Source organism: Amblyomma mixtum, chromosome 2 (assembly GCF_055824585.1).
Source record: "Amblyomma mixtum isolate Tamu chromosome 2, ASM5582458v1, whole genome shotgun sequence".
Taxonomy (NCBI): Eukaryota; Metazoa; Arthropoda; class Arachnida; order Ixodida; family Ixodidae; genus Amblyomma; species Amblyomma mixtum.
This window is the reverse complement of record NC_143013.1, coordinates 99,803,562-99,925,457: the sequence shown is the minus strand read 5'-3', so window position 1 is coordinate 99,925,457 and position 121,896 is coordinate 99,803,562. Positions and strand designations below refer to the sequence as shown.

The following is a 121,896-nucleotide window of genomic DNA, read 5'->3' as shown; positions in this document are numbered from 1 at the left end:
AATACGAATGCTACAATTTTCATAGCATTTGCTGGGCAGTGCTTCGCATAAGAAGGACTTATTTGCAAAAACAACAACAGAAAAATTGTGGTGCAGTACTGGAATGAATACTGCTTAAATGGCCCCGAAAACTTGCTAAGTGGAAATAAAATTGAAAGTTTGGGAGACCAATACATGCCCATCCTGTTCACTGCTTTAACAGAGAACAAGTTCCGATACCTGCGCTCATGCTGATTCGGTTTGTACATGCGCGGAGTCACCAGTTGAAATCGTAATAAGTGGTTATACATAGCCATTGCGTTAGTCTGTACCTGTGTCGAGGGCAAGTGCGCGGTTTAGTCAAGCAAAACTGCCTTACGTGTGTGCAACACAGCCCGCCTTACATAGTTTCTTATCGACACGTTTCCATGCACAACGAACAAAGCCCTGATTGGAAGAATGTTCAATACGTTTATTTCGTTAAACAAGGGTTTACATTTTTACAGAGCATTTCTACCAGCGCACACTTGTGCGAGGGCATGGCGATTGACTTTTCCGGTGTCTGTTTTCGGCAGCGAATCGAAGAAAAAGACGCCTCCGTAAAGATTTTTGTGCACAGCCAGATTATCTGCAAGAAAGAAAATAATTGAACGAAGTCATGCCATATATGTCCTTAGGGTTTAGGTGGGTCACACGACATGGTTAATTTTAATAGAACACCAACCAAAGGAATATTGCGGGAGTATAAAAGTATTTTAACATGGTTGGATACATTTCCTTGACTGATGCGTGGTTAATGCTGTAAGAAACCGATGCCAATATCAGAAATAAATATAATGAATGAAAAAAATTACAAAAGTAAAAGTATTTAAGGAACAATAGTCAAAATGAATACAAAATCAGACTTGCTTGACTACTGGCACAGATAGGATAGTTTTGTTGATAATAAACATGATCCTCGACACCTCTAACATTTATCTGTCATAAATTGCAAATTAAGATTAAACTACCTTTCCAACAGATGTTTTAACAAGGCAAGCAAACAATGACAAAAATCGTCGGTGTTTGTTTTGTTCAGAATTTATTTCCTTGTAGCAGTCTCCAACGTTACTCTTGTCCGCACCATCTTGCCCCCCCCCCCCCCATTTCTCCCCCCATTCCCCCCCCCCATTTCACCCCCCCCCCCCCATAGGGGAGGTTTAAGCCTTCGGGCCGATGCTTGACAAAATAGGCATCAAAATCACACTGCGGCGATGGTGAAGTTCACAACTATTAACTCCGAAACAATAGAGGTTAACCGATTCAACACTTGGGTCGAGTATTGTAAAAGATCGACTTCAATTCTTTTTAGTTTGAAACCACTTTCCTTATCGTCTCTAGCTAAGACGCCACCACACCCTTACTATTACGCGATGGTATAGTAAGCGCACAATTATCAGGAAAAAGTCGAAACCGAATATTTGCTTCATTTTGGAGTCATTTGTTGGACAGTTCAGAAGTTTGTTCCAGTACAATGCTAAGAATTCCACCAAAATTTCGACGCTTTCTTTAGATCATATAGCACAATGATGTGCACTAGGCAAAAAAAATTTCGGAAATCTTCCACAAGGCTTAACCTGCTCCTCAAGTGCAGTGCGATGCATAAGAGATCCCTTCTGCTCAAGTACTCAACTTTAGCCTAGGTTATGCCTATACGCTAATATATCCGCAATTGGTCAATAATCTTTGCTGTTTTCTTCCGGCCAAAATTCAGCCAAAAAAATGAATGCCACTGAATTTGTTTTTAATTTCCACCATCCTAGAGGAGGGGCGGTTGCTCACAACCTGGTGGGCTTGTTTGCACCCGCAATGATGAGCAGGCTGGGATCTCGATGGCAGTTATATTAAAGATGATCGCTACCATGTTCAATTTAGCTGCCTAACCAGTGGGCAAGTTCTTTTGACACAATGTCATGTCACCTCTCTCGACCAACCTCCGTAGGCAAACCATGGCAGGGGGGCCAACTGCTTATTCATGACAAGGACGGACGGACGGACGGCTTTTCTCAAAAACAGTGCCTCTAACTCTGGCCCATTGCAAAAACAACAAATGAAAGATTATAAAGACGACATCTGGCAAAGAGCCATTGTGCACCAACCTTTGATGGTGGCCTTGATCTTTTTGGCAAGCTGTGCAGGGTCGCACTTGCTCCCACTGTGGTCTTTAAGTACGACGGCAGCTGCCGGGGCCTCTCCGTATTCGGAATGCGGTAATCCCACCACGACCACTTCAGATATGTGCTCCGAGTGCTCCTGGAGGATCAGGTCTTCAAGCTCCGCCGGAACAACCTGGTTGTCCATGCACTTGATCAGTTCCTTCAGCCGCTGCACAACGTAAAGGCGGCCGTCTTCGTCGTAGTACCCCGCGTCCCCTGCATAAACATGCGTAAACGTGAGAACCGAGCACTATTCCTGGCGAGGTTTATAACCTTGTTTGCTGGTTTGAAGGCTTTGTGGGGCTTAACGTCCCAAAGAAACTCGGGCTAGAAGACGCGCCGTAGTGGAGATCTCCGGTTAATTTCGACCACCTCGGCTTGTTTAACCTGCACTCACATCGCAAAGTAGACGGGTCTATCTTTTCGCCCCTATCGAAAGTAAGACCACCACGGCCGGGATCGAAGCCGCGTTTTTAGGGTAAGGAGAGAGCACCATAACTACTGAACCTCTGAGGCGGCTCTACAACCTTGTTTCCTGTCAGAGAAACTGAGAATAGATTTCATTGTAAGATACCGTTGTAAGATGCCATTACAAGATAGTAAGATGCAGTGTAAGATTCATTGTCAGATGTCATTGTACAAATTGTAAGATGCCAGATAGGTAAACACCAGAGATAAGCAGCGTACGCTGCTCGAAAACTCTGCACTGTTCCTTACTCCGAGCTGTCCTCGCATTCGTTAGAGAAATCGCTCTCGTTACGGCGGTTCCTGCCTTCTTTGAATGAACATTCAAATGATCATGCTTTCATTCGGACCCACATATGCAATTTCAAGATCATGTGAAATGAGCGAGATGATAGTAGTTTCTCTCATAAATTCCGCGAAGCCAAGAAATTCGCGCATCTCATAGGCAATCATCTGCTTGTCAGCAAAGATGCAGCCATTATGAGCATATCCTCAAAAAAATCAGCACAGCACCTGACTTGCACCATCCATCCTCGTCGAAAAGCGCTGCAGTCTCCTTTGGCCTCTTGTAGTATTGCCTTATCATCGTCGGTGTACGAAAGCATATCTCGCCTGTCTGGTTGGGTCCCAGTTTTTCCCTTGTCTCCCTATCTACAACCTGCGAAAATTGATTTCAAAGTTTCAGTTCAGTATAATTCATCACAATTTATACAAGCCGATGGTTTACAAATGTCGAAAAGAGTACGTCTTTCTTTTTTCCACAAGACAGGGGGTTAAAACGATTTCGTTTCGTTTCCAGATTACCCCATAGACTTTTTTTCCCTCCGTAAACCACCGCACCGTTCTCAAAAATATCCTGCGTAAAAATTGTCACAAACAGCAGGGAACAACAGAAGTTTGGAAATCAAGCCATTAATAAACAGAAAAATAATACAAAGAATTACATTGATAGTTCTGGGTTGCCCTAAGATATTGTAAAATAGGACTCCAGCTTGCTGCGCGTAAACACAAACGGCTTAATCCAATCGAGACGTAAAAGAATCCGTCCAAGGAAGTACAATTGATCATTGTGCCACCTGAGGCGAAAAATAATACCCTTTGGGAAAATTATATGCGTAGCAACAAAACCACATCCCGTGGTGCGGGCCCACGGGCGGACTCCCTTAATCTGCCCTGGGAAACGATGGATGGACTGGGGAATGGCAACGGGATGTGGACTATCAGAGGGCAGTTATGAGAGTCGAGGCGGGAATGCGAAGAGCGTGGTTTTTATTGCGTAAGCAATACTGCGCCAGGTTTCGAGCCGTCGCGTAGCTCCCGGCGGTGACCACAGTTGACCTTCAGCCGCAGCGAGGTCAAACAGATGAGCGCCGTTGCCATAGCAACCATTTCAGGCGCGCTCCACCAGACGGCAGGACCGTCTCTGCGCAAAACAGTTGGTGCTTGCTTACGCAGCTTGCCCGGTTTAAGCAGAGTTAAACCTCAGGTAATTTATTTTTCTTCAATGATCCTTATATAGTCCAGCTTCTGTTCAGGCTTCCATAGAGTTCGATCACTCGCTATTAGCCAGATGTGCGGTCCTCGGATACAAGCGTACTTACATACCAGTGTTAAACGTTTGCCGGGGTCTCCTACCCTCCGAGTCAGGGACGACGACCAAAATCCCAACCTCTAGCGAGCTTCCGCAACCCTGACCTTCCTCTTGTATTAAAAGAACATAGTTTTCACGCCACACGTTTCGTGCATCGGCTGCAACTTAAAGGCACTCGATCGCAGCAGGAACCCTGTCACGGGGTGTTCGCGGTGTGGCACCACCGGCATTCGATCCTGTCTCCAGTGTTCAACGGCTTGACCTCTCTTTCGATGTCCACAGTTCACACGTCATGCTTCCACAAGGTTTTTTTTTTTTCAGGCTACCACCTCCCCTCTATATTTACGGCTAGGTTTTATTGTGCGATTTCGTCAGGTCTACTAACCGTTACTCGGTACTGACCGCTGAACTATCCGCAGTTTTGAGTCTTACTGGCCAAAGGGTCTTCAGTTTTGACAGTGACGCAGGCTGCTTGAATATCATCACATCTTTTTGAGCCTCCGGTACACTGAGACTACAAAGACCTTGCTTCACGTATAAAGCAAGGCAGCATCTCTCCATGATATTTTATCCAACATCGCTGAGAAGTGGAAATCCCGGAGGAGAGGGAGCAGTTGGCTAGTGTGTAATACCTGTAAGCACACCAGGCCTTTCAGCCCGTCTGGCCAATGTATGTCGAACACACAAAAAGGAAACGAAAAAAAAAAACGAAGAATTATCTGGATAGAAAACGGCCTGCTTAGAGGTAAAGGTCTGTGGCAAGGGATAAAGGCTTCATGTAAACGTTTTACCGGATAAAAGAAAAAGGCTTCGCATAAGGGTTCGACAAAAAATTTGAGCCGCTCCTTCAGAGGCCACGGCAGATGCAAGTGGAAGTCTCAAAGTGAGCCGCGCACATGAGCGTGAATGCGGCGAGCTTGCCTTTATCTGCGAGCACGGAGCTGGAAAGCCAACGTCGGTCCCTGGAGCATCATCGATGGGGGGCGCGCAGATGACGCCGATGGACTCGGTCATGGCGTACGCGTTCGTCAGGCACTCGAGGTCACTGAATGCGGCCTCAACAGTCCTGCGGGCAGCGTCTGTGAACACGTTGCCCGCGATGCCAACGCGGCGGACGCCTGGGAGCCGGTTTCCCGTCTTGAGCATCTCAGCCACGAGCATTTTTAAGTGCATCTGGAGAAGCGATACAGCCGTCACCTGCAAGAAATGGAGGCATGTCAACCTTACAAGCACCGTGCTCTGAACATAGGATGCTGATGTTACGAAATTAGCGACGCGGGCTGCGGATCGCAGCTGGAAACCATGTGTAATACCTGCTCAAATATTTCTGAATGCTCGATGATAAAAAAGTTCTAGCCTCATGCACGAATGAGAAACTGCATGGAGTGGTTGTGAAAATATAGTGAAGTAATTGTGCAGGTTCGAAACGATAATGAAGCCATAAAAAAAAAACGAAAGAAATTTTTTACCAGGTCTGCTTTCGTGTTACAGGAAAGCTTAAGGAGACAAGGAAGATGGATGCTGATATTAAATGCCGTGTGAACGACAATTACAGTAGGAATGAAAGAACGAAAGTCACCTTATCGAAACTTAACAACTCCGAATAGCAGTATTTGTCATGAACGTTCTGTGTTCATTGAAGTGCCGTGGTTCCAAACACCCACCCCGATTCATTTTGCAGGTATCTACGGAGTCCGAGGCGTCTAAAGTGATAGAAAGCTCCCTGATAAAAGGCAGAACTTTTAACGAGATAGCGTTCAGGAGCTCGTGTCACAGAAAATTAAGAATTAAGAGCAACATGGCTCGCACAAGCATGGCAGGTGGCAGCGCAATCCATCTCAGTGCAGCGGCACATCCCTTATCCGCTGCACCACTGTGCCGCGATCGGTATGACTCCCACGGATCTATGAATGTAAAGTAGAGAATGACAAATTCCGCATATATGGGCATTGATCCATTAAGCTACTGCGTCATACCCTTAAGGCGAAGCTTAAGTGTCCATTCCAACTTTAACTAGCAGGTCAAAATCACGGACATAATGCTCTTTGTTGGAGAGCGGGCTGAAGAGGAATGAGGCGCATGACGATTGCGTTAATTCAGTTTTATGGGTTTCAGCGTCCCAGAGAGACTCGGGGTACGAGGGACGCCGTAGGGGAGGGCTGCGGATAATTTAGATCACCTGGGATTTTAACCTGCACTGACATCGCACAGCACAAAGGCCTCTAGAATTTCGCCTCCATCGAAATTTGACCGCCCCGGCCAGGATCGAACTCGCATCTCCCGGGTCAGCAGCCGAGCGCCATATATGCACTGAGCCACCGCGGCGGCCAGAAGCCTGAAAGTTGTCATCTGGGTGATTTCCTTATCAGCAGTGTTTTACGCAAAGACGACGTAAGTGACATAATCCCAGGTCTTGCGTGCGTGGATGCTACCCACCGCGGCAGGTGGCAGGTCAACGATTAGTCGCGAGAGGATGCTCGAAGTAGCAACCCTGGTCTCACATTTCCATCGGTGGCAGCTCCTGCCATCGCAAGACAGTTGCGCATTGTTTAACCGTTGCACCACCCCGGCGTGGTATGATATCACGCATGGTTGCACGAATGTTAACTGTAGAATAGTCAATTCCGCATACATGGGCATCAACAAATTAATACTATTGTGTCATACCCTTCGGGTGGAGCTTAAGTGTCTGCTTAAGTTATCCTTTGCACATTACCTGTATACTGCCCTATTCCTGTCTGCCTTATTCAGAAAGCAGCCTCATTAAATGAAGAGAAATTAAAATATAAAACAAACTGCTATAAGCTTTTCCGCAGGTTAACTACTGCAGAGTGTCTTCTTTTCCACCATTTCGCTTAAATCAGCTGCAGTAGGCTCGTTTGGTATCAGGAATACAGCAAACTTTTTTAAAGCATTCTGAAGAAAGTTGTGGCCCCACCAGTAGTGTCTACTTTTTGTAGTCTTCACAACAAAGTGCCCTCACTGAAAACTAGACAACATACATCATTGCATCAACGGTGTTTAGAGCTAGAAAGTCTGCCTACTCATAACGTTCTAGTAGCGAAGCTTAGCTTCATTGTTCAATACCGTTTTATTCCTGACCACTGGGTACGTAAAAGCTACAGGGAGGCCACACCTGAGTCATCTAGCTGACAGATAAGATAAAGAGTGGCGTAAGATTTGCAGAATCTTCTCCACGAGTGGTATCACCGTTCCACGGTTTTTCTTTTTCAGAAAGCACAAGAAGACCTTCTGTGCCTTTATGTAAATCCTATCACCTCACCCCCCTTTTCTCGGGTGGATAACTGGACGCTAGGATGATCTACAATTCCAAGCCGTTCATATCAAGCCTTTTCTTTTCAGCAATTTCGCTGAGACCATGTTACTAGCATCTCTTAACATGCCGATTAGTAATGAAATGGGTCGCATACTTGAGGAATTTGAGGATACCTGTAAGTCAAAAGAAATGAATGGGGTACGCGAACGCTTAAAATGGCTCTTTAGCCATAGTACCTTATACTTAGCGACGAGTTCGCTTATGCGTTGTAAACTGGTGCCCGGTGACGTCATAACAGTTGTGATGCCGAGAAGAACGCTGATTATGGTGCAGATGAAGCCCGACGCATGCGCAATGGGGCTTCCGATGAGCACGATGTCACTCACGTCCCAGGAAAAACACGGCCTGCGAGACCACACAAAACAATGTACGATTATATGTTTGTCATGCAAGACCAGATACCGCTTCGAAAGCGAACACTGGCCAACCATACACTACAGCTACGCATCCACTAGTGTAAGATTCGCGGTACAGATTTTGTTTCTGTTACAGGTTCACAGCGCAGAGAGCTGTTAAAGCGCGTTACCTTTGGTACGGTTTGGTGCATGGGAATCGACCTCCGAAAGAGACTCAGGTTATTAGGGACGTCATAGTGGGGGACTTATTATAATTTTTAACACATGGGGTTTTTTAGCGTGCACATCACACACTACACGGGTCTTTAGCATTTCGCCTTGGTCGAAATGCGACCGCGGCGGCCGCAATACACGTCACCTTTGAAGTTCTAAGATAAAACCCTCACGTTAAGACGGTTAAGCAGAACATCGCAACATTGATGGCGTTCTGCTTTCACTGTTGCAGCCGCCATGGTGGCTCAATGGTTATGGCGCTCGGCTGCTGACCCGAAAGACGCGGTTCGATCTCAGCCGCGGCGTTCAAGTTTCGATGGAGGCCCGTATACTGTGCGACGCCAGTGCACGTTAAAGAACCCCAGGTGGTCGAAATTTCCGGAGCCCTTAACTACGGCGTCCCTCATAGCCTGAGTTGCTTTGGGACATTGAACCCATATAAACCAAACCAATATTTACTTTTGCAAAGATCACGCACTTTCTATTCCTATTGTGGCCATGCACATTGAAAAGAGCAAACGTCACTTACTGATAACCCTATTCGCGTTAGTGAAAATCTACATGAAGAAGCGTAAACTGTACAGCTTTTTATTTAGTGTTATAGTTGGCCTCGGTCCATTGATTATGCACTGGTTTGTTATGCAGCCCAATTCCTTGCGTTAAACACTGCACGCATAAGTGTCCATCCCCGTACCTTTCAGTGTATATGTTGCCCACGAGGTCGTAGTGGGTACCGATAACTCCCTTGGGAAGGCCCGTGGTGCCTGATGTGTAGCTGATGTAAAGCATGTATTCTCTGGGATCCTGGATGGGTACCTCACGAAAGAGTTCTTCGTCCAGGTCTCGAAAGGGAACCGTAGACACGAAGCCTTCTGCTGGGCCCATGGTGAACAGGCCCTGCGCGACGAATGTAAAATAGTTGATATCATTATAAGAAATCTCTGGGCCATGCCCTTTAATCACAGCGCCTTTGTTTCCTTATTCCCTTTACGGGTCCCGTTGGTGAGTTTAGTGGAGAAACGAAAAAAGCAGGCCTGTGTGCCTGTGCACTTTTAGTTCTTAATATGCGACTTCCTGTTCATAAAAATATTACTCGGCGAAAGAAAGCGGCACGTCGTGAATAATTTGCAGACAGCTTACAAGGTAATTAAAGAAAATCCGCATAAACGATAAATGTAACGGGAGTTCCACGTAAGCTCTAAGCATGAAGAGCTAGACTATACACTTACGTATTAAGGGCTGCACTGTGCCCGAAGCCCTGACGTCTATGGTACCAAGGAAAGCAAATTAGTTATGCTCAGAAACACTAGAGAGCACATTTAAGTGCCGCCCTTAAGGAATTACACGATAGCGTTAATGAACTAATGCCCATTTATTCGGAATTAGTCATCTACTCTACATTCATAGTTCATTGGGAGTTCCCATACCCTTCCTGGTTCAGCGGTTAAGCGAAGTGCCACTGCCCTGCGATGACAGATGCTGCCACCGAAGGGGCTTGTGAGAACCAGGTGGCTCTTTCCAGGCAGCCTTTCACGACCAGTCATTAATGTGACACCTGCCATCGTGGTGTGATCACAATCCGGTGAGTATTTTGTGATCACGCAAGGAGACGTAACCTGGCAGGCCTACTTAAGTTTCCGGAACAGCCGGTTGCTTCGGGCGCTCCCGTTGATTGGGTTCAAACGGGCGCCAACACCGACGCCGGACAATTTTTTCCGACTTGAGGGTACTAAGCTTTCGTGTTGAAAACCCACTACTTTGCTTTCATATACTGGTTTGAACACGGACGTCCTTTTCCAAGGCTCTCAAAAAGGCATTCTTTTATGCTGACCTGTATTTTTGTGCCGGTCAACGTGAAAGAATTCCCTATAGTAGTTTTATTTTTATTTTTTTCAAATAAATCTCTCATAGCCTTAGTCGCTTTGGGACGTTAAACCCCATAAAACCATAAAACCAAATTGCATCCACAAAGTAATAGCTGCGTATAGAAGGCGAAGTGGATCGAATGTGTGCCTGCTGCGTCTCCATATAGCTGCACCTCCATTGTAAGCTCTATTCGCAGTAGTGCTGCTTTAATCGGACCACCTCTTCTGCGTTTGGTTGAGACTTCTTATACAGATAATTATTAACTCCCTGTTTGCTATCAAGGCTCTTGAAGACGTCCTTGCTTGGGTCGTTACGAAATATTTATTACAAACACTTATAATGGCGTAAGCGGTGCCGTTGATACTGAACCTGGCTACATTTAACAATGAAATCTTAACCATTGAGGTTATAGTAGCAATTCTGTTCGAGGAGCTAGCGGGTATAAAATGGAATGTCATAGGGCTTAGTGAGGCTTGGAGGACAGAAGAAGCATATACACTGCCAAGGACTTGGCAGGTACTACGCTATCATGGATTAGTGGACAGACAAGAAGTGGGTGCGGAATTCCTCATCAACCGGGATATTACTGGCGACTTAGAGGAACTCTGCATTATTAACAACAGGGTGGCACTTCTCGTAATTAGGCTTAACAACGGGTACAGACTGAAGGTGGTACAGGCTTACGCACCTGCTTCCAGATATCAGATTTTAAATATTAGTTACATGTTAATCCCGCATACTCCTGCTGGTAATACTGTCCAATGAAAACTCAAAGAAATATGCTGTTATAAATTATAAACCAATTATCTCGTCGGTTAAATCAAGAGGTAAAACAACTATGATGGTACAGGAGCCTTTTACGCCCCATAGGAGCTTGACCGCACTTTGTGCAAAGAAAGAAAACGTTGGTCGCGATTCCCGGTTCTGCAAGATTAAACAGAGTGAAGTAAGTGCGATGTGTCCGTTTTGCATATGCGTATATATAGACCAGACTGGACATTGTCTGAACATTCTCCTTGGAATAAAAGCAATAGCTCATCTTCAAGGGCTGAGAACGGCCCCGAAGGGAGAAACTGTCGCCTTTGCTTTGAGGAAACCCAAGTGCTTTTTTGTCACCCGCAACAACATACCGGAGATGTGTTGGAAGCATTTCACAGCACCCCGAACGGTGATTGCATCAGCGCACCATCACTGTCGTTATCAAGAAAATAAATAGGATACCCCTGGAGATTACGATTTTTTTTTTCTTTTTCACGATTACTTTGTCATGTCGTTTCATATTTAAGCAATCATGTCCTTTCCAATAAACCAGTAGTGACAACGGCCTTTGTTCTGTGTCCTCCTTTTCTCGGTGCTTGTACAGCTTGCGTTTTTTTTTTCATTTCAAAGATTTTTTTCATTCTGCTGTAAAACGCACATTATTTTATTTTTTCCTTGTTGTATGATGTATTTCGGTCTTTCGCCGTGATTTTGTGCTTTTAATTTTTCACAAGTGCTGTGTCATTGCCTTCATATATTTTATTTCTGAACCCAACACTAGCCTCTGGCTATGGGTTCAGTCAGTGTTTTGGTAATTTGTATAGCAAAAGTAGAAATAAAATTAATGAATAATGAATAAAATTTCATCATGAACAGCCCCCGACTAGCCCAGCTTTCTATCTTGTAAAACTATAGCATGACAAGGTGCCTTTACTTGAGCTCTATACACAAATTAACAAAGCGAATCTGTAGCTGTGGTGCCCGTTACCAATTTGAACTATGCGATTAGCGTAGATTTAGTTCTCACTTAAACGGTTGTGGCTGAAAGACTGTTGAGCAAAGAATTCTAAATCGTTTTAGCTCCCTCTAGTTTAAATGGAACCTCTCTGCATACATCTGGGGACGCTAGGATTCAGGTTGTTTGATGGCCATTTAATTCTGTCCAGAAAAAGTCTATACCTAGGATTACGTGACAACAATGGTGATGTGGTGATTCGAACCAGTTTCTGGGGAACCCTAATTACTTATCAGAGTTACCTCATAAGTAGCGCTTGACGCAGCGATTAAGCTGTTTTTAGTTACAGCAATCAAAACGCGGAAATCGGTCGGTTCAGAGTTTCTTATATCGAATACCCGTCTCCTGTCGAAGCAAGAATGTTTTCGGCAAAGCTACACTTGCATAGAGAGCGCGTTGCCCCTCGCACACTATCTCGGCAAACAGGTTTTATTAAGGTGTTATTCCAAACCAGCAGCGACGAACAACGTACCGCTGGTGTGGGTTAGGGTGGTGTAATGTGGTGTGGTCTGGTGCGATGCGGTGCAGTGCGGGGCGTGCGGGGCGAGAGATTTATCGCCTCGAAGCTTCACATAGGTGGTGGCTTTATGCATTAAGAGATAGCGGCAGTTATTTTTCACGTTCATCAGTTCATCTAGAGTAGTCAATGGAAAGCGAAATGCATACACATTTTCTATAGTTGCATGGTTAATTAGGTATCGGCGCTTATGAAGAACCTGACAAAATAAAGCAGGGGAGCTCATGCCCAAGGCGAAATAAAAATAATGCAGTACACCAGTAGTCGTTCAACAGCACGCTGTATTTGGTGAGTTAGAATTCATCTTGAAGACCAGAGCTAAGCAGACAAAGGACCAACGAAAGAGAAGACGACACGAGCGTAGCGCCTGTGTCGTCTTCGCTTTCGTTGGTCCTTTAGCGCTGGTCTTCAAGTAGACGTTCTGTGGCTCTCCCATCAGTCCAGCAAAAGAACAGTGTTTTGGGGCAGTTTCATTCTGCCCGCGTATTTTTGGTATTGTTTCCGTAAATCGTTCTGCTTGGTATGCAGTTGATTTGTATCCAGCAGGGCTCGTGACCAGACATGACTTCAAACATAAAATTAAGAAAACATGTCGGCAGATCCTTCATTGCAGCTAAGCTAGAAGGGGCTGGCCTATCCAATTTAGATGACATCAAGAGAGTTTACGCCCTGATCCATCTCGTATCCATACCATGAGGTTTAGCTAGTAATTGATGCTCGCCTTCAGGTTAATAAAATTTTTTCAAATAGTTGTGAATAGTGGGTAAGTAATCTTACGTGATACGAGAAATAACGTGAGGTACCAATTCGGACACCTTCAGCTTACCTTGATTGGCAAAGAATTCACAGCCTTAGTGGTCTTCTCAGCAAAAGCGGGCTCCGTGAGAACGTGCGTGCAGTCGCTGTCGCTGAGCTGGTAGCGTAGCTCTCCTTGAGACATGAAAAAAGAAAAGACATCACCACTGGGCATGGACTATTTCATACGCTGCGAGGCAGGCATACGATACCATGGCATCACAAGTCGAATCGGCCTTAGGTGTGCACATTTAATACTGCTGGTTGAAGTTGATTATTCAGCTGCCACTCGTCACGCATAAGCAAGGGAGGCGCGCTGATTTAGGTGGCGTTGCAAGATCTCACCATGTAAAATTCCGACGTCGCAGTAATGAGAACTTAAGATCCGCACTCTTAAAATGTTCGCTCGTTCAACTAAAGTCATTGGATGGCAATGCAAAACAGCGCCCGGTAGAAATGCCTAGACATTTACACAGACTACCTGAGGCTGACAACATGCAAGATTTGCACGTAATGAGCACGCAGCCGGTCCCCAAGGAAACGGGTAACGTCTGCAACTATACTTTATTTTGATTGAACTCGAAGCCTATGAACCTACTTCGTTGCTGTCTCACAAGCTGCTTCAATACTCCACATGTCATGTGGCTTTAGCTGGTCCCTGAGAGCGCGTCTTGAACACGACCCACAAAGCACCGAGCACAATTGGTCGTTCTCAACTTCATTTTCGGAGGAGTTGTCCGATCGGGATCAGTAACTGCAAATCCACTAGCCGAAGGCGTAATTAGCAGCTGCACTATACCTCTATCAAAACGCCAGGTTAGAGAGCATGCAGCTAAACCTGCGTCAGTCATGCATCCAGGCCTTCAGAAGGAAGTGGGCAACTTGCGTGCCTACCATACTGTAAGTGCACAATAGGGCGATGGCCTAACCCAAACTACAAGGCGAAAAGAAGGCGTAGTAGACCGTTTTGGAGAAATTTTTATTGTATGGAATTCTCAACTCCCACAGAAATATGAGTACAAGCTCATCTCAATAGAAGTTATGCTCTCGCGGTCGCTGTAGAACCTGTCATCTCGTGCTCAGCACCAAAGTGCCGCAGCTAGACAGCCACATGGCGGGTACAGCGCAACATGCGCCAAGTATCTGACGCTGTGTGGCCTTCCTACCTAAGACCCCGCCCTTAAGTCCATTGTTAGTGGATATCCTATTATACCGTCTTGTCTACTAAGTGCAAAAATACGAAGCTAGTAACCAAACCACGTCACCACGTCACCTGGCTTCATTCGGTGGCGCAAAAGTTATCGAAATTAAAAGAAAGGAAAAAAAGTGGGGTGGGTTTTGTTATGAGACTTTTTTAAAAAGGACCTGCACTGCTCTTGAAAGTAGTGGTCTACATCACACCCCAGGGCAGTCTCTTACGTTTCCACACTCCTTATGCTCTCAAAGTTTCTTCAGCTCGCTAACACCACCTTTTCTCCTTTTTGTGTTCTGTGTCACATATTAGAGACCACGCATCGCATTATAGCTGTTTCCCTTTTCATTGTACTGACAGCAGGCGATTATAAGCGGATCTAAAATAGGGGACTTGGACGCATGCTTACAAATTCCTATAGGCAGCTAAGTTCAGTTTTATTTCCTAAAACGCTTCCTTCATTCGGGCGTTACACCACTTGTTAGGTAGCGCAGGTCACGACTCACGGCTGTGCTCCGACAAACGAGTCCTGCTCCATCGTCACCGGCCATAGCCCGTTTCCTTCCCTCTCCATTCCCCAATGCACCGAATCCTGCCGATGTCTCTGGTTTGCAAGTCGTACATTTTTTTTCCTTTTTTATTGTACGAGCAGTACATTCTATACTTTATCATATATATCTGTTTTTGTTTCTCTTATTTTTTTCCTGTTTTCATTATTCGATATAAGATGTGTCGGGTTGTCGGCGTGTACAGCTGCTGCTTTGTAGGGGACGAGGACTTGTCAAGCTGCTATCGCAGCTTTTTGCCTCGCCTCCCCAATCTTTGATGGAAAATAAATGGATTATTATTATACTTTGTAAGTAAGTACCTCTCTGCAAATAGGGGTCTATCTTCCAATCTATCTCCTAGCCGCAAATATGTTTCCCTGTCGATTACATGGTCAACATCATCCCTACCTTTTATGCTTGCGGTAGCGTAAAAGCTAGTTCTACGAACTGCATCGAAAGAACAGCGCGGGCAAATTCTTCACTGATTGCGGGGGAAGCCCAGGAAAGTAAATGATGGAAATATAGAAAAAAATATAAAGGAAAAAGCAATAGGACAGATGCATAACGACTACCTCGAAAAAATATTTAGATCCTCCGAGGTAGCTGCTAATACCCATGGTAATAACGTATCAAGCACTGTTACAGTTGTTGCGGTTGCACTCGATTGTAAATTCAATCTGACGCCACATCAAATTTAGAATATCTGAAATCGCTTTTGGAATTTGCATAACATTTAGAACCCGTAAGTATATTAAGCTCTATAGCTTTCAGTCTTGTTATGGACCGTGAAATACATATAACATTCACCATTCGGCTCCTCGGCACTTGAAAAATCTAACCTATTCATATAATCACTTTTGACCTCATACAGAAGGACCGACTCACAGATCAATGGTAATCTATGTCCCCCGTTATGGACGAGGGTGGCGCTGGTAAACACTCAAGGTTAGGTCTGAAAGCAGAAGTTAGGACAGCCGTAGCTCAGTTGGTAGAGCACCGGACGCGAAGTTGCATGTAGTTGTTTTTTCTTCTGCTGTGTAATAAGTTATCTTTAAGTGATTACGTTAACTCCAATTGATAAACACCACAAAAAATATTTCCTGTGCCCCTTGGCTTCGATGACTTGACTACCGTCAAGCACTTATAGTGGCCATTCTCTCATAACCTGCACAGGTGTGTGCGTGCAATCTATTCTGCCAACACAATGTGATCAAGAGAGTGCGGAGCCTCAGGGCGGTAAGCCAACGTTTCGACGAAAGGACTTCTGCCGTTAGACCTTCCAACCAAGCATTAATTAGCAGTGCTTATATATCGGGCCCATAATTTGAACTTGTTATTGCATCGATCCACCACATCTCTAAAATACAGTTATAACATTGTTTACTAGACATGATAATATACTTGAAAAAGTTGGTACTATGCTAAGCAATTAGTGTCCTTTTCAGTGATTTCTGTTTGGAATTCTTTACCAACTGACATTAAACCACTACGCACTTCTCGCAATTTTCATCAATCATTGAAGGACGAATCACCGAGTCCACTGTCTTCGAGAATATTTATAACCATTATTTACTTAACGACGCTTTGCCGACGTACTTCAAGTTCAAGCCCTTATGCCAATTATTCTCTATTTCTGCTAATCAGCATTCTATTTTGCCCTAGAACAGGTGTAACGTTCTTTTTATCTTTGTTATTCTGAGCCTATGGTATTCGTGCATCTGTAATTGTTGTTTGCATTGTTTTGTATAATTTTATTTTCTCTGTGTAGTCAACAAATTTGTTCATAAGTTCCTATATCACTATTTAATTTTACGATTAATATATATACGTGTAATCCTAATTTTGTTGCATAAATTCTGAGTTTTTATTAAGCGTGGATTTTTATTCTGCGTTCCCTTAGTGGTTATTCACTTGGGGCCTCCTTCTGTAGTATTCATGTCATGTGTTTCAGATGCCCCGCGCCAAGAACAAATAAAAATAAATATATATCAAATAACAAGCTTCGGAACACGCGTCTAAACTACAAAGGGCAGTGTCCTTGGACCGCTTTTATTTCTTATTTTTATTAATGATTTGCCAAGCCTTGTTTCTGTCCCTATAAGATTATTCGCCGACGATTGTGTCATTTACAATAGAATAAATTCTCCCAGTGATCAAATGAACATACAACATAGCCTAGACAATATTACTAAATGGTGCGATGACTGGCAAATGACCATTAATCCCTCGAAATCTGTTTGTATGTCTACCACTAGGAAAAAAACTACCTTAGAATTTCCTTACCATATTCGTGACAATGTGCTCGGAAGGGTAGATGAACACAAGTATTTGGGACTAATATTTACTAGCGATTTTAGATGGAATAGGCACGTAGAGGAAACATGCAATAAGGCTAATAAAGTGCTGTGGAGTCTGAGGCGCAACTTACATAGTACAACTCCTGAAATTAAAAACTTGGCTTATAGAACACTGGTCAGACCTATAATTGAATACGCTAAAATTGTCTGGGATCCTCACACGCAATAACAAACTAGAAAGGATTCAGAGGTTAGCCTCTCGATTCATATTTAATAAATATCGCCGAGTTCACTCCCCCTCAGAGCTGTGTCACCTTGCAGACCTTCCCAAGTTAGAATTAAGGACCAAATTCGACAGGCTCAAGTTTCTATTCCTTATTATCAGTAACGCAATTAAAATCAATAGGACCGATTATTTCGACATTCGTTCTAATGAATCATCTAGACATAGCCATAGCATGTATATTCCGCCTCCAGTAACTCGTAACGATGCATTTAAATATAGTTTCTGCCCCAGAGCAATAAAAGAATGGAACATGCTTCCCGATTCCGTAGTTCAATCTTCTTCGCTCAGTGCATTTTTGGTTAATTTAGACTTATTTATTCCGGGAGCGCGGTGTGCTAACATGACTGAGTTAAGTCCGTGTATTGTGTTTCGTGTCTTTATATAGTGTTTTACTGTGTAGATGCTCTTGAGTGTGCGTGATTATGTTTTTTGTTGCTCTCTTCTACAATGTAATAGGGCACTGTGTATACTTCTCTCGTCCTCTTTAATGACTTGTTACGTGTACAATGCGCTTGATGACAGATTTGTTGGTATTTTTGCTGTCTTTTTTTTTCCTACCACACCTGTAATGACCCTTCAAAGGGTTGACAGTATCAATAAACAAACAAAGTGGCTAATGTTTCATGCTGCTGACTTACGTTCAGTGAGTGACGTCTTGGCCAGCACGATGCTTGCTCCGGCGAAGACGCAGCCCCACATAGCAGCGAAGTTGTCGACGCTCGTACCGACGTGGACGCACACTCGGTCACCGGGTGCCAAGCCGTGCTTTTGAAAGCCCGCGGCATAGCGCTGCATGAGCTTGAATAGCTCCAGGCGCGTCACCTCTACGGTGCCATCAGCCTGCGTTTCATTTGCACAGTTTGTGTTTAAGGAGATGCGCCCAAATCGAACAAAAATAGGTTTGGTTTAGTTTATGGGGTTTAACGTCCCAGAGTGACTCAGGCTATGAGAGACGCCGTAGGGAAGGGCTCCGGAAATTTCGACCACCTGGTGTTCTTTAACGTGCACTGACATCGCACAGTACACGGGCCTCTAGAATTTCTCCTCCATAGAATTTCGACCGCCGCGGCCGGGATCGAACCCGTGTCTTTCGGGTCAGCAGCCTAGCACCATAACCATTGAGCCACCGCGGCGGAGAAATAGATCTGCTCTCTTGTGCAGTAAGCTGTAGCATTATCTTTCTTGTTAATATTTGGCGTGTTTTTCACCAGTCGGTATCGCCTTCGACATCGAGGCCAGCAGTGCACAGTGTACGCTATCCACAGGCTTGGACGCCGCTTTCGCTACCGAGGAATGATTGCTGATAAATGAAATGAAGGAACGAACTAATGTTAGGAAACTATGGTCGCAGCTAATTTTGTGCATTTGTTGTATACCTAGCGCTCGAAAAGGGATACCTGTAGCGGAGGGAAGCTTCAGACAACGCACGACGACTGTATGTTGATACTGACATCTAATCGGCATCAGCACATGTGCACACTGAACCGTAATTTAATAATGGCCATAGAAAAAAAAAGATTCATTGACATTTTACAAGGTTGAAAGAAGTTCCTTTCAGTTCGTAATGTAGTTTTATTTTACAATGGCGATCGTAAAAATAGAAGAAAGAATCTGTATTTTGTGTGGAAACTGGAGCAACAGTTCTTCGTGTGCCTATGTGGGTAGCGATGAGACATTTCTGAGGAAAATGCTGTTGGCCGTTTCATGAGATGTATAATGTTCGTTAGTTATATGGGGTTTAATGGCGCATAAGCAACTATGGCTATCATGCGCCAAACACAAGGTTAGGTGATGTTATGTCAAGTGTATAGAGGTTACATTATAATAGATTTAAAACATTGGCTTTCTTTAGAAACTTACAAACAAGTGAAAACTCTACAAGTGTTTGCTCGCCTAAAAGCAATGCGGGATGAAATGGAATGTGTTCATTGTAAAATACCGTAAAAAATGTTTTTCTCAGTTCTTCGAGATGCGAACAAGAAATTAAAATGATTTACCGTGAGCTTCTCACCACACATTTCACACACAGGTTTGACTTTATTTGTTAATAAGAAGCTATGTTTGATCTGTGTGTGACCTATGCGTAAACGACATACAATTACTTCGATAAAACGCTCTTGATGGCGGCTTGATTTCCATTCTTTTAAAATGGGCTTTACAGTATGCAGCTTGTTGTTTCCTTCATTTTCCCAGGAAGCTCGCCATTTGGCTCTTAGTTTGCTACGTACTAACTTCATGTAATCCCTAGGAGGCAAATTCACATGTTTTATTTCCATGGTTCTGGCTTGTGCAGCACACATGTCGGCTCTCTCATTGTCCCTAATACCAACTAGCCATTTTTCTACATGATATTCACGCCAACCTTGATACTAACCAACAAACTGACTCCATTTTCCTAGATTTCGCTAAGGCTTTCGACAAAGTACCTCATCAACGCTTGCTTCTTAAACTCTCCCAGCTGAACCTACATCCGAACATAATTGCATGGATTAAAGCTTTCCTCACGCATCGCTCTCAGTCCGTCGTCATTAATAACCAACTTTCCAACCCGCTTCCTGTAACCTCTGGCGTCCCACAGGGTTCTGTTCTCGGTCCTTTGTTATTCCTCATATACATTAATGATTTACCCCAGCATGTCTCTTGTCACATCCGCTTGTTCGCCGATGATTGCGTCATTTATCGCTCAGTGACTAACCATTCTGACCAAGAATCCCTTCAGGCAGACCTGCGCCATGTGCAAGACTGGTGCTCCCAGTGGATGATGATGCTCAACTCTAACAAATGCAAGTGCATGTCCTTTCACCGCCGTCGAAATCCTCTTGTTTTCAAATACACAGTTTGCAATAACCCAGTTGACCTCGTCCAGTCATAAATACTTAGGAGTCACCATTTCTAATGATTTATCTTGGCGTTTGCACGTGAGTAACCTAATATCATCTGCTAATAAAACACTAGGTTTCTTAAAACGTCACCTACGGGAAGCCCCACAACACGTAAGACTACAAGCGTACATCTCATTCGTTAGAACTAAACTTGAATACGCATCACCCATCTGGAGCCCTCATCAAGAATATTTAACACACGCTATCGAAGCTGTTCAAAACAGGGCTATCAGATTCATTCACTCCTCATACTCGTACGACGTGAGCATATCATCCCTCAAATCTCAGTCAGGTCTAGCTAATCTTTCTAGTCGCCGTCGCATAGCCAGTCTTGTCCTGTTTCACAAGTTCTTTTATTCACCACTAAAACAAGAACCATACATTTGCGCACTTCCACAACGCAGGTCCCATCGCATCGGTCATTCTCTTCAAGTTTTGCGTCCACGTGGCCGTACCACTGTTTTTGCCAACTCATTTTTTTCTCGTGCAGCAGCTGACTGGAACGGCCTTCCCCATAATATTGCTGCCATAACATGTTCATCATCATTTTCAAGCACTGTTGATTCCTGCATTTTGTAAACCCCACCCCTTATGTAACACCCTGGAAAAGGGTCTTTAAGGAAAATAAAGTGAAGTGAAGTGAAGTGAAGTGACTGGGAACTCAGCAAAATTTTATAACATGTTTTTGTGCTGTGACCTTTACTATATTGTGTATGATGCTCCCTATCAGTGGCTCCGTGGCATTTTTGGAGTTTGACGCTGTAAGGACGCTCAGTGAATCTGTATAAATGGTGCTGTTTTTGATGTTTTCATTTGTTATTTTCTGTACCGCAACACAAATGGTATAACACTCAGCGGTGAACACTGTAGCACATGAGGGCAGTCGTAATGCATTTTTATTTTTTTCTTGTATTACTGCGCTTCCTACATGAGCATGAGTTTTTGACCCATCAGTATAAAATGCAGTATAATTTCTGTATTTTTGTTGTAGTGCTAGATATTATTGTATTATATGGTCATGTGGTGTACAGGTTTTCCTGAGGCGTGTTAGTGTGGCGTCACACACTGTGGGGAGAGTGTACCACGGCTTCGTGTCTTGGGGCAATATTTTTGATTGCATTTAGTATGTTCAGAGCTTGACATTTTTCTTCGAAGCGCAAGAGCAACGGCTTAATTGCATGGGGCCTGTTGTTGAAGAGTATCCGGGGTGGGCATTTCGTGACAATTGGGTAACAGAGATGTTTGGGCTGAGAAAGGATTTTGAGGATGTATGTACAAGTTAGTGCGGTTCTTCGATCTTCTAAGGAAGGTTCATTAGTTTCCACATACAGACTTGCTATTGGGAAAGTTCTGTAAGCACCGGAAGACAACCTTAAACCAAGATTGCGGACAGGATCCAGTCGTTTTATGTAGGACGGTCTTGCTGAGCCATATACTATGGACCCATAGTCTAACTTAGAGCGGACCAGATAACTATATATATGTAACAGGGAAGCCCTATCAGACCCCTAGCTTTTTCTTGATAGTATTTTCAGCACATTGAGGGCCTGGGAAGCTTTTTTCTTTAAGCTGTTTATATGTGGCAAGAAAGTGAGCTTTTTATCGAAAGTTATCCCTATGAATTTATGCTCTTGTTTGACAGGTAGTGGGGTTGGTTTAAATATAGTGTGGGATCGGCCTGTAGGCCTCGTCTCCAAGAGAACAGAACCGCTACCGTTTTCTGAGGGGAAAATCTAAATCCGTTTTTATCTGACCAGGTAGCCAGTTTATTTATTGTTATTTGTATCTGCCGCTCACAGGTAGGTATGCTGAAGACGTGCATGCTATTTGGAGGTCGTCTACGTGAACTGAGTACATTATGGATTTTGGGATTATTTTTCCTATGGAGTTCATTTCGATGACAAATAAGGTCGTGCTGAGGATGCACCCTCGGGGTACACCAGTTTCTTGGATAAAAGTCGTGGAGAAGGTTGCGCCTAGGCGGACTCTGAACGTGCGATTGGTCAGGAAGTCGCTCAAACAGCTCAGCATCCTACAGCGGATACCTAGGTACGCTAGGTCACAGAGGATACCGAACCACCACGTGGTATCGTAAGCCTTCTCCAGGTCGAAGAAGACCCCGATACAGTGTTGGTTGTGGATGAACGCTTCCCGGACTGTGTTCTCAAAGCGTACAAGGTGATCGGTTGTGGAACATGTCTTTTTAAACCCGCATTGGTGGATATCTAAGTTGCTGAGACTGATGTATGAAGGTTACTCTGATGTTTAGAATGCTTTCGAATGATTTTGCTACGCAGCTAGTGAGTGCTATTGGCCTGTAACTGGTGGGGCTAGTTGGTGGTTTGCCAGGTTTTAGGAAGGGTACTATGATTGCTTCTTTACATGCATGGGGGATTTCTCCACTCATCCATATTTTATTGAAAACTTTTAGGAGAGCCTCTATGGCAGTCTCAGAGAGGTGAGCAAGCATGGCATAATGTATATTGTCTGGGCCTGGTGCTGTCATTTTACCGGATGTTAGTACTGTGTTTAGTTCCTGCATTGTAATAAGCTGATTGTAGTCTTCATGTATGCTTGTTCCAAAGGGCAGTTTTTGTTTTTCTAGTATTGTTTTGTGCTTTTGAAATGTGTGTGTGTGTAGTGGGATGAGCTTGAAACTGTGGAAAAATGCGCACCCAATATGTTGGCCTGCTCTTCTAATGTTGTTTGAGTACCGGGTGTTGTTAGCATTGGAAATGTGAATGGAGTAAAATTTCCTGTGAATTTCCGCACCTGCTCCCACATTTTCTTTGATGATATTGAGCTGTTTATGGAGGATATGTACTTTTGCCATGATGCCCTTTCTGCGTTGCGTCGCGTCTAATGTATCGTGCTTTGGCTCTAGCACTTTTGAAGATGAGCAAGTTTCCTGCAGTGGGATATCTGGAAGGTTGCCCCAAGCATTGTTTTGCTGCTTTTTAGCCAATGAGCATTCATTTGACCACCAAACTTTATTGTTTTTCGTGCAATTTCAGACGTTTGTGGGATGGCTTCTATTGCTGCAGATATTAAGCATGTGACAAATTTTTCATTTAGTTCTTCTATAGTAAGGGTTTCGGCATATTCTTTTTCTAGTGTGGCCTTCGTTCTGAAAAGTGCCCAATCGGCGAGGTGAGTTTTCCATCGCCGTGGCTTCGTAGGGAGGATGAATGTAGCTGGTGTTAGTTTTAAAACCGTAGGTAAGTGATCACTTCCCCAGGGGTCATCTAAAACATCCCAAATAAAATCATTAAAAACAGATGGTGATGCAAATGCTAAATCGAGGCAGGTCATTTTTCCAGAGCTGGGGCAGCAGTACGTAGCTTTTCCCGTATTCATTAAACATATGTTATTCGAAAGAATAAAATCCTCGATGAGCTGACCCCTGGAATCAGTATGCTCACTTCCCCAGAATGAGGAGTGTGCGTTAAAATCCCCAATTATGACATACGGCTCAGGCAACTGTTCCAGAAGTTCTTCTAGGTCAGGCATGGCTATTGTGTTGTGTGGTGGTATGTACACAGAGCATATTGCTATTGTTTTATGGCTAATGATGTTTACTGCGACCGCTTCTAAGTTCGTCTTCAATGATACCTCTATTTATTGCAGGGACATCGCTTTGCGTAATAATAGCGACGCCTCCTGAGAGTCGGCTAGCTTGTACTCGGTCTTTCCGGAAAATATTATATTTTTTTAAGTTGTTTGTGTGCTGTGGCCCAAGGTTCGTTTTTGCAGGCACACAGCTGTCGGTGCCATTGTTTTGAGCATATCGGTTATGTCTGTGTAGATTCTGTGTAGACCTCTACAGTTCCATTGTATTAGATACGCCATTGTGATAAGTTGGGGATTGGGGAAAGTTACTTATTCTCAGGAGCAGTGATTCGTGGTTTCCCTTTTTTCTCTAGGGAGTCTCGCCGCCGCTGCAGCGGTGGCGAACCAGGAGTTGTATCCATCGCCACTTTCGTGGCGCCGGATTTCCGCGGAGAATCCGCGGATGCGTGTGTTTTAGATGTCAGCGGACTTTCGCTGACATCTATCTCCTCCACGGTGGACGTGGAGGATGCTTCTTGTTTGCGATGGCCCGTGGCCTTCGCCTTCGTCTTTTTTGTTGGCACCACTGAACCAGGCTCTGCCCCAGGGGCAGAGTCTCTTGGGCCAGCAGGTGCCTTCTTAGAGGTGTGGGGCGACAGGTCCAGTTCAGCAGAGCTGTTCTGGGTGTCTGTCGCCGAGGATGCCGCTGCTGAAAGTGGGGCCTGAGGGCCTCCAGCGAGGATCGCGCGGTCTTCTCGCGAACGTTTCAGCCCTGTGAACTGTACCACCGACTTCTGTGGTGGGGACTTCGGTGTTGACACCAGGTCCACCGGATAGACCTGTGTGCCGACAGAAACTGAAGGCGGCGGCGGTCCCCGCGTCACCGCTTCAGAGTATGTCCCTTTCTGTTGGAAAGAGACGCGTTTTTTTGCCTCAAGGTAGGACAGGTTTTCTGTGGTCTTAAAGTTATGATTTGTTTTTCTGTTTTCCAGACTGGGCACGACCTGGAGTACGCGCCATGTGCGCCATTGCAGTTGACGCATTTTGGTGTGCGTTCGCATCTTTCTTCTGTATGTGCGTCTTCTGCGCATGTGACAAGTGGGTTTACCTCGGCAAGCCAACATGCTGTGTCCAAAGCGCTGGCACTTGAAACATCGTCTCGGATTTGGTATATATGGGCGGACTTTACAATGGAGGTATGCGGCGTGGATGGAGTCAGGCAGAGTTGTGCCATTGAATGTTAGGACAATGTGTTTTGTCTTGATTTCAGCATTGTTTCTCCGGATGGTTATTCGTCGGGCTGCTATTACTCCTTGTTGAGCTAGTTCTTCCATTTCCGCATCGGTACTCTGTAGGAGTTCATATTCAGATATGACGCTCTTCGAGTGGTTCAGGGTGCGGTGCGGGGTTACCTGCACACTCACTTCTCCAAGATTCTGTAACGACATCAGTTTGATACTTTGTTCTTTTGTGTTTACTTCTACAAGGAGATCTCCGGTTCGCTTCTTTTTTGCTTTGTAGTCTTTGCCTACACAGCTTTTTAGTGTGTTGGCAGATGACAAATGCAGACAGGTTGGCTACCGGTTCATCAGTGTTTGAGTGAACCATAAAAAACTTCGCAAACATTTGTGGCTTCTGCGGATTCAATTTCTTGACATCGGTGCGACCCCTTTTTGGGGGCCGATCAGATTTTTTTGCAGATTTATCCATACGGCATGTATAAACTAAGGGTTCCTGACACTTTGTCGCCTCTGATTCACCCTTATACACAGAGGAAGGTCCCGGGACTCCCCGCCTGGTAGACAGACGAGGAGCCCATCGGCCGAGGATTGACCACTTCCTCGACCGCCACCGTTCAAGGTTTCTTCCCTCCACCTTTCAACCTATCGCCACGGTACGGATTACAGCTTCGGTATGGGGGCTAAGGGTCCGTGGTGGCGCCAAGCACCAACACCTCGTTACACAAGGTGCCTCTGCGGGAAAACTATGAAATGACTGAAACAAACATGTGCGTTCTGGGCCCACAATATAGCGTTCTTTTACAGCAGCTTTTAAGTTTTGAGCGTGCACCGAGCAGTTACTCCCAGGTGCTTGGCGAGCTACTGAATTCACACACTTCTAGGATGAAGTCTATGTTTTGTTGTGCTTCGTTTTTGTAAAGACTTCCTTTAAATAGCTTATATTTATATGCTTCAGTTTGTTCCTAGCAACGAAATTACTATATAACAAATGCTTCGAATTTTACCACACCTTGACCGACAATTCATAACTTTCAGATATTGAAGTACTTCTGAAGTTGATTCGCCTTCGGCAGTGCATGGCTCGTTAATGTGCTATGCTATGCGTCTAAGTAAGATGGCTTTATATATTATTTAGTTCGACCCTCTTAATGATTCGATATGAAAAGGAGAAGCACACAAAGTTTACGGTGTCTAAGTTTATCCGGAAGATAACTGACCGCATTGTTGGTGGCTATTTGAGAGGCCGTCTTCTACTCGCCAAAGGTCTTCCATTCTCCTTTTCACATTCATTGAACCCGCACGGAGTATACTTACCAGCGCCAGTCTGTCCGGATCATTGAGGAGCGCCATCCTGGTAGCATCGTAGAACGAGCAGCAAGGGATCTCGACGGCTGGATACGGAGAGTAGACAACATTGTCTTCGATTGGGGCTCTCATTGCCACCAATGGGCGCCTGCGGGAAGTGTGTACGAGCTTGTTTTGGGCCAGTGCTGGTTACCTACTGTCGTACTGGCAAAAATTCTGGAGATAAGAAAAACGACGTACTTCCAAAGGCTACAATAATAAAACGCTTCCGTGAAAGCAGTCAGTTGCGCAGTTGTGTACGATTCCAGCAGTAACATTACTATTCATTACGATGATGGAAGATATGGCGAAGCGAAAGGAATAATCTGACGCAAATAAATACTAGGTACCAGATTTCCCGATGAGCTCTTCGATCCTTAGTATGACTTAAGGCTCATTAAGCAGCCCGTTGAGCAGCATCATAAAGCAGCCCGTTTAGGACGGGCACGTTCAGCGAATTATTGGGTTCGCGCCGGCGCACTGTAAAGTTCAGCTGAGTGAGTAGAGGAATTTTTCTGACATTGCTATTTTTCGGAAGGGCACTAACTGCAGCACAATTTCGCAAATTTGTATCACCTCGTTTGCCAAGGATGGGAGCAGTATGCATTTCATGCTTGGTGTGAGAGAAACTGACCTATTGCAAAATGATTAACAGTACGCATGGCTGGCGAGCTAAGATGACTGCTTCGCAAAAACTACAAAAGGGCAATGTTGTTTAAGACGGTTGCGAGAGCGATACGTATTAAGCGGTAGCAAGAAGAGCATGCGCGGAAAGAGAACAAACTATCATCGAGCGTTTTACGGCTGATTGAACGCAAAGAAACGAAGTCGGCCGCTAGGGCCTATGGAGTTGTTCACTGTCATGCCAGATTTAATTTTAAACCGCGTGAGTTGAAAATAAGCATTAGAATAAGCGCTTTCGAAGTGATATACTACTTCATACAACGCAGTCTGCGCGGATGTAATTAGCTGTCATTGAATGCGCTAAATGCGGCAATAACGGCTGCTGTCGCTAAAAGGACACACTATGAAAAAGAGCCAGGCTTCATCTGCCTGATAGCCGCTTACTAAATATTTCTCTTTATAAGTGCAGTAGAGAACCCCTCAGTCGCATTGAACTGATAAAAAGTGAACTTCTGCCGAGTCTTAATTACACTGCTGAGATAATTGAATTCTTGTATTGCAATATTCCACCCATTACTTTTTTTAACAATGTCCTGCCAGCATCATATGAAGGTTTGGTCGTCGCCGTACGATGGAGTCTGCGAAGAGTTCGACTTGAGGCGCTTTGAGTTCACGTGCGTGAGCACTTAGTATAGCGAAATGCAAGGCTGTCTCATAAGACACGCTAACCACCCGTCACCATTTTACGAGCTATATCTTGTTTGCGTTCTCAACCGCCATCCGTAAAGGGTCGAAGAAATATGCGCCATGATGCTTGAGACCAATGCAATACAGTATGCCCTCAACTCCGATACCTCATGCACACCCGCCTTTCGAAGCTTCTTTTTCGCTTTTAACATCGCAGACGTCATCACATTCGAAGAGAAAAAGAAATTCATCGTAGATCACATGCAGATAAAACCTGCATTTCCTCTTTCCTAATGTTCCGACGCCGTGTTGTAGCAACCACAATATCGCGATGGAGTAACTACAAGGGGAATAAAAACAGTCGTTCATTCAGGTTACGAGACCTCTTTCCTCGCGGTCTTACGTCGAAAGCCTACGCAATCTTTCTACTGTATTTTACTTTCGCGTGACGCAACTATTATGTCATAAATGATTGGTTTGGTTTATGGGGTTTAATGTCCCAAAGCGACTCAGGCTATGAGAGACGCCGTAGTGCAGGGCTGCAGATATTTCGACCATCTGGGGTTCTTTAACGTGCACTGACATCGCACATTACACGGGCCTCTAGAATTTCTCCTCCAAAGAAATTCTAGCCACCGCGGCCGGGATCGAATCCGCGTTTTTTGGGTCAGTAGCCGAGCACCATAACCACTGAGCCACCGCGGCGGCTGTCATAAATGATCCAGTAAACATTTCCGCACATACAAAAATGCAAAATAGTCACGCAAACTTTTGGTCACACAAATGCTCAGTTCAGCGGAGTTTTCTCTAGCAGACCGTCGGAAATAGGCTAGGCTGAAACTTTTTTTTATTATCAAGGGAAGTCTTTAATATTGACAACAAATTACCTAACTTTAGCAGAATCAAGGAATTTGCGAATAAGGCATGATTATTAACACCGCCCCACAGTCAGGCATTAATGCTCACGCCTACTCATTTTTCCGAAGAACTATTGCCGCGCGGAATAACCTACCAGCTACTGTTCCACAATGAGGCACGTTGTCATTCAAGAATGACATTAACCAGAACCTCTGAAACGGATTTTTTATAAGTTGCAATTTTGTACTCCTGCTTGAATTGTTTGATGTTTTCTTCTTTTTCTAACAGCCTTACATTTTGTTGTGAAAAAGCTTGTTTTCTGCCTCCACCCTGTAACAGCACAACAGTATTGCAAAAGTAAAAATAAAATAGTATGGGTAATGCGCAAGCTTGCAACCCCTCCTTTGGAGCTCCCACGAGGCCCGAATTATCTGCGACGGTACATCACACCTAGTCTAGAAGAGACTTGTCTTCGATTTGTAGGGCGTAAGCTGCTTGAACATTCTCAGACAAGACGATACGACTGTACAGTTCAACCGTTTATTCTCCGAGTGTCGTAACGGAGCTGCGGCGGGCAGCGCGGGGGGTGAGCCCCGCCGCTGCAAGAGGGAAAAGGGAGGAGAAGGATAGAGCGCGCCAGATGCGGGCGCGCGAGGGGTGCTGTCTCGATCCTCTCAAGTGACACCGCAGACATCGACCGCAACCGCGTTCACGTCACGTTGCCAGAGGCGTGGGAAAGAAGCACGCGTAAGTTGTGCCGGCGAGGGCTGGCGCATGGCTGGCGCATGGCTGGCGCAATGGATATTATGAACACGCGCCACAAGAGTAATATTACTGCTGTTCTCGTGGAGGGAACATGGCTGATACTGACGGCATCTGACCAGGATCCTATGAAAATAAGGAGAGGGTTTTATTACCAGTATTAGGTATATGAAGGCGGAATCGAGCTAATCGGGGACATCAGACGAAATTTAAAGAAAATAAATTGTACTAAACTTTGATCGCAACAAAACATTGCTAAATCTTTTGTCTTCCTAACGGAACTTCTTGCTCCAGATCCCCATGCGCCATTTTCATACGAGCTCGGGTTTTTGTTAACAGTAGCCGGAGCTATATTTAGGTTACTTGCATTTTACTTCATTAGTATGTTGTGTTTAACCTCCCGAAGCGACACATGGGCTATGAGGAGCGCCGTAGAGGTGGGCTTCGGATTAACATGAATCGCCCGGAGATTTTAATGAATGCTAACCTCTCACATCACACGGCCGTTTTTGCATATGGTGTCGATCCATATGCGGCACAACATAGTCGGCATTCGAACTGGTCACCTCAGAATCAGCAGCCGAACTCCAAAGCTACTTCGCCAAAGGGGCAACTGTTACATATTATGTTTGAGATGCACTGCTCAATAACATTCAACATTGCTCACATTCCCTCTCGTTTTAATTCGCACCAAATGGGGCATGATTAGAACAGCATAGGAACCGTCATTTAAAAACCATTATATTGGTGTTTGCATGCATACGGTAACTTGAGACAGCAGCGAACCCTCAGAGCAATAGCTGGCACATTCCCTTTTCCTAATATTTTTTCCTCCTGGTGGATTTTATTTAGAGCTCAATCGACGTTGCCCTCTTGGAAGTCAATAACTCTTATCGGGTTTACAACACGATAGAATAATCTCGGATTCTTTGGATGCGTCCGCAGCGAACGCGATCCGCGTGCTTGCTCTCTTGGCACCTAGAGGCATATCGCTAAGCCCTGCAATTCAAATCTTAACTGCGTGTTTCGCATCAGCAGTAAAATGCTGGCAAGATCCTTGCTTCAGTCTTGCAGGAGAGTTTCAAATTAAGCTTAGTATCCGCATGTCATCGGCAGCGGTTTAGTTGTAGCGCTTTGATAAAGGGACACTGAGAACTAATTGAAGTTGGACATCATTGATACATTACCCCGCTTTAACTAAAATACGCAACTTTCACTGCAGAAAGCTTTTATGAACTAAAAAAAAGGTGAAAGAGAGATGCAGGTACCGCCGAAGCAGACAGTTTTCTTCAGCTAACTCCAGTGACGTCAAGACGGTGTCGCCTATACCTGAGGCTGGAATACAAAGCCGTTCACTGTGAAACGGCTATCATGGTGCTTTTCTCAGATATGACTTCGAAATCTTCTGTCGAGTATCGAAAGAAAAAGAAAACTGCGATATGGCTTGGCTGTCGCTAGGCAAATCGGCGCTTTCAGTCGGCGCCGCCGTAGCACTAGAATCTTGTTCCGGCCGGCGATAACGCACCGCGTGTGTATTTCGAGTGCCAGGCATGACTGGCGGATGATAAGTTTCTTTTCTTGTCATTATGCTCAGCAAGTAAAACACGGCACGCTTTCATGCTGTCACGATGATTGCGTGCAGAAGAGAACTGAAGCGTTAAGTGCGAGCCCGATCGTCGCTGCTTCCTAGGCCTTCATCGAAAAAATATAAGCATCAAGGAATAAAAACGATTAGAACTGGTGCTCCACATACACGAGCTATTAGAGAGTTTTAGAATTGGGGACCCAAGACTCTGGACCCCCAAGCCGCCTTTCGTTGTTGCCCTTGGGTTTAGACGAGCAGCAGAGTTTGAGAATTGGGTCAAACGCAGACAGCGTTGGGTGGAGCGCTCGTTACGCCGCAGGTGCTTGAAAGCAATAAAAAAAAAACTTTTCTTGCAAGTGTAAACGAACAGAATGCATTTTTCAGCAAGAAGAGCGAGCAATGAAATCTCATAAACGTGATTGTTTTGTTAGTACTACGAATTTAGAAAACGATTTTAAGTCAAGCAAAGCCAATGGCAGCCAAGTGCTCTTGAATAGTGTTTTTTTGTGATTCACTTTAAAACTGCGAGTTCACCTGTGTAAAATGGCAAAAAGCAGTAGAAGGACAGCAAGTTTGCTATGCGATCATCTGCTCTACGGTGATTTCGCGACTTCTCGTCACTCGCGAGGGTGACCCAAGACCGCTTGGCGGCCCGCGCTAGTTTTCGATTTTTGGGTCTTGGGTTAACGCGAACGCAAGAGCCCAAGACTGGTTTGGGTTCTGCTCATGCGCACTTGCGGCCGCAAATTCTCTTGGGGCACCAAGCCGCTTGGGCCCCAAATTCTGAAACTCCCTAATATCCTACGGCGTAGCAGCTAAGCTACCCGCTTGAGTCTTTTCAGCTTGAATAGAAAATCATGCCGCGAGCGTCGGACGCCGACAGGATTGTAGTGGTCGCTTTGTACCGCCAAGAAATTCCCAACAGAATAATTGTAGAGAATACCCGAAGAGCGCTTTCGAGAGTGGACAAAGTTTTGAAAGCCTACAAAACTGAAGGTAGAGTCTCGGACCTTCCTCACGGTTCGTGGCAAAGTTCCGCGATCGCGGAAGAAGACCTGATTATTGCAGCTGGCGTAGACAACCCTTTTTTAACAGCCGAGCGGATTTAAAACAAGCAGGGGCTAAACGTTGACGTTCAAGTGGTTCGACAGCACCTCCCGTAGTCGGACCTTCAAAGCAGGACAGCCCAAAGAAAGCCTTTGCTTTCGGATCACCCCAAAGCCGCCATCCGTAAACTTTCGTGGCCAGCAAACGGAGCAGACATAATTGCCTGGAAAATTTCAATTGTAATTATAAAATCGCGCTTGTCACGACTTCATCTCCATTAAATGATCAAAGACTCCCCTGTGCTGCTGTTCACGCCCAGCGGGTCAGGCTTCGCGGCACTGCGCTGCAGCCACAAAACAGCGCGCCTCTATGTCAATGGCGCATTCTCGCCGAAGGAGACTTTACCAAATATTAATTAATGCAGAGTAAGTTTATATCGAGCAATCCTGCTTTGTGATAGGTTCAAATTTTGCGCCAGCTTGTGCATTCGCTTGTTCTTCATACCTTTCTTAGATCAATAAATTTGATATGGCCTGGAAGACATTCACCCTTCACTTCTCTTCTGCACGCACTCATCGTGACAGCATGAAATTGTGCCGTAGTTTACTTGCTGGGCATAATCACAAGGAAAGCTTTTCATCCGCCAGTCATGCCTGCAACTCTGAACACACACGTGGTGCGATAACGGTCGCCGGAACAAGATTCTAGCGCTACGGCGGGGCCGACTGAAAGCGCCGATTTGCCTGTATAGCGACAGCCAAGGCATATCGCAGTTGGACACGGATATAGCCGGCTGGCGCTAGGCTGCGCTGATTGTGCGGAAAGCCACGCTTTCCGCTGTTCGCGTTTCTTTTCATCGCGATAGTACATACACTTGAAGCCAACAATCATAAATCTGATTTAGTCCATCACAAGTAACACTGCTTATGCTGTTGTACACATGAAGACAGCAAATGCATAAAGCAAATAATTGCGATACTATCAACTGTATCTGTAATAGGCGAATGACCACGAACAATCGTCTTCGTATAGGCAACTGTTCGGTAAAAGTGCAGTCGCGAATAAATTTAAATGAAATGATTTTTTTTCTTTTGGGTTCATTGCAAAGCCAGATATATAATAAAAAAAGTCTACACATTTTCTACGAAATATCTTCCACAAGGATAAAGGTTGTATTTATTGAGTAACAAAGATGCTCAAATGTGAGTTTCAAGAAAAACAAGAAAGATCAGGAATAACTACTAATGTCGAGATCTGCTAAAATTCATCATATTTATAGCGTAGTTGCACGTTTTTTTCGGTTTGCTCATGTGACAGCTCATTTCTTATTCTCGTGTCTTTTGCAGCTTCAGAAGACCGAAGGAAAGATTTCACGATACGCTTTTGGTCACCTGTCAGACAAGCTTTGTGTTTGGACGAGCTTTGATTTCAAAGTGTTTTAAAACCTCTAACGTACCTCTGCGAGCAATCTTTCGCGTTGGCATCCTGACATACCACCCTAAGTGCTATAAGCATCTTGCGTCGGTTTGTGAGGGGTTTAGGTAATAAATGTTAAAAAAACAGACATAAATGGCAAACAAAGAGGTGCTCTAAGGCTGAACAGAAAAAAATTAACAATAATTATGCAAAAAAAGATTTTTTTTTTTCGCCGGAAACCTTTCAATTTCGGTTTCCCAAGATGCGCAGGTAGTTACAATTATGGCTGTGTCTTTGCATCTGCGGAAAAGAGAAATAATTTCTGTTTTCTCAGGATTGAAATGGCGCTTTAATTAAATGAAATCTTAAAAATTGAATTTCATAAAAATATGGCTTTCTAAACGGGGCGTCGTAAGTCGTTATTTCCATGACGTAAACACAGGCAAAATTAGAGACCAATTAACACATATACACGCACATAAGCTTCAGTATTTGAATGGCATGGCGCTCGAAGAGTCAATATCTCTGTACCTTTGCTGACGGCGCCTCTCAAGGAAAACCGGCGGCAGAATCTTGCGAAAAGCCGACAATAGCGGAACATGTCCAATGCTGCACCACTGCAGAAGACACTGAATTCTACCCGTGCAATGCTTTGTGTTCGAGAGCTAAACTGCACCTATTTTGCCGCATCCCTACGTTGCACGACCCGGACCGAGGGGCTAGTTGGCAGCTGTGCAACATTGTTAACGACCTGGGAAGGTGCTGAACTTTACGGGTTCTCTCCCGCAAGATGCGATGCCGATCGTGGCTTTGAGGACGGTAATAACAGGGTGCCAGAAAAGGTGTGTTCAAGACGTGCTCACTGCTCGTCGTTCTGCTACCTAGTCAAGGTCGCTGTTACACTCCATAAAACGCCACGCTTCACATTTTAGACAGGTGTAAGGTTTATGGTTTATGGTGGTTTAATGCCCCAAGGCGACTCCGGCTATGAGGGACGCCATAGTGAAGGGCTTCGGAAATTTCAACCACTTGGGGTTCTTTAACATGCACTGACATCACACAGTACATGGGCCTCTAGAATTTTGCCGCCATCGAATTCGACCACCGCGGCCGGGGTTTAACACGTGTCTTTCGGGTCTGCTGCCGAGCGCTATAACCACCGAATCCCCGCGGCGGCCGAACGGTATAGGGGTCTCATATTGCACTCAAAACGCATTACACGCGTCTCATGGAAGCGAACCGCATAAGTAAAGTATTTAGGAAAGCAATTAAAACAAGTTATGCAGAGCTGACGGCCACGTACCTTTTCTAGAATGTCGACTGCAACGACGCGTTGTCTGCCTCAGAACAGAGCCGGCACTATTATCCACACAGCTGGCGGAAGGCAGTCTAACTCGCTCTCAAGTGCACAGCGCCTGAACGCTTGAGATAAGGTGAGGGGTGTGGTGGTTTATCAAGGTAAGATAACGACAAGCCGCGAGGAATCACAGACTTCTTGGCTAGGAAAAGTAATAAAAAACGCAGCAAAACTTTTACAGGCGCTCTTGGCTTAACCAGACGCATGCAGCCAGCCCAAAGACGAAATCCAAGACACTTGTGATCCCTTCGGCGGAACTGTATATTCCTGATAAAAGCCTCGCTCACCTAAGCCCTAGCGCTTGATATGGGCAAAGGGCCGCTTTGAGTATCCAGCACGCTAAATAGCCAGCAAAGAGGCACGGCTGTCAAAAATTGTTATCACGTAGCGATTATCATATAGCCGTTTCTTCGAAGTCAGCGGCACGTGATAAGGACGACTGCTTGAGACGAATAGGCTGCTCTTTTCTCAGTGATATATTTTGTTTTCCCTTTCAGTGAATCAAAGCCTCTTGTTGGTCTGGTAATTGGTTTCCCAAACCTTCTTACTCAAAGAAACGCTTCGGAACCGACACGTGATGTATACCTGTGTCATGTCCAAGGGCAAATACTGAATGTTCATGTTTCCATGCCTAGACTCCACGTATAATGTGAGTGGCAGCAAGTGGGGTGTTTTTTCAATAATTAGGTGTGCAGATAGCGAAGGTGAGGTACAGATAGTTGCATGAAGCTGTTTTGTGGCTTCAGTGCGAACCATGGTCATTTAATTACGGCGACCACACAGTAAATTGTTAACTCGGACGTTTACCGTCCTGGAGCGAGGCATTGGCTATGAGGGACGCCGGATGGGAGGGCTCCGGAATAATTCAGTCCTCCTGCGGTTCTTTAGCATTGGATCGCATCGCCCCTCACATGGTTTGTATTTCACTTCGATCCAAATATGGCCACCAAGGCCTGGATCGAACCCACGGCCTTGGGTTCAGAAGCCGAACGCCAATGCCACAGAGCTTCCGCGCCGGGTCAGCCCTAAGTGATGAGGTCACAGTCTAGAATACGTATACTGATACGCACGCCTTGCTTTCAGCTCGGCAACTCACGGAGGAGACTTACATAGGAGGCAAGTTACATAGGAGGTAACAACCTGTAGTTGTGCGTTCCAGCTTGTTTCTTGAAGACTCATCAGAAAAAAAATGGTCATATTCTGAATCTAAACATGTGTTAAGCATCATGAATATGCTGCTAAGCATGATCAATAAGTTTTTTTCTATTTGCGTGCCGTGGGATGCCTGTAAAAATTCACCGTTCATCCCAATTCCTTCCCTTATCGTATCGTTCCTACACTTTGATGGTAAAACGTTCTTGGGAGGTGGCGTGTGGCAGAGCTGCGCAGAAGCATAAAGGTTTACAACCATTATTAAGATGAAGCGACACTTTTCGAATGACCCGTTCGCTTCTTCCGCCTGGCCCAATTTTGATCAATATGTGGATTGTTTACGCGGACTTTGGAGACGATATGCTTGAAGAATGCATTTCACGAGACCGTCACAATTAACTAATACGTGCACCCAACAACGACGCTGAATTTCTTAATGACCGGAGAACGACAGGCCAAAACTATTATTCACTAAATTCTTTTCCGAGCGCAAATTACAGACCGAAGTAAAAAAAAAATTCTCTTTAGATACTTCCGCTCCTTTTAAATGGTTCATGGGGGCTATTCATGATCACTGGATTAGCCTAGTGATCTACCTGGCAGGCCACTCCAAGTGAGGATGGAAGAGAAGTGTCACGTGCTGACGAAAAAGTCATGCTCGTCATTATTGATTGATTGATTGATTGATTGATTTGATTTTAACATGTGTATAGCTGCCGTGTCCGTGAGAAATGTTAACAGGCCCATTATTGCACGCAATGCTGAATACATGCTACAAAAAGGTACAGGTAGTACATTTGCTATGCTGCGAAACATGACGGACAGCCTGAATTTGCATTCAGTAGTTCGGCGACAGGACATAAAATGACAGCAACATGAGATTAATTCGCATGGCTTTCTGATATGTCACATACCCAGGACATTTGATTTACGGATCTCAACAAAGGAGGGTTTTCTGCGTGACACGGACATCTCAGCATTGCTAAAATAAAGGTGGCTAAAATGGAAGGCTAAAATTAAAAACGATATCCGGGTGCTCAGAACGCAGCGTAAATAAACCACCGCCTACGTTCAAGGAACAGCGGTGTGTAGAGTTCGTGTTTACAGACTGTGACATATTGGCTGCGATACAAGCAGTCGTTACTGTGCTTTTCCCCTGGTGGTATCCTTTACTCAGCGTGCTTTTTTTTTGTACATTCCTTTTACGAACGTGGTGGTGCTATGCACTTTATTTGCTTTGTGTTTTAGCCCGCTCGCTGTCCACTCATGTGCGCCAGGCGGGTAACCGACCGCAATCTATACCAGATGGGCAGATTTCAAGAGCTTAACCCTCCAGCAGAACATGCTTCTTTTCAAAAAAAAAAAATGTTTCAGTGTAGCATTTCTTCCTTCGTCAATACATCGCACTTGCATTCGACGCGAACTTCGTTATCTTGGCAGCCGCTGCGGCTATCACTTCGTATCACCGCGCGGTCTATCTGCCCACTTCAATGACCTGTGCGCCTGCAAGAACAGCTTTCTGCTGGGAAAAGAAAAAATAGCGGATAAAAGGGAGGTCGAAAAAATTGTCTAACCCCGAAACCTCATGAAAAGGTGACTAGGCAAAATATTTTCAGAGCCGGGTAGTGTGCTCCCGCATGATAACGGCCAAGATAATGGAAGGGCTCTTTGCAGCTCCTTTAACAGCCTCTTTCCTACCTTTGCTGCCTTAGAAGATTTCACGTCGTCTAATAGAATATAAAATAATACTGCTAATATAGCAATGGCGTGGCTATTATTTCCTTCTGCTGTAATGTTTGCTACTCCTTTGGCATATGTATTAGGTGACAGCGTTAAGGCTCCCTCTCGCAAAAAAGCTGGTGTCGCCGTGGCCGTAATCGTCGGCATGAGAGAAAAATCTAGATTATTTGACAAGGTGGATGTTACACGACGCTACCACAGATGGCGCCTTCCACACCAGCGGCGCGCGGGTAGCGAGTCAGACACGCTAATGCTACGCACGCAGGCGCGTTCGCACCGCTTGATTAAAGTGGAACTTTATATGTACAGCCTTTGTCAAAAGTTTGGAGCCCAGGGGGCTTTCTTTCGAGTCACACTGTGTTGTTCTTAATGTGTTTTTCTGGTTCACGAATCGCGGTACAAACGATGCTCATTTTGCGCGTTGTTCGCACCTACCACTTTAAACCTCTTGGTTATAAGGTTCGCCGCACGATATATTCCCGAACTATGCAAAGAAAAAACCTTCCTTTTACGCTGTACAAAATTCTGTACACTTTGACCTCTAAGGCGCAGGTGATGCTGGGAATTTCACGAAAGTAGCAAAATTTAGCCGGTGATTGTTTTTTTAGCGCTAATCACTCTTGAGTGATCCTATTTTTTCTACATGCCGCAAATTTAAGTACGAAACTGGAACTCACTTAAACTTGCATGAATACAAATTTCTTTCAATGTCCTAAAAAGAAGCAAAAAATGCCGAGGAAGAGTTCTAGCGCTGAATTATTCTTACATTTTGAGCCGTTGTTATGGCGAAGAAGGCTCTTTTGGAACGCGTAGGCTATTAGCACAGTTTTTGGTTCTTTCAGCAAAATGGCACGAGTAATTTTATGCAGGTCAAATAGAGCAGACCAGCGCTATTGACTAAGAGCAATTCGTTATTGCACATTTATATTTTGGTTCGTCCTATATGGCTGTGAAGATACAACCTCGCGAAGCTGCAGAACGGCCGTTATTAACAACTTGTGCTGTACAATGTTTGTCGATTCCAACATTTCTTGCAAAATATTGCGCATATGTTTGAGCGGAGAACTTTTTCAATTAGCCTATAACTCGTTAAAAACAACAATGTGCGCGGGATTTCGATGACTGTCCTTATCTGAACTATCATATATGCTGGTTTGTACAGAAGCGCCATTTTATAGTTCACCTCTGACGAGGAGCCTTGGGAACTGATATTGTATAATAATAGGCGTTTACTCAGCACAATTAGCGATTTTTTTTTGCTGCAAATTTAGCTTGGAGTCAATGCACAGGTACTTCTATTGTCTTTTACTGAATTCTATAGTGTTCTATTCTATAAATATTCACAAACATGGATACCACCGAAGGTTACGCGCCCTGAACATCTGGAAGCGGTCGCAGAAAAAATGCGGCATTACGCGCTACGCTAGCGAATGGGAACACAGTGGATTATAACATACTGATACGAAAGGAGATGGTTTGCTTTATGGGGTTTAACGTCCCAAAGCGACTCAGTCTATGAGAGTACACGGGCCTCTAGAATTTAAAATGTGTAGATGGCGTAAATGCTTGCCCGAAAAATATCTTCGAAGTAACTCTGAGCCGACAAAACGACACATGCTCTGTTTACGTGCACTATTTGAGAGCAGTGCTGAAATTCACTTCAATATGAAATTCGCTTGATGTCACTCACCGTGAAAGAGATTCCTGCCAGATGGATAATCCCGAGTTGAGGATTCGGCGGACAAACAAACGCTGTCACTTCAGGCGCTGCCGAAATCAAGTCAAGTCGACGGAGACGGTGAAGGAACTCGTCTGACTGCACTGAGCGCAGAGAGAGACATGACCGCGGAGCGCCGCGGGCTACACGTACTGAGCGCAGATTGCACGCGGTGTAGACACAAGGAGGAAGCGGCGCGCATATTTCTTTTCCGCTCACTCGGAGGTTGCGCGCTCCTCGCAATCTCTCTGGCACGACGCCGAGCGCGAAAGCAATAGCTTCATGGCGCCCCGTACCAAGCCTTTTGCCAAAGGAGCGTTCGAGCAACGAGAGCCGTTAGAACACGGCCAAGTAGGCACAGGGGTCATGCATTATTTATAAGCTTGTATTAATGGAAAAGCATTACTAGGCTATGTCGGCGGGGTCGTGTCCGCAAAATATGTCGGCAGCAGGTGTGGGCAATTCAGAAGACGCAGCGTCAAACGAGTGGTTGTAATCGAAAGAGGATGACGTGAAAATGCTGCGCCAAAACAAAAATCGAAATCGCATGAATAGGTAATTAATTAGAGCAGAATATGTTCGAAGAATGGGCGGGGCCCGAGTGAAGGCGGCGCCAAATTTGAAAAGGCCGAAACGTTGGGCCACACGACCGGAAGTGAAAGCTCAGCCAACGCGTGACGCCAAATTTGAAAGTCCGGAATGAATATATTGAGATGAAAGGAAAGAAAATGTGCAGTTAATCGAAATCCAATCAATAAATAATTATTGTAGAGAGACTTAATTGTGAATTAAGGTGCATTAATTGTGAATAATGGTGATTTATTCATTAACCAAGGTGAATTAATGTGATTCAAACGTGAATTAATGGTATATTAAGGTAAATTAAGTGAATTGGTTGTGGATTAATTACAAATTAATTGTAAAATGAGATGAATTAAAATGAATTACTTATGAATGAAGTGGGTAAAAAGGAACCAATTAAAACAAAAAAAACAATTCTAAATGAGCAGGCGTCATTACTTGCGCATTACTTCAATGCGGGTGGTTACCGCTGTGATCTGGAATTTTTTTATGAAACCACAACTAATTAGTCACGCCTCACAAAATTCACTCTTCGCGTTCACGTCATGGCGAAATTTATTAGAGAGCAATGAAGTTGAAATTTTTATATGAAACAATCTTCTCCCCAAACCAGGACGACCAACTTTGAGCACAGCGTTATATATAGATTTGGGCCGCATGTGAAATATTGTAGAAACGTGCACTGGACCGTGTCGATATCCGAAAACAAAAGATGTAGCTTCCTCTTTTGGTAATAGACTTAGGCTAGATTAAGTAGCAGCTGCAGTTTACTTCACAATTCCAATGTAAATGGCTTCTCTTGAAAAGCAATGCGCGAAAGACAACTGTCGCTTTCTGATAATGTCCACAGCTACAATCGGATAATGCCACCCCGGTTAAAGAGCCCTATGGTGTGGAATCCCGAAGTGGCTGTTCAAATACACGACAAAATTCGACGGGGCAAGGCGGACACGAGGAGATCAGCTGTTAAGGTATGTTGAAAAAAAGGTACACATGAGAAGATTATTAGTAACAAACTAAAAAAAAGCGTAAGGATGCACACCTACGAGCTTATTTTGCCCTCCCCGTTCTCCTTGCCCGGCTTTCCGGAGTGCGCTGTCGTTTTCAAAAAGAGATGATCAATTCCGTGTCCAGTTTTACTTGCATAAGGGTGATTCTACTTTCTCTCCTCCTTTCAGACAACAAAAAGAGACATAGTATAAGAAAGCCGAATGTGTGCAAAAGCGCAAGCGGTCTTTAAAAGTGAGCGTGATGCATTTCGAATTTGTGATTTACACTGGCTTTGCGCAAAACATTAAAGGAACCCACGCTTTATGTAGTTTATACATAAAGTTCACTTACCAGTTTCTGTCAACCACTGTCCATGTTCATACAAAGACTCCGAGAAAAAAAAAACTGTCCGCTGAGGCCACCATTGCCAAGGCACGACTCAGACGAAGAAAATAAAACAATAGACCCTGTCCGAATTCTTACACCTCTTTAGTCAACGAAAGCACTACTAAACTGCCAATTAGCGCTCACAGAAGTGATAAGGAATACTGCAGCCTTTTCCAACCCCGCGTCCTGGAGTTAAAATATCCCGCATGCACAGGAACAAGTGTTGGAGTTTGCAAGATCTCCTCCTATAATAGCCCGTTTGCAAAGTTTAGTGGTTTATTGATGCGGGACCTGAAATATGAAAATTGCGGAAGTAAACAAGCATAAGAAAGCAAAGGGCAATATTTACACTTTTAATTGGTTATCACCAGAAGTTGTGCCGCTTAAATTATTTTCTTTTAACAATTTCTTAAGCTGTATACAAAACAAAAATTGGATTTTAGAATTCAGGAAGAACAGCTTAGCAAACTCCGGGTGCGATGTTATTCAGCTAGCTAATTCATACGTTGGTTGCAACAGATAACTGGCGTGCTAATGCGCATAACAAGTACGATGTTTTAGAAGCAAGTAAAAAGGGCACTAAAAGAATGTTTAAGGGTTTGGGATCAAAACAATAGTTCGCAGTGCATTCTGATCTACCAAACCTAGTTAGGAAATACCTCTGCAAATAAGTGCCCAGCAGAAGAATACTGGGCCAGAGGGAATCTTGCACACGGCCCCGCTTGCTAGTATTCCTAAGAAGAAGAGCAAGTTAAAGTTACAATATTCCAGTACTCACCTATGGGCTACAGCTTGGAGGCTACTGAAAAGGGCAGTGAACACTAGCACGTAAAGAGCAGTCTTCGCCACTTAAGCGCACACAATTACAATAACAGCCGTCGTATCTTTTCTTCTCGTCTTGAACTCACTGTTCTTCCTCATTTAACTCTCTTACCCTCACGCCGCAGTTATTTTGGTCCCGTTGACGCCAGTCGGCAGACCCGTGCACGCTCCGGTGTATTTCCTCACCGCCACTTGCTGACTCACAAAGGCAGAAAAACAACGAGAGCGCAATTTCACAACTGTTATGTCTAGGCCTTTGGCCGAGACATCGAACAGCACTGCAAGCCTGGACTTTGCACTAGTGTCGAGCAAGCGTGCATCTACTACCGTCCAAGCGAAGACTACGCCACTTCCCAGCGTGTCCGATAGCCGAGTCTTGCGTAAACAACAAGAGACAAGAACGCACGAGTCCGTAAACTCCGAGAAGACAAAACAACAGAGATGTGCCGGTACTGACGGTGTCGAAAGCGTGACGACAACTATGTGGCGGTTTACAGTTGCACACTAGCTCGACTAAATCAGTACCAAAACAGTCGAGCCATGTGAGAAACAGAGGCTGCCGAAAACAAGAACGCAAAGATGGCCCGACACCATGACCACGCGACCAGTTGGTGCAGTGGTGCTGGTGCAGTGCAAAAAGAAAAAAAAATACCCGGTGTTCTGATCGTCCGTGCCCAGAGATAATGTATTGTTTATTAAGGCGAAAGCCTTTAATGTCTCATCGTTGTAAGCAGCAGTTGTCGACAGAAAATGTCACGCTTTTCAATTGGTCGAAACGGCCGTGACGTCACAGTGCGCGAATTTAAAACGGGGCCAATTGTACTTTGCCTAGTAACCATGCAACCAATTGAAGCGATCGTATAGTGATGCTCCAAGTAAGTGGGACTGAGCTTAGTTAATTGCTTAATTACCGAATTAGCCTAATTAACTTTTCTAGTCAGGCCATATAAATAAATAAAACTGAGCTGGAAATTGGTCGAGCTCGGGAATCGAACCCCGGTCTTCGGCGTGCGAGACGAGCATGCTATCCACTCCGCCATGCCAGCTCGATGGTTTGGAATGAACAAAGGCGCGTCTAGTGAATACGGTGTCTTCGCTCACTCCCAGCCTCCTCCCTTCCCTTCCGGAGAGGTTGTGTCCACCCAGATATGAGAGACAGATACATTTCCTTTCCTCAAAAACCAATTTACCTACGAGCGAGGCGTAGAACCGAATGGGCAATAGCGTTCTGTGGACTCCCTGGCAGCGTTGCAAGATGCTGTCGCGTTCCACTCTTAGAGGCGAAGCTTAACATCTTAACCACACATCAGTGACCACACTTTAGGTAAAAAAAGTGCCCCCTGAATTTTGACGGGTGTTCACGGAGATATGTGAGACAGTTACTGCTTAATTTCCTTTCCTCAAATACAATTTTCATTTCCTTCATTACGGGCCCTCTTTGTCTTCTTTCACTCCCACTTCCTCCCTTCCTCTACGGTGCGGTTCCGGTGTCCACCGAGATGACAGAGAATTACTGCGCCATTTCCTTTCCTCAAAAAGCGTTATGGAAATGCATCGCGCCGAACGGGTGGTGGCGTTCCGCGGACTCCCTGGCAGCGCTACAACACGCTGTCGCGTTCCACTCCTAAAGGCGGAGCTTAAGCATGGGTTTGGTTTGGTTTAGTTTAGTTTGGTTTATGGGGTTTAACGTCCCAAAGCGACTAAGGCTATGAGAGACGCCGTAGTGGAGGGCTCCGGAAATTTCGACCACCTGGGGTTCTTTAACGTGCACTGACATCGCACAGTACACGGGCCTCTAGAATTTCTCCTCCAAAGAAATTCTAGCCGCATTAATTAGCAGCTAATTAGTACTCAGGTATTAATCAGTAATTAACCATTAATTAGTGATTCGTCATCACTTAGTAATTAGTACTCAATTATATGTGACGCCACCAGTGCCACAGAAGCAGTCAAAGTGGTTCGGAAAACGCTTTCGCCTCTACGCACTTTAGACAGTCAAAGTGCCCCCTGAATTTTTTACTGACGTAGGTGCCATTCATGTTACTTAAATCACGGTGGTTTTGAAAACCCGATTCTTTCTTTAACACCGTGACAGGCTCGAACTCTGGCAATATACTGTGATTTAAATACATCCAAATTCTCCTGCAACTCTCCTTGCCTCAGTAGATTTTGCCGCATCACTCACCCTTTTCCTACCCAAGGAACCTGAGTAACTCCTAGCGCCGCGACAGGAGGGTGCTGTGGAAAACAAAATGATAGGCCTAACGTTAAAGGGGCTCTGAAGACTAGCTGAAGTCCGCCAGTATAAACAGAATACGGTTCTAACCCTAAAAAGACTGCTTCACTGAAAGAGCAGCTTTCAGAAGCCATAGTAAGGAGAAAAAAAAATTAAATATCGATATTGCCTCCTTCGGCATTTTTCGCAAGCAAACTACGATTCAATCGCACTGATTTTTTTCTAGTTGCGAATATCGATGGGGAGGACGTACGACCGTTCACTTTCAGTTAATGATCATGGAGTCGCTTTAGGCCAAGCATCACGAATTACAGATACAGAAAAATATGGTACTTTATTTTTACAGTATAATACACCTTGAGCTTGGCGCATGATAGCCTTAGATGCTTATGCGCCACTAAACCCAACACAACACAACAACATTTTACAGTATATTTTTATTGTATATTAGCATTCACGCTTTTTTTGTCACACCGAACAAACGGCACCTCAGCAAAAAAAAAGAAGAAAATTGACTGCACTCTATAACGCACAAAAATTTAGTGAAGTTTTCATCTCTTAGAAAGAGGGCAGCGAACATCCTTGTTGAAGTCAACAGAAAGATGTGAAATTTGGCGGGACAGGCAGACCGGAGAGCACGTAATTAAAGGTCCATACAATGAATTAGATTAATAGTTTCGTTTGGGCTAGCTGGTCATTTCTTCAGCGCTACGTACTTGAGCCTGGAAGACAGGGACAAACGAAGTAAATTTATTACAGAACGGTCAGGCTTTACAAATAAAAATGTTTGAATAACTTCCCCAATGTTTTTGCCTGTCGTGACAGTAGCCATAAATATGTGCAGCAAAAGCCCAAAAGTGTGCTGTAGGAGTAGGTAGCCGCTGGAGGCTCATGGACGTGGGTTAATTGTTGTCTTCAAATAAAAGATTGTGGCCACCCTATCGAAAAACACAACAAAAAATTTTCTGTTGTCCCAGGAAATTTTCGTGCTGTTTTCTGGGATCTAACGACACACATTCTTCCAGTTACAACAGGATTTTCTGTAGTACTGTGCAGTCCCCTGAACAAACTTCGCAATACCATAGAAAAGTCAGTCGTAACGACAGCACCACAAAATATTTTGAGGTATTTTGGGGCCGACTGTGCCGTGTTTTTTTTTTTACTGGGTGACTATTGCACCAGGGTGGCCAAATCCTGTTCTGGTGAGGGACGGCGTTGTCGGCTCTGGTCACCGATATCAGGACGCATCCCAGGCCTGGTTATGCTGTTCCATCTCCACGCGGAATTTCCGTTTAAACCCGGTGGCGAATTGCGCATCACTGGGATTCGCCCGCCATTCCTCTTGAAGGCAAGGCGCATTCTCCACCTCTGCGCCATCGCTGCATCTTTTCACTGACGCTTAAGACCTTATACGAGACGGAAATTTGGCATAGACCAGAATCTAGACAAGTAACACATTGAAAGTAACACTTGGGCAGCTTCATTCAGGCAGCTGCACTTGATGAACGTTGTGGGGTAGTGCGCATGGCGACGTCTGCGCTAGAAGTTACCGATGTTAACTTCTAAGTGTCACTAAGGTAGAGCAATTGCCGGCAGAACTTTTTCAAAGCTAAAACGACCAGTAGCTAAGAACAGCCTGAACCTCTCAACTTTTGAATGCAAAGCACTCCGTAGCTACTTCCCCAATATTACTGAGTAGGTCACACAAACTCTGGCCTTACGTCGTGTTGCAAAGACACAGAAAGACAGAAAAAGAGCCAACTGTACGGCTGAATCTCAGCCAACACCACTGGTCTCCTAATGAGTAGCAGGCAGGCGTGCCGTCGATTGAGATATCGATGCGAAGCAGTCAGGTCGATCGAACGCAGAACTGATGGATACCGTGCAAAGGCAGTTTTGTCGAGATGCCGGCACCTTTGATGACCCTACATATCAGTCACCCACTTTTAATCCCCGTCTGTCCTGAGCACGAGGTTCGCGCACACCAAGCTTATCCTTTTCTTGTAGGTTATACTACATGGCTTTATAGCATGTCCGGATGTGGTGGCTGAAATCTGCCTCCATGCAACCACATCATACAACAGATAAGGTCCGTCATTCTGGCAACAGCACACATAACATTTGTACTTAGATCACCGCGTTCTAATCTCTGAACCTCTGGAAACGATTCTTGTTTTACTGTTTCCATCAATTTCTTAACCTCCGCACCGACTTACTCGATTCAAATGGGCCGCGTCTGAAACCCTAGTTTTTGTACTCTGTTGTTACTTCTATTTGCTGTTCGCTCCTGTAGCAAATTCTTTGTTGTGCTTGTATATACTGGGTCATTTTCTTCGTCGCTCATTTACTTTTTTATCGCTACTATGATTTCTGAATTTCTTTCGCCTGATAATGCGAACTGCCAATCAATGTCTCTAGCTGCGTGACGTAAGTTCCTTCCTGTATTTCTTCTGTTCGTGGTTTCCATTCTTATGCATCTGCATGTATTTTATTTGGGGTGTATTTTTCTCTCACTGCACGGCTCGAGAGCAAACAGTCGAATTCTGAGAAAGATGAGTCTTCGTTTGTTTGCGCTGGAACCATGGAAAATAATTATCAACTGACTCAACATTCCGTTTTATTTTATTTCTCCCGGTCACATTTTTTCCTCCAAAAGCCTCGCCCTGTTCCTCCCCCCCCCCCTCAAAATAAAACAAAAAAAACTGATCGATTGATTGTTATTGCTAAGTATGCTAGGCGCTTGACTTTGTTTACTAAGTATATCACCCATCCTGTCTTCTGGAATGCTCTGAGTTTAATTGCTTTAGAAAGTCACGTTAGTATACTCAGTCTGAATGCGACATGAAGAATTCGGAAAAAAAATTTACCCTCATGCAAGAGAAATTTCGTGTACATACCTTTTCGTGCGAGATTTCGTAAATCCCACAGACAGGATGTCGCAGAAACACGCAGTTGAAAGAGCACACGTACTGTCTGAAAAGACTCCTATGCACGTATCCACCCATAAACTAACAAAAAACTCTGGCGGCGCTCCATGCATGGAAAGCAAAGCCTGCGCTTTAAAATAGAAAGATCAGAAACCGAGACAGACAGCAGAGGCTTTCCAGATAGACAGGCGTCGACCGTGCTGTTTTCGCTCGATTTGTCTCTCTTTCACAAAGCGGAATTTTAAAATTCAGAAAGCGGAAGCCGCTATTGCCAACGTTTCTTTTATTTTTCTTACCAAAATTTGATTATTCTTGTTTTATTTCTGATGGCTGTATTGTGTTCCGTGAAAATAACCGCCTTTACATAGCCGCCTCTTGTGGAGTCCGTTTCCCGCCCTTTTAAAAGTACTTCACGCTTCTGGACCTTTGCTGCAGATAATTATGGCTACTGCCACGAAAGGAAAACACCATGGAGAATAAATCATTTATATTTGGAAAACGAGCCCCCCCCCCCCCCCCCCCCCCCCCCTCCCTGAAACGATGCAGCTTCGTTTGACCTTGTCTTTCGTACTGAAGTACGTACCGCTGAAGAAATGAACCCGCTGGCCCAGACGAAAATTCTAATTCGAAATATATCTCGAATAATATCTCGAAAGTATTCAAAGAAAGTCAGTGCGATTTATTTGTAAGTCATACAGCTGGCAGACGTCCCCTACCATGCTACTTGAGAAAGCAAATTTGGAGTCTTTGCAGCTCAGGAGATACCGCGAGAGGCTTAAATATATGTTCATGATTGTTCACAACAAATTAGGAATTAACAGCAGCAAGTACATTGAGCTCGTCCCGGGTCGTTCGACACGATCCTACCATTCTTTAAAAGTGAAGGAATACTCATGCCACACTGAAACATACAAGAATTCTTTCTTCCCCCGTACTGTGCGGGAATGGAATGTCCTCAAAGCGAATATTGTAGAGGCTTCTACTGTGGAGTCGTTTACGGCGTCGCTTAGGAATTTGTAACAATTTTGCAGCATTCAACATTTCCTTTTTTTTCTTTCTTTCCCCCAGTGCTCATTTTGACGCGAGATTCGTCTAATATTGTGTAATGTTGTTTCTTTTCGTCGTTCATTTTTTTCGGTATTGTGTGCTGAGTTGCGTGTGCCTCAAGGAGGTTTTTCTTTTTGTCAAAGTGTATTTTACACCCACTCCTGCTTAAGGCTTTGCAATAAAGCCAGCAGTCTTCCGTAAATAAATAAATAAATAAATAAATAAATAATAATCTAATCTACTCGAACAGACCGTCGGTGACATATTCGCCGGTCTGCCTGTCCCGTCAGATTTCACATTCTTCTCTTCACTTCAAATGGAATGCGTGGAGCCCTCTTTCTACCCGAGGAAAACGGCACAGAAATTGAGCTCTTTTTATCAATCAATTGTTTTGCTTTTTGAATAAAGGAAGCTTTCAACAGCGCTTAAAAATACGAGCACACAGAAGACGAGGACAGCTTTTATTTCTTCGAAACAAGAAAGAACGAGAACTTTCTGCGCATGCGTGAAAATTGGCGATGTAAACACCTTCGAACACCTTCACACAGTCGGAACGCATATGAATCCCAGTTTAGAACACCCATATCTAATCAGTAGGGCCCGGAAATTTAGGCTTTTGCCTAAACATGCCTATAAATGCCTAAACGGGGGATTTTTGCACTTGCCTGCCTTTTTGTCATTTTTTAGGAAATACTACCTATTTAACTGCACTTTTTGCCTGTTAATGCCTAGATCCGGCACTTTGGTCCTCGGTGCCGTTTTGGTGAAAGGCGCGCGCCGATGCACGCAGAAAAGGCTCGGGTCTCGCCGAATGTTTTTCTTGAATTGTAACTTGAACGCAGTGTAACGAAGTGTTTATCTCGAAGTGTAGTAAGAGGCGAGTTTGGAAAGAGATCTGACCTACATAAATACAAACTTCTCAACATTGACGGAAAGGATGACAAAATTGGAAAAGGCTGGACTCTCAATAGATGAATCGTTGAAGGTAGTGGCAGAAGTACCAGCAGCACTTCGGGGACTGGAAGGAAAGGGTGCTACTGCTTCCACAAAGATGCAACAATTAGTAGAAAAAAATAGATGCCTAGAAACAATTTCCAAAATCAGAGACTTTCTACGCGGAGACGACACGGCCACATCACCTGAAGGCCTAAGCCTTTATCGACTCTAATGTTTTAGGTTCGCGCCACTAAGTTCATGTGATGTCAAGAGAAGCCTTTTAAAGTACAACGCTATGCGTAGCGAAAACCGAAGGAGCTTCAAGTTGGAAAACCTGAGAACGCGCTTTATTGCTTCAGTTGAGGACTCCGTACGCTCTGTGCTTGACTTACAAATCTTTTACTTATGAATAAAGAGTATTATTCAAAGCGCCTATTTTTGCTTTATAGCACCTATTTCAATATTTTTTAGAGCCTAGATGCCTGCCTATTTCGGGGTTCTTTAGTGCCTAAATTTCCGGGCCCTACTAATCAGACTTAGAAGACGACTTTCGTCTCTAAAAAGGAACAGCGAGGTGTCAGTGATATCCAAGCCGAACGCAGCCTTTAAATAAAAGAATCTTTGAGTAACTCTCCAGCGAGCGTGGCCTTAAGTGCTCCTGCCTAAAATTATTATTTGTGCCAGTTTTGGCTCACACTTTGGTGCGAAATTACAAGATCGGAAGAGGGCAGATAGGGGTAAATTCAGATTGTTTTTATAGAACGCTTGTGCTCTCCTGCCTGATCATTCACGCATCAGCCGGTATGGCTGGCGTAAACCTTCCCACATGTTAAGGGGATTTCATAACTGACGCCGGTGGCGCACTCGATGTACGGCTTAACATGCTTCTGACAGCAGCCGTTCTTTTTTTCCTTTCATAACCCGACACACGACAGTACATGTTAGTCAATATCTGAGGGACGGGGGGTGGGGGGGGGGGGGGGGGGGGAGGGACCATTCTGACGCCGTGTTTGCTCCCCCCTACTTCAAATTATGCGCCACCTTGAGAAGGTAAGTTGCGACAACAGGTCTAATGGCGACGGCCCCATCCGGTTGGCTCTTCTGCTTATGGGCCTGTCCCTAAATACTCTGTATCAGGGACTCCGTCAGAGCCACCGCCATATGTTCGGAATAACCCACCGATCGTATAGCCTCATGGGCTGGTTATTAAATGACAGAAATTTTAGCACTTCCAAGCGAGGACGAACATTCGTGATGTTTCACGGAAAGCGACTCTGCGATCATCATTTGAAAGGGGACGCTGGTACGGCCTCGTAAGCAAAAAAAAAATAAAAAATCGGCCCGAAGTGTCTAAAAAATGCTGGTGACGGCGATATCTACTGTTCATTTTAAAGCGACAGCGTTAAGACTACCGTGGTGTATAAAATCCTGCGTCGTCGGCGTTGTGAGCGAAAAATAGAGTGGCGTTGGGTGGCCCAGGTGACCACCCTTCTGATAAGCAACGTGGTTGGGACCTAGGTCATGTGACCTTATGGCGTCATCCAGTCTGCTCAACGGAGAGAGCAAACAGAGCACTGTGGCAGGTGACAGGTAGTAGATGAGTCCGATAGAAGAGGACTCCTCGCTCCACATAAGTACCGTCGCGAGCAAAAAATATTAGCACAGATCATTGGGGATCAGAATTTGTATATCTCACCACGCGGCGCTGCGGTACGCAGACCTGCCTAACGGGCCGTTTCCATGTTTGCAGCGTAGGGGGGGGGGGGGGGGGGACGGCATGAAGTAAGCTTTATCAAGCGTGCACCGCCCGAGCGTTGAAGTGCCGACCATACGTGACTGTGCTTGCGGCATTTATTTTGGCTCGGCTATCATAAGCAAAGATGGCCTCTTTTTATTACCTTTTTTTTATGTCCGCGATGGTTTGTCAAAAGGAACTCGCGGGAACAATAGATGATAGCGCTGCTTTTAGCCAGCAATTTTGCTGTCCGTGGCAGTCCGCTGAACCCCCCTAATACTGTAGAATGGGAACGGCCCGGCACTCTCGTTATCAGCCTCTTCGCCACCCGTAGCGCCACGCGTTGTCATTCCGGCGCTCCGGTGTTCCGTCGTGTGTGCTAATCTTTCTTACCCGCGACTGTACCGCGGGTATGTTAATGATTTCCCGAGAGGTTGCTTGGGAAGAACAGTTTGGGCCTCGAAAGCCCTACCGGTGGCAGCATCTGCCATCGCAGCGAAGTCCCTTAACTGCTGCACCATTGCGTTAGGAGTGGTATGAGGACTCCCAGGAACCGATGAATGTCAAGTTGAGAATGACATTTTCCGCATGTATACGAATTGATTCGTTAACCCTATCGTGTCACACTTCTAAGACGGAGCTCAAGTGTCAGCTCCATGATTTTTCTCTTTTCTAGATCTTATAAAGCGCGCTCATTCAGTGAAGCAGACGTTTTAGGGCTAAAGACGACTTTATAGATACTGGCCAACTTCAGTCAGTCCTCAGCGCCCCTTTAACGTCGGGCCTCTCATATCGTTTCCCACAGCACTCTGCTGCCTTTGTGCTAAGCGTTATTCAGATGTTTGGGTAAGGAAAAAGTGCGTAATAAGGCAAGGAACTACGGAGTCAAGCAGAGCTGCAGCAAAATTGGGATTTATTTAAGGCACACTATATTGTCGGGGTTACTAGAGCCCATCGCGGTGTTAAAGATCAGGTATTTAAAGCCACCTACCTGCCTAGATGGTCAATACATGATCTTTGTGCACTCACCGACCAGAATAATTACCTGCTCCTTTTTTTCATAGCACCACACGGTGCAGCCGTGTCGTATCCCCCCCCCCTTGATATGGTGATCAGTCGACACCCCGCCATCGCACCGACGAGGACATTCTGTGATGCCGATAAAGGTGGCATACAGATCGCGTTGCCGATTTTTCTAAACATATTTTTGGCTTTATTAACGGCCGCATTGTTTTGCACGTGGCTCGACTGTTGGATTACTGATTTAGTGCAACCGGTACGCGACTGTAAACCGCCACAAAGTTTTCAACACTCTTTCTACACCGTCAGCGCCACAACATTTGTGTCTAGTGGTCTCCAGGAGTTTACAGGCTGGCTACGTCAAACATCGCACGTGCACCCCCCGATTGTCATATCTTGGTGATTAATTCGCGTAATCACAGAGCGTGTAATAGGCTGTCAGTGTTGAGCGTGCGTCTGACATCATCTGCGTTCTCTTCCACGCGTTATTGCTGTAAGAGGTGTGGCCTCCTGCAGCCTTTTCCGAGGGTCGTTTCTATGGCTGTTTCCTGCGTGTGTCCTCTCACCGCCGTGTTACCAGAAGCCGTTAGCCAAAACCCGGCCAACAGACATTTGCGGAAGATTTACTCAGAAAATTTATAATGGGCTGTTCGAAAAGGCAACGTACCTTAACAGAGCGCTCCGTGGCGAGCATGCAAGAACAATATTTAGTTTGATGGATGTAAACAACTTTATTAGGCTTAAGAAAAGGCCGCCTGCGTGGTCTCCGACTAATATAGACAAGCGTCTGGCCATGACGCCACGGAGATGCGGCGGCACTGGCGTCAGCAGTGACTTTCGTTGTGTAGACAAAAAGGCGCAACCATTTCCATTTAGTGTGCCTCGCTGGCATGTTTTGAGCATGATTCGCGGCATGCCGATAAAAAGTGGTGCGGTTCGTTGAGCCACAAGGCAGAAGAAAATTCGCTGTGGCTTAGCTTGGTTAATCCTGGTAATTGCGAAAGCAATATCCGTACCTACGCCATGGTACAGCTGGTAGTGTAGCTAGTGGTGGTGCTTGTGGTTAGACTTGTGGTGATGCATCCGTTATGCAATCCAATCCAATCCAATCCCATCGAATCCGCGCCAATCAATTCCAATTCACTCCAATATAATCCAATCCACTCCTATCCAATCCAATCTAATGCAATCCAATCCAATCCAATGTAATCTACTCTAATCTAATGTAATCTAATCTAATCTAATCTTGCGATTTCGTCGCTGATAAATGTGCCGTACCGTCCAAAACCGTGCTTGTAAAAGATTTCTCGCGTGCCAGGGATGAGAGTGTATTAGATTGTTTAGATCTGTGTCTCAGCACCTTTGTCGGAACTGACACATCTGATCTCTGGACCAAGTTTAAAGACATATGCACATATTGTATCAACCAATTTATTCCATCAAGAGCTAAAAAAAGTGGAAAATCTAATCCCTGGATTACGCGAGAAATCTTGCATCTCAAAAGAAAACTTAAACACTTAAGAAGAGCCCGTGTTCCTCACAACATCATTCAAATGAAGCAGGCTTCTTTGACCAAAGCTGTTGCGACTGCTAAGCGACATTACTTTCAAAACATTTTGCCAAATTTTATTCGTAACGCTCCTCAGAAATTTTGGAATTTTTTAAGCAAAGAAAAAAAATCTCTGCCTGCGATGATGCATGAGGGCACGTTGCTCACCAACAAAAAAGATGTTGCTGACAAGTTCAATTCATATTTTCACAGTGTGTTTTCCCAACCTGCAAATAATTTCACAACTCGTGATTCTTGTTCCCAGCCTGTGCACGATCTCGTATCTCAACCTGGTATTTTTGCAATGCTTTTGAATCTTAAAACAAAAGCAACTCCTGGGCCTGACGAAATACCTAATTCATTTTTACATCGTTATGCTGAGATGGTTTCGCACTTTATTGCTATCATTTTTCGTGCTTCTCTTTTGTCTTCAAGTCTACCACCCGATTGGAGGGTGGCCCGTGTCGTTCCTATACACAAAGCAGGTGATGCCGCATTGTTTAATAATTACCGTCCCATATCGTTGACCTCTTCATGCTGCAAACTTCTTGAACATATCGTAGCCAATTACATTAAAACATTTCTTGATGACAACAACAAATTATCGGCTTTCCAGCATGGTTTTCGCAAAGGCTTTTCTACGGTCACCCAACTTACATCCGTAATTCATAATTTCGCTCAAATTCTGGACAATTCCGGCCAAATAGATGTCATATTTTTAGATTTTAAGAAAGCTTTTGATTTAGTTCCGCACAATAAATTTATCCATAAACTTGAAACTATAGGTCTTCCTTCTTTTATTGTTAATTGGGTTGCGGCTTATTTATCTAATCGATTTCAATATGTTAGTATAGATGGTCATTGTTCTAACAAACTTCCAGTCACTTCAGGTGTCCCGCAAGGCAGTGTCCTTGGGCCATTACTGTTTCTTGTCTATATTAATGACATTACCGACATCATCTCTCATCCTGTTCAAATTAGGTTGTTTGCCGACGATTGTGTTTTGTTTAATGAAGTTAAAGTTCAAGGCGACCAGATTTTACTTAATCATAACCTACAGAATGTTAGTGAATGGTGCGTTAAATGGGGGATGGAACTAAACGCTGACAAGACAGTATTTATGCAGATCACTAATAAAAGAAACAGTCATTCCTTTTCATATAATCTTCCCACTCGGCACCTTTCAGAAGTCAAAGAATACAAGTACCTAGGAGTAACACTAACGAATAATCTTAGTTGGAATAAACATATTGAAACCGTATGCTCTTCTTCGTTTCGCAATCTCTGTTTTCTTAGGCACAAGTTAAAACAAGCTCCCCCTAACGTTAAGCAATTGGCATATTACACCATGATTAGACCAAAACTTGAGTATGCATGCACTGTTTGGGATCCTCACACAAAGACTAACATTAATGCCCTTGAAAGAATTCAGCGCAAAGCAGTTCGGTTTATATTTTCTAAATATCGCACCACTGACTCACCATCTGCTCTGTTGCTTCAACATAATATACAGTCCCTTGAAACTCGGCGTAGAATACTAAGATTAAGATTTCTCTTTCTATTGAAAAATAACAAACTGTCAATGGCTCCCGATTTGTATCTCCAACCGATAACGTCCAGGTCAACAAGAAACAGGCACACTAAATCGTTAAAGCCTTACTTTGCCAGAACTAACATATTCAAATTTTCTTTTTTTCCCCGCACCATTACCGAGTGGAATCAGTTACCATCATCATCAACAGTTGACATTGATGCCATTGAACAGGCCGTTCATTGATGTTTTTGACTTGCCTTGTACTTTGTTTTGTGCTTTTTGTATTGTGTTTATTGTGCCCCTCCTGCCAGGGCCCTTCACTGGGCCTGCAGTATGCACTAAATCCAATCCAATCCAATCCAGTCCAGTCTAGTCCTATCCAATATAATGTAATCCAATGTAATCCATCTAATGCAATCAAGGTCAAATGAAGGTCAATGGTGGTCACCGCCGCGGCACGATGGTGGTCACCCTGGAAAGTGCAAGTATAGTATTGCTTTCGCAATAAAAGGAAACGATTTAATATTCCACAAGTTTACTGTGCTCACAGCGGAGCAAAAGCGACTGGTAGCGGCCGATGAGCGGGACAAGTTCGTTGACGGATCGGCTTCACGGCTAGCATTGTATTTCTGCATTGAAATCTGATCAGTTATTGTGTGTCTTTTAATTCGCATTTTTACTTTTCGATCGCACGGTAAACAGTGCAAGAAGCAACGCTCCTTTTCGCTCACATTCTGTCATGTTCTCAGTACAAGAAGCTTAGATTCCACATTCTGTGTTCGTGTGAACGTAACTCTAAAGCAGGGGTCTGTTTTAAGGTTAAAATAGCCCTGACCACATCCCAAGCATCTATCCCCAGAAAAAAGGCAAAACAGCTGCTGCAAGCCGCTTTCAGGGTCAGCAGCGAGCAGCTAAGCTTGAGGTTTGATGCAGCACCGAACTCGCGTAGTATTATACAAAGCGCGTCGTTGTTTTCTCCATTTTCATTTTCCCGAGCTTCAGCCAGTGTGTCCAGCCGTCGCTTTGGCTAAGTGGTTAACGGTGCTCTGCTGCTGACTCGAAAGACACGGGTTCGACCCCGGCCGTGGCGCCCGCATTTCGATAGAAGCGGAAGGATAGAAACCCGCTTAGGTTTTTTAGTTGAGTTTTAGTAGGGTTTGACATCCCAGAGCGACTCATGCTATAAGGGACGTCGTAATAGAAGACTCCAGATAATTTCGGCCACATGGGGTTCTTTAATTAACGTGCGTGGAGCAGAGGAGAAGGTTGTGCAGCGCTCCTACTTATAAATCCGTCGGACAAACTGTTTAAAAAGGGCAGCACAGCTCTCCCAGCATCAACAAAAATATTTCTAACCACTAGCAACGCCCACGTTTTGAAATATTTGCCTACGTGAGTTGGTTTCGAAGGAAGCGTGGCTTGGCGCAGCGTAAGCAAACTGTGTTTTCGCCTAGACACCGCGTAGCGGCCGACCCCAGCGCCACCTTTGTCTACAAACTAGACGCTTTTATATAGGAGTCCTGATGGCATTCGGGTATGGCCCGGTCCAGGAGCCGGGACCGGGTGGGACCGAGCAGCTCGTACAGCAGTCGCCCAGAAGGAATGAGTTGGAAGGATACATTGTATGTAGCGCGTATTGTGATGGAGGAGTATTGGTGGATCTCCTGTGGGGAAGGACATCCACATACGTAGTCCAAGAGCGTGGATTAAGGCACGGCGAAGCTGTTAAAATGTGGAGAACAAGTGGGGTGAAGGCATGAGAGCAGGCAGGGTCAAATGAAGCATCCTGTCTGTGCAACAAAACTTCTCTTTGGGCTAGATGGTGCACAGCTTTTTTTGAAATGAACTTAAGCGCACAAGAACACGCACACAAAAAGAAACACACAGGACAGGCGCGAAACACACAGGATGCCCGTGTCCTTTGTGTTTTCTCTTCTTGTGTGCGTGTTCTTGTGCGCTTAAGTTAATTTTTAAAAAAATCCTGTCTGTCGTTGACCCCTTGTGGCGCTGGATTGGGGCGACAGTGGGAGAAGCGGGTGGGGAGGGCGCTTCGCACCCCCGTGTTTGTAGAATGGGGTGATTTGATGTTATGCAGAACGGTTCATACAGTGAGCAATATTATCTACAGCACGGCAGGCATATTTAGCGTTTCCAAGGTGGCTGCAGGCCATCCCGTACCAAAGCCTACGTTGCATTCGCTGTTGTTCTACACATACTTTGCCAGTAGATGAAAAGCAAAGCCACATCGAGGGGCTCAGGGCGGACATCTGTTCAAGCTTTTGCTAGACTTTGGCTCTGATGATGGGAGTGCCAGACCACTGTGATTGTGTGCAAGTAGCAGTGGAAGAAGTAGGGTAGGTGCGCACTAAGAAAAAGAAGCGTGTCCAATGTACCCGACTTCGCTTGGACGAAGCAACAGGAATGCGCGCTGTGCTGTACAAAATTTTCTTCTAGAAACGAAGCGACTCCCATGCTAACTTCAATTTTTTCTTTATTTATTTTTATATGTCAGATTTTCTAAAATTTATTTCATTTTATTATTTTTCTCTCTTCATTCAGTGCAAAGTTGAACCATTACATGCGTTGCACTCGTATTTGCACATACAGCCATCGTCCCGTCTTAGATCTCTCAGCTAACAGGACCCCTTTCGTTGCGTTGTCCAATCTGTCAGCCTATACCCTATTACTACTCCTTTTCCTCCTCTATAAACGCTCTTCTTTCCAGCAGTTCATCCCGTTTGTCTTGCCCACTCCCCCGTAGTTGGTATGTGCCATTTTATTTGAGCCCAACCAACCAACCAACTTGTCATTTGCTCAAGACTCACAGCAATGAGTCAGCCCCTACAACAAGCTGCCAGTACCCAAACCACAGCGGACCTTCTATTCCGACTGACATGACACGGTGTGCAGCTACCATCTGAGAAGCTCTATATCCACTCCGACAACAGGCAACCATGGGCGAGTGTCGCTAGCCCTCGCCTTGTCTTGGAGCACGCTGTGGTCCTTGGATGATGAACACCATCACACCGGCAATACTAGATGAGCCAAGTCAATTTAAAGCCGTAGAAGAAGGCGCCCACATCGTTTTTAAGAGAAGATATGTTGTACGCTGAGAAGATAGTCATCTTTCTCCAAACACACCATAAATATTATACGTGCTGCGCTTTAAAACTTGTGCCGTTCGAATTACTGCGAGCTCCTCTTTAAAATTACACTTTTTGGAATAAAATCCCAAGATTCTTAGTACAAAATATGCTTATTGAAAAAATTGGAAAGGTGCGAAAAATAAAGATTGGGCTCTATGCTGTAATACTTGCAGCACGCATTTCTTTATTCTTTTACGCAAAACGAGGTGCACCCCCATATTTCACTTATCACTGTAATTGAACCATTGCCTGAGGTTGAAGGCTGCATACAGATCCCAAAGTTAAGCAGCAAAGGCTGCCCGATTGCCATTCTCAACCAGCTGACTGGAATGTGCAGCAATAAAGCTCTACTAAAATAGAACTTTGTGTGAATCAAATTTTAATTGTTTTAACAAGCTTTTTGTTGCTGGCATACCTGTACCAGTTCGATTCGGCTCACTTTTCCGGTCTCTGTCTTTGGTAGAGAGTCCAAGAAAAACACGCCGCCGTAGAGATTTTTATGTGTGGCCAGGTTTTCTGTCAAGAAAGAAAAAAGAAAACCCAAATACATAAGCTACTTCAGAACATCTAATTAGAAAAATATTGTTTTCGCGATGAGCGTGATGTTTTCTGAAGAAACGGCCAGGGAATAGTTGAGTGGCACCGAATAGTCCCACAGCTATTAGGGCTACATCTGAAATAATGCTCTCATAATTGTATGATATCAAGGTTTCAGGTTGTCCAATGCAGCGTCTCTGTGCTATCTTACACTGAGGCTGCCAGCTTAGTGAAATACGTGCCATATAGCAGCCACAGAAGTAAGGCGATGGCTTCCACAACTGATGATCTCGAGACAGGCTTGGAAGCCATCGTCAGCTTTTGTAGCTTCTAATGGACTGCACAACAGGTTGTCAATTGTATTATAATTACTGTTGCATTTACAATCGCCTTTTAATCTGAATTTTGCGCTACACCATGTAGCAGGGCAGATGCACAGAAGAAGAAGGGAATGAAAATAAAAATATATGCGCAATAATTCTACCAGCAATGTCTCCATGCTCACTTCCTGGCATTTGGTGCACACATTTGCAGGAATTTGGGACAGCTCCAAGCCAGGGCCACTAAGCCTAGCAGCCTGTGGCGTTCTGTTCTGCAGTCAATTGGTGATACTATTTCTTTCATACGTGTTGGATGACTTCAACGGTGTATATGTTCATGTTCAAAGCCATGCTCCATGCGGTGGCAGCCAAGGAAACTAGAAGCACCTGGACTGAATTCCTGCTAATGGTGGACAAGTCTCGCAACAAAAGAGAAAACGGTTATCTTGCAAGATAGAGTACAGAAGACAAATTGGAGGCATTCGCTTTGCATCTACTCGTATATTCAAACTCTCTTGAGAGACGTATGAACACTGAAATTCAGAAATTGTAATCGAAGTGGAAATAGCAAAGAAAGAAGAAATAATTTAATTCAACAAGCTCTTTCTCTGCTTTTCACGTATGCCAGAACAAAGGCATGCATTTGGTACCCCTTTAAACATTCTTCTGGTTTAGTTACCGTTAATCACTTAAACTTTGTCTGGTGTTTGAACTACCCAAATTATTATGGTTTCTCCCAAGTTAATTTGTCATCCCAGTACCTTCATGACCGACAGGACATCGAGAAAGGATGAGTGAAATTTCATAGGGTTTTAACATAAATAAACCGAGTAGACGTGAGAAAGCATGTGTTTAGCCTGATTGGCTCATGTTTTTTGCTTTGCAGGTTCGTCGGCATGCCTGGAGATGATATTAGACTCAGGTTAAGCTCTGACCGAGGTTAAGCTGACCTGATCTGTTCGCGCTGCGGATGGAAGTTGGTGAAGAGGGCGATGTGCAATGCTCAGCGCGAGAGTCTGTTGCAGTTTAACGCGAGGCGTGATCAGCTCGTGTTAAACAATGTTGCGGCAATATTTATTTTATTTCTGCACCCTAATCCTTATGCAAGCTCCATGATTCTTGTTTGATATGACCCGTTGAAGCAGAAAGTGAAAAAAGGCCGAATATTAATACAGAAAGAGGCACATGACCCTAAAACATGAAGGATAATCATGGTGGCGTTGTAGCGCTAGCTGCTATGAAGGTTCACATGAATTCAAAGCACACTATTGTGGGACCAAGCAATTTCGCTTTCTACTTGTCATAGAAAAGTATTAAAACAGTTTACATGTATTACAAAAAGAGATAACCACTGTAAGCTAGCTAGTATAAGCCATATCACTTTTAGGTGGCGCTTTAATATCGTGCGCTGATAAAGTTCACAGAGTTATTGTCCTGCTGAGACATGGTCCAGGATTTTATCCTCAGACCAGGACGAATTTTTTCCTCAACTACTAAGTTTCGGTGAAATCTCTAAAGCTTTCCTTTGTAGCCGTATGTCTGCCCATTGGTGGACACGAATAGATATTGAGTCCATTAAAATAAGTTAGAATATACCAGAAAAACTTAAATGTGCCGGAAAAGGAAGACAGCTTTGCGCGCTCTGCAACAGCGGCTCTTTTTGGCTAAGCGGCCTGGGTGGCAGCGGGTGGTTGGACATGCGCCTCAAAAAGCTACGCCTTCCAGTCTGCACTGGCGTCCCCTCTTCTAGAGCGCCGCTTTCAAGCGCCCGTTCTTGGGTGGCGCATTGGCCTCGGCGTCCGCACAACCGGCAGAGCAAACGAGGACCACAGTGGAGGATGAAAGTACGACACGACAATAACGAACAGCACGAGGAGGAAAACGAAGGCCTACGTAATGCGGGTGCATGAGGAGGAAAGCAGAGGAGGAGAGACTAACGGTAGAGAGCGGTTTCGTGATGCTGCGTCCGGCGCAGCTCCTGCGAAAGCAGCCGACCGAGCACAGGCTCACCTGTGGCGCGAGGCGTAGGAAACCACCATGTACCGTCTTTGTCAAAACTAACCGGGCTGCATGGTTTGCTTCTAGCTTGTATAGTGAAGCCCTTGTGGCTTTCGCAAAGATCAAAACGTGTTGGAAGATAAGAAGACCCCCAGTTCTTACCTTTAACGACGACCATTTCAGCTACAGGGAAGCGATATGGGCTCCACTGTACGAGCTAGAAGCAAACCATGCAGACGTCGGCGCCAGACGTCGGCACCAGTTCCTTCCATGGCGGCCGGAGGGAAGCCAGCTACAGCATCGTATCGTCGTCAAGACAGAGGTGTCCGGGGAAAACAGCTTCATCACCGAGGTGGATTCGAACCACCACCGTCGAAAAAAGAACATCGTCGCATCGCGGACTCTCAGAACACTCAGCCACGGTCAGAACCTTATCGCGCTGCGTGCATAAGCATAAATAATTTAAATTTTGCCATCAGTTCACCTCCTGGCGCCAAGCGCGCGGGAGTAGCATTAAAGTTGAAAGTTGAAGTTAGCATTAAAGTATGAAGTCATCTCGTCCTGCACCTCCTCCTCCGTCATTGCTGTTCGCCACATACGCCACATGCCTTTGCATCCGCCGATGCACCATCTTCAGCAGCATTCTTCCGTGGCCACCCACTCCGCTTGCGGGCAATTTCCGCGACGGTAAAAATAACCGGCGTTGTTTGTGGCTCCGTTCCAGCCTGATGCCCGGAGGTGTCTATGCACGTGTGTCACAACCAAACGCAGCTGCCATCTGCCGCCAAAACACCTCACAGCGGTCGGCCATGTCACGTCACCAGAGCAAATGCCAGCTGCATACCGCCAGCGCAATTCCTAACTCGGCCATGTTACGCGGTGTCATATCGTCATGTGTCCACGGCGACTATTCAGCCTCTAATCAGTCGCCTTGTCACTGTTATGTGTTATAGAAAGAAAATATGAAATCACCAAATCAGCGTATGAGCATCATAAGTGAGTGTACGTAAGCGCGTGAACACCTTACTTGCACTGCGTCAAGATATGCGCAGTGTTATCAGCTGTTAAAGCAAAAACAGTGTACAGCTGTTCCGCTTGGCGGCCTAGTCACAGACACCGCAGGGGCTTGTCTCCTCGGTGCTCGTTAATAGCATTGTGCTCGTTAATAGATTTTTTCCTGTCATCCTTGGAGTGATTTGGGTTCACGATTTTTTATTAAGTAAACTCACAAATAACACCTGCCTCGTGGGATGCGGATGCAGAGCTAGGAAATGGATATTAACGCAGGTAAGAAAGAAATTTGCTTGCACCTCAAGGTTAATTGAAATCGAATCCTTAGTTGAAGTAGTCGCATAACAATCCGCCACTTCGCACCCACCTGAGATGCAGGCCTTGATTTGTTTGGCCAGCTCACCGGAGTCACACTTCCCTGCGCTGTTGTTCTTGAGCACCACCGCAGCTGCCGGAGCCTCTCCGTACTGCGGATGTGGCAGTCCCACCACTGCCATTTCTGATATGCTAGCCGAGTGCTTCTCCAAGATAAGTTCTTCAATCTCCGATGGAACAACTTGGATGTCCATGCACTTGATAAGCTCCTTCACACGTTGGACCACATAAATGCGACCATCTTCATCGTAGTATCCCGCGTCCCCTGCGTGAAATCAATGCATAAGCGCGACAAACGGATTGCTTTCATTTTAAACATAGTTACGTCACTCTTCACCCGTGCAGGTCGCCATATAGACCAACGCATCTTCTGGTGTAGACAGCATAAATCTTACTAGTAAATGCGCCGTTATGTCTATCGAGACGAAAACTGCCCTCAGCTCATTACACTAGTGAAAAAAAATATAACGGTGTCCACTTCTACAGATGTGTTCTTGCATCTTTTTCAAATCCATTTACCACATTTTTTGGTGCTAACTTTCTTTTGGGAACACTTTAAGTTCATAGAAACCTCATGTACAAACCTGGCATCCACATGGACATCTATGTGACGAGATACCTCTTTTTTGCGCTTCGCACTTTTGTCTAAATCCTCGAGAAAAAACAGTGCTACACAGACTCAAAACAATTTAACGCGGCCGCGAGCAACTAAGTGAAGACAACCATTTTATGCGAAAATATGAAAACTCCATGACATAGTCTTATAGGCTGGAGAACTGTACCTGATTTGCACCAGCCCTCATTGTCAAATGCCTCGGAAGTCTCCTTCGGCTTCCTGTAGTATTCTTTGAACATCGTCGGTGTACGAAAGCATATCTCGCCCGTTTGATTTGGTCCCAGTTTTTGCTTAGTCATCATGTCAACAACCTGCAAGAGAATTAGTTCAAGGATGAAATCCAAGAATATCCAACCATCCATAATTCTGCCTGTCCGTCCGGCCATCCGTCTCTGTCTCTCCGCCAGCGGGACGAATTGATGTTGGAACGCATTACTTGACCTCGTGTCCCTCGAGCAGCATCAGCCTACCTTGACCTAGCATGTGCGAACTCTGACTCGTCGTCTTGTAGGAGAGTCGGAGGTCCTGGTGTGCTTTGGATATTTACTTGCTAGCTCGCATTATTGTTGTCGCAGCAATAAATGCCCTGCGTGAAAGTACGTGTCACCCTCCTGTGTTGCCAATAGCACGGCGCCCAGCGATCGACTTGAGCGTTGTTGCGCTTGCGATCACGGGCTGTGGTCTGTGGTTATGACTCTCAGCTGCAGGTAACTTTGGAAGACGTGTTTCATTACCCATTAAAACTTCACAGCCAAAACCATGGGTCCATGCAATTCTTTAAAAGTTATATAGTTGCTGCCGACCGAACAACGGTTGTCACCATCCTGAGCAGGCGCGCTGGCATGAAGTTGCCGTAACAAACCCCCGGAAACAGACTATCTCACGACACCGATAAAGAGTGTCTCAAGCACTTGCTTTTGTCTCCCGCGCTCACCTTGATCTGCGCCCACGGAACTGGGAAGCCGACGTCACTTCCTTGGACCACATGTATGGAGGGCGAGCAGAGGAGTCCTATGCACTCGGACATGGCGTAAACGTTCACTGCGCTTTCGAGATCACAGAAGGCGTCCTTCAGTGTCCTGCGTACGCACTCCGGAAACACGCTACCGCCCAGACCGAGCCGGCGGACGCCTGCGAGGCGGTTGCCTGTCTTCTCCATTTCGGCCAGCAGCGATACTAAGTTTGTTGGTAGCAGGAACATTGCCGTCACCTGTAAATAAAATAATTCTGCTTTCCTTGCACTTACAAGCTGCAGAACGAAAAACAGTACAGATTTAAGACTGCCCGAGTAGTCTTAAGGAATAAGATCAGACGAGTTCGTTTCGGGGCTGTTTTTTTTTCCATAGTTTCCGGCTGCTCGGTGAAAACGAACAGCGCGGATCGCTTGCTGTAACAAAGTGAGAAAGCAGGTGTACACGCAGTGAGAACATGTGGAAAGCTTTATATGCGGGTTGAAGAAGACAATGAAAGCAGTACACAGTTAACCGCACTTGGTTATCTCTTAATGTCACGTGTTAGGTGATGTAGAAACAACACAGTGACAGACGGTATTCAACTAGAACTAGAGCTTGAAGAGCGGTGTAACCAGAAAAGTTTTTTTTTCTAGCCGTAGTGCACTTGTTGCAAGAGCGGCGCTCCTTCTAGCATCAGGGGTAGACAGCTCAATTCTGATTCTACGCTTTAAGTATGGCAGCCTCTACGGTAGCCCTTTTATCTTTAGTGAAAATCTGAGTCTTCACGAAAGTAATCGCGTAGGAATGTAACACTCGGCTAATAAGAACAACTAAGTATGTTAGTGAATTCAGGCAGGCAGGGACCACTTTGCTGTCTGAAAATAAGAAGACCGGGCAGGTTTAGATCTTTCCTCATATGTGAATACAGCACTATGTGCAGTTATTAAGTTTATAATATTAATTAGTGTATAAAATGGCTTGAAACATGCTGTAATGCCATTCTGAGCAATTCCTTTACAGTGCTACGGAAAGGCTTGATCTCTAAGGTGCTCGATTCCCAAATTGTTTTGTTACAAACGCTGTAGAAGATTTTAACTCAGAATTTTACGATCAGGGCATACGCCCACTTTTATGTATCCAGATGTTGAAAAATATAATAAGTGAACAGTAAAGATCAGGTTCTTCTTCCTCTTCTTCTTTGCACCATAGGTGCACCGCCAGAGACGGTTGGTAACTCGAACTGAAGCTCTTCGCACCAGGGGTGCCCCGTCAGAGACGCTCTCGTGATGAGTCGAGACACAGGGGTAAGGCAAACACTTCAAATTTTATGTACAGTATTTACAATAGATACAAGTTAAGGCACTAGAGACAAATTAAAACAGCAAAGGACAAACAACAAAACGGTGGAACTGGCTAATACTAGGGGAGGCCCCTACTCGGCGTTGCCGAAGATGCGTAGCATCTCACCTTAGCGCAGAACCCCGCTTCCAGCTCCGGGGCCCGGTTTTAAAACCCTAAAGGCCCAGCCCACATTCGGTAACTTCCAATCATGTTGCGGTCTAAACATCATTGGTTCATACAGGGCATGGCCAGCCCTCCAGCTTCCGTAAGGTAGAGCACTCTCTCCACCACAAAATAAAAACAAACACAAATAGACATTCGTGCCAGCACGTGCGCGAATCGGTACCGCGGGGCGGGGTGGACACCCGTACTTCTTGGCGCGTTCGCGAGCAGCCGCGTTCCAAATAGGAGACGCTTCGCTTTGAGCGCCCCCAGCCGCGTTCCGATGACCCCGCGAACACTAACGATCCCTTACATGAACATTATGGAGATTGCGAGCCGAAAAAAAAACTCCTGCACCGAATATAGAATGTAAATCTCAGTCACCACAAAAAAGTTACAGATTTTAAGGATACTGTAGAAATCGTTAAAGTTCCAACCCCTCAAGCAGTTACGGTGCAATGAAACACGTTTCTTCTACGGAAGCTGTAGTGCACCGCGGTTATCGCTTCATTCAATAAACGCAAACCACCGTGGCACCTTCTAGTGACAATTGCTAAAAGCCAGAGCTGTGCAAATATTCGAAATTTTTTAATAGGAAATCGAACACCCTCCGATTCGAATCGCTGAACGAATCAAATAGTGCACGTTAAAAATTATTCTAAACGAATCGGAGACGAGAGTTTATTTGTATAATAGGCATGAAGTTCGAATAGGGCACCCTTTAGTTTTATTGGATGACTGTTTCAACACGGCTGACTGACAGTGCACAGGTTGCTGTCACGATTAGTTTGCGCTTTAAGCGACGCGACGCCGCCCATACATGCGGTCGCGCCCATGACACTCATGCATGTGGCCTGTAAGACAGGACGACGCGGTATGGTTGAGGCAGCGATTTCTGAAACGAAGCCGATACCGGAGACTGTGGCTCATAACTATTGTCCTTCTCAGAGTCAGAGATGTGTCACTATTGTGCGTCGTCGTCGACAGAAGCAAAAGTTAATTTTTCCATGAGCCTGACACGACAGTCACGGAGTTAATATACTGACTTCATGTTGTGGGCCCCCTAGTAGATATCAGCGTTGCGTGTATCGAAAGTAGAATTTCTGACTTCATGAGTTATAGCGCTGCCTTCAGCGCGCCGCTCTCTCGCATGAATACTTGTTATACACGCATATTCACGCTAGTAGCAAATGAGCGTACAAATGAATAATGGCCTCTGAGGCGAGTTGATGCATGACTGGAAAAACTGCAGCGCAACGACAAGACAAGAAAGGAAAGGACAACACATGCTCGAACTACAAACTGGCAGTGTGCGCATGTGTTACCTTTTTCCTCTTGTGTTGTGGTCGTTGCACCACGATTTTTCACTTAAGCTTATAAATATTCAACTGGTATCAGATTGATGGTTTGGTTTGGTTTGGTTTGGTTTGGTTTATGGCGTTTAACATCTCAAAGCGACTCATGCTATCGGGTCGCCGTAGTAAAGGACTTTCGTAAATTTCGTCCACCTGGGGTTCTTTAACGTGCACTGACATCGCACATATCACGAGCCTATAGAAATTCTCCTCCATCGAAATTCGACCGCCGCGGCCGGGATCGAACCCGCGTCTTTCGGGTCAGCAGCCGAGCCGCATAACCATTGAGCCACCGCGGTGGCTCGTATCAAATTGAGTTCTTTGACTATTCGAGTCGTATTCGATACGGCTTTTAACTAAAGTGTTCGTATTCAAGTTGGTACTGAAACTAGACTATTGGTCGGTTTCAAAAAAAAAATACTTTCATACACCCTACACAAAACCAACCATCGGCGAAAAGAGAGCATTGCCTTCCATCGAAGGGCGCTCTGGCGAGATCGCAAGCTGTAATAAAATACTACGAACTTCCCGGAAAGAAAAGAGTGGTGGGATTTTAACGTATTTAAACCGAGCAAACGTGCGAAAGAGTGCGTTTATCCTGGTTGGCTCATGGTTTTGTTTTGCTGGATCATCGGCACGTCTGGCGACGTAGTTAGGCTAAGCTTTGATCTAGGTTAAGCTGATGTCATCTGCTCGCGTTTCGTTACAGTTCGTTACAAAGGCAGGAAATGATTTTTACAGCTAGTATTTTTAGCAATGAATGCAGCCTTTTATATGTAGGTAGGTAGGAAGGTTACCTACCCACATATAAAAGGCTGCATTCATTGCTAAAAATACTGATAGTAAAAATCATTTTCTGCCTTTGTAACGAAACTTTAGTGGAATCGGCCATCTTGGACACAAAGTAGAGGCATGAAGTTGCGCGCTGCGATGAAAAGAAAAAGTTGTTAAATTTTATTTTCAGCCGGTCACTTTAAGATTTTTTTTTGCCTCCTCGTCATTACCTGGGCGACTACCTCGGGGCATCCTCGGGGCCCCTGAGGCCCGGTCACCCGCTACCATAGAATTTCTCAAGCTTTCCTGGAGGGAAAAGGGGCGCCAGTGTCTGGGCGTGTTTTTGCATCTACCGCGAGAAGACTGGAAAGACTTGCTTCCTAATCGGCTTGGCTTGCGTGGGGCTGGAAAACGTGGACTCTGCCTCGTAATCAGTAAGTGCGACGGTATGCTCTCCTCTATGCGCATGTAAAAATATTTTAACACTGCGTTTTCCCCTCTAAGTAAATTTAGCTCAAGTAAAAGGTTGGTATTAAGTGGGTATTGAACATCATCTCTCGAAGGTTTCCTTCGAAAACAGAGTATATGCACGCTTTCCACCCAGCAATATCCCAGCAAACAAATAATCCACATCTTACTGACATCCTTGCGCCTCTCCGTAGAGGATGAACTACCGGAGCGCCGCTTTTTTCTTTAGGTGATTGGGAGAAACTGTGCTCCCGATATCCTTGGGCACAACTTCCACTGTGGCTTCTCAAAACAGGATTGCATTAAACTACCTCAGGCAATATTGTAGGGACAATTTTTTATTTTAAGAACCATCAATTCGAAATATCGTATCTTTTTTCCTTTACACTCTAGTGAGCGAGGAATCCGCAAGCAAGCGAAGAACTTCTTTGAAAGCTGGTACTCAAACAATATTTTCGTGCGAAGATACCAGAACAGTACACAACAATCACGTCAGCATTGCTGTAGGTTCATGGCTTTATATTTTGTGCGGTAAAAAAAAAACGAATTGCTTTTATATGTTCTACCTTAAAAGAGGGTAAAGTTCATTTCAATTCCTCAGCACAGGCCGGTGTGCAGTTTCTTACATATGAATAGAGTGAACAGGCTGGCGACGACTGCATCAGAATTGTGTTTGTTTTTTTATATAGCAGGAATTTAAACAGTTCAGACGGACGCTCTGGCAATGTAGTGCTTATGAAAGTTGTAGAAAGTTTCAAATGGTAATTGCCATCGAAGAGCACTTCGTATGTGAGAACTGAGTCAGACGAAACCATAAAACAGGAGCATGAATAGCAGGACTCTACAGGTTGCTTAGTGCTGAAGAGGCTCTCCATATCTGATTTATCAGTGGACCACGAGATAGTGTTATGAGACGGTAAACGATGTGGTAACTCTGCATGCACTGTATTTTTCGCTAGACATGGATGATACAGGATGTAATATATTGTGCATATCTTACTTTAAAGCTGGTCCTTTTCCAGGATTGGTCAAATGTTCAAGCAAATCCCTTCTTCTTCAAGCAGGTCGTTGATTTTACAGCCTTTATCGGCATGGCACAGTCTTTAAGAGAAAACGTTTGATCCAGAAATGCACTTGTTATTACTAATTCTGTATCGGACAAATCCACTTTTTCTTATTACTTCTCTCTCAGACAAAGACCCCAATGAAAGTTCCGAAGCAAAAGTCAACATTACATCTGGTGCTGCATAAGCAAGCGCCTTGAAAGTGCTTGCTGATTTATAGTTTGAATGTGTTTATGGCTGCATTGCGGGATAGCCTGATACCTTGAGCCTACTCTCGATGGCATCAATAATTACTTGTGGAGAAGTAGCGGTCACGGAAAGCAGCAGGCATATGATGGTCAATCATACTTCGAACCGCCCACAAAGAATTTTTTTCCCAGCTGGACGTTCATGAAGCTCACTCAGCTGGAAAACACTCTTGGCACCGTAATAACAGAGTAGCCAAATATGTACCCAAGGGGAGGGTGGAAAAATCCTGTCCAGGGCTACACTAGTGGAAGGAATAGCTCTTCCTCTGGCGAAAGCTTGTGAGGATGACCTCTGACATCATCACTGGGAAGACATTGCTTCTCGTTATGCCCACTGTATCCATTTTCGCCTGGTTTAACAGTACCAGCAGATTCTGGAAACACTGGCAGCTGAGTAGTCCCTGTAGAACTCCATACTGGTGTCGTCATTCTTCAATGTGTCAACAGTGAATATCCTTTGATGATTTTTTTCAATCACGAACAGATCATGTTCATTCTGTGTTCCTAGCTCAAAGATCTTTTTCATACTCAAGTTCACATTGACCTTTTGTATAGAACTCTTGAGATGTGACACATATGCACTGAAACCTTTCAACATCTCACACATGTCCTGAAGCTTTTGTTTTATGTTGAGGCACACACAAAAATCGCGAGGCTCCAAATAAAGCTGAAGAGCTGAGTCCAATGGCTGCTTTGCCAATTCCAAGGGTGAGAGTCGCAGTCTGCTGCAGTGTTAAGGCTTGTCTGATCCTCGTCACATCGAGTGTTCCTTTGACCACCGGCTTCCTCTGACTGCAGAGCTTGCACTAGGTGACTGATCAGTGCTGACGCAGGGCACTGATCAGTCAGAGTGGCCGCCGTTGGGTGACTGCTCTGGAATATGGAGATTCAGAAGGAGTAACATTTTCTTTTAGGAAACGCTGACCGCTTGCCACATTGCTGACAAACTCATCTAGCTTAAAGTGGCTGGACCACACCTTAGTCGATCGATGTGTAACAAAACGGTGGCCTGGATCTCTTTATAGCAACTATCCACCTCTTGAGCAGGAGGTTGCCTGTTGGGAACTTGATATTAGAGATCTGCAAAAGGTGGCTGAATGTCATTGTCAGTGACATTGCAGTGGTTAGCTGGTATGCAGACAGTCGTAGACAAATGAGAGGGGTGTCATGAGAAGAAGTGGGCAGTGATCAAATTGAAGGAAAGCGTAGGAGAATGTTTTTATGATTTGCGGTGCTGGCTAATCGGACACTACCACTGCAGTATTTTTCCTTAAATATTTCATGAGCAAATGTTCACGCAACCATTCATTAGTAATAAAAAGAAGAAACTTTCCCCTATGCTTTCCTTCGTTTCGATGACTACTGGCTTCTTATGAACGGTTACCTGGGTTATGACAATCTAAAACGATATGTTGCGCTATTAAATGCACGGTGATGAAATCGTGTTCTTGAGCATCCTGCTGCCAAGCTCCAGGCAGTCCGAACAATCTTCCGGCAGCGAACGCATTTATATGCGAGCGAGATGCGATCGTGAGTGCATAAATGTAAGGCTAGGCACCAGAATGTTTTAACCACAACACTGTAATGTCGTGAGTTCACGAACGCGATTTCACCGGTGTGCCTTTCCATGTATCGCAAGTATAAGCCATCTTCTGCAGCCCGAAAATCACTTTCTCCCAGAGCGCATATTCGTGCCGTTAACGGATGCAAAGTGCACAACTTGGTAACGTGTGCGAGCAGCTTGGGTTCGACTACCTACAATAAATACGTTCACTTGGCTGCGCAGGACGGAGCGCAGAAGTTTCGGCAAGTTCAGCCGGCGCGTTCCACAGCACCGCAGTGGGGTGCTATGTTTAAAGTGCAAAGCTTTCTGTAAATCATCACATGGATTCCTCCTAATAAATATGTCACCTTATGCGTCGACCATCTATATTCGGTACTTTTGTTGCCTTCGCGAAGCAGGCGAAGGAGACTGTGCATTTACCTGACTTGTGATCGTGCACTAGTGAGTGAATAGCGGTACACGTGTATGAGGAGAAAAGTAGATGGGGAGAAAAGCAGATGCGAGTTGGCATCCGCGATGACGCACGATACAAGAAAAAGATTGGCTGAAGGCTTAGCTTGGTTAAGCCTGGCTGACTGCAAAGCATTAACATCTGGCTGCGCTTGGTTCTGCTGGTAGTTTCCTTTCTCGAATTCACGCGTAGCAGACTCGAACTCGCCAACTCTTATCTCTGGTTCTTCAGGTCGCTGAGCCACGATGTCACCGCCTCGAATCACAACAATGCTCTGCTCTTTCTTCTTGGCTGTATACTGCAATCTTCTTTTAGCAAGCCGCTCTCTTTCTGTATTTAGCTCGAGCAAATAAAGTTGTTTCTCTCTCTCTCTTTCTTTCTGTTCCGGCGTTTCTTCCGCACGGCGTTTTCTTCTCTTGTGATTATATCGTTCTGCACTACTCATAGATTCTTCTTCGGCATTAAGTGAAATTATTTTAATTAATTAGTTTTTGATTGGTTGGTTTATGGGGATTAACGTCCCAAAGCGACTAAGGCTATGAGAGACGCCGTAGTGGAGGGCTCCGGAAATTTCGACCACCTGGGGTTCTTTAACGTGCACTGACATCGCACAGTACACGAGCCTCTAGAATTTCTCCTCCAAAGAAATTCAACCGCTTAATTAATTTATCTAATTGAATTAATTGAATCAAATAATTGAATTAATTCAAACAATAATTCATCCTCTCCTAGCGAGCGCCCTCACGCGGCTGGCCGAGGAGGCCGTCACGTGGTAGCCGCCGCGCCGAGCGAAGGAGCGACTACGGCCGAAGAGACGAGTTGGTGCCCCTGCTCTCCTCTGGTCGTGACGTCACGCTGTCACGTGGTCGTGCGCCGCAGCTGCGCCGGAGCGAAGGAACGACCTTCACCGAAGGCAGAAAAGTGCTAGCAGTATTGCTTTCGTAATAAAACTGACATGGGGTCTTTACACAGGGGCAGCAGTAATGCAGACGCACGTACCTTTTCGCCATTTTAGTCGCAATATCCATGCTGCTCCATTGTGGAAGACAAAGAATAGGTTGGAGCAACCGAAAAGGAAATAAAAATAATAAGCCCCATTGCGGAACACAGCAGGAGTCGACGATTCTGACGCGGCATGACACTCAGCAGATTCCAGTAATTTCAGCAGCCCAGCACGGCTTTGCGCGTTTTCGCCGCGCGGTCATCGATCCGCACCCTTCTCTTGGTTCACTTAAGGGAAATAAATAGCGCACAAGAGAAGACGGGACAAGCGAGGAGACACAGACAAGCGCTAACTTTCAACAGACGGTTTATTGCAAAATCGGGAGCATATATACACATGTCCAGAAAGGCAACAAAGAACAGGATCGAAGATAACACACACCCCCTCGACAGCCATCTGCTTATCGTGCCAGATATGCAAGCTCTTTTTTCGAGGGGGTGTGTGTTATCTTCGATCCTGTTCTTTGTTGCCTTTCTGGACATGTGTATATATGCTCCCGATTTTGCAATAAACCGTCTGTTGAAAGTTAGCGCTTGTCTGTGTCTCCTCGCTTGTCCCGTCTTCTCTTGTGCGCTATTTATTTCCCTTAAGTATGTCGTACCAACATGCCCAAGCCTCATCTCTCCTGGTTCACGCTTTCTCCTAACAAGGCGGCAGCGCGCTTTAGTGCGAGTGATCGCCACAGGTGGCGTATTTAAAAACAATTATGGTGGCAATTGCCACCACCCCGTTTCAAAGGGGGCGCTCCTATCCATCCATCCATCCATCCATCCATCCATCCATCCATCCATCCATCCATCCGTCCGTCCGTCCGTCCGTCCGTCCGTCCGTCCGTCCGTCCGTCCGTCCGTCCGTCCGTCCGTCCGTCCGTCCGTCCGTCCGTCCGTCCGTCCGTCCGTCCGTCCGTCCGTCCGTCCGTCCGTCCGTCCGTCCGTCCGTCCGTCCGTCCGTCCGTCCGTCCGTCCATCCATCCATCCATCCATCCATCCATCCATCCATCCATCCATCCATCCATCCATCCATCCATCCATCCATCCATCCATCCATCCATCCATCCATCCATCCATCCATCCATCCATCCATCCATCCATCCATCCATCCATCCATCCATCCGTCCGTCCGTCCGTCCGTCCGTCCGTCCGTCCGTCCGTCCGTCCGTCCGTCCGTCCGTCCGTCCATCCATCCGTCCGTCCGTCCGTCCGTCCGTCCGTCCGTCCGTCCGTCCGTCCGTCCGTCCGTCCGTCCGTCCGTCCATGCATCCATCCATCCATCCATCCGTCCGTCCGTCCGTCCGTCCGTCCGTCCATCCATCCATCCATCCATCCATGCGGCTTTCCTCTTCTCAAAACCAGACGAAGATTTAGCCTACGTTAATTTTGAGAAAAGGGAAGGCGCATAACTGGCTCCCCGGAACAGTGGAGAACTCAATCGTGGTTTGATGTACTTGGCGGTGGTGCCCACCGGCAAAAACATGCTTTCGCACAATACGAGGGGGTACCCAAAAGAAACCGCACTAAATTTTTTGGTCGGCAAAGCTTCTGTGGTACCGCGTTTTGCCACTAGGAGCGCATAGAACGAACATTCCAGAGTCAGTATGCCGAGTGCCGTCGTTGAAGGAGGTCAGACTAGTTTAGGCAGAGTTTTAGAGTGACGACTGTTTTGCGTGAATGTCGTTTTTTCAATGGCTGATTTTCGTGAACAGCGTGCGCCGGTGAAATTATGATTATTGCTCGGAAAAAGTTGAATGGAAACTCTTGAAATATTAAGAAAGAGGTACAAGGACGATGCTATGGGGACAACTCAAGTGTTCCTGAACCGAATCCTGAATCAAAGCAGCAATCATGCCAATGGAAAACTTCACATTCACCTCGCCTCAAGAAAGCTCGTCAGGTGAAACGAAACCTCAAAACAATGCTGATTTGTTTTTTCGACGTGAGAGGAGTCGTCCATTGAGAATTTGTTCCACAGGGTCAGACAGATAGCCAGGCTTTCTACTTGGATGTTTTGAAAAGATTGGGCAACAGTGTGCGGTGGAAGCGGCCAGATTTGGGGTGGTCGGGTGACTGGTTTTTCCATCATGGCAATGCCCCTGCTCAAACAGCCGTGTCTCTACGACAATTTTGGACCAAAAATGGCATGACCCCTATTCCTCAACCCTCATACTTTCCCGACCTTGCCCCGTGCTACTTTCTTTGTTTCCTAGAATGAAAAAATAGGTGAATGGAAAGCGTTTCGCTGATGTTGCTGAGGTGAAGAAAAAAACGACGGAGGCACTGTCAAGCATCACAAAAGATGAATTTACACAATGTTTTGAAAAATGGAATGAAAGATTCGACAAGCGTATCATTGCAAGTGGGGAATACTTTGAAGGAGATTGATGGTCTGTGCTTAAAATGTGAACAAATAAGTTCAAACAAAAATAAGTCCGGTTTCTTTTGGGTACCCCCTCGTATTTCGTGTTCCGTAAAGCTAAACCACAGGCTAGTTCTTTGTGAACTTTCGGAACAGCAATTATGCATCTTTCAGAGTCACGCACCCTACCAGCTCTCCTTATGCCGAGGATGCTACCGCCACAACTATATCCTACTTGTCTGTTCCGCATTCACATCTTTTTAATGGCGGTTGTTGGTATTGAAGTGTTCGGTGAAGACGGTCGTGTCGATTGATTTAAGCTATATCACACAGGCGCACCTTATACTTGCAGACCAGCTCGCTGACTTGTTGCAAATTGGCGCCGGGTGGCGCCATGACCGCTGCAGAGCCCCGAAGAACGCTGAAGGTGATGAAGATAAAACCTGATGCGTGTGTGATGGGGGCTGCTACGAGCACCACGTCGGTTTCCTCCCACGCAAAGCAGGGTCTGTAAGGCAGAAAAGTATGAATGAGGTGTTCGGATGTGAGAACAAGCTCTACTGCTTGGAAAGCAAACACTGATCTCCGTTATAAATTATTTTCCTTTACATTTGTCCGCGCCGACGAAAAACGACGCGAAGGTCCGACTCTTGCCTGGTATTTTCGCTCGCAAAACCTGTGCCGACTCAACTGGCTGAACTCTTTAAGGATCCAAGGTTTTTAACCCTTTTCGGGGCCACTCAGCATTCCTCTCCTTATTTTTTTACCCTTCCCACTATTATATAGAGGCCTGCACGAAATGAACTCTCCAGGTTTCCAACACAAGACAGCATTTTTTTAGTCACTCAAGCATTTGCGAGACCAATGTACATATCGAAGTATTTCGAAAGTGAAACTTTGGAAACATAAGGGTTTGTCTCCAGAGTTATTGAAGGAACAAGGGCTACCTTTTTTTTCTAGTGGACTGGCCATAGATGCCTCATTTGCAAAAAAAAATTTTTTAGTGATCGATTGGATCGCATTATTATTTCGCTTTCCAATCTATTCCAAAAAAATTCTAACTCTATTTCAATTCTTGTTCCGTTCTCATTCTGGGTCCATTGTGTTTCACTCTAGAATAAATTCCACTTGTAACTCTATACAAACTCTGACTACTAAGCTAAACAGAATGTGTCACATTGACATATCGCGGCGAGTCCTCATTCCACTACCGGTGCAGTGGCGCAGCTGCGAAGCGATGTGTCACAGCTCCCGCAGGTTGCTGCTTCAAACACAGCCGCCGATGAAGCTCGTGAGACCGAGACCTAAGTTGCTCTTCCTGAGCAATGCGAGCAAGAATAGCACCATGAAGCCTCATTTTTGCACAGGTCGCTATTCGGAACGGTTCGACTTAATGCGTAAGCCAGCTGTTGCCTTAGTCACTTTCATATTTTCTTACTTATTCTTCGTCCGGTATCTCCCTGCTCTCCCTGAGAAGTGGAGTGGGGAGAGAAAGAGAGGGCTGGTTGGCTGGCTGCAGGTTTAGAGTTTGCAGGTGGAAGGTTGATACGGAGGCCGACGTAAAATTCTCGCTGTCATGGTGCTCTAAATGTTATCGCTTTAAAGTCCTCCTCCCTGTGGTTGAAGTCTCCACCTGTGAGCTGCCACAATTGGTTCCTGGTGTCCACTAGCACTAGATGCGTCCTCAGCGAAAAAGCCGTTATGAGTCATTGTGAAGTCTCTACCTGCCAGCTACCGCCTGCTAACCATCAATATAGATATAGGGAAATCTGCCTCTCTGGAGAGAGGGATGCAAGTGAGAGGCAAGACGTAGAAAGGATGGCAGGCGACGGGCTGCGGGTCAAAAAGTGTTGAAAGGGAACGTCTTCTTTCGCTGTCGTGTGCTAGTACTATTTGGGTCACTAGCGAAACAGCCGCCGCGGTGGCTCAGTGGCTATGGTGCTCGGCTGCTGTCCCGAAAGACGCGGGATCGATCCCGGCCGTGGCGGTTGAATTTCTTTGGAGGAGAAATTCGAGGCCCGTGTACTGTGCGATGTCAGTGCACGTTAAAGAACCCTAGGTGGTCGAAATTTCCGGGGCCCTCCACTACTGCGTCTCTCATAGCCTTAGTCGCTTTGGGACGTTAAACCCCATAAACCAACCAACCAACCAACCAACTTGCGAAACAGCCGTTACGTGCCCTGGTGAAGCCCCTTCCAATTCGGAGCAGGTACAGCCACGTGGAAAAGACTAAATCCGTGCACGCCAGTGACAGTCTAGTGCACAGGAGGCTGATTGGTTTCATGGCAGCTGCTGCGAAGTGGAAAGGCAGAAACCGCGCCACGCCAGCTGATGCTTGCACTGTCTGTAAAACCATCAGTAGTAGCCTATGCGAACAGTGCATACATATTCTGCTAGTGCCACTACATCGCATTTAGTTTCGCGAAATCGGGGGTAAATTTTTTTTTTCGAAGGTGCGCATGACGGTAAGTTCTGAGCAAAAGAAATTAAAATGTTACGAGTGACAATATCATTCTGCAGAACTGTGTCGTAATAGTTGCTAAAAAACTGTTTTTATGGCTATTAACTACTTCTTTTGCTATGGGCGTGAGAAGAGCCCACAATTGCGATATGAAGAATGCTGGTCTTAATCAAAGCAATAGCTCACTGCTTTGTATGCGAATTGATTGATTGATTGATTGATTGATTGATTGATTGATTGATTGATCGATTGATTGATTGATTGATTGATTGAATCTTTCTGCAAAACTGTGTCGAAAGAGTTGCTAAGAAACTCTTTTCATGGTCATTAATTACTTATTTTGCTATGGACCTGCTAAAAGCGCATACTTGCGAAACGAAGAGTGCTGGTTTGAAACAAAGAAATAAAGCACTGGTTTGCATGCGAAATTGGATTGATTGAATAATTGATTGATTACATGATTGATTAATTCATTGATTGGTTAATCGATTGATTGATTGAGGTTCCGAAAAAGCAGTTAATTCGCAATGCTCACCAGTCTGTCAAAAGTGCTCGCAGTTCAGTGATTCATATATCTATCATTGTTGGACGAGGGATGCTTCGGGCCCTGGGAAGTTTGTGAAAGCGTACACACACCCACCCTGAAGTGGCCATGTTGGCCGCAACGGCGTAGTGTGTGCAGACTACTCCCTTAGGAAGACCCGTAGTGCCCGATGTGTAGCTTATGCACAGCACGCTGTTTTGAGGATCGTAGATGGGCACTTCTAGGAATCTGGCTTCATCCATGTCCTGAAACGTAGCCGTCGACACGAAGCCTTCCGCCGGACCCATGGAGAACATCCCCTGTAAAAAGATGTTACAGAGTTCGCTGTGTTTGAAAGTATGTCCAGAAGACGGTTTCGTGCCACAAAGAAAGTTTTCTTCAACTGTTTTTCATGTTTCCTGAATTCAACAGATTAAATAAGGGATGATTGAAAATAACTTTTGTGCAGATTACGCTCTTCTAGCTCTGCGGTTTCGAAGAGAGCGAGCAATGTTACATTTAGGACACTCCATCATTGCAAACATACAGCTTCCTGAGCAATGAATTCGCTCCATGGTTCGACAAAATTCCTGCAAAAATTATAAATTTGAAATGCTGCGGTTGCTTCGCGAGCTGCCAAAAATTAACATCAACCTCCACTTTGGTGGAGAGAAAGTTTAGACCAAATTCTTTGTTACGGTAATCTGTCACTATCAGCATACCTACTAGAGTGAATCATCCAGACACACCACACTGAATGCGAGGCTTCAAAAAAGAGCACACACCTACGTGACGCGATATGCCCAGGCTTCTTCGTTTATGAGCTAACCTGCTGCGTGTCTAGGTCAAAGCTAGCTTGATGTTTCTTCCTAAAAGATTTCACATATTAAATAATACAGTTTATCCTATGCTGAATCTTCGGTAAGTCATAGCAAGCGCGACTACAGTGGTAGGTGGATTGTTCTCTTCGAACCAATCTAGAGTGCATTTAGGGTGAATGTTCTTTATTTCGTAATCCTAAGAACTTCACAAGCTATCGAGGCCATAAGGAGTGCATATTGCAACCGCGCAAAACGACGCAGGACGAAGGGAGGAAAGCACAGGACAAGACGCGGAATTGCGTCTTGTCCGCGTCTTGTCCTGTGCTTTCCTCCCTTCGTCCTGCGTCGTTTTGCGCGGTTGCAATATGCACTCCATTGTCAACCACCAACTAGCCCGCCTTCACTTGTTACAAGAGGCCATAAGAGCTGAAGTACTTGCTGTTGGGCTGTAGTTGCTTCCTAATAAATTTGAATGGCACAAGGGAACGGATACAGGAAGACAGAAAGGCGCTCTGTGTATCTTTCTCTCTTCCTGTGTTCGTTCCCTTGCGCAATTCAAATTTAACCTGAGAGCTGCATTTTTTTTCGGTTACGTCTTTAGCGCTCTGCGGCTAGCTATTACTGAGTTGCGTTTTCTGCGACAGAACACAGGAGGAGGGCACCGCGTGTATTACTCTAGAATCTACTGAGCGGACTTCGCAACACTTTCAATCTGCCTAAGTCACTGCGCTCAGCGATAAATTTTGAATGTTTGAAATCGTTTTATACCTGCTACTCAAAGCATACTTACCCAAGTCCAACTTTTTCGGACAAAATATTTGAAAATTGGAAGATTCTAAGAAATTTGTTATGGAAATATTCAAGGTAATGGTCTATTCTTGTGAGGTTTAGCAAAGTGTTTCTTTTAAAGTCTTTCCATTAATCGCATCGAACATTAATCGCATCGAAGACTGCCATAGAAAACCAATAGGAAATGGTTTTGACGCTTGCCAAACCTTTAACAGAAAAACAATACAAGAGTGCCGCAGGTGATCTGCGGATATATTGATTGTTATATTGAAACCTTACACTGTCAGAAAAAATAAAGTTCATAAAAGATTTCCCGCACAAAAACACTTTGTCTATAATTTTTGGGGAGACCAATTAATGACAGTTGCTAATTGTCACATTATTCGAAACGGAGCAGTCAGCATAGTCGAGATAAAGACACCTCGAAACGGCCACACTACGAGCTTATAAGAACAAAACAAAAGATATTCGCAATGCGCCACTTCCAGTATCAGATTATTTCAGCTAACACTACAATAATTATTTCGTCACTGGCTGCATGCAGAGAACAAATTAGGTCAGGTCACATACTTATTCTATTTCTAGTCGATCAATATGGATAGGAGTTGCTGTACATAGAGATTTGTGTTTGAGAAGTTACCAAAAAATAGAGGGATTGCGCTTACATTGCGGTGCTAAGTCGCGAAAGGGTCAGAGCGCAACGTTTACAGCCTTTTCTTTAACTCACTGCGTTTTTCAGCTCTTTCTTAACCGCTTCGTCCACAATATGCAAGACGTTTTACACCCACAGTAAGATTGCTCTACTGTCTTTTTAACTTCTCATAACCGTTACACAGAATAGCGCAGATTGTATGAGAGGCATTTCGAAGCTTTTGGCGACGTCATGCGATCGCGTGCCCCACTCCGTGACAATATAGGCTACGTGATGCGCCAGGCAGGCCCAGTGTACGCAAGGCGGACACCTGATCGTGGGGTCAGCGGTGGAAAGTTGTTTCATAACCTGCTGTCCCTCTGAAACGTGCCATTGGATGTCATTTTCATCCTCTGCTTCGAGCTTGCGCCCTAATTTAGCACGGTTGAAGTTTATATTTTAGTTTGTACTTGTGTTGCTGGATGGCGCTCACAAATATCTGCGAGTCGAGTTTTGCCTACATTTCGGGGGACGCCGCATATATAGCTCATGTTGTAAAAAAAAAATTACGATGAAGGTTTAACAGCCCGCATCAAACGTGAAATCAAAACAGAGATGAAATAGACGATCAATCTGGGCAGTTCTTAGTATTGTTTATGGGCAGTTTTCATGAACTATAGGCGGCGCTGCCATCGAGCCAAGAGGGAAACCGTAAGCAGGGCTACGTCTGGGATCAGCCTGGCCGCATTGACAAGTTTCCTTGAGTGCATGGTTGTTTCAAGCTTTTTCATTGAAGGTGTGCACGTAGTTTTAGCTAACACTTTCTATTAGCCGGCGTAATGCAAAGAGCTTATGAAAAACTGGAGATCGCCTATCTGTGACTGCAAACGTCCGCCGTGCAAGCGGAACAGCACACGGTTGTCGCTTGCCTCCAGAGGTTTATAGCGATGTCAGGACGGCCAGCGCTGAATTTCTATACGGCGGGAGAGTCAGAAAAATTCAAGCACGTCTCGGATTTGCCGCTGGATTGTTTCAGTCAAGCCAGGCCTTACGAGTCATTACATAACACTAAAAGCTAAAACGGATTGCGACTGTTTCGCTCTCCATTGTCGTGTGCTTGGACTTCAATTCAGCAAACTGAACCCAAGTAGAATTTACGTGCGACCATCCTTTCAGTAAAACAAGCAGCGACCTTTTATGTACTATCGGGGACAAAAGTGGTATACTCCACGCGGCGGGAGCCGTAGCAACGGAAAACTGCAGCATTTTGGCGAGCTAAAGCACGAAACATTGAAACGAGCTAAGCGACATGTGTGCTGATAAGAAAGGTCACGCACTGGCTATCTCGATCACAAATACCGCCGCAGTTTTCCGTTGCTCCGGCTCCCGCCGCATGGAGTATACCACTTTTGTCACCGATAGTACATTAGTAAACGCACTTTTTAGAGCGGTGGAGCAGTGTACTGCGCAACAATATCATACCACGCAAGTGCTTGTGTTAAGGGCAATGCGCCCATTTCTTGCTTTTATTTCTATGCAGCTTAGCTGCAGCGCAGCACCTACCATGAAAGCCAGTGCCCGCTGTTGAATTTCGTTTTCTTTTGTCTGCACAAGCTCGCTCGAGCTCTCCGATGCAAGCCTGCTCATGTCTATACATTGCGGCCTGAACTCGATGCCATCGAATCGGAGCACGCCTTCTCAGGCACGACGGAACGGATAGCAGACGCGGGATCTTGTGAAGTGCAATTCATGGATTGGGCTTGCGTCTAAGCCTATTCCTTGACGGGGAGTAAACTCGACCTGAATGGGCGCTTTATCTTTTTTTTTCTTGCCCGCTGGCTCATACTTTCTCAAACGCGATGGTCTCTCGCCGCTTTCGTCTTTTCGCTTTGAGGTTTGATATTGGGGGCCGTGAAACAAGAGTGCTCTGAATGGTTTTATTGGGGTTTAACGTCCCAAGCGACTCAGGCTATGGGGACGCCGTAATGAAGGCCTCTGAAAATTCCGACCACCTGGGATTCTTTAACGTGCACTGACATCGCACAGTACACGGGCCTCTAGAATTTCGCCTCAATCGAAATTGGACCACCGCGGCCGGAATTGAAACCCAATCTTTCGGGTCAGCAGCTGAGCGCTATATCAACTGAGCCAGCGCGGCAGCCGAAAATGTTTTTTTACTTTCCCTTTTCATGCGGTACAAACTCTTTATTTACAACCTATTTTCATTTTCCACTTTTCACGCTAATCACTCACAGTTTTCAAGGCTGAATTCAGTGGGATATGATCATCAGGATAAGAAGACTTCGAATACATAAGGCATTTATCTGCGAATAAACGCACTGTAACTCATTTGTCGAGAGAATGTAACATATGAAAAGGGCAAGGCTCAGTAGAAAATTCTGTGATGTGCCTCAAGTTACAGCCAATATTTCTGATTTTTCAAGTCGACTTCGGCACCAAATTAAGTTATTTCTGAAGAGTTGCTAGTGTGAACCGCCGTAATGAGGGCTCTAAGGAACTTTCTCTATGTTGTTAGAACTCACCTTGATGGGAAGGGACTCCGCCGCCTTTTCAGTCTTCTCTGCAAAAGCTGGCTCCGTCAGGACATGAGTACAGTCGCAGTCGTGGAGCTGGTAGCGCAATTCACCTTCACATACCAAAAGAAAAAGCTTTAATCACTCATGGAGACATTGTTCCTATGAAGTGGATTGCCGAAATGGGGCCTAATCTTGCTGTCTGAATGAGTCTTTAGTCTATACAATCTATTTAAAATGTTCAAGAACGTCCGCTTAGCGCAGTTGGCCACATTGCGATGTCTAATATTGTGTGCCTGTGTAGAAGCCACAGCGCATGCTGTTAATGGGTCAAGGTGAAGAATATGGCAATTCAAGAAAGAGGCGAGAAGTGTACACTTCATCACGAAGCAGCTGCACGCTACCCACATCAAGCGGCCAGTGTTGTCTTTCAAAGAACGGGAGAAGCATGCGGCAGTTATTCTCGAAGACACAGTCATGCTCGCCGCAGGTATTCAGGGCAGCCGCGCTAGTCCCTTCAGAGCCCTGTCATCAGCCAGGCCTCAAGATAGCCGTGCTGGATAGCTTGTTTGCTTATGGGTTATGGGATTTATCGTGCCAAAGAGACATATGGTATGAGGAACGCCGTAGTGGAGGCCTAAGGATAATTTCGACCACTCATTTAGCCTGCATCGAAATGAGTGGTCGAGTCCGGGTGTTTCGGGCCAGCAGCCTAGCGTCATGACTACGGAGCCAACGCGGTGGGTACTAGATAGCTAGATAGTTAGATAGCAATGAAATAACAAATATGAATTTTTTTGGGGTATATAAAAACTTCCTTTCTGGAATGTCACAGAAATTGCAAATTGTAATAAACTTTTGTCAGATAAGCTCTCAACGCATCCTATGATTATCATTTGTTTTGTTTCGTTGCACATGAGGCTAGGAACACAAAATAAAGTGGCATTAGGAGGAGGCACAAAACACATCTACATGATTGTGCCGAAGGACGTGGCATCCCGCTCATTTTAAGGAAAAATGTTGCTGCCCCGACACTGGTTCACATGAAAAAAGGACTCGAATAGCGGTCAAAATGGCGCTGAAGTTTTCCAAAGGAACGAAATCATTGCTGGCTGTATCATACACTAAGAAAAAGTAGCATGTTTTCTGTATGCGCGTACACAAGGGTGTACGTAGCGTGTGAAGTGGTTAATTACAGCCATTGAAACCAAAAAAGGGGGCTTAAAAAATCGTCATTTATTTTCACACTATCCATTGGACTTCACCGCCGAGCAACTTTTCTTGTTCTTCACGTGATCGAAGCTCCATTTGTCAAGTATTGAGGCGCCAATGTTTTTGAGTAATTGCACGATGATAACACGGTAACTGGGGGCTTGATGTTTCGAAGCAAACAAGATACGAACCTTATAAAATAAAACTGATTGATTTCAACCTACAATGTTCGGCCTCTGTGGGCAACAGGGAAACCCCTCAAATACCTACATCTGCCCCGTGTTGAGGATGTGCGGACAAACTCCAAATTGGACCAGTCACGTTAGAACACTCATCGGTCCTTCCACTAGTTGGTCCTCGTAGGAGCCTAGATTGGTCGAATGTAGGACCGACGTGAAAGTTTCGAAGCTGTAGACATTAGGCCGATGCGGGCTCGAGTTTCAAAATCCAGATTGGCCCCACACAGGCTGCTCACATTGGACCCAAAGCAACCCCTACCTCATTGCCCCCTCTGTGCTGCTAAAGATGCAGAAATAAATAAATTAAGAAAAACGTTGACAGTTATTTGCTTATGAATGTAGCTCACGTTCGGTGAGTGATGGTCTGGCCAGCACGACGCTTGCCCCAGCGAAGACACAAGCCCACATGGCGGCGTAGTTTTCGACGCTGTTGGCCAGGAAAACGCAGACCCGGTCACCAGGCTTGACACCGTACTTCTGGAAGCCCGCGGCATAGCGTTGCATACGCACGAAGAGCTCCCTGCGCGTCATCGCCACGGCCCCATCCGCCTGCGTTGTGTTCGCGCCACTGTGTTAGAGCTAACAGGCCCTGAAAGAATGAAGTTTGGACTACTGGAAAGAACCACCTGATTGCTCACTGCGTGCAATGCGCGACCGCATTTCGATGGGGCGAGGTGCGAAAACCGTCTATGTGCTTTACGGTCTCAGTTAACAATAGAGAAACCCGCGAAACCAAGATTAATCGGCAGCCCTAAAGTATTGCGTCTCTTACAGGACACGTGCAACTTCGTGTCGTTAAGTCTCACGTGTTATGCCCCCCCCCCCCCCCCCCCCCCCTCTTTACTAGGCTCAAAAGTGCAGGTGCCGCAATGGCACACTAGCGAGACCAAAACCCAGCGAAGGTATCCAACAGCTCAGGAGGCTTGTACTCACTCTTTCCATGCCGTTTAAGGATTTCGGGGCCGTTGGATACTGCCAGCGGTCATCATATATGTGCAGAATTCAACCAGCGTAATTCACTTTAGAACATTAGCTATAGATTCCAGCAATACTTTGATTTGAGCTAGTTGGCAAATGCCGTCCTGGTTTTGAGAACACCAAATTCATTGCAAGGTCAAAAGACAGATTAGAGCGTGAAATAATAGAAGCCTATTACATCAAGCAGAGGGGCGATATCTGCATGAGCAAGCTATCTGTGTCATTGTCAGAAGAAGAGATTAGGTTTCTGAGTGGGTCTCTGTCAGCGTTATAATCATTGCTTTGGTCCGTTTGGCACGTGTATCTTTGTCAAATCACCACTTGTATCTGGTTTGTCTGTATCTTTTTGCATGCAGTGTGGTTCTTAAGTGGTTTTCCTGTGAATAAACTCAGTTGGAAGTTGGCGCCAGTCCTGTCCTGTTGTGTGTGTTGTCTTCGTTTTTTAGCGCCAGTACGCCATTTGCGTAAACATCTTTAGCTATAGAGTTCGTCAATTTATTTCTGGGTAGATTTTTGCGCGCTAAAACAGCACTGAGTGGTACGACATACTGTGGGTTAGAAGCTTTTAAGCTAATTTAGGCCACATGTGTTTCAACGTGCAACGAACACAAGTGCTAAATCAGCGCTCCAAATGCGGGAAATCAGTACACGGATTGCCTCGTAATTCGTTTTCATCTAAATACAACCGCTGCCAACCGGATCGGAGTCGTGAGCTTGTGCTCAACAGCACAAATACGCAGCGTCTCAGCAGCCCTTCGTGCTCCCCGTGGTAGGGCCAAAATTTTTTCACATTTTAAAAATGACTCTTCCACGCCACCGGCACGAAAGTATTCATGGCCTGGCTTTGACGTGATACTCTGATTTCACCACTTCCATTCTGGTTCAATGGTCCTTCTCTCGTTTGTGAGAAGAGGGCTAGGTTAGAAAAACAATGTATATGCAGCATGAAATTAGAATTTGAAGGGGGCATGAGCTCATACGTCAACCTTTGGTGCTGTCGATACGCTCAGCACACAGAAAAAAAGAAGGATAACAAGGTAGGGCAGCAGTCAGTAGCAAATAAGTGTTTCACTTTCTTGTGGGTACACGTTCCGACACCAGGGCAGATATTGCAGACCTATGTAGAAAAAAAAACACATTCTAATACTTCAGTAAATTTCTGGTACGAATAAACAGACTGCGGGTGAAGATTTTTCTCCCACAGAAAACGGTGTTTCTCAGAAATATAAAGCGCGTAATTGGATCTTTCTCTTAATATTTAGGATCATATAATGGACTTCAGTAAAGTGCCGCAGGAGTTTATTCAATGTGTTCGTGTTCGCCTTCCTTCATGTGCATCGTTGGCATTCTCTTCCAGCATGTCCATCGGTGTGTTCTCGCGCTTTGGCAGGTTGTCTCGCGAGTGTGACTTTAAATGCGAGTAATACGACATGGCCCGAAACAATTAGCGACCCTTGCAACAGCCCCTTTAAGTTTTGATGAAGTGTGACCGACTGGCGGGGGCATTTTGTCAACGAATCATTTTCGACAAAAAACAGAGCGAAATTAGCGATCGACGAGCGTAAGGGGAAGGCAGGACCAAACATCGCTTCGCCTCTTTTCAGCACAGACTCTTTGATCTTTCCTTTTCCTCTGTTTTTCGGCGAAAAACAACGTTAACCAACTCGTGCAAATATTCGTTCTTCTTCGGTGAACGATTCTAACGTACGCGAGAAACAACACACGCAGAGCAGCCGTTGCTTTTCTTGGCTCTTGTTAGTCCGAGGAGGGTTGATCTAAGAGTATGTCTGGGAGGGGGGGGGGGGGGGGGGGGGGGGGGGGGGGGTGTCGCTTGGATGCTCGGCCGTCGCCTTGTTAAAGAGTAACAGAGTTGTAATTAGTTATTAACAATTACTAACGTTCAGTCGCCACTCTCGCACATATGAAAAACAAGGCACAATTCCATAGTGCTATACTGAGGTCTAAGCATCACTTAAATCTTCAGTGTAAGCAGCGAGCTATGAACACAGTGAAAGCTTCATGAGGTTGCTTTTAGCTTTATTCATTCCCGTTTTTTATAATAAATCAACAATGGGTGCTCTTACCAGCGCCATCTTGTCAGGATCCTTGAGGAGTGCCTTTTTGGCAACGTTGTAGAAAGAACAGCAAGGAATCTCCGTTGCGGGGAACGGTGAGTACACGACACGGTCTTCGATCCTTGCCTTCATTTCGACCTGTCAGGCTGTTGTGCGCAACAGCTTTTGTTGAATGAAGACTCGCTGTGCGCTTAGTCTTCGTGCCTGAGATTTGGAAGTACCTGGAAATAAAAATTACATGCGCGCATGCGTGAAAGGAGTACCAAGCGATTTCCACTGATAAGCGTAGTGGAAAGCAGTTGTCAGAGCAATCTTCTTTAATACTGCGAATTCTAGTCGTAAATAAAAGTCACGGAGGGCACTTAAGACTACCCACATACTTTAAATAAGAAATATTTGTTGTTTTTTACTTCGTTTATATTTTATTTTTCCTTCCGTTTTCATGGCAAATTTATAGCATACGTCGTAAGGCCACTCATATACACTAGGTTCACCTTTTCGCCAAGAAGCGAAGAGGTTTTGTGGTCTAGCAAACGTAAAAAGATTTCAATCGCAGCGCAGCCTCATTTGGAGCTACAACTCTGAATATAATTGCAATATTATTGTTACTTTTTCACTCCTGTAATTTTTATTTTTACCCCAGACACGAAATAAAAAACACGAAACGGGTTTTGTGGCGTATGGGTTGCGTGCTCTCATCTCAAAGTCCTGGGTTCAATACCCCGCACATTCGGAAGAATTATTCTTTTCTTTGGCGGGCGACTGGCTTCTGGGACGCCTCTTCTTTTTTCACTTTGGGTTACGTTGCCGATGAGCGCTATACTGATTTCGCATTACCAGAAGCGAGTCAGCTTTTGTTCGTAGCCACCTGAAGTCTTTCCCTGCGAGGTAGCGAAAGCAACGCGTGCCTGGTAGCGGCTTCCTGCCTTGGGCGCACAAATAATGCCTTCTATGGGCGATGCTTGTAAAAGCTTGTATACTCAGTTAGACACTCTTCACGAACCACCACATTATCTGTTTGGTTAGGGGTGGCGCTGAAGTAGAAAACGAAGCTGCCGGCTTTAGCGTATCCAGCGAGCGCAAGACGGCATAAAGAAAAAAGGCCGCAAATTTATTTCCTCATTTTACTTCCAGAATTATGTAACTACCCTCCAGAGAAGGTATCGAAATAAACGGTCATTGCTGAAGGTGAGAAAGGGCAGACTTGTTTTCTTTCAGTTGCTTCGCACCCTTTCCAACTGACTACATAAAGGCAGCTGCGTAAGGAGCACCGTTCGGGCAGATCTTCTACCGTCTGTTAAAGCGTTATATCGAGTGTGTCTCGCCTGCATTCGCTAGCAGTACTGCACCTTTTTCAGTTTAATTGCTTTGTGGCAGTGTTCTTCAAATATATTTTCGCACTCAGAAAGCCGACCTTATGAACCACCGTTTGTTTCGGTGTCGCGGCAGTAAAAACTGAGCCGGTATACCGGAAATGCTCGTGTAAGACAGAATGAAGCTATAGCGTACACAGAGCAATAGCGTTTAGTAAACATTAAGAGTGCAGCTAACTACCACATCTGCGTATCTCTCCCATCACTGATACGTTGTTCTTTCATAGCATTCGGGGCATACTGATCTTAAATAATTGCTCCAATATTTATGATGAGCTTCCGAGCAACTTCTCTCCTCATAGTAAAAGCCTGGTGCAACAGTGAACGAATATGCTTAAGGCTCGACAGCCTAGATTAAAGAAACTGGCAACTGCTGGTGATGAACGACAGATGGCCCTATATACCTCTTTATCTTTCCACTCTTTATCTTTCCACACGTAGGCTTTCCCTGTTTACTGAAACAATCTGCCTATCCCATCATATATGCGAACGATATCAGTTGTTGGGAATCAGTTAGGACAAGTTCGTGATTTCATGCAAGGTTTCCAAGGGCGGCAACTCTAATTTTTTTCCTGTGTTCCTCTGCTATAGGCTTGGAGCTATGTGTTGTGATATGTTCCTTAGTTACGTTTACGAGCGAGGTAATAAAATTAATTAGAAGGTATCTGTTGCGTAAGAGGCAATATCTGTCTATGAATTGGGATCGACAGAACATGCCATGCTCGCTTTGTATCTCGATCAGGGTGTCGTGTTGGGTTAGTTGGTTGATCAGTAGGCAATGGGCAGTGCTGGTAGTCGACGGACGCACAAGAGAATCACACACAAACAGGCAGTTTTGCGTCTTTCTCGTTTACGTCCGTAGTCAACCAGCTTTGCACATTCCATTCGTATTTCGCACCTAACAAAAATACTGCCAATAAGTGTCCAAAATATTCCATGTCTTGTAGGATATCGTGCGGCTCATCCTTTCGGTCGATTCTACATTGACGCGATGCATTATTTTTAAACTTTTGGTGGAGCAGTCTGTTTATACTAGGGGGCATTAAAAAGACAAACGTCGAGCTCTCTGAACTGTGCAAAAGAAAATGTCCGGATGTACTTGTGCCGAAATGAACCTCTGTGGTTGCAGCCATCGTCACAATTTGGTAGCAACTGCCCACTATGTTCTATTAGGGACGAACAGTCTCCTGGACGAGTGCGGGGCTCTCGAGGCACATAGTGTCGTTATTAGCCAGGACTGCGAGGACGGGAATATCAGACTTGTGGGAGAGTATATCAGACTCAAGTGCTGCATTGGGTGGTAGTTACATAAAGCCATGGCTCTTAAACATACCATTTGAAATATGGCAGTAATTATTAATTAGCACATACCTATGCACAGCCGTACGGCTACAAAGGAAAGTTTATCCCCAACGGTACATTACGTTTGACTACGTGATACAGCATGTCCTACGCACCACTCGACCTCCCGGTTACCGCTTGGTAAGCCCTTTTATCCAACTTCGGGGTATGACACGCTCCAAATTCATTGAGCAAGCGCGACTTCTATGCATCCGGATCTCTTTTCGGTCTGTATAATGACTTTTGTCCCCAACGTGGTCTGTATATTGACTTTTGTCCCCAATGGCACAACGTGGTTAACGTCTATAGCGCATACCCGACACGTCAGTTGGCCTTCACCTTCCCCCTTGCAAGTATTGCTCTTGCCAGGACACGCTCGACGTGCACTGCACTCCATGATGTTCATTGAACATCAGTGCCCAGCAAACTATAACCGACGCAAGACTCTTGTCTCCCTCATGAAGTTTTGAGCAACTACGGGGGCTGTTTTTGTATACTCGGCACCAGCAATGAAGCGGATTTATCACCGCCAGCCTTAAATGATTCAGCTCTTGACCTTCTCTGCATGATTTCCAAGGACCCCGTCGACACGCCAAAGCAGACGGCTCAGTGTATTTCAGTAGTTCCGCAGGCTGGGTAGAAATCCCTTTGAAGTAGAACGGTATTACGGTTAAGACATCTTTAAATACTGCGACACTGCGATGGGAGCCGAACTCCCAGAGTTTCATGCTGCAATTTAGTACATTCATAAAGAGAGCCCTGAGGCGTAAACCATAATCTTTGAGACTAAAACGGCCCGCATAATCAACAACTGACAAAAATCGGATGACCGTATCAAAGCGCCCCAGTTAAAAGACGTGATGCACTTCACTGCTTGCTGCCCGGACTCAGCAGTACCTGAAAAAAACAGTGCCCACGTGAGCCAGTTCAATATCCTTGCAACTAAGGGCTTTGCGTTTCGCTACTTATTTTGACACTGAACGCACAGCACGGCTTTCAAAGGGTTTTTGAGAGAGCTCACAATTTCTTGTTGGAATTCGAATCATGTTTTCAACGCTGGTCTCTCTACCTTGATTTTTGCTGCCTTGACTTCTTACGCAACACCCTTTTCAACCCGCCATGCCCAGTGTGACGCAACTTTCCTACAGAGCCTGCAGGGCAGCTTTGGTTTTGCAAATCACCACTCGTTTCTCCTCTGCGTCACTAATAGCCGGCTTCAGCCTTGTGTGGATGTCATGAGGCGATTGAAACAAGCTTTTTGCATGCCTTGCATTAAGCGCTACAAAAATTTCACTTTGGTCCTCGCTCGATGAAGAAATTTAAAATCCTTGGCTGGTAGCCCCCACGACTGAAGACCTCAAGCCTTCCGTAGCACAGGGCCATTTGTTAACCCCTTAAGGGCCAAATAAATAAAAAAAATTATGTTCCCAAATTGCCAAATTTTTTTATTACGTAAAATGCTTTAGTAACGTGTTTGAAACGCAAACAAAATCACAGAAACAATTTATGGCGGACAAATTCTATTTTATTAGTCATTACCTGGACCCTTGTGCGATACTCCATACCTAACACCTTTGAAGAGCAATCAGAAACAACAAAATGAATTCTTGAAAGTCCAGATAGTGCAAGCGGCTTAGAATTGGCGTGAAAAAGATGCACCACTGCTTCTAGGTGCATTCAAACTAGATGAGACTACTGTCTGTGTGGTAGCGTTGGAAGCATGGCACTGCGCAGAGGGCCTTCTCGCCCCACCTGCACCAGACTCTTGCTTCCTTGCGGATGTTTTTCCCATTGCAGTTTCGCTTCAAGTAGCACACTACACAGCGGCATGTCGGTTCTTTCTTCTTCTCTGTTGGTGGCATGTGCGACGGCAAGTGGCGCTCACCGAACCGCTTCATATCCAGGGGACGTCCTGGCCGCCCTTTTTTCTTGGTACCGTTGTCATTCGCGCCATTCTAGTGTTCCGCCATCTAGTGTTCAAAATCGCATTCAAGAAAAGCTCCAATGATGGGACCCGTGCTGCCATCTATGTTTTATGTGGTAAAGTACCGTTTAAGAGCTGAGCTCGCCAATAGCCCCTTGAAACATTGCGGAAAAGCTATGACGACCTCAGCTCGTCATAAGCAAAAAAAGAGCCGATCGCTTGCGACGAGCTGAGCTCGTCATAAGCCCTTAAGGGGTTAAGGGTGTTGTGCCAGCGCGATTTGACAAGGACATTCGGAGCACCTGAGTCCAAATTTAACCCCAAATCTATGCCCTGCAGATGCACTCTAATATTAAAGCTATAGCCTTGAGTTACCGCTCACGCATCCTGGAGGCATCTGTCCCCGATAGAACATTCCTAACCGACGTCCTCCATCATCAACCCGACATTTTTTTTATTTGCCCTTTATGTCTCTTTATTTCCACCCCATCATCCCATCACTAAACTACTATCCTCGAGCTGGGCTTGAAAAAAACGTGATAGACTTTTCAGACTGGCAATCAAAGAAATAATTTTAAGCTTATTAGTCTACACAATGCTTCGGCCTCAACAATTATTTACACCCGAGAATGGCTTACGCCGAAAAGGCTAAGCCAAGGGATGAAAGGGGCAGCTATGAGTGAAAGCAAATTGCTTGAAGTACAATGGCCTTGCTCAAATTTCACATACCACTGAAATTATCATTTGAACGTTGTTCTTTATCATTTTCACTTACGCAATTCAAAAGTTTGTTGCCGTCAACGCACGTGCTACAATTAAGGAGAAGTCGTTGCTGACTTCAGTGTGCAGGCTTCCTAATCTTCAGTGATGAGCTCCTTGGCGGTCGCAGTAAGAAATCTGCAGGTCGCCTCTCCAGTGCTCACATTCCAAATGAATTTTCTATGAATGCGCAAGCGGAGCAAGAAAATTAGGTGCAGAATGTTTACCTTTCGCCGCGTCGCTCAGCATGAGCCCTCCTCTGTTTCCCGGCAACTTGCTACTTAATATCTGAATTATATCAGAACGCTAGCTAAAAAACTTTTTTCTCCACCACTGACAATGGCTACCCGGCACCCACTGCGACCTTATGAACCACCGCTCCTGAAGCACGAGGGGTTCGGCGCAATCAATTCTAACGGTGGCAACGATCTACGGGGATGTGTGAGTCAGGCAGGAAACAATACATTCCCAGTGCGCTTTTTACGTCAATGCGCCGCGCAGGGCCACGACACTAGCCTGATTAGTAGACGCTGGCGCAGTCAATGTGCTACCGCTAGTTGATGGATAAGCTTAAAACAGGATGAGAGTGAGCAGGTTCGTTGTTTTAAACTTTTAGTGCACCGAAAACGTCAAAAAATATGTCGAGATGAGATGTGACATTTAGTTCGGTCACTTCTCTGCCGACAAGTCATCGACATCGAAAGCTAGCTAAAGAAATGTTTCCGGTACAACTGACAATGGTTCCCCGGTTCCCTTTGCGACCTTATGAAGCGGTGCTATCGGCGACGGGTGGAAATGCGTACAGTAAATTGTAAATGTGGCTACAGTCTACGAGGATGCGTGACATAAGCAACAAGCATTACATGCGTAGTGCGCTTTTCACGTCAACGTACCGCTCAAGGCCCCGATACTGGGCTGAATTGTAGGCGTTGGCGCCGTCAGTGTGCTGCACCTGTTTTCAGGATAAGCTGAAAACAGGATCACAAGGAACAGTTTGGAATATTCAGCTGTCAGTGGACCGACAGGGTCAACAAATATCTTCAGATGAGATGTGAATTTCAGCCGGTAATTTGCCTATCGACAAACGTTGTTCCTCCTGTAGTGTCCATTTAGCCCCAAAATGTTTTGAATGCATTCGCTCTATGCTTGTTCCACAACTTCAAATCTGCATGGTATAACATAACTGACCAGGCGGTTCTTGGAGCGCCCCCAAAGCGCGTTGTTTGGAGGTCTCAGTTTGCGCTGTATATGCACTAAATCACATGAGAGATACCGTTTTATAGTGTTAGAAAAATAACTGCTGTTATCTGATAATTTTCGCGCTGCACACAGACTGGAGTTGTGATTCCGACGCTCTTTCCCTTCCACTCGTATATCTTTGCTGTTTACTGACACAACTGGAGAAACCCTTCATATATGCGAACCACAATGGTACTTCGGAATCAGTTGGGATATGCTCGAGAAATAATGTTACATTTAACAGGTCGCAACGCGAATTTTATGTTACGTTCCTCTACTATCGGCTTTGAGGTATGTATTGATAAATATTCCCCAGTTACGTTTACTTGCGAGAAAATAAAGATTAATTATGAAGGTACCTGTCCTCTAGGGAGCCAGCCCAATCGCAGGATTGTGATCGACATAATATGCCATGCTCGCTTCGTATCTCGATCAGGGTGTCTTGATGGGCGAACTGTTTGGTCAGTATGGAGTGGGCAGCCCTGGCCGACGACGGATGCATGCGACAAGGATGCAGAAATGCGGAGTTGTGTGTCTTTCTCGTCTATGTCCGGCATCTTCCAGCGTTTCCGCCCGTACGAAAAGACTTCCCGCGACGTTCCACTTTCTTTTCTGCCTTAAAGGATATCGTGTGGACCATCCTCCAAATCGATGCTAGTGGCTTGGATTGCATTGCTCTCCGACTGTTGGTGAAACACTTTGTTGTTAGTAGGGAGGATTAAAAAGACAAACGTTGAGCTCTCTAAACTTTGCCAGAGACAGCTGTCCGGCCGCGCGTTGGCGTACTCAAATAAGCCTCTGTGGCCGCAGCCATATTCATCCCCTGGGAGCATCTATCTTCCCCCTATGGTCCATTGGGAAAAAACAGTCCCCTAAACGAGTGTCAGGCAGTCGAGGCAAATTGTGCTGTTAGCCGAGAGCTCGAGTACGAGGATATCAAATACTTGTTGACCAGTATATCAGGATAAAGTGCTGCACTGGGTGGTAGTTACCTAGGGTGATCGGTCTTGAAAATGCCAGTAGAAATAAGGGAGTAATTGCACCTTAGTATCAACCCAAGCACAGCGACACGGCTATAAAAGAAAGCTTATCCCAACGGTACATTATGGCTGACGGCGTAATAGCGCAAGTCAGACGCACCACTCGACCTCACAGTAGCCACCAGGCAAGCCCTCCTTACCCTACTTTCGGGGTATGTAGCCCTCTTAAGTATGTAACCCCCTATGCATGTTGCTTTCTTTCCTGGATTTTTAATGACCTTTGTCCGCAACAGTACCTTGTGATTAGCGTCTTTATAGCGCATACGCGACACCTCAGTTTGCTTTCCCCCTTCTTCCTGCCATGATGGGCACGATGTTTACTGTAGTCCTTTATGCATTCGCAGCCCATTTTGCGAAGCAATCTATACCCACTGCCGTACTGTCGTCTCCTTCATGAAGCGCAACCAATAGTGGGTGCTCTTTTTGTATACTCGGGATCAGCATTGAAGCAGATCTGTCACTGCCAGTCTTCCACTCTTGAACTTCTGCATGATTTCTAAGGGCACCACGCACTGTGTAGAAACGCCTGTGATGTACAGCTTTATTAAGTTTAAAAGATCTTGAAGTACCTCGACACTCGAGAGCAAAACTGAGCTGATGATGCAGTTTAGTACATGTATCAAGGGAGCCCTGAGCAGGGGGCCATTCTGTTTGAGGTTAAAGCGGCCCGGAAAATCACACAAGCTGCTTTTTGCCGCCGATCTCATGGGCGACTATTGACATAATTCGGAAGCGTATGATTGCGTCTTCTCTAAAGGACACAACGTAATTTACTAGCCGCTGCCTGGACACTGCAATACCGCAGGAAGTTCGGTCTGTTAAAACTAATGGCGTAGCGTACGGGTCCTGATTTTGAGAATGAACGCATAGTTTGGGCCCCCAAGGGTTTTTGAGAGAGCTGGCAATTGCATGCGTGAAAAATAGCAGACAGTTCCGGTGGAACGGAAAAGAGCCACCAAATCGAAGCGCTGGCGCCGTGAGTCCGCAACGCGACACCTGCCCGGAAACCGGGCCTGACCAAGGCAACAAGTGGCGCTCTCTCCCTCTCTTTTCTCCCGAATAGGACGTACAACTCGAAATGCACTCCTTGTTCTCCTTCCCACTGTTCTTTTTTGCTGTGTTTTGTGTTGATATGCTTGTACAGTTGACTAGTGAGGATAAACGGGCAGTCTGAAAGTAAAAGCCACAGAGGCAGTGTTTTTGTTGCCAACGCAACAGTACCCGAGTCGCCGAGCCATTTCGCGGGGCGGACGAAAGGTCATACTGCGCATGCGCGAGGAGCAGTGGCGTCACATGGCGCACAGCTGGCGCGCCGCCGCCGTCGATGCGCGGGTGACTCAGGGGTGCCGCCGCCGCGCTCGCCAGTTGCGCATGCGCAGTAGCGGCGCATAGCTAGCGTGCCGGGACCACCTCCGCTGCCGCGCGCTCTCCATCACATCTCTCTCTCTCCTCGTTGCTTTCGCAATCCTCCAGGTTTAACCAGAGCTAAACCACTGCCAATTTTTGAGGCTCCTTTATGCGCAGCCCCTCCACCCGAACGAGTCTTACGCGCAGTGTCCTTTTCATTAGTGCGGCACGTTGTTTACTTGCCGAGGTGTTGACAGTCACAGTGACTAACATTCAGAAGAATCAACAGCATGCTCGAATTCCAGCTAATTTTTGTAGTGAGGTCTATGTATCATGGTTTCAGACACAGCACTCTCTTCAACCCGTCATGCCTGCTGAGACACAGCAATATGGAGCCTGGAGGTAGTCTTTGCTTTCGCAAATCACCACTCGTTGCTCCTCTCTGTAGCTAATAGACTGCTTCCGGCATGCGTGGCGCTCATGAGACGATAGAAACAAAGTTTACGCATGCACTGCATTAATCTCAGCAAAAATTTCACTTTCATCCTCACCCGATGGCGATATTTTGAATACTTGAGTGGTGGCCGCAACGAACAAAATCTGAAGGCTTGACAGGAACTAATTCAAATCTTCAGGGTGCTGTGCTAGTGCGATCTGCTAGAATATCTGAGAATAACTGAGTCTTAATTTAACATCAGATGTAAGCCTTTGAGCCAGCTTATAATAACCGAGCTTTTGCCGTCGTTAACCGCTCATGGGTCCTTATAGCTGCTGCCCTAATAAGGCATCCTTAACTGGCGTCGTTCGGGCTGAAGGCAAGGATCGGTTTTATTTGGCATTTATACCTCTTTACAGCATCTCCATCATCCCATCTATCACTGAGTGAAGCTTCCAAGAAGCGATAAGCTTTACCGACCGGCGATCAAAGACATCGTTTTCAACATATTACTAAAAAAAGTACCAAGCTATTTCACCCTTAAAAATTATCTCCATCCTCCAACGCTTAGGTGGGTATCAAAAGAGGCAACTTAGAAGGAAAACAAATTGCTTGAAGTACGAGAGTGTTCTCATTTCACATACCACTGAAAACATCGTGTTACCCGTTTTCTTGTTTTCTTTTCTGCAAGTGCATAATTAAAATTTAGTAAGGCTGAGATCTGGGCGAGTTGGTATGCATTCATACTGGTGAACAGCGCAAAAAAGGCGGGACAGCGCTTGTCTTGTTGTTGTCCCGCCTTTTTTGCGCTGTTCACCAGTATGAATGCATAATTAAAATTCTTGTTGGTGTTAACGCACGTGTTACAACTGTGATATCGTTGCTGGCTTCACCGCGGAGGCTTCCTAACCTTTAACTCGTGAGGTGCTTGGCAATCACCGCAAGCCCGCTATATAGTCGCCGGTCGAACGCTCGCGTCCCGAAAAAATTTTCTGTGGACGCTCTGGAAGAACCCAAAAAATTAGGTGCAGAATATTTACCTTTCTTCCCGTCGCTCAACGCGAGTCCTCCACTCAGATTTCCGCCAACTTTTACTACTCAGGATGTAGTCGACGTCGAAACGCAAGCTCAAAACGTTCCAGGCGCCTCTGACAATGGCGGCCAAGCTACTACTGCGACCTTATGAAGCGCCGTTGTCGGCTGCATGTGGGAGTGCGTGTGCTAAATTGTAATTATGGTTATGGTCCAGACAGGAAAGAGACATTAGATTCTCGGTGCGCTTTTGACATCCGCGCGCTGAGCAGGACCGCTACACTGGCCTGAAAAGTACACGTAGGCGCAGCCTACTTGCCACAGCTCGTTGCTGGAAAAGCTTAGACCGGGTGAGAGGGAAGAGGTGGAAGCTGTTCAGCGGTTAGTGTACTCGTTCCAATTTACTTGGAAGTGTTGGAAATATTGCGAATGTACCATGTGCGCACAGGTGCGCTACGCACGTGTACAAAAGTATCACGACTGCAAGTAAGACCAAAGGGAACTAGAAACGACAACTCGCACACGAGCTGTGCGCGGAAAATCTGACACTTTTTCAGAAAAGCGCGGCTACGCAATGGACGATACCCAACTTTATTGCAGCTGGTTTCCTGTAGGACATAAAAACTTATATCTTTCCATTCTGCGATTACAAACGAACGCTTGGTGACTAAACTGACTGAAATGCACCGGTTGTTTTAGTGAAAGAGAAACCCGAATTTTTTTAAATTTTTTTTTCGTTTATAGAGACGGCTGCAGCGGCATTGTTATATCTGCGTTGGCAGACATCAAATAGCAGTTGAATTATGTCAACTGGTATTCTGGTTAGATATTTTATACTAGTTCACTTTTTAAAGGTTAGCGGTAGGCGCCTTTTTGTAATTCGAAACTTTTAGCGTGCAGATACTGACTCCCCAGTCTCGTAGCAGCCCCATCATTTATTCGAATAACGTGAACGCGATTATTCTGTGGAGATGGCAAAACAAATTTTCATCCTTTCACGCCCCTTTCTCTACCTTTCTCGCGTTGCTAAGCGATGTCAGTCACTACACATCACGCCATGACACACACGTCACGTGACCTTCTCTCTTTCTGAGTGGACAGAGTCATAAACGTCGCGTCGCGCGCTTTTCAAAAACATCTCGTGGCAGCCTCATTTTTTTGATCCACAGCGCCGAGAAAAGTGGCCTTTTGGAAATTCTGTAAAGTGGCTCCTCTTAACAGCCGGTAACAAAATGCCTAATTTCAAACAAGCACATAGCTGTAATAGCTAAAATATCAATGGGAAGAAGGCAACCCTCAGATTGTTGGCCGATCCTTCGTCGAGCACACCTATCTTCCCCTACACAGGGACAAATACAAGAGTAAACTTCATTTTCCACGCGGTCGTACTTTACTCACAAAAACATGTCCTTTTTCGAAACCGCAGTTTAGTTGCAAGTTTTCATTTTCTTCAAGCCATAACTGCGTATGCGTCTGACCCTTCACACTATAGTGTGTATCTGCAAGCCATCTGTGCTCACGCGGTCTATTTAATCCCCCTTAAAATATTCTTTATAATTTATTTGAACGTAGCCTTGTATTGAAAATTTGTCCCCACTTATTCTGCCGCGCCTTGAGCCTAAATGGCTAGTCCTTCTCAAGGCCCTCATTGAAGAAGCCTGTCCTGTGCTAACCAGAAGCATGTCTCTCCTCTCTGCTGGTGCTTTGAGTGCACTACCATTCCACATGCGAAGTGGTACAAAATCAGGTCGTGGTGCTAAATTTTCCGCAGCATCCCGGACGTGTATGCGTCTTATTAGTAAAGCCCCGTTTGATCACCCTTTGTCAAAATGCTTACTTATTGGCATTTAATGATTCACGACTGTTCAGTCTAGCCAAGCGCAGCGCATGTTTTCATGTTGTTAACTCTACTGCGAAATCTATGACGCACGTGGCTACAAAGCGTGTACCAGTTGAAAAAACTGCAGCGCTCGAGACAAGGATACAACGAAGACAACATGTGCGCTACGTGTTATATGCGTTAGACATATGCGCTACAACGTAGCGCATGTGTTGTCGTCGTCGTCGTGTCCTTGTCTCGAGCGCTACAGTTTTTTCATCATGATCAACCAACTCGCCCAAACGTCCACACTGATCAAGCTCATTTCTAGTTCATCGGGCCCGTTCGTGTGTTTTCTCACCAGTCCTATTCACACTGTGGCGCTCATCGCAACAGCAGTGTGCAGAGCAAGATCCTTGTCGTTCTGCATACTTTCGAATGCATTTTCGGAGGACGTCAAAAAAAAAAAATAGCGCATGTGTTGTCGTCTTCGTTGTGTCCTTGTCTCGAGCGCTACTGTTTTTTCATCATGAGCAACCAACTCTCCCAAATGTACACCCTGACCTGATGTGTACCAGTATCTGTCACTGGACATCACTGAGCGATAGTGATCAGAACGGGAATAGTTCAGAACATCATAACCCAGTAGATCCCGAAACAATGCGGGATGCGTATAAATGAGCGTGCTGACGTAGAAGCAAAAAGTAACTCCGTTTACGGAAACCGGATACCACCTAATTTCCTTGTGGTTTCGTGTCGACGGTACAGCGAGGCACTGGGTTTAACGAAGTATTCGACAGAGCCGCATTCAAGAGTTGCGTCCCACCATGGCCTTTGTCATTCCGCGTAGCATTATGCGCCAATGGACAAGCTTCTTGCATAGACTGACACTGGGAGTGACATTCATGTGGTGCTGCATATTTGACGCGACAATTGAGTCTCCAAAGCGCACTTGCTGTCATGTCACAGAGACAGCGGGCCATTTAATAGCAGTGGTTCTCGGCATACCTGAGCGAAAGACATGCGTTGGCAGCTTTATTAGTGTGTTCCGAGAGCAGGCCGCCGCCGGAGGACCTTGTATTTGGCTCTTCGCCGTAGACTTGGAAAGGTCGCAGGCAGTGGGGGCGCTTCTTCATTTCTGTGTACAACAAGGGGCTCGAGTCACGTTATGATAAAGCATGTTTTCTGATGTGTTGGCATCCATTCCCATCCTCCTTCCGAATACACTGTCATCTATACTACCAACTTTCTTCTCCCTAATCCTCTTCACCACAGCAGAGAAGTAGGATTAAACATTATCGTCCAGGCCGGCCTCTTCCTCCGTGAAGGTAACTGCCCTCTTCACTGTGTACCACTTGCTGTTCGGTAAGTAAACATCATTCATTGGCTACCATAAAGGAGAGAAGTGCCCTCTATTTCTCTGTTACGGCGAAGCCTAAGGAGTTCGTAACTCTCAGTCCCAGGTTACTGCGCACTAGACAGTTAAGCATCGCAAGATTAAAAACAAAATACCCTCGGTATACAGTGCAAAAAAAAAAGGAATAGGAGGTCTTTTTTTTTGCCATACTGCCCGCCTAAGAAAACCGTGTACTATTTTCGAAGCTCAGTCTCTGAGAAATTTTATGTGTTTTTAGTCGCATGTGCATGCGTTCGCGGCTTTTGACCTTTTTCTTTGCGTGCGTGTCGGGCACATATCCGCTCATGCTCTATTTCAATTAGCCTTGAAATCCCCCCTAGCTCACATGACAAAGCACCTGAACACCTGTCTTCCTCTGCCCTGCTATTTCCAGGTTGTAGAGCAGACTGGGCTCACCCCAAAGCCAACGTTTACGTTTCGACAATATACTTGTATTCGATTAGACAAAGAGAAGTGCCTTTGTCGAAATTGTAGTGAGCGGTCCGAGGCATTTCTTCCTCTATATTTTAGATTTGTACCTTGATTGGAGAACCATATCCCGTTCACCCATCAACAACAGCAAAAACAAAAAGAAATTGCGCTAAAATTAAGACCAAATATAAAAACTTCAAAATTGAAAAATAAATGAAAGCAAGTCGCTTCTCTGTTTGGGTCAAAAAGTGCGCACTGTTTCCACAAACAAAAGCAAAAAAGCACCTCACAGAACTTTGGCGCAGAAATTAGGAAATTAGATTAGCAGGGGCGGTCTCTTTTAAGGAATATACGTGATCCTACACTTCACGTGAGCAAGCACTAGAAAAAAAAAGTGGTCAGACGCGAAGGCGTGAAACTATACTGATATATTTTTGCCGGCATACGGTGACACTCAGAGTATATTTAAGTTACGCCTAAATAGCTAATTCACCAACATAAATTATGTATATTTTGATGTTCAATTTAGGCTGAAGTGTGTTTCATTTCGTTGTGAAATCCGTTCACATCAGCGATCCGGTTCTTCATAGTTTCACAGCTCCTCCGTGGTCCTTTTTTGGACATTTAAAGAAATACCAAGAACTAAGCAAAATCATTCGACTATGCTTTCACGTTGCGCACTGTAGCGGTCCCAAGTGTGTTTTGAACGAATGAAAAGCGCGCTGACCGTGTCAAAGTGCGCAGACATTCGTGCTTCAACGGCCTACACATTGATTCACAAAGAAAGAAGCCTACCTCGAACCGCAAGATTTCACTGCTTTCATTTTTTTTTTTTTTTTTGCTGCTGTGCATGGTGGCGAAATGAAACTTCAGCTCACCTGGCTTTCGATGGCCTGTTTATCCCTTGCTGAATACGGTGGCGCGCGCTTTCCATCTTCCGGGAAAAGGTACTGGCAGCATTCGATATGTTGTCCCGTTCAGCCCCGGACTGCTTGTGGACTCCACACCGGCGTACGATTTTCTCAAGATGCCGGAAAGCTTCGCCAAACAGTTACAAACCTGCCCGCATTGCCATAGCATTGCTTTCGTTTTTTGCCTCTCGCAGTCCGCGGACTAATTGGGGCTGCGAGTAAGGCAGCACACGACAGCTGCCTGGAAAATAAATCGACGCGCTGGCGGCCATACTGAGTAATTTTTTTGTTCCTGGGGGAAAATATCGTGCTTTAAACCTTCACATGAGCTCCGTAGCTGCTCTCTGGGCCATAGTAGGACTTTTCATTTTTGCAACTTGTTTTCCGCAACACACGGACGCATTCGGAGCTGCGATCGAGGACAGATTGTTTGCTCGTGTTGTCGAGAGGTTTTTGTTCGCTTGTTTTGCGATGTTGTCTGCGGGCTTACCCCGAAGCATCGCAGGCGATCGTTTCGTATACTACCAAGTAGCGCTTGTACCAAACGTCTTTGCGAAAGCTTTTTTTCTGTCTGCCTATACGGATGGCCGCAGCCGGCTAACGCAACAAGTTGGGCTACTGTGTGCGAACTTCGCCGCGAGCAAACGCAGCAACCAAACCCCCGAAGCTGAGTTGTCAGATCATCTAAGCTGAGCTGAGAGCGTGGTCTTCAAACCATTGAAGCAAACCGATGAAAACGCCTCGGTTTGCTTGAAGCAAACCGGGGCGTTGCTTCTGCGACATAGCCATGGATTATTTTGATCGCAGTTTGTGTGCGTATTATGCTTCAAAACAGCTGCGCATGTGACGTGACCATTCTGAAAACGGTGTTCAGCGCAACTGCGAAACGATCTTGGCTGCACGGCCATCGGTCTGTTTTATGGAAGCGTTGGCACAGTTCTGCTGTTTGGTGCTCCATAAAATACTTTTGTGATTGTGTGTGCTCGGATTACGATTGTGTGCAAGTGACACTGTGTAACATATTGCTACACGTATCATTGTAGTGTTTGTTCGCTCACGCTCAAGGCTGCAGGAAAGGGTTGTTATCACTTTTGTTCGTGACGCAAGAAGCGACCACACTAATCTCGATTGATCGCAGCCATGAAAGGCTGCATCTAGGTTCTTCCAGATTTCTGTAGATGATCTTGTCTTGTTATCTGGAAGTTTCCTTGCCGGCTTTAAATTGAGCGATGCCGCGAGCGGCGGACATTCGTAGTTCGACGACCGCCGAGCACGCCTGTTGCTTACGCCGCCGCCGAGTGATTCAGTTCTTTTGAGGGCGCAAGTCAGCCCAAATAAAGAGCTTCGTTTGCAAGTATTTCTGGTGTCTTCCTGACCGCTGGACTGCCGTCACTGCAACGTGACATCTGGTGGAGGTGCTGGGTAGCCTCCCATGTTCCGGACACCCCCTACAAGTCGAGACGCCAGCCCTTTGAGTCATCTACCGCAGGACCTGAGTCCAGTCCACCGCGCAAGCCGACGCCTGCAAGGGGACGCACCTGAGTTCGGGACCCTGCCGGACCCTACCCGGAAGCGAAAGCAAGTACCAACGTCCATCATGACCTTGCCCCAGACGACCACTCCAATCATTCTGCAGCAGCCCCGGGTGCCACCAACCTTCGACGCTTCGCCTGGCGCCGACCCCGAGGAATGGCTGGAGCAGTTCGACCGTGTGGCTGTCTTCAACAACTGGGACGACGCCATGAAATTTAGGTACGTCTTCTTCGCCCTGGAGGGACCAGCAAGAGTCTGGTTCGAGAATGAGGAAGCCAGCCTTGCCAACTGGGAAACCTTCAAGGAACAGCTTCTGAAGACCTTCACAAACGTCGTGCGAAAGGAGAGAGCCCAGCAGCTGCTACAGTCTCGCATACAACACCCAAACGAGACCGTTGCAGTGTATACTGAGGAGATGAAGCGTCTCTTCCGGCGTGCCGACATGAACATGAAGGAAGAAGAGAAGGTGAAGTTGCTTATGCGAGGAGTTAAAGAGCAACTATTTGCCGGCCTCGTTCGCAACCCACCGAAAACCGTCGCTGAATTCGTAGAGGAGGCATCCACAATGGAGAAAACTCTCGACGCCCGAGCCCGCCAGTATGACCGCCAGCAGCGCTTTTTGTCAGCAAGCTGCATGGACACCGCTAACAATGATAACCTGCGGGAGGTTATACGTGAAGTTGTGCGAGAGGAGCTCCGACGGTTGCTGCCAACGGGAACGCAGCCGCAACTTTCATCGCTCACTGACGTCATCCGGGACGAGGTTCAACAGGCCTTGGGTGTGACGCCGACACCCACGCAGCCTCTGCAGCCCCCAGCCATGACTTACGCCGCAGCTGTGCGCCGTCCTGCACCTCGACGACGGGACCCAAGCCCCTATCGCCCTCAGCCAGCTGCGTTGGACCGCCGCCCACTCGCCCCAACCCGCCCGTCCTACGAGCGACGCGCGCAGCCGAGGAAATGCGACGAGTGGAGAACTCCCGACCAGCGCCGCCCACTATGCTTCCACTGTGGCGAAGCCGGTCACGTCCTCCGGCACTGCCCATACAGGAGACTGGGCATCCGAGGGTTCTCTTACGACGCTCCACGACCCCGACCCGGCCAGCGACCAGCCGAAATCGAGGAGTTTTTGCGTCGGGAAGAATACTCATCGCCGAGCCGCCTATCACGTTCCCCGTCGCCATCGTCCCCGCGCTTTGTATCTCCTAGCCGAGGTTACGCCATGCGTGGACGCTCCCCCAGCCCCCGAAGGTTAAACTAAATAAAGCAGCCTCTGGAGGTGAGGTTGCTTCTGAGCGCAAGAACTAAGATCCTCCATCGACGAAAACAGAAGACCATGCCCCCTACGACGAGGACGAACCCTACGACAACGACGACCCCTACGACAACGACGACCCCTACGACGACGACGACCCCTACGAAGACGACGACCCCTACGAAGACGACGACCCCTACGACGACGACGACCCCTACGACGACGGCGATCCCTACGACGACGGCGATCCCTACGACGACGGCGATCCCTACGACGACGACGATCCCTACGACGACGACGTCTATTACGACAACAAATACGACGACAAAAACTACGACAACACCGGCGACAACACCGACGACGACGACGACACGGCCAGACTTGAAGCTTTTACCGCTGCCCTTACACCTTATTAGGAACGCTAAAGGACTCTAAGTTCTCGAAGTATTCTCCGTGTTTAATTTCATTTTAAAGCATCGAGACGATGCTTCTTTGGAAGGGGGGTAATGCTACACGTATCATTGTAGTGTTTGTTCGCTCACGCTCAAGGCTGCAGGAAAGGGTTGTTATCACTTTTGTTCGTGACGCAAGAAGCGACCACACTAATCTCGATTGATCGCAGCCATGAAAGGCTGCATCTAGGTTCTTCCAGATTTCTGTAGATGATCTTGTCTTGTTATCTGGAAGTTTCCTTGCCGGCTTTAAATTGAGCGATGCCGCGAGCGGCGGACATTCGTAGTTCGACGACCGCCGAGCACGCCTGTTGCTTACGCCGCCGCCGAGTGATTCAGTTCTTTTGAGGGCGCAAGTCAGCCCAAATAAAGAGCTTCGTTTGCAAGTATTTCTGGTGTCTTCCTGACCGCTGGACTGCCGTCACTGCAACGTGACAATATGACGAAACGTCGATGTGCATGGCAGCTGTGAGTGTGTGTGTCAGCTGTGTGTGTCATCTTTTTCTGTTTGTTTACTGCCAGGTGTGTGGACCTGCGTCAGCATAGATATATTTATTTGGAGGCCAAATACATCTTTCTCTGTGTGTGATGATGGCCTTAATCAAAGCAGTAGCGTTTGGTTAGCTGTGACGACGTGTTCACACAATATTAGGAATTCAGCGCAGGGGAAGATGCGTAACTAGTTCTAACTAGTTCTAACCAGCCAAAGTGGTTTAAGGAACAGCTCGCAGTCGAGCTGAAACCTTTTGTAATTAAATGGGCTGTTTTTTATCAACTTACAAGAACAATCTGTCTCAGTTCAGTCGCAGTTACATAATATACAGCGTAAAAATCACTAATGTTGGCCAACACATGTATCTCATTTTCATAAGCATTTTCATTGATATGGTGCAAAATAGAAGACAACGGTTCCCAAAGTGAGCAGCACATATTGTATGCATAAAGTTGCAATTTGTTGTAGTTGTGACAATGGGAAAAACAACCAATCTGTGTGTTATATGGTTACATGGAGAGTAAATTTGTGTCTGCAAACTATGCAAGCCGATCAGAATACTTAGGAAGTAATTGCTCATTGCATCTGTATGTCTGAGTGCAGACATAGGGCTGCAAAGGAAAGTTACAACTTTTCAAGAACTTCAAAGCTGCAGGAAAATGATGAAAAACAGCGCAGGGAACGGGACGAAAACACGAAGGAAGAAGACACAGACACGGGCGCTGACTAACAACTGAAATTTTATTTCGATGCAGGACACATATATAAAGTACAAAGAGGGGGGTGTGTCCCGAAATAAATTTCAGTTGTTAGTCAGCGCCCGTGTCTGTGTCTTCTTCCTTCGTGTTTTCGTCCCGTTCCTTGCGCTGTTTTTCATCATGGATTACCAACTAGCCCGGCATCTTGCACTTCTGTAGGAAAAATCGCACATGTCCAGGGATCGAAGCCGCAGGACCACTGCATATCCAGAGCAGACATATATTTGCCGTAATATGCATGCAGCCATTCTAGCTTGGCTTAAGTTTATAGGAGGCAATACGTAGACAAATATTCTGAAGCTGCTTGTAGAGCAATTCAAGCTAAAAACAGTAAGTAATTGTGACGTTGGTATGGCTAAAGTGAAGTGTTGCACGAAGTTACAATGAATCTCCAAAGCAAATTACGGGTTAGCCATGTTTTTACATGCAGTCCCGGTTGTATTTCGTTGAACAGGTTGTGCGGACGCAAGGACGGATGGATGAATCGATGCAAGAAAATGGCGTGCCCTATGAAACGGGGTGGTGGCAGTTGACAACATGCTCGGATTTTTTTCTTTATCATTAGCGGTGCCATAAACCGGTCTACAAATTCGCCCCCTTCTTTAAATACAGTTTTCATTCTGCACTTGCAACCTTATGTCACCTCTCTAATTTTAAGTCGTCAGTTTTCCGATCGTTTTTGCTAACTTCTTGCGCAGATTAAATAGCATGACTACACCTATCTCCAGTTCCTAGGTAATCAGGGAGCGCGACCGTACCCCAGTCGCCACCTGGATGTATAAAAGCCCATTCAAGTGTAAGATGTTCAATTGCTTCTAGATGCCACATCCGAGAGCCATCTGTCGGCTACCCCACCAGATTCTGAACTCCTGTCTACTTTATACTGAGCGTGAGGGCGAAGTTCTCCTTTCTTTGCAAAGATATAGAAGTTCAATAGCGGAATAAGTGCACCAATATACGGATGGAAAGCTGCCATAAAGCCAGTTTTCCTTTGTCCAAGACTGGGCCTATTCGGCTCGCTGTGCTTGCTTCAACTGTGTGTACTGGCCACGACTTTCTCTTACTTCTTGAAGTGAAAAGAATAGAATTCTCGTGGGGCTAAAATGCGTCGTAGGTAGAATAATTTGCCCATTTACGTCACCAGACAAGCAGCATTCCCGCAAGTTAAACCAAAGTGACGGCACCTCACCGGTCCGTTCCCATTGGCATGAATTAAGCGACGTCGGTAGACCGCAAGTGACGTCACTTCCCGTAAATGCACCACCTGCTGCTAATGCTTCCACTTTGCCAGATCATACTGAAACTTGATGTTCCTGTGAATTTTTTTTTGCCCTGTCCGGGTTCTTTCAATGGCTTTGGGTCTAGACTTTTGAGCCAATGTTCCCGGAATCGAATCTTGATGGAATCTCTTTCAGGCGAACTAAGACACCGCATTTTGCGATGTTAGCTGTTCTTAACTTTAAAAGTTTAGTCATCTTCAAAATTTCACCACGGCTGTAAGGGTAGTACGGCGAATACAACAGAGCGATGCCGCACATGAACACGCTGCGCTTGAGAAGCCGCTTTTGTTCAACGGTTCAAAATTAAGAACGGTTATAAGAGACTCTCGCCGCGTATGTGAACACTATCTTGCAGGGGAGATGTCACCTCTTGCTTCCCAAGGTGTGAGACTGGCTCCCGCCGGTCCAACTCGCACAAACGTAATCTGGGCTCCTGGCCACCAGGGTCTACGAGGCAATGAGGCCAGTGATGCGACCACCCGAGCGCTCACACACCGGGCTCCTCATCCTAGCTCTGCTGGCTCAGAAGCTCATAAACCGCTTCTGCGGTTCCGCGAAATCCTAATTCATTGCCGCGACAGCCACCGCGTATACACCCCGCATCTGCCGAGGGGCTGAGTAAGGCAGAGGAGCGAACTCTGCGGCGCCTGCAGACAGGAACTGTTCTCTGTCCTGCCATCGCCAAAAATTTTGATCCGAACATAGATGGGCGGTGTCCGCACTGTGGAGAAATCTGCGATATCTTTCACATTATGTTGGGCATACAATCAGAACCCTCACCTTCCCCCACCCCCACCCGAGAGGCACAGGAGACTGCTCTCCTCAACTGCTCCACACTGGGGTCCCAAAGGGCTCTAGTAAAGCGGCCGCTAGACGGGGCCTCGTCGTGCGGTGTCTCGGACTAAGGATACCGACCATGTAGATGGGGTCTTCTGATTCCCAAACTCTTTTTGAGGATTAAAAAATTTTTTCACCACCACCACCACCCATTTGCAGCTCTCATCGTAAAAGTAGTTTTTAAGACTATAAACGAACAAAAAATCAACACAACTGTCACCATCACCGTTCGATTTGCTATCGCGTCGACACAGTTTGTGTGCGCTCGTCCCATTGGCCGCTTTGTGCACCAGCTCTAACCGGCTCACCGAATTTGTGAAGCTTGACCTGGACGGGGGCCATGGCAAAACCAAGCATAGCAACAGCAGAAATAAAATAAGCACTGCCGCGATAGATCTTCGAAACCACGGCCGTGCGAACAGATCAGCTTCACTGACCACTCAACGAGTGCACTATGTTTTCGCCGCAGCCGATCACGCGTCGTGTTAAACTGCACCACACTCTTTGGCTGTGCATTGCACATCGTCCTTTTCATAAACTTCCTTCTGTGGCGCGAAGATATCAGATCAGCTTAACCTGAATCTAATGCCAGCTTCGATCACCTCGCACCGGGATTGCCCAAAAACCAGAGTGGTGCTCTTTTTACCCCGGTGGTGGCGCACTGAGGAGAGTCCACCCCGTGGGTGTTTACATGCATCGCCACCTTACCTGTGACGGGCAAAGTGCGCGCATTTAGTCGTGTGCAGGTTCATTGCTTCTGCGGCAAGTGCTCATACCTTACCAAGCTGCGTGCTCCAGCATACCTGCTTGCAAGCCGTGTAAAACTTTATAAGCCGTGTAAGCCGTATAAAACCAATGGGTTTTAGAACTGACTGGAAGAAATATTACATGGCTATGTCTGTGGATAAAATTAATGATGTTATGGCGAGTAAGCATTCGTTTCTAACGTGCAAGCAGTCGAGTTACTATTCAGCAGCACAACGCGGTGCGCCTCCCGCGAGCCGCTCCCGATCCGCTTGCTTCTGTTGAGTCTGGGAAGCGCATAACATCCACACTGCCGGTGCTGTCCAAAAAGCCTCCCACACGGTGGATAATACTGTTTACGGTGTTTTCCGCCATGCCAAGTATGACGGTGACGGCTCGTTCGGTAGATTTGTCTTCCGCAAACCTGACGAAATAAAACCGTTTGTCACGTACTGAATTAGAATTATGTATAATTGTATGGGCACAAACAACCCAACAAAGAATGGAAACAAACCTGCCGCCGCGGTGGCTCAGCGGTTATGGTGCTCGGCTACTCACCCAAAAGACGCGGGTTCGATCCCGGCCGCGGCGTCTAGAATTTCTTTGGAGGAGAAATTCTAGAGGCCCGTGTAATGTGCGATGTCAGTGCACGTTAAAGAACCCCAGGTGGTCGAAATTTCCGGAGCCCTCCACTACGGCGTCTCTCATAGCCTTAGTCGCTTTGGGACGTTAAACCCCATTAACCAACCAACCAAAGAATGGAAACAATGTGTTCTTCAGCCGTCGTCTGCCGATACGGGCCTCCTCCAAGGTTTTTGGATTAGAAAACCGTCTTTTCGTAGTAGGCAATCAATCGATAGCAGAAGCTCCTGCTCATCCGGGAAAACTTTCTGAAGTGTAAGTATACAGAACATATGTTATGTGGTAGCGGCCGTGCGCCCCACTTGGCCAGCAGTGAACTATCGTATATAGGCTGCTCCCTTGCACCGGTGTCATCGAGGCGACTGACGACCTGTTCAACGAACTGACAGAATTTCGAGCGTTCTTCACCGTAGTTCCTTGGGACGAGGCCGATCAGCATGACATCTTCGCTATCACACGAGCTTGGAAAGCTCATCGACTGTGGCAACCAGCAGCGCTCTCTTTTCCATTGCCGCCATCCCGGCTGGAGAGAGAGACTTTAAAAAATAAAGGACAGGTCTGGCTGGTTATTTGCTTAGTTAGTGAGACGCACAACCGCAGCTGGCGGACCAGAGCCGCCAGTGCGTCCGTGGTATCTCGACTCCGCATTCTGCAGCGTGCGCGCGCGTCGCACATTGCTTTCTGGTATTGCATTCGGGGGGTGCGCTTCCGGCAATCGAGGATGGCCAGTGCGCACCGGTGTGGTTGATCGACGATGAATGTGCGCATTAAGGCGCCCCGGTGCGCACCGGTGCGGGTGATCCAGGATGCCAAAACATAGTCGCCAGACGTACCGACAACACAGAAACGCAAAACCATAAACCTCTTTTGTCGGAAAAACCGCAGCGGGGCCAGATATAACCTTCAAGTTAAATTTGACTCTACTGTGTCGAGGGTTTCAGGTTGCAGAAAAAGTAGTGTCGGTGTCGTTGGCCCTGAGCGAAAAATCCTGATTGGTCGGCAGGGCCCTGACGTCACCACCACATGACATCGAGCGGAAATTTCAAACACCCCACAGCGGACGGCACGCGTGGAATACCAGCAATTAAAAGGCAATATGTGATGCCAAATAAAGGTTGCCGCATGTCGGAAGCAATTTAACAATAAAAACTAATTCATTTCTCTTGAACAAAATAACCAAGATATTTTAGACGGGATTGCAACTTACGACCTTTGGGTGCAAGCCAAGTACGCTACCGCGCACGGCAGGCAAGGCTTTCTTTTTATTACTAGGCCACGGAAAGCGCACTTTTACGGCTTCGGAACAAGTGGTGGTTCATATGAACGTCGTCTTTCACGCAAAATGCTATCTTACGGTGTCTGCTCATGAGTACGTTTGTAGTAAGAGACGCCCGCAGGCCGCTATCGCGTCATACCCTTAACGAGGAGCTTAAGCTTTGCCATAATTTTTAATGACAGCACAAATTAGACGAAGTTGCGGTCAATGTCTCTAAGAGCATCGTCGTTTCACCTCCTCATAGAACAGCAGCATAGAAAAGGCATCTTTGTTTTCCTGAGGAAGGGAAAGGCACCTAAGTGTCGCATTCCAAGGGGACGCCTGAACCTGACCGCAGACAAAGTTCACATGGTTGAAGGTGCCCAAACATAAAGCAAACACATAACGAAGAAGGAATAGGGGCCTCATGAGAGACTATGATGCTCAGCTCGGACTCAACTACTCAACTTGCACTCCAGCCACATTCATGGCGAATTGTTTATTAAACCTCTCCCCAAAAACATGCATCCCACCTACCACGAACCCCGCCGCAGAGCTCGCGCACGGGCACTCCACAAACACTATGGCACGGAACCGTATGCCGTTTGGGTGGATGCCGCATGCACGTGCGAGAACGCGGTTGTAGCCATCACGAACCCCTCCCTCCAACCGATTGCCACCCTTCACATAACCCCTACTGCCACTTCGGAGGAGGCCGAAGAGGCCGCCATTGCCTTGGCCATCACACGCACGGAGGCCCGATATATTCTATCCGCCTCTAAAACTACCATACTAAATTTAAAACTGCCATACTAAATTTAAAACTGCCATACTAAATTTAAATCTGCCATACTAATAATGCCTGCCCACTCCGGGAATCCCGGAAACGAGGCCGCCAACGCTTTAGCCCGAGGTTCTCTCAACCGGGCACCGGCGGCCTCCGACCTGGGGTTCTCGCGGGAGCGCATGCACTCATTCAGTGAAAAGGCGCAGGCCTGCAAAGCCGAGCGTCGGCTCTGCCCTCCACCCCATCCCTCCCTGGACCATTATCATGAGACACTTTGGAGGCGGCTTCAAACACGCACCTTACCATCCCCTTATATACGCTCGCGCTATCACCAAGTCCACACAAATCCCTCATGTACCCTCTGCCACCAGCCCAAAGCCACTCTAGACCACATCCTTTTCCTCTGCCAGGCGGATCCTCCCCCGCGGGGCCTGGAGTACATTACCACTTGGGAGGCTTGGGAGACCCTACTGCGTTCTGAGGACCCAGCCAAGCAAGCCATCGCCACCGGTCGGGCTGCCAGCGTCATGAGCCTCCGGGACATGAACGTTTGAGTGCAGTGGGGCCGTGCGGGGGCCCACAGACCTGTGTGTCCCAAACTCCCCAGTTGTAAATAAAGTTTTCACCACACCCACTCATCCATGTGGTTCAACACTCCGCCCGGACTCAAGAGCTGCGAGCCGTCGTAAAAGCGGATGAGTCACCCCATCGTTCTCCGTTGGATAATAAAGCTATTTTAATCAATCAATCACTTCGCAGTGGACGCCTCAACCACGCCGTGAAGGCAGGGAGGAAGGTGGTAGTGACAGCATGTAGGAGGGTGTGATAAAGTACTGAGAGAATTGGGGGCCGAAATGGAAGGCTCAGGATCAGCTTCGACCACCTGAGGTAATTTAACGCGCACTGACATCGCGCAGCACACGGGTGCTTTCGCCTCCGTCGAAGGGCAGCAGAGCTGTGGTCACGTGCTCAGCAACCATGAATTCCAACCGCGTGTCACGAGGCGAAGTAGAAGAAGAAGAAAGCCCGGTTGATCGACGCATCACGCAGCGCTCCTCGGGATCAAAGGCAAAGGCGCACTACCCGCGATGGAACGCCAGTACAGAAGCGGGCGAAGATCTGCAACGCAGAAGTCTCCGGCGCGGAGCATCGCCAGCGCCATGACACAGGACACGAGCACGGTTAGTTCGGAAATCATGGTTCGGTCGTTTACGCTTTGTGTATTCGCACGCGTTGGTCTTCGAGGGTGTGAAAATTAGTGCCGTTTGAGCATGGATTTTACGAACGCCTCGTCATTGAAAACATCATCTTGCGCTTACGAAATATACTAACGCTTTTTAATGTTCACTCCGTGAACAACCGGATGAAGAGGGACCCAAAAGGATAGTTTGCATGAACCCAACTTGAGCAGGTGAAGCCAGGCGTCTGACTGAGCAACGTCACTCCGACTTGACTACTAAAGGCCCATCTCCATGGCCGCATCCGAGGCGCACGAGCGCAGCGCCTACGCGTACCAGCCTACGCCGGAGCCGGTCTGCGCATGCGCGAGGCGCAGACGCGAGCTGGCGCTGGTACTTGGAAAATATCTGTCCATGTCAGATATTTGTGCCTCGCTCGCGCCTCGCTCGCGCCGGTGCCGGAAGTGGCCGCTGGATTGCGGTCGGTGTAACCAATCAGAGAACGCAGTTCTCTCGGCATCCGGTACGGCCCTGCGCGCTGTTTGCTTCGCCGAGCCGAGCTGTACGCGTAGCACCGACAGGCCATCGAGTTGCATATGTTTTCCGACGCTTGTCGCGGTGCGGCGCTGGGCGTGTACGCGCTGCTCTGGTGCGCCTCGGATGTGTCCATGGAGATGGGCCTTAACCCGTAAAGGCTGCGTTCACGGAAACGCGACGGAGCAGTGGTCAACTGTCTCCTGCTCTATCCTGCTGATTGTGCCATTGCAGCCGGTCTTGGCAAGCGAACCCAAGCCTGCCGTCAGGCTGGCTCTTCCGACCTTCTAGCAATCACGTCAGCCCGACAGGCGGACTCGCCACTATCGAGTTCATGTAAAGGCCAAAGTGACGTGTTGTAAAGTGCACAAGGATGCAGAAGTTCCTTTTCCACGAGGTGCAGATTATGTGTTGTCACTTCTTTCTGAACATTGATGAGGGATATGGCGGCCGCAGTGGCCATATCCCTGAAGTACGCGGGTTTGATTCCGGCCGCGGTTTTCAAATTTCGATGGAGGCGAAATTCTAGAGGCCCGTGTACTGTGCGATGTCAGTGAACATTAAAGAACCCCATGTGGTCGAAATTTACGGAGCCCTTCACTATGGGGTCCCTCATAGCCTGAGTCTCTTTGGGACGTTAAACGCTCATAAACCATAAGCCATTAATGGCGGATATCGTTTAAGTCTTATTTTCCAAATACACTTGTTAATTCGCCATCAGTATGGCACTTCGAACACAGTGCACAGCGAAATTGCATGTTCAAGTACGGAGTATTCAGCCTGTAAAAGGCGCATATGTTCTAAATCCGATAGTGTTCAGAATTTGCCTTCATCGAAGTTTGATCCTAGCCGCGGCGGTCGCATTTCGATGGAGGCGAAATTCTACAGGCCCATGTACTGTGCTATGTGAGTGCACGTTTTAGAACCCCGGGTGGACGAAATTTACGGAGCCCTTCACTACGGCGTCTCTTATACCCTGAGTCGTTTTGGGACATTAAACCCAAAAAAACAAACTAAACAAGAAATAAGTTACTGCCAAAAAATTTGCACTAACTAATTAATGAGCGTACCCCGTCGTGTGTACCCCGTCGTTCTGGTCGTGTGTGAGGTGGTGCGGCTCTAGCCTCGCATTCCACATTCGTTTTCCCAAGTTCTTCCGCAAAATTTTGTAGCATGTTATCTTACTCTTGTTGAGGGCGCATAACAGCATGCGGACTGCAATGGTGCGCTCTTACAATTACAATTTGCATGATCAGAGCCACGTTGTCACCTTTCCGTGGAATTTAAGGGCACGCTTGTCTTGTGGCATTTTCCACCGACGTTCTCCCCGAGACGAACCTCTTATTCGGCTGGAGCAATTATATGTCGTTTCCGTAAGTACGACGAATAACGTCGTACGTCTGTGCAGCCGTGTTGCTGAGCATCAAGCAGAATTTTGTCTTGACACGCTTTTTAAAATGTATGTCCTTCTTTCGACACTCACAGTAGAATGCGCCGATAAGTAGTGCTAACCAATTTTACCGAAATGTAATGCTATATAGTGGCCGCCAAACCAACAACAATTAACAGTATATAGAACATGTTAGCGCCAGTCGATGCTATACTTTCACGCACCGACATTATTTCGGGTGATCACTTCTGGAGAAGAAGACAAAACAGTCCATAAATTTTAGAACTTACCCTTCGTAGGTTGTCACAATGCGCATATTCTGAATTCGGAATATATATATTGTCATCACCTGTCTAGTAGGGCTCACACTCAAGGCATATTCCGCACGAATAAACTTAGCTGACCTAAATTGTCTCCCACAAACATACATATAGATCACTTTATATGTCACTTTAACGGCAACCCAAGGGGTTGCTCCAACATTCTGAGTTAATTCTAGCATCACATTACTTAGAGTCAGCTGCCTCCGTCACAATAAATCGCCCTCGAAATACCCGGTAGATCTATTTTAAAACTTTGAAAACGCTAAACTTAAGCCGAAACTAGGTTCGTGCCCAGGGACGATGCCCCGGTTGACGCAGCGATGACATCACAGACGATATTGCAAAGATACTCGTACGCGCGTTTGCATGGCTCAGGTAACGAAGAAAAATGACGACTCTGTTTATATAAAAAAAAGCCTAGGACGGATGAATACATCAAAATCTTATATGTACGCGAAGAGCAGTCGATAGCATGCGTACAAAAGGGAGTTATAGAATAAAAGGACCCTACCGATTATGGGTATAGAACAAAAGCGGAGTGTCAGTGCGCATGCACCGAACACTAACAACCCTCGTGTTATTTGTCTGCGCATTCGCACTGGCACTCTGCTATTCCCCTACCCTCTAATCATTACGCTCCCGTACACAGCAGCTACCTCATGGTTGCGGCGTCGCAAATGCTGTGTGGCCTACGGAAAGCCCCTGAACTGAAGCAACGAAAACTGCAAAATTCAGTATTGATTTCCGCAGGAATGAACTGCTGCATGCGTTCCAAACTAGTTGCAAATGATTAGGGCGGAGGGAAATACCTGCAGTAAAAGTTTCTTTATGAAGCGTTATTCTCGGTAAAGCCACAGGGTTGTCTCTAAGGGGTGCCTTATTTTTTTATCTTGTCCTTTCTTTAGTACTTTTGCAGAGGCAGTAATCGGGAGCCGTTTTTGGCCACTGGGAGTTGTTGGCTATTTCCCTCTGCAACTATCAGCAGCTGAATGCTGCCGTAGTACACGGATGATAATATCTAAATATTTTTTGCTTTTCACTAAAGGGCAGCCCCACTCAAGAAGCGCTGCAGTCCTCCCGGATGACTCTCAGCCAAACTGACTGCACCGGCAGTCCTGTGCAAGATGTGGACAATAAGAGCCGAGTGAGTATGCGTGGTTATTAGTATAAATCCTGGTGAACTGCCCTTTTATTTATTTCATGTAGCGGTCGGTCTGGTAGTGCTGTTTTAGAGCGGCCTCCAATCATCTGCTGTTGTTTCTGCTGCGGTTCCTACATTGCAGAGTGGCGAGCATTCGGGCCTCGTACTTCGGCTATTATCGATCTGCATGCATGACACTGGCCAATGATTCTTCACGCGAAAAGTTTTACGAATTATGACGACGTGGTTTTGTGGTTTCGATGCATTTCCAGTGCGACAACTTACGCGCAAGTCCAGAAAACGTGACCATGTCAGCGTGCTTTGCGTAGGCTACCTTTATCTTGACTAAGCTTCGTGAACGAACTGTTGCGCAGAAGCTTTCAATTCAAACGAATAAATGCATCCATATACAACGCATGGTGTGGATTATGTTTCGCACTATGATTGTGTTGATTACGTTGACCTATGATTAGTCCACTGGTGGTCACGTGGCGTTGATGACGTCCCAGCCCTCTCAACTGCATTCATAGACCGCGGAGAGCCCTCACACCACAACTGCCGCATTGGTGCAGCGGTTAAGCGTAGCGCCACTGCCCGCCATGTGGCTGTTTCAAACATTGCCACCAATGGGACTTGTGAAATACAGATGCTCTTCTCGAATTCTCGTACGTCTCTTGCATAGCACCCCGGTGGGCAGCTTGTGCATGCATTGAATTTATTTGAAATAGTTTCATTGTCAGGGGCCACCAGTGGCAGCTTGTTTGCAACCCGGTGAGCACGATGCCACGTTCCGTGGTGGCCAGGCTGTGATGACGTCACAAGTGTGCGTGACCTCTCTCGATCAATCATTAATTAACCTTTCACCTGCCATTGTGGGCTGTTTGCTCACAGTCCGGTCGGCATGTTGCCACCTGACACGGTGGGCAGGCTGCGATGAGATCACAAGAGAGCGGTCAGAAAATTTCATCAAGGAGAACTTTGAGGCAACAACCTAAATGCTTTCTCACTAAAGTACCCCTTTCACGTACCTCTCAGTGCCTAATTTTAAGAAATTGGTAAAGCTTCATTTTGATCCCTCTCTGTGGGATGTAAAGTCGCGACGAAAGTAGGCATCCCTGTTTGAGCCCTTGAGACACCGATACTGGGTCAGAACGGGTGGCACAAAAACAGGCCACGGCAATGTTTCTGACGCACAGGTGACTCTGAAGGTTGTATAATGTCTAAGGCATTTCAGTCTCCCTGAGGAAGCGTCCCAACAGGTCATGCAAGACCAAAGCTTATTTCTGCATTCATGAAGCAGCCCTCCAGGCTACGAGATTCCTTTAGGGCAACCTTTAGGACAAAGAGGATGTTCTCGAGCCGTCGCCTAGTGCGAAATACATTTTTCGGGTCTTTGAGGATGCCGTTGCGCTCCACACGAGGACTTATCCCTGACTTGACCACCTTGGCGAGGACGCAATATAACACACTTATCGTTATTAGCCGTTCGTCTCGGAGCAGCCCAGAGTATCCCTTTTCTTGCGTACGAGGCTGACGCGTCCGGAGCACCAGTCACTATAGTATCGCTTCATCTGCCACTGTGCTCGTGTATATATCTGCGAGGAGTCCTCGCGGGAGAACCCCGAAGCATTTAACTAGGCCCATGGAAGTTTCCCGAGTCATTTAGCCTTGTGCACCCGAAAGCGAGCAATAGCATGGTTGATGACAATGCGCAATATTCACAGCTTGCACTGGATGTCGATAGATTGTAACCGTAGCTCTGGCTGGTCACTGGGGTCATTATCCGGTGACTCTGTGGTTTGTAGGTCACAGACATTACGAATGTGTGCCATGATTTGTTCTTCCAAATCTTGAACAATGTTCCCAGTATTTTTTTCTCTGACCTCTGACAAAGAAACCTCTCTGTCAAGGGTGGATGCATAAGTGCAAAATGCTCGGCCTCTCTTGTGGTCAGCAACTGTTTTGGAGCGAAGCTGTCGTGGTTGTGCTCCGCTCTTTTGCGTTGCACGATGTCTTGCAGGCAAGTGGTGCTAGCGCCTGGGGCATCGATGCACGATAACTACATTTAGGACCAGACGAAACATTACTGGCACACTTTCTCTCTCATTTTTCTCACTTAATAATTAGAACAAATTAAACGAAAAATGAAGTAGAACCAAAGTTTTGCCTCATGAAATTTTAACCGTTGTTGTGTTGGTGGACCTGGGTTCGAGACTTGGACCTGGCCGAATCTTTGTGTGGCCGCAAAGTCGTGATGGCAGTAATTTTCCTTAAATATTTATGCATGGCTACACTTCGCTCGATTGTTGTTATATTATTGAATGATAGCTACAGAAAAGAAATCCAAAACATCTCTGGTAAGCCTTAGTGACTATCCTGCGCTCTGAATAAGAAACAAGAAATCATTTGCTACATAGCTTTGTTTCCAAGAAACAATCATCATCATCATTTATTAACCCTTAAGGGTCCCGTGGGGACATTACATAAGGGGGGGGATACAAGTGTCCGACGGTCATACATAAGAAAAGGCAAAAAAAAAGAACAAGAGAGAAAAAAAAAACTAGAAAGAAAGCTAGACAAAGCAAAACAGTAAAGAAATTATGAAGGTTATGAAACAGTAAACCATTCTTCGCCCCTGAGTTTTAACACACAGTGTTTGCACCGGATTTAACTTATCGAAAAAGTGCTATTGCCGATAACCCCACCGCGGTGGCTCAGTGGCTAAGGTGCTCGGCTGCTGACTCGAAAGACGCGGGTTCGATCCCGGCCGCGGCGGCTGAATTTCGATGAAAGCGAAATTCTAGAGGCCCGTGTGCTGTGCGATGTCAGTGCACGTTAAAGAACCCCAGGTGGTCGAAATTCCCGGAGCCCTTCACTACGGCGTCCCTCATAGCCTAAGTTGCTTCGGGACGTTAAACCCCAATAAACCAAACCAAACCATTGCCGATAAAGTCCACAAAGTTCTCAAAGAAGAATTGTATTTGAAGAGAACACCCAAAATAATTTCATGCATTTTCTTTCTCGGTGTGCGCATTCGTAATGCGGTTGGCTAAGCTTCATCCAAAATTTAGATAAGGCTGGCCACATCTCGAGGAGGTCCACATTTTTTAGCCGTGATCCCTCATCATCCTTGGCTACATATCAGCACATGTTAAACGTGCTCTAAACATCTGATTAGCCGCTGGCCCAGCGCCGATATAATATACCAATTTTATTCGTTGTCTACTCCATTTCGTGTTGCCAGCTCGTCGTTACTGATTGATCTGATGTCACGCCGAGATCATCTTTGTCTGCTCAAGCGTTGCTTCTGCAATTGCAATTACGAAAGTCAGAGGCAGGTTGCAACATTGAATCGATTCATTTCCTTAGTTTATACCCTACAACATCTTCACATTAGCTGTAGAACAAATGTTATACTACTGCACGACAACTTCACAACATAGAGAAACAATGTTAGACTCGCTGTGCTTTGGTGATTCTTGCATGCAGACGTCACAGACGGTGAACACCACTCGCCCCGAGTCTGCGTCTGCCCAACGACAGCCTGGACACACGAAACAGACCACCTCTCAACAAGAGTTGAGGAGAGGATCAATGGTGAGTGGAACGTAGAGAACTGAAAGTTCGCAAGCTGTGTACACGCAGCATTACAGTTGCTTTTCTGACTATTCCAGCCGGCCGCTGGATCATCATCTGCGCTCAGTAGAAGTCAGCTGTACAATTGTGCTTACTTCCTAAATCGCCTCGAGCTTTGCGGTTTCTTAGTATTTAAATAATGTAATTATCACCATTAGTGCGTTTTCTTATTGTTCTGTTCTTCACCCAGGGGGCGTTATTTGGGGTGTGCGGGCTGCTTTCCTTTGCGTAGTATTAAAAAAATAGTGAGCACCAAAGCTGTACTTATGTTTCCTACACGCAGTACGCAGAACTTGTTGTTTTGACTACTTACTTAATTAACCAAGTCAATTGATCAACTTTTTGTCTCTGCCCTTTGACGACAAAATGGAACATTATAAGTGAAGACAAGCTTGCCCATATTCTATGCAAGCCGAAAAAATAAGGAGGGGGGGGGGGGGGGGGGCTGAACATTCGCACGGTGCTCTTCAGTGTGGCAAAGTCATGCTCACTTAAATCCAAACCAAACGGGCACAGGCAGTCGCACCGCCAGCTCTCCACTCTCCTTCAACCTGGCACTCATATCGTCATGGGCGGCTCTGAATCGCTGAACGAGGTTATCACGACCCAACTCGAGTGCATTCAGCAGCAACATGGCGCCTCTGCGTAGCGACTTGATATTACTTCGGTCACGAGCGTAGGCGTTATCTTCGCCGTCAGGGCAGGCGGGCAGCGCGATTACCATATTTCTTTTTTCGGTAGCCCGTCGCACTGGTCTCAATTTAATTCCGAGTTTCTTCTTTAGCAGGCTCAGAGAAGCAGAATACGACTGATACTTTACTTCTGATGAGCGTTACGATGCTGTTCACAACCTAAGAGAGTTTTGAAAACATAACAGTGGTGGTTATGCGGTTGGTAATGATGCTACAGTGTCAAACGCGTCCCAGCCTAACCTTATTCCTATTTAAAGTACCAAATTGTAAGTAATCTTTATTGTTGCCTGACTCTATTCGGGACCATGGGTGCTAATCAGCTGGTCACAGTCTCGGCTTCATCGCCCAGCTGCCTAGTGATAACGTGCGCAGATCCTCGAAGAGATCATCCATCTGCATTACCCTTATCCACACCCTTTTATTTTAATATGAAAGCCCTTCTTGGCACATGAGTAGTGGGGATGGAAGTTGTAGACACAGGCTATCCGCAAAAGTGTTCGGGCGAACTGTCAATCTTAAGTAGTATGGTAATTAAAACAAAATGTTAAAGTCGATTAAGCAACGGTTGATAAGCAACATATATGTAATAAAAGCAGTGATAGTAAATAGGTAGTAAAAAATAGTGTTAGCGATAATGATAGATACTGATTGTGACAGTTCTGGAGACACCGCAGTGATGGTGGTGATAGTGATAGTTAGTCTTAGATATAAATAGTGATAATGGTGCCTGCCGATAGTGATAGTCCCAGATATAGATAGTGATGGTACTGATAGGCTTG

The 121,896-nt window shown here is 46.0% G+C and overlaps 2 protein-coding genes across 8 annotated transcripts; both read right to left on the bottom strand.

Annotated features, from left to right (window-relative positions):
- Positions 1-430: 430 nt before the first annotated feature.
- On the bottom strand, positions 431-42,318 carry LOC149360284 (luciferin 4-monooxygenase-like). Of its 7 annotated transcripts, none has more exons than XM_089572238.1 (10): positions 42,110-42,318; positions 26,398-26,536; positions 18,050-18,251; positions 13,120-13,223; positions 8,831-9,033; positions 7,744-7,912; positions 5,152-5,427; positions 3,153-3,297; positions 2,118-2,390; positions 431-607 (listed from the first exon to the last, which is right to left on the bottom strand). In XM_089572238.1, exons 2-10 carry the CDS (start codon positions 26,518-26,520, stop codon positions 480-482), a joined length of 1,623 nt encoding a protein of 540 aa, XP_089428364.1. In that variant the 5' UTR covers positions 26,521-26,536; positions 42,110-42,318; the 3' UTR covers positions 431-479. The 7 variants fall into 7 exon arrangements, with proteins under 7 accessions (XP_089428364.1, XP_089428362.1, XP_089428365.1 ...); XM_089572236.1 differs by lacking the exon at positions 42,110-42,318 and adding an exon at positions 39,346-39,486; XM_089572239.1 differs by lacking the exon at positions 42,110-42,318 and adding an exon at positions 39,346-39,470 and having other exon boundaries at positions 26,398-26,604.
- Positions 42,319-56,634: 14,316 nt separating this feature from the next.
- LOC149360283 (uncharacterized) lies at positions 56,635-97,784 on the bottom strand. The gene is made up of 11 exons (XM_089567824.1): positions 97,638-97,784; positions 87,148-87,359; positions 84,433-84,634; positions 82,644-82,747; positions 77,977-78,179; positions 75,215-75,383; positions 64,075-64,350; positions 63,307-63,451; positions 62,517-62,789; positions 58,699-58,799; positions 56,635-56,859 (listed from the first exon to the last, which is right to left on the bottom strand). The coding sequence occupies exons 2-11, from the start codon at positions 87,268-87,270 to the stop codon at positions 56,635-56,637; spliced, it is 1,821 nt and encodes a 606-aa protein (XP_089423950.1). The 5' UTR covers positions 87,271-87,359; positions 97,638-97,784.
- Positions 97,785-121,896: the final 24,112 nt, after the last annotated feature.

What these genes read in the sequence shown, in the direction of transcription:
- LOC149360284 (XM_089572238.1), bottom strand. Translation starts at nt 26,520, where the DNA reads ATGAGAGCCCCAATCGAAGACAATGTTGTCTACTCTCCGTATCCAGCC. An exon ending in GGATGGATGGTGCAAGTCAG is followed by an intron (nt 2,391 to 3,152) that starts GTGCTGTGCTGA and finishes ATGTTTATGCAG; the next exon opens with GGGACGCGGGGTACTACGAC. An exon ending in GATCAAGGCCACCATCAAAG is followed by an intron (nt 608 to 2,117) that starts GTTGGTGCACAA and finishes TCTTTCTTGCAG; the next exon opens with ATAATCTGGCTGTGCACAAA.
- LOC149360283 (XM_089567824.1), bottom strand. Translation starts at nt 87,270, where the DNA reads ATGAAGGCAAGGATCGAAGACCGTGTCGTGTACTCACCGTTCCCCGCA. An exon ending in CAGACCATCACTCACCGAAC is followed by an intron (nt 82,748 to 84,432) that starts GTGAGCTACATT and finishes TGGTATGTGAAG; the next exon opens with GTGAATTGCGCTACCAGCTC. An exon ending in AATCAAGGCCTGCATCTCAG is followed by an intron (nt 58,800 to 62,516) that starts GTGGGTGCGAAG and finishes CTTTCTTGACAG; the next exon opens with AAAACCTGGCCACACATAAA.